This window comes from Schistocerca gregaria, chromosome 3 (assembly GCF_023897955.1).
Source record: "Schistocerca gregaria isolate iqSchGreg1 chromosome 3, iqSchGreg1.2, whole genome shotgun sequence".
NCBI classification, from domain to species: Eukaryota; Metazoa; Arthropoda; class Insecta; order Orthoptera; family Acrididae; genus Schistocerca; species Schistocerca gregaria.
The window spans coordinates 899777838-899922016 of NC_064922.1; the positions used below are offsets into that span (position 1 = coordinate 899777838).

Consider the following 144179-nt stretch of genomic DNA (forward strand, 5'->3'; position numbering starts at 1 on the left):
TACTCAAGTCTCGTATTATTGTGGAAAGAAATATTGTCGGTATGCCTCTGTGGGAGTTCTAATCTATCTGATTTTGCCCTCATGGTCTCTTCGTGAGATAAACGTAGGAGGGAGCTATATACTGCTTGACTCCTCGGTGAAGGTATGTTCTCGAAACTTCAACAAAAGTCCGTACCGAGCTACTGAGCCTCTCTCTCGCAGAGTCTTCCACTGGAGTTCATTTATCATCTCTGTAACGCTTTCATGATTACTAAATGATCCTGTAACGTAGGGCGCTGCTCTCCGTTGGATCTTCTCTATGTCTTCTATCAACCCTATCTGGTACGGATCCCACACGGGTGAGCAGTATTCAAGCAGTGGGCGAACAAGCGTACTGTAAACTACTTCCTTTGTTTACGGACTGCACTTCCTTAGGATTCCTCCAATGAATCTCAGTCTGGCATCTGCTTTAGCGGCGATTAATTTTATATGGTCACTCTCTTTTAAATCACTCCTAGTGCCTACTCCCGGATAATTTATGGAATTAACTGCTTCCAGTTGCTGACCTGCTATATTGTAGCTAAATGATAAAGGATCTTTCTTTCTATGTATTCGCAGCACATTACATTTGTCTACATTGAGATTCAATTGCCATTCTCTGCACCATGCGTCTATTCGTTGCAGCTCCTCCTTCATTTCAGTACAATTTTCCATTCTTACAACCTCTCGATATACAACAGCATCATCCGCAAAAAGCCTCAGTGAACTTCTGATGTTATCCTACAACACTCCCCTGTGGCACAGCCAAAATCACTCTTACTTCGGAAGACTTATCTCCGTTGAGAATGACATGATGCTTTCTCTTATCTAAGAACTCTTCAGTCAAATCACACAACTGGTCTGATAGTCCATATGCTCTTACTTTGTTTATTAAACGACTGTTGGGAACTGTATGAAATGCCCTGCGAAAGTCTACCTCGGAAGCCGTGTCTATGGCGCTCTGAGTCTCGTGGCTGTCAACAGAGCAATATTTGATGCCTTCAGTGACTGCTGTAGCAGAATATTGTCAAATGATATTTCACAAAATCCAAAGAAATTCTGGTCATATGTAAAGGCTGTTAGTAGTACCAAACTTAGTTTCCAATTCTGGTGAGCCGCCCGGGGTGGCCGAGTGGTTCTAGGCGCTACAGTCTGGAACCGCGCGACCGCTACGGTCGCAGGTTCGAATCCTGCCTCGGGCATGGATGTGTGTGATGTCCTTAGGTTAGTCAGGTTTAAGTAGTTCTAAGTTCTAGGGGACTGATGACCACAGCATTTAAGTCCCATAGTGTTCAGAGCCATTTGAACCAATTCTGGTGAACGAGGCAGGAACTGAAATTTGAGTGTAGAAAGCAAGATGGCACTCAAGATGGCACTTCACGCAGAGATGGAGGTTGCCTGCTGAATGCTGAGAGGGGCATACTACCGCACGCCGCACATGGAAGCACGGCTGGTACGCAACCGTACATTAATGCAGCGCCCCAGATAGAAGACCGTATGGCACAAGAACAAGCCACGCACACCAGCACACAAAGGAATATGATAGCAAATCGCGCCTCACAGACGGCGGGCGTCGGTAGAGAAGAAACGTCGACACTGGTCGACAAGAAATCGCGGACGGAATAGTTCGCCACAGATATTAGCTTTCTGGTGAACATCGAACTACTGGAAATATATTATCCAAACCCGGAAGATCGAAACAACTACCAACGCTGGTGGTCGGAGTTACGGCAGAAGAGGGAAAAAGAAACAGAAGAAGAAAAAGAAGAACAGCGCCTCGACAGATACAGTTACCGCTGCCAGGCCAACAACCACCACCGCCCCTGAGACGACAGCGACGTAGGGGTACGTTCGCCAGGCGAGACGAGGCAGGCGAACCAGCACCGATGAACCGAGAAGAACTACGAGGTAGCTCTTCCAGAGAGGACGCTCGAGAAGCAGCAAACGGTGGCAACAGCAGCGCCTCCAGCCAGGTTTGGAGGTTCTCCCTAGCCCCTAAGGCGAATGTCACAAATGTTCCCAGCATCCTCCACCTAATTGGGAAAAACGAAGACTCCATCACCCAAAAGGCCTAGGAGCAAAAAAACAGAATACCAACCATGGCCCTTGAAAATATGAAACAAACAGATGAAACATACCAGAAATCCTACCCTAGCCTGGCTGAATAGAGTAGCCCGCTCGCCTCCTTAACATACACACACACACACACACACACACACACACACACACACATATATATATATATATATATATATATATATATATATATATATATATATATTTGCAATAATTAGCTACAATTTCCAGCTACTTATCTCCATAGTGCCGATCCGACTTAGACATTTGTCGTAGCGTTGTACCAACTTTCCAAACCCTCGTTATAGAAGACAGCCGTCAGTGCTTTCCGCCAGTTCCACCGAGCGAGGTGGCGCAGTGGTTAGCACACTGGACTCGCATTCTGGAGGACGACGGTTCAATCCCGTCTCCAGCTATCGTGATTTAGGTTTTCCATGATTTCCCTAAATCGTTTCAGGCAAATGCCGGGATGGTTCCTTTGAAAGAGCGCGGACGATTTCCTTCCCAATCCTTCCCTAACACGAGCTTCCGCTCCGTCTCTAATGACCTCGTTGTCGACGGGACGTTAAACACTAACCACCACCACCACCACCACCACCACCAGTTCTCTAAGCTGGCCTACAGCTTATTGTCTGTGCCAAAATGTTGTCTTCATAGCCAGCGGTTCATGTGAGCAGAGATGAAACTCACAGGGAGACAATTACGGTCTGTATTGTGGGTAATCAAACATTTCCAATTGAAAACGATGCAGGAGCATCTACATTGCCCCTGCAGAACGCGGCTAAGAATTGTCTTGAAGAACAAAACGCACAACAGCTTTGTAATGTTGATCGCATAGCTTCAGGCGAAATTTCTCACCAGGCTCTCGTACTTGTCGGGAGACACTACTGTTCTAGATATATTTATGTGCTCCCTGTGTGCCCAGAACTAAAAAGAACGATGTAATGCTATCGACGGGCATACTAGAGACATTGAACAACACACTGGTGCAATACTTCATAGCATTTTCCTTGTGGTTTCCATTTCACGCCTCACGACCCATCGTTCCTTACTTTACGAATAACGTCATTCACCAACAGCGGTGAAGTAAACCGGCATAATATGCACTATTGGGCAACGGAAAATCCACAATGGCTGCAAAAAGTGGAACATGAGAAACCTTGGCGGGTTAATGTATGGTGCAGCAGTATGGGAGGAAGGATAATTGGCCCCCATTTTATCGATGGCGATCTAAATGGTGCCACGTATGCTAATTTCCTACGTAATGCTCTACCGATGTTACTACAAGATGTTTCACTGCGTGAGAGAATGGTGATGTACTTCCTATATGGTGGATGTCTGGCACATAGCTTGCATGCGGTTGAAGCGGTACTGAATAGCATATTTCATGACAGGTGGATTGTTCGACGAAGCACCATAGCATGGCTCGCACGTTCACCGGATCTGACGTCCCCGGATTTCTTTCTTTGGGGAAAGTTGAAGGATATTTACTATCGTGATCCACCGACAACGCCTGACAACATGACATGCGTCAGCGCATTGTCAATGCATGTGCGAACATTGCGGAAGGCGAACTACTCGCTGTTGAGAGGAATGTCGTTACACGTATTGCCAAACGCATTGAGGTTGACGGACATCATTTTGAGCATTTATTGCGTTTATGTGGTATTTACAGCTAATCACGCTGTAGCAGCATGCGTTTTCAGAAGTGATAAGTTCAGAAAGGTACATGTATCACATTAGAACAGCCAAAATAAAATGTTCAAACGTACCTACATCCTGTATTTTAATTTAAAAAACCTACCTCTTACTAAATGTTCGTCTAAAATTGTGAGCCATATATTTGTGACTATTACAGCACCATCTATCGCGAAGGGAAAAAAGTTGTCCAACTAAAACATTCATATTTCTTTACGTACTACACGAATATGTAATAAAAATGATGGTTCCTATATACAAAAAAACGCAGTTGATATCCGTTTGACCTATGGCAGCGCCATCTAGCGGTCCAACCATAGAGCCATCTGGTTTCCCCCTTCAAGCTAGACAAGTTTCGTTCTTTGTAGTTTTTTTCGTTTGACGCTTATTTCGTGAGATATTTGGCCCGGTCACGATCAATGGACCACGCTGTACATATACAGGGTGTTTCGCTAAATCTGTCTGCCTCTGTAATTTAGGAAGTAATATGCGAAGGAAATATTTATTGCGGTAGGTCACCATTAGAAACGTTACACTGTCTGCGGAGCTGTGAGCATAGTTTATCGTATTATTATCCAAAGAGTTACAGCAAAAACATACAATTTTTTGAATGGAACAACAGTTTTTTCTATCATGCATTGAAATCAGTTACACCAGCTGTGTCTACATCAATTTAAATTACATTCATATCGCTTTTTGTTTGAGAGCTATAACCCTTCATAGTTTCAGGGGCAGATACGACACACGCTGCGCATAAAGCAATGCGCCTTCTAAATGTGGTGCGTCCGAGTTGTAACGTCGCCGATGTCACGGAGCAACATGCGTCCTCGATTCGTCGTTTTAGATCATCTGAGGATATGAGCTCAGTGACATTAACATGATTCTTTAGATATCCCCACAAAAAGAAATGTAATGGTGTTAAATCGGCCGACCTTGCCAGTCATGAATGAGGACCATGGCACCACAACCACCTTCCTGCAAATCTGTTGTTTATTTCTTCCATAACAGCACGTGCAAAATGGGCTGGGTGACCATCGAGCTGCATCCACATATGGACTCTCGTCTGCAGACGCACAAGTTCAAGGAGACCACCCAAACTGTCGACTATAAACGCGAGATATAACTCACCTGTCAGTGTACTTGGGAAGTAGCGTGGACCGATGATCTCATCCCAAGGATTCCACGCCATACATTAAGAGACCACCTCCGTTGATGGTCGACAGTCGTACCCACCGAGGATTGTGTGCGGCCCAATAGTGCACGTTGTGGCGATTCACTGCTCCATAATTTGCGAACGTGGACTCACCAGAGAACATAACACCTTGTAAAGACTCCAGCGTGAAATTACGCATGGCCCATTCACAGAATGTAACTATCACACGGAAATCTTTCCCATGCAGTCCTGGGTCAGTGACTGGCGGTATGGGTGAAACCGGTGGCCATGTACTACACACAGATGTGAGACTGACACCAGCGACTGCAGCAACGGCTCGTAAGCTGACATGAGGGTCGTGGTGTACTACAGCCACAACAAACACCTCTGTCTCCTCACTTCTTGCAGTTATTCGTCTGTTACTGCGGCGCATTTCCAAGCTGCCTGTTTACCGAAACCGTTGTTCGGCATGTAAGAACGTAATGGCTGCTGGAGCTCTTCGCCTAGGATATCTTACGGCGTACGCCGTGGCTGCTTCAGTGGCATCGTGTCGGCACTCGCCGAACAACAGAAACATGTCAACGTACTCGTTGTTCATGTATGCCATCGTCACCCGATGTCTGTAACTGTGGTATATTGAGCCCCGTTTGTTTGTGTGACTCGAACTGTCGCGTATACGGCCGTGTGCGGTGACAGTCGGCAGTCTAACAGCGCATCGAGGAAGCTTCTCGCTCCGTCACACCGGCGACGTTACATATCGGCCGCACCACATTTAGGAAGCGCATTGCATTATGCGCAGCGTGTGGGGTATCTGCCCCTGAAACGTTGAAGGGTTGTAGCTTCCAAACTAAAAGTGACAGGAATGTAATTTAAATTGATGCATACACAGCTCGGATAACTGATTCCAGTGCATGATAGAAACAACTATTGTTCCATTTAAATAATTGTATGGTTTTGCTGTAACTCTTTGGATAAGAACGCAATAAACTATGTTCATAGCTCCCCAGACAGTGTAACGTTTCTTATGGTGACCTATCGCAATAAATATTTCCCTCGCCTGTTACTTGGTAACTTACAGAGGCGGCAAAATTTAGAGAGAAACACACTCACACACACACACACAGATATATATATATATATATATATATATATATATATATATATATATATATATATATATATATATATATATATATGTGCTCAGGAGCTCAGTTAGTCAGGGCACCTGACGCTGACGACATGTTTGGTCGCCAAAATATTGTGCTTGTTGGACACTATGAATCGGCAGTATACCAGTGGTGAACTCTTCGATCATGTGAAAGTACTTCATTGGCATCAACGCAATAATTTGAAACTGTAATCCCATGAAATCATAATGTTTCAAAAACCATGAAAGCTTATTAAATCATGTACACATATTACTAATAAACTTTGATAAGAAACTGTTGGGCATTCAAATTGCAACGTCATCGAGGCATCATGCAATAAATGCCAAATTTCCATGAAACACATTACTTGCTTTGATATTTTGCAGCGATTACCACAACACAGTCGATGTCCTGCTCCATTCAGCAGGTGGTGCTGAGGCTGTAGGAAATTTCTCAGTGCAGGCGAGAGGGCGTGTGGATCGTCAAAGGAGTCCGCTGTTTAATGCCGCTAGTGTCACGGAGCGAGCGTGTGCACTATAGCCGAGAGAAGCGAGACGAGCGGGACACTCGGAGCAACGGCACGGGGGAGGTGCGTGGCGGCCGGCAGCTTAATGGGAGGGCAACGTGGAGACGCTGGGGACGACTGCACGGGGCTCTCACCAGGCGTTGCTGTGCTAATGTCTGAGAGGTGTGTGGCTGCAGTGCTCGGACACTGACGTGCCTCGTGCTGAGAATCCCACGTTATTCAGTACAGTCCTCTGCTTTGTTGTTTTGACGCAGAATTATCTGAATGTAGCACCCAGCAGCACATCTGGAATAAAGTCTATTTCAGTTCATGTGTTGCTGTGATCTTCAGCCCGAAGACTGGTTTGATGAAGCTCTCCACGCTACTCTGTCCTGTGCAAGCATCTTAATCTCCAAACGACTACTGCCACCTACATCCTTCCGAATCTGCTTTGTGTGTTCATCTCTTCGTCTCCCTCTACGAGTTTCATCTCCCAAACTTCCCTCAAATACTACATTGGTGAAACCTTGATTTCTCAGAATATGTCCTATCAACGAACCCCTTCTTCTACGCAGGTTGTGCCACAAACTTCTTTTCTCCCCAATTCTGTTCAATAACTCCTCATTAGTTTCTTGATTTCCCGCATACTGCAGTGTATTTGTAGTGATGTGATGGTTTCCTATTGAAGTTACTGGATACATTTCCAGAGTTCACCAGGTTCTATGTTTCCTAGGTCACCTAACTTTTAACCTTCATAAATATCTATACTTGACGGACACGAAATTTGCTGTAGAAGCGTACAGAAGAGACGACCAAAAATTCGGCACACGAGCAGTGCTCTTCCATAACTCTCTAAACCGGCTGCACACTTCCCCCCACTGCCACGTCACTTGCCTGAAAGCAAGTAGGGGGAAGACGGGGAAACTGCGAAAAGACTGCATTTAAATGGAGAAACAATTACTAACAAAGAGATAGAGGGGCTGGCCAGTACTTACCTCAGCTCAGTACAGCCGATAGAAACACAAAAAACAACCGAAAATTTATATGAGATTTTCCATTTAAATGGAGATGTAGTCACACAGCAAATGATTTCATATTTCTCAACATCAAAGAAGAAACAAACAAAAATCAGTATTATTTAATTATTATTGGAACACTGGAAACACAGTATAATTGTCTGGTACAGACTGTCGATGTGTGGATAGACCGATACAACTGCACAGATTATCAATTTCAGGTTGCCACATAATGGTGATTATGGAAGTCTTTCACATACACACTAACCTAAGTATTTTCTCACGGATGCAACCTCATTATGGCGACGTGGACTCTCTTCCCACGGACGATATAGAAATCTTGGACAGTATTATAGCAAAATACTTTCCCTTTTAATAGGGACTTGCACTGCAGATCAATCGGTCCCATCAGCATTTGTACAAAGGTGCTTTCAACTGAAAGAGCAAACAGTCTCCGAATCAGTTTAAAAACAGATGTAAGTTTGGCAAAATGCTTAGAAAAAGATTCCTGTCGTTCTTTCAACGCCACAGTGAATTCTGCAAAATTCGATTCTTCTTTAAAGCCAGCGAGCTCTGGGAAATGGAAGGTTTTTTTCATGAGAAGTTGCCCCATCCACAATACGATTTTCTTTTTGAATGTATCCACAATAAATCAGAAATGTTTCTTCCCTTGGAACATCTTACTGTGAGTTCTGTGCAGTCACATCCCCTCAAAATAAGAGATCTGAAATCCATTCCGGATGTTCCACTTTCCGTTCGTGCACTCCTTTTTCCTTCATAAATTAAACAATAGCGGGTTTTAAATCGAAATATCTTTCCTGGCCATCGAACTTTGCAGTTTTATCTTAATACTTGATACTCTTCGTTTAGTTCTATATAAACTGTTCCAGCTGATAGTGGAACAATGCATGCGATTACAGATAATTTACTATCCGTACTACCAATTTAATCACGTGCTCCACGCCTGCAAATGTAGTACAAAGTGCTTCTTCATGTACCAACCAATAAACCCCGTCTGTCTATCGTAGTAATTTCTTACTCCTTCATCATCAGCGAAATCTTTATATTCCTTCTGCATAATGTTGTGATGTTGTTCCATAGCAAATCTGCAGTAACCATCGATTATGCGACTGTATTTCGCATAGCAGATACTGAGAATTCTTATCCTTTTCTACTGTCACTCATATTCATTTTTAAAATCTAGTGACAGTAGATCACTAGGCTGCATCTTTATGTGCAAATGCCTCCTCGTAGGTGTACTTCTTTTACCGGGTGATCAAAAAGTCAGTATAAATTTGAAAACTGAATAAATCACGGAATAATGTAGATAGAGAGGTACAAATTGACACACATGCTTGGAATGACATGGGCTTTTACTAGAACCAAAAAAATACAAAAGTTCAAAAAATGACAGATGGCGCTTCATCTGATCAGAATAGTAATAATTAGCATAACAAAGTAAGACAAAGCAAAGATAATGTTCTTCACAGGAAATGCTCAATATGTCCACCATCATTCCTCAACAATAGCTGTAGTCGAGGAATAATGTTGTGAACAGCACTGTAAAGCATGTCTGGACTTATGGTGAGGCACTGGTGTCGGATGTTGTCTTTCAGTATCCCTAGAGATGTCGGTCGATCACGATACACTTGCGACTTCAGGAAACCCCAAAGCCAATAATCGCACGGACTGAGGTCTGGGGACCTGGGAGGCCAAGCATGACGAAAGTTGCGGCTGAGCACACGATCGTCACCAAACCGACGTGAGCGAGGGATCTTTCACGCGTCTAACAATATGGGGTGGAGCGCCATCCTGCATAAACATCGTACGTTCCAGCAGGTGTTTATCAGCCAGGCTGGGGACGATGCGATTCTGTGACATATCGGCGTACCTCTCACCCGTCACGGAAGCAATTACAAAACCAGAATCACGCATTTCCTCGAAGATATAAGGCCCGATAACGGTAGATGAGGTAAATCCGACCCATACCGTGACTTTCTCGTCGTGCAATTGAGTTTCCACAACAGTCCTAGTATTTTCGATAGCCCAAATTCTACAGTTGTGGGCGTTGACAGACCCTCGGAGCGTGAAATGAGCTTCGTCGGTCCACAACACGTTACTCAACCAACCGTCATCTTCCGCCATCTTTTGAAACGCCTACACCGCAAATGCCCTCCGCTTCACTAAATCACCACGTAACAGGTCATGATGGCGATGGATTATGTACGGATAACATCGGAGGGTACGCCTCAGTGCCAACCAAACAGTAGTGTATGGAATGCCGGGGCGACGTGCGACTGCACTGGCGCTGACTTCCCCGTGCATAGACGAACCCGCTACAGTCTCCATTTCTTCCTGAAGTGCCTCAGCAGCATTACGCCTTGTGCTCGGTCGGCCACTACGGGGTCTATCGTCTAAACAACCCGTGTCTTCGAACTTCGAAATGATTCTCTCCACAGCTGCATTTGTCAACGGACCTTTACCCGTTCGAATCCCCTTCCCATGGCGATAGGATCGTAACGCTGAACTAGCACATTCCCCATTCTGAAAATACAGCTTCATTAAAAGCGACTTTTCAGGTAACGTCAACATGCTACGACTGCTGGCGCATCTGATTCTCTCTCTCATTACAGCTCCTTTTATACAGGATTGTCATCGCAGCTCCTGACGTTTTGCTGTCCAGCGCCATTTGTCGGACATTTTGAGAAATTTGTTTTTTTTTTTTTCGGTTCTAATAAAACCCCATGTCATTCCAGGCATGTGTATTAATTTTTACCTCTCTATCTACATTATTGCGTGGTTTATTAAGTTTTCAAATTTATACTGACTTTTTGATCACCCGGTATATTGGGAACACGCAGCGATCGTGGTGTCAGCGCTGTTTAGCAGTTCTACCGAATTGAAGAAAGCTGTGACCATCGAAAAGTGCCCCGCTACAATCCTAAAAGAAATGCCTCGCTGTACCGAGATCTTACGAGAACTAGCGGCTAAAGCTGAGGCAGGGCGAGTCTGTGCACTTACTCGGTCCTCACATCTGGTTCACGAGCAGTTTGGCATGCCGAGGGCGACCCTGGTTTCCAACATGTACGTAATCAGATGTTTTTACACTAGGATGTACAATATGATCTTCGTTATCAACATCGATATGTATACATTTGTTTGTTTATCATATGTATCAGATGGCATTGATGGTGGGCTACATTTCCGAATACCTGGTTAAACCCCACATAGACTCCAGAAATGCATTACAGTTTAAAAAGTGATCCCGTTATACAATCAGCCTGAAACGTTCTAGTGTCTCCAGGTCGCTTCGACGTATACAACCTTCCTTGAGTATTGCTCCTCAATATGATCCCATTTACACTTTGATTAAGAAAAACGATAGATATATTATAGGAGGTGATAAAAAAGTTTCCGGTCGAAACCCCTACAGTCAAAATCGGTATGCCATTACCGTCTTTTAGCGGTGCTTTGTATTTGACGGACAACGACTGTTGAGAAAAAAACGAGCTTTTCCGCTCTAATGTTTTAATCATATATCACCTGAAGATGTGCCTTTAGCACCACGCAGCCGGCAGTGGTACAGTAATAAAGAACCAAAATATAGCTGAAGCGGTTATTAATGCCCAAGATGAAAAACACCGTGAGCACTGAGCAATCACGGCACCGACGCACCAGGTGAAGATACCTCTTTGGTAAAACGCGGTGTCCCGCTGAATGAAGAGCTTCGCAACTGCCTGCTTCACATCCTCGTGCGACAGGAATCGACGAACCCCCAAGGTTCTTTTTTCTTTAAGACTCTGAAGATGTGATAATCACATGGGAAGAGATCAGGGCTATAGAATGAGTGCTCGCGTACCTCCCTCTTAAGTTAATGGATGAGACTGACCTCCCAGATCGACCAGCGTCTGGTGTCTAACCGCGACCAGCACAGAACTTGGTGCACCATTCCATAATGGTGGTTTTCGACAGACAGGCTGCCCCATACAAACTATTTATTCTCTGATGGATGTCTACCGGACTATGTTCATCGGCAGCCAAGAAAAGAATAACAGCACGTTGGTCCATTTTGGACTCATTTGGTAATAACGTTGCCACAGTTAATTGTTCCTCATTTACTGCCCAAACGTAAAAAAAAGAGAGTGCGATGCTGATCCCTTGCTTCTTTGGCGTTTTTAGTCCTGAGGATGCATAAGCACATAGGGCAGAGCACTATAAGGGGCTAAGTGGATCTGACGCCTCAGGATTGATTGAAAACGCCAAAGGAGGATGTGCGCGTCTTAGATTAACCATGCAGCGGTTTACACGACAGCATTACGCTAGCCATTGGAGAGTTCGTAATTGTGACAAAACCTTACACTTTATGCATGAGGGTAACTGCTACACAAGACGATCTACGACAAAATATAAGACACTGAACATTTTGCAATCTTTGGTAACAATGAACAGATCTTTAGTGGCAAGTTCATGCTCTATGAATGATCATATCAACTTCAGTACGCCCCATCTGAATACTAACCTCAACTGGCTCAAGTACTAATTAATGAAAATAAAATAATACACACTATATGATCAAAAGTATCCGGAAACCTGGCTGAAAATGACTTACAAGTTCGTGGCGCCCTCCTTCGGTAATGCTGGAATTCAGTATAGTGTTGGCCCACCCTTAGCCTTGATTGCAGCTTCCACTCTCCCAGGCATAAGTTCAATCAGGTTCTGGAAGGTTTCTTGGGGAATGGCAGCCCATTCTACAAGGAGTGCTGCACTGAGGAGACTATCGATGTCGGTCGGCGAGGCCTGGCACGAAGTCGTAGTACCAAAACATCCCAAAGGTGTTCTGTAGGATACAGGTCAGGACTCTGTGCAGGCCAGCCCATTACAGGGATTTTATTGACCTGTAACCACTCCGCCACATCCCTTGCATCATGAACAGGTGCTCGATAGTGTTGAAATATGCAGTCGCCATCCCCGAATTGCTGTTCAACAGTGGGAAGCAAGAATGTGCTTAAAACATCAATGTGACACTGCCACGCAAACAAACAAGGGATGCAAGTCCCCTCCATGAAAGATTCGGCCACACCGTAACACCACCGCCTCCGAATTTTGCTGATGACACTACACACGCTGACAGATGACGTTCATTGGGCATTCGCTATACCCACACCCCGACATCGGATCGCCACATTGTGTAAGGTGATTCGTCACACCACACAACGTTTTTCCACTGTTTAATCGTCCATTGTTCATGCTCCTTACAGCAAGCAAGGCATATTTACCGGCGTGATGTGTGGTTAATGAGCAGTCGTTCGACCATGAAATCCAAGTTTTCTCACCTCCTGCCTAACTGTCATAGTAGTTACAGTGGATCTTGATGCAGTTTGGAATTCCTGTGTGATGGTCTGGATAGATGTCTGCCTATTGCACATTACGACCCTCTTCAACTGTCGGCAGTCTCTGCCAGTCAACAGACGAGATCGGCCTGCACGCTTTTGTGCTGTACGTGTCCCTTCACGTTTCCATTTCACAATCACATCGGAAACAGCTGACTTGGAGATGTTTAGGAGTGTGGAAATGTTGCGTACAGACGTATGACACAAGTGACACCCAATTACTTGACCACGTTCGAAGTCGGTGAGTTCCGCGGTGCACCCAATTCTGCTCTCTCGCGATGCCTAATGACTACTGAGGTCACTGATATGGAGTACCTGGCAGTAGGCGCAGCACAATGTACCTTATGTGAAAAACGTATGTTTTGGGCGGTGTCCGGATACTTTTGATCACATAGTGTAGCATTATTGACCAGTTGCAAAAATGGCTCTGAGCACTATGCGACTTAACTTCTGAGGTCATCAGTCGCCTAGAACTTAGAACTAATTAAACCTAAGTAACCTAAGGACATCACAGACATCCATGCCCCAGGCAGGATTCTAACCTGCGACCGTAGCGGTCGCTCGGTTCCAGACTGTAGCGCATAGAACCGCACTGCTTTTTGGCCGGCTGACCAGTTGCAGATGTCTGTGGATATAAGTCGTCTAATATACAGCCACATTTGAAAGCTTAATGTTAGTGTCTGTTTACATTCACCCTGAGTTACATTGGGCAGGTTTCATCTTAACTTTTGTCATATAGTTTTATTAATCATTGTCTGGCGGTGTGTTTTAATGTTTGCTGACGGTCTTGCTACCTTGTTGGTAATTATTCGTGAGTTGTCCCAATTATTCATTCATTCAGTTAGTTATTTTAATCACGATTTAATCAAATTAACGCAATGGATAACGGATAAGGAGGGAAAAACCAACGAAAGGAGATAACTGAATGGAAGCGTTTGCACCACACTCTGACACGATAAATAACCACATGAGATTCTCATTCAATTAATAACTCAATCAATGTTCTTTCAGGTGATAAATCTGTTTAGGTTTGCATTATTAAATGGGGTCGGGTGACAGAATTTACAAGCGTGAACAATGATAAAGATGCAATTTATTATGGGTGTCTGCCCAAATCTCATGGGAGGAAAAAACATTCAAGTTTAATGCGCTGAGGGCGCTTAAAGTTTTTACCTAAGCGGTCTCGTAATTTACTGTGCGTGGGATTCGGTGGAAAAAATGTTGCTGTAGGGTTTATGGTGTTTCTCAGGTGTAACCTTCATACCCACGCCACCCGTACACTGGTTAATGGCCACCATTATAAACATTCATGCACTCAGCGTGGCTACGGAATGTCTAAATAGATTTGGCGGGTGAAATACGTACATTAGCACAGGGTATCATAGGGAGGCAAGTGGTGGTGATGCTGTGGTTGTTTGGGGAAGGAGACCAGACAGCAAGGTCATCGGTCGATGGTGAAGCTGAGAAAAATACACGACACACAGTTAATATAATTCAACAGTTGATAATAACAAACCTTCACATCATCACATGCTTGGTCTGAAATTCTTCAAGAACGATCATCGCTCATTAACTGTGCAGCTAAGACCATTGGTTGATTGGAAGTCAACGGCAAAATTATGTACCCACCACACTGCATCGTTGTTAGATTATTAGCAAAACGGCACAATCAGCACGTGCAAGTCTTACTTTAACTAATTTGGAAAGCTAATGATCCTTTCTCCCTCAAGTTATGCTCTTGTGAGAAAATGGAGACAATGACTAAGCAAGATGAAACACACAAAAGTCTAATTCCAGATGCAAATACAGTTAAATATCTCACACTGTTGACTCGGTTATAAGTCTAAATTGAAACAAACGTATAAAAGTGCCCACTCTTCGTTACAGTGGATGCGACCACATGGCTGCCTGCCAGACAATGAGTGAGACCCAAATCACAAAGAAAAAAGTCAAAAAATTTGCAAAAATGTTAAGGAAACTGAATAAACTGGAGTTCACTGTGATGCAAAGTCGCAAACATTAAATGTGTTGAAGGTGCAACGTAATTAACTTCATTCTGGTGGACTGAAATGAACATAATTGTCTACTTGGAAGCCTAAGTCCTAACGAGTAAATTAACTTGGTAAAAAATCGCAAAAGACGGTTGCCACATAATCTTAACTACGACTGCCTTGAAAAACACCGATTAATGATTTTAAATACAATATACCTCATTCTCTAAATTTACCAATAAACCTGATGGAGACGCACACAGAGCCCGACCACAGAGACATTTCAGCACTTTAGAATACACTACTGGCCATTAAAACTGCTATACCACGAATATGCGAAATTTAACTGACAGGTAGAAGATTCCTTGATATGCAAATGATTAGTTTTTCAGAGTATTCGAACAAGGTTGGCGCCGGTGGCGACAGTTACAACGTGCTGACATGAGAAAAGTTTCCAACCGATTTCTCATACACAAACAACAGTTGACCAGCGTTGCCTGGTGAAACGTTGTTGTGATGCCTCGTGTAAGGAGGAGAAATGCGTACCATAACATTTTCGACGTTGACAAATGTCGGATAGTAACCTATTGCGATTGCGGTCTATCGTATCGTGACATTGCTGCCCGCGTTGGTCGAGATCCAATGACTGTTAGCAGAATATGGAATCGGTGGGTTCAGGAGGGTAATACGGAACTCCGTGCAGGATCCCAACGACCTCGTATCACTAGCCGTCGAGATGACAGGTATCTTTTCCGCATGGCTGTAACGGATCGTGCAACCACGTCTCGATCCCTGAGTCAACAGATGGGAACCTTTGCAAGATAACAACCATCTGCACGAACAGTTCGACGACGTTTGCAGCAGCATGGACTATCAGCTCGGAGACCACGTCTGCGGTTACCCTAGACGCTGCATCATAAACAGCAGCGTCAGCGATGGTGTACTCAACGACGAACCTGGGTGCACGAATGGCAAAACGCCATTTTTGCGGATGAATCCAGGTTCTGTTTACAGCATCATGATGGTCGCATCCGTGTTTGGCGACATCGCGGTGAACGTACATTGGAAGCGTGTATTCGTCATCGCCATACTGACGTATCACCCGGCGTGATGATATGGGTAGCCATTGGTTACACGTCTCTCGCCTCTTGTTCGCATTGACGTCACTTTGAACAGTGGACGTTACATTTCAGATGTGTTACGACCCGTGGCTCTACCCTTCATTTGATTCATGCGAAACCCCACATTTCAGCAAGATAATGCACGACCGCATATTGCAGGTCCTGTACGGGCCTTTCTGGATACAGAAAATGTTCGACTGCTGCCCTGGCCAGCACATTCTCCAGATCTCTCACCAATTGAAAACGTCTGGTCAATGGTGGCCGAGCAACTGGATCGTCACAATACGACAGTCACTACTCTTGATGAACTGCGGTATCGTGTTGAAGCTACATGGGCAGTTGTACCTGTACACGCCGTCCAAGCTCTGTTTGACTCAATGCCCAGGCGTATCAATGCCGTTATTACGGCCAGATGTGTTCGTTCTGGGCACTGATTTCTCAGGATCTATGTAACGAAATTGGAGGAAAATGTAATCAGATGTCAGTTCTAATATATTTGTCCAATGAATACCCGTTTATCATCTGCATTTCTTCTTGGTGTAGCCATTTTAATTGCCAGTAATGTAATTTTCTTCGGTTTTAACCATTCGACTAAGAATGAATGTGTAGTGTAAATATGTAGCATTGTATGTTTGCTGGTAAGCGCATAAACAAGGGCTCCGGGTTCGAGATCCGATCCGGCACACAGTTTTAATCTCACACAAAATTTCCAAGTATGTTTGGTTAGGGATGTTACATGTGATGAGTCTACTCTCTGAAGCAGCGATCCTCTGTCCTTAAAACCATGAATGCTATTCTCGTGAACGAGACGTCCGCGGTAGTGGAACGTTCGTTCGGTTCGCCAGGACGGAGCCGGTCGGGCGGAAATTCCCGCAGCTTGTGGTACCTGCCGCGCGCCTTAGCGGTCCGGAGGGCTCTCAGGGGGCGCTCTGCGCCGCAGAGAGGCTGGACTGGGGCAGAGCCGCTTAGCGGGCGGCTCCCAGCACTTGGCTGCTCCCGCACACAGCTCGCCTCACCCTCGTCTCACCACACCAGCTTCCACTGACCTGTCCTGTCGTGACGAAGAAGTTCTTCGTACAAAAAGAAAAGAAATCGTTATCAAGACCTGCTTATTTTCTATATCCTTCCTAACACGAAGGACCTTCAATTCGTAATGCCACTATTTTTTTTTTCGGAAAAGGCGCAGTCAGGTGTGGGAAACAGTGGAATATTGCTACTTCAGAATTTATGGTTTCATGAATTTCCAGTAGCTTGCGGTTCTCTAAGTACCCTTCAAAATGGCGCCCGTAACGGGGCAGAGAGTTGTCTTTGAGTTTCTTTTGGCAGAAAACGAATCGTAGATATTCGTAGGCCCTTGTAGAATGTATACGGAAACCTGGCAGTGAACAAAAGCACGGTGAGTGATTGGGCGAGGCGTCTGTCATCATCGTAACAATGTGGCACAAATCTGTCCGATCTCACCCGCATGCCAGCCGACCGCACGCAGCTCTTAGGATGTGCAAAACTCACATTCGAGGTGATCGACAGATGATAATGATGTTTGGTTTGTGGGGCGTTCAACTGCGATTACCAGCGGCCATACAAATTCCCAACCTTTGCTCAGTCCAATTTCGCCACTATCATGAATGATAATGAAATGATGGGGACAACACAAACACCCAGTCATCTCGAGGCAGATGGTTCTCCCTTACACCGCCGGGAATCGAATCAGGGCCACCGTGCTCGGGAAGCGAGAACGCGACCTCGAGACCACGAGCTGCGGGCTCGACAGATGACAAATACCTCGCTGATCCACTGGAAGTCTCTGATTGTCGTACTGACACACACGTCAATAGGTTGGAACACTCAGAAGGTCTGTGCCCGCAGGGTCCTCGCTGCTTAACGGGGAATCATAAAGAGCAAGAACGCCTTCTGTGCGGAGCTGCTTACGCGTTACGAACCTTATCGTGGCAATCTTTTGTCCAACATCGTCACAGGTGATGAAACATGGGTTCATCAGTTCGAACCGGAAAAAACCGGCAATCCATGTAGTGGTGCCTTACCACCTCTAATCCGAAGAGAAGTTCAAAGCCGCACTCTCAGCCGGTAATGTCACAGTAACTGTCTTCTCGAACCCTGAAGGGGGTTATTCTGTTCGATATCCTCCCTCGTTGCGCAATGATCAACCTTGTGCTACCCTCAAGCAACTGAAGAAACTTCTTATTTTCCGTGACAACGCAAGGCCTCCTATATGTCAGAGGGGAGACCACAAAGCTTCATTCCACTGTTCTTCCACAAGTACCTTTCAGCCCATACATTTGCCCCAATGCAGAACGCACGCCGTGGGAAGCAGTATGTGGATGACAGGGAGGTTAGGGTTGAGCCGTGGCGGCTGCCGCTAAGGTGTTCGACTTGCATCGCTGATATCGATATTCGGCTGTCCTGCTATCTTTGACTGCTCCCCCGGCGGCTTTTGCGGGTGAACGTGTGACGAGTGAGTCTCCGGTCGGCGTTCAGTGAGCCAACTTCTGTTGAAAACAAGCCCGCCTCCCTAACCGTGGTGCTCGGGCCTCGGAGTGCTCACCGCCCTTGTCTTTTGGCGCGCCAGATGTACGGTGCCAATCATCGGGCACCTTGACGTGCAAAATTGTGGAGGGTTCGTCGACTCACGCTGAATAGCTTCCCAGCTCGTAATTTGCAAGCTCCAAGTTACGTATGACTTTTATTCTGCGTTTCACTAACAAGATTGTTGAAACTTATTGTGGCATGAGTAGCTGCCGGAGATGATTCTGAACTTGGTTCCACAGTGGCTATTTTAAGGAGGCTGATGTTCCTCATTCCGTTTTTGATCACCCGTGGAGTGAGTGTTTTAAGTGGTTTTCACGTAAATTTTAATTTTTTTAAGGACATATCGTCCGTTTTAGGACTGGCTGCGGTTGTGTAAGTGTCACACAGGCGTAGAGTTATTGGTGTAGTCATTTGTCACGGCAGCATTTGGTATGTTTATTCAATGCTGAAACTGCCTTAAGGCAACTGGAAGTGATGTCTAAGTTTCCTGCTAATTTACTGGGAGACGGGTAATGTTAGAGTATTTGGGGGTCGTGATTACGATATATTCCAGTGTGGCTGTGATTAGATCTTGTTTTCATTTGTGCTGCAGGCCATTTGTTAAGACTGCTCTTTCCCTGGCGTCGGCGCAGTTATGTATCCTTGCCAGAACCGCTCATTGTGGGGCCGGTCGGATTATACATAAATATATACCGCCTGCTATGTGACCCTGTGCACAAGCCGTGGGGAGTGAACGCTCGTATTGGCTGCTGGCCGTGGCGTTATTGCTTCCAAACACTGCTACGGGCCTTACCGCTGTTCTCTAAAGTTAAGTGCAATTTGGGAATCATTCTGAGGCATTATGTCCGTTAATTAAGTGACGCCACCTTGTTAATCTTGGCGTTTCTATAAGTCATTTTATTAGTTGAGTTATTACTAACCCTTCTCATTTAACACTTATGTTAATCATTTGTGTATCTTTAATGAACGTGCAACTCGTTATTATTCCTGTGTGCAAGTTTTGCGACCTTGGTTGGCGCACTTTGTATTTTTAGTGTAAGCATGTTTCACTGTGGACCTTTATGTGGACAGTTCAGTTTTATTAAGCTTTAAGTTCTCTTTGTTCTTTATGAAGTTGTGGTATTAAGTGGCTGTATAACTTTGGTTGGAAGTGTATAGCGTTATTAGTCTCTTGAGACATGGTTAAACAAAAACGAATGTTTGTGATTGATTATTCACCGTGCCAACTATCAATGATTTTGGTTGCGGACGCAAAATAATATGATTCTTATTAGTGTTTATGTAATTCAATCAAAGTGAAGATTTGCATATTGCATCAGTAAGAGGGCAAATGTCCAAATTGAAGTTTATAATAAAGTCTGTTTTGAGTCAAATTAAAACTGTAAAACAATCACAAGCTTGTCCATCATCAGCGATCTCGGACTTCCTATTTCCTTTAAATAACTGTTGTGTGACTGTAAATTAGATTTTCGAAAGAATTGGGTAGTACCACGGTCCAGGGGTGTGTGATCCCCTTATTGTCCTCCAGGAAGCGCTAAATGCGAAAGGATGTGACTTGCTTTACAGCTGCAGGCCGTTGGCTCTGACGTCAACTATTAGAGTGGTGCCATGCGTGTTTACAGGCCCTCCCAGTAAGGCGACATAAGGCCGTCGCATTGAACAGAGGTCATGTTGAAAAATTGGGTATTGTATTTGAAAGAGTGGGGAATAATGTGGTGTACTGGAATTCTGGGTAAAACCAACCTGGTTTCACAAAAAGTGTGTTGCATTGCTTATTGAACGACCCTTGTACGCTATCCGATCAAAAGAATACGTATATCCCCGTGCACTAGATATCACGAGAGGGGCACTCGTCACTATAGAAGGAAGTGCAGGGTATTGTGTTGTCCGTAAAGACAACTGGTAGCTCATGGCAGCTCAGTGACTTTGAACGTGGACAAGTTATTGGGTGTCACCAGAGGAACAAATACTTCAGAGGTATTCTGTTCTGAAGCTGGCCAAATCGACTGTTGGTGATGTGTCTGTGCGCTGTAAAACCGAGGGAACAACCACAGGTAAATCAAAGTAATTTGATAACGAACGGTAACCGTCGGCAATGTGGAGAGTGGTTCTGAAACAGGAATCCCTCTTGACTTCTAAAGTGCTACTACCAGTTCTAGTAGCACAGTGACTGCCCCCCTTTTTGTCATCAGTCTACTGACTGGTTTGATGCGGCCCGCCACGAGTTCCTCTTCTGTCCCAACCTCTTCATCTCAGAGCAGCATTTGCAACCTAATGATTCTCTGGACGTATTCCAATCTCTGTCTTCCTCTACAGTTTCTGCCGTCTACAGCTACCTGTAATACCATGGAAGTCATTTCCTAATGTATTTACAGATTTTCTGTCATCCTGTATCTTCTCTTTATCAGAGTTTTTCACATATTCCTTTCCTCTCCGATTCTGCGCAGAACCTCCTCATTCCTTACCTTATCAGTGCACCTAATTTTCAACGTTCGTCTGTAGCACTACGTCTCAAATGCTGCCATTCTCTTCTGCTCCGGTTTTCTCACAGTCCATGTTTCACTACCATAAAATGCTGTATTCCAGACGTAAATTCTCAGAAATTTCTTGCTCAAATTAAAGCCGATATTTGATATTAGTAGACTTCTCTTAACCAGGAATGCCTTTTTCGCCGTAGCCAGTCTCTTTGCTCCGTCCGTCATTGTTTATTTTGCTGCCTAGGTAGTACAATTCCTTTATCTGTTTCGCGACCATCGATCCTGATATTAAGTTTCTCTATGCTCTCATTTCTGCTGCCCTCATTACCTTCGTCTTTCTTCGATTTATTCTCAATCCATACTCTGCACTCATTACACTGTTTATTCCGTTCAGCAGATTATGTAAATCTTCTTCACTTTCACTCAGGATAGCAATGTCATCATCGAATCGTATCATTGATATTCTTTCACCTTGTATTTTAATTCCACTCTTGAACCTTGCTTTTATTTCCATCATTGCTTCCTCGATGTACAGATTGAAGAGTAGGGACGAAAGGCTACAGCCTTGTCTAACACCCTTCTTAATACGAGCACTTCGTTCTTGATCGTCCACTCTTATTATTCCCTCTTGGTTGTTGTACATATTGTATATGACCCGTCTCTCCCTATAGCTTACCCCTACTTCTTTCAGCTTGCACCATTTTATATTGTCGAACGCTTTTTCCAGGTCGACAAATCCTATGAACGTGTCTTGATTATCCTTTAGTCTTGCTTCCGTTATTAACCGCAACGTAAGAATTGCCTCTCTCGTGCCTTTACTTTTCCTAAAGCCAAACTGATCGTCACCTAGCGCATCCACAATTTTCTTTTACGTACTTCTGTATATTGTACGCAACTTGGATGCATGAGCTGTTAAGCTGTTTGTGCGGTAATTCTCGAAGTTGTTAGCTCTTGCCGTCTTCGGAATTGTGTGGACGATGCTTTTCCGAAAGTCAGATGGTATGTCGCCAGACTCATACATTCTACACAACAACGTAAATAGTCGTTTTTTTCACTTCCCTCAATAATTTTAGAAATTTTGATGGACTGTTTTGTTTTGCCTTATTTGATGCAAAGTCCTCCAAAGCTCTTTTAAATTCTGATTGTAATAGCGGGTCCCGTACCTCTTCTAAATCGTCTCCTATTCCTTCTTTTATCACATCAAACAAATCTTCCCCCTCATATTGACTTTCAATGTAGTCTTTGCACATATCCGCTCTCTCCGCTGCATTCAGCAGTGGAATTCCCGTTGCACTCTTAATGTGGTCACCCTTGTTTTTAATGTCACCGAATGTTGTTTTGACTTTCCAGTATGCTGAGTCTGCCCTTCCAACAATCATTTATTTTTCGATGTAGTCTTAGCTTCCCTGCACTTCCCATAGGGAGTTATAAAGAATAGGTTACAATGGTCGAGTAGCACGTAAGCCACATATTTCCGAAGTCAGAGCTCAGCGACGCTTGAGATGCTGTAAAGAGTGACTCCACTGGACAGTGGATGACTGGAAACCAGTGATTTGGAGTGGGAAATCACACAATATCCTTTGGCAATAAAGTGGAAGAAGATTGACGGATGCTTCGAGACCATCTGGACAGGAAACAGTGAAGTACATATGAGTTAGTGTTATGGTATAGGAGTGTTTCTTGTGGTTAGGGTGTGGTCCTCTTATTGTGCTTAAGAAAACACTAAATTCGGGAGGATATCACTCGTTTTTCACTCCTATGTACTCCATACAATTCGGAGGCACTGATTTTATCAACCTTTCAATACACCTTATCATAGACTAGGCTTTTTAAGGCTGTGGTGTGAGAATATCAACATCCCTGAAACGGATGTTCTGCCCAGAGTGACAACCTGGAGCCAATGGAACACCTTTCGGATGCGTTAAGAGGTCGACTTGGCTCGAGACCACAGGGTCCAACATCAGTACCTTCTCTGGTTTCGGCCCTTGAGGAAGAATGGGATACCATTCCTCCGCAGACATTCCAATAGCTCACAGTACAGTTTAAGTCATCATAAACATGAGTGGTGGACAAACCCCATATTATTGTCCACTAATAGGTGTCCGGATACTTTTGATCAGATACTGTATATCTGACCCACTATGAACATTACTCATCACATAAACGTGCCTGTTTGGTATAAAATGTGGATCAGAATCACGTTTGATGTTGACATTACCTCGATGGTACTCCAATATCAACAATAAAATTAGACGGTTTACTGTTTCATTCACTCTCCTTCAGTTTTTTGTGTCCTTCTAAACGGGAAATCATAAAATTATTTTGGAGCTAAATTAGATAAATATACCAACGGAGTTACACTACTACTTGCAGGTGATGAAGTAATAGTGCAATAAAATGAAGATGAACTCCAGATAGTAGTACATCGGCTACACCAAACATGTACAAAATACCACACAAAAATCTCATTATATAACACGAAATTATTTGACTTTCCACGTACCCAGTACATCGAAAAAGAGTAGTTAAAAAGAAATAATTGAACGAGAGTCAAAGTTTAAATATCTGTGCTGCGACACGAATTGTGACAATGATAATGAACTAGATGAAAGGGTAAACAAACTTTAAGGAATATTCGAAAAAAATAGCAGACGAGGTAAGTACAAGACAGGAAAAGATGCGAAAATTAATCAAGAATGTTACCGCCACGAGACTCTGCATTCTTACACTACGTACCCCTACGTGGAGGAAATGTGGCACAGCGTTAAACGTCTGGCGAGCGTGCGCTTCAAAGAGGCTAATTTATTGAGTTAGCTAGCCATCCTACTGCGCTGCCCTGATGAGAAGTCTATTCTAACATTTGCTGTTGTTTGTCATCATATCAACACCTCCACCTCCGTCGTGTCAGCTTCGCACGACTACGAGAAGGAAAGCGCACCAGTCAACTGCCGGATTGAAATGGAAGTGCCGTATGGACTTGCATCGGCAGCTATCGAGGACACTTACAGCTTTGGACTGGATGTGGGTCGACGCAGCTACAGTTTCCCAGCAAGCGTCATCACAGAAGTGAACCACAGAGAGGCAAAAAGGAAAGTTCGGCCGCCTTTCGCAACAACAAGGTGCAGATCACAGATCATCAGAACGCACCGAGAGGTATGTAGATACGGGTGCAATGTCGTCACTTAAGAAAGGACTTAATTTCGCACCTCCGTCCGCGGGACATTCATATCTGTGATATGATAAGCGGCGTCGAACTGGCAATCCACAATATCCCAAACGAAACGGCGGATGAAACACGGCGTGAAACGAGCCGTATGCTCACGAAAGCAAAGGTACCAGCATCCAGCATGACCAGAACTGAGCACAATGTGCTGCGACCACTGTGCAATGATGAAAGCATTGTGATTCTTCCTGCTGGTAATGCAGCCGTACTTGCGGAATCAGGGACTATGGTACGCCCATCTGCGCTCTACTCGACGATGATACTTATTGGAAGCTCCTACGCTATCCAACATCGGGAATAATAAGAAAGACATATGAACTCCCCCAGCGCTGTCTGATTCAAATGACTCTAAGCAATATTGGACTTAACATCTGATGTCATTAGTCCGCTAGACGTAGAACTACTTAAACCTAACTAACCTAAGGACATCACACACATCCAAGCCCGAGGCAGGATTCGAACCTGTGACCGTAGCAGCAGCGCAGTTCCGGACTGAAGCGCCTAGAACCGCTCGGCCACAACGGCCGGTCCCCCAGCGCTCCTCGCTCAAAGACACTGTTGTCAAGGCGCTGCGAACATCATATTAAAAATTGAGCAGATTTTGTCAAATGAATTAACCGTCTTCGACTTAGTGAGTGTGACATTATGGTCAGTTTTGATGTTGTGGTGCTGTTAACGAATGTGTCTATTACAGACTGTTTGGACCTAGTAACCCAGTTCTTCGTAATTGAAGTGGTCGAGCTGTTTAGGCACACCCTTACGTCATGTTATTTTCTGTACAGCGGCCAATATTACGATCAGTCGGACGGCGTCGTAATGAAATGATAATTAATGGGTAGCCGATTAGCTGGAGCTATTGCAAACTTCTTTATGGAGAATTGTGAGGATATTGTCTTAGACAAGCGACATTATAGCCTAGCTATTTCTTTCGGTACGTTGATGACACGTTCGTCATTTAACCCCAAGGACGTGAGAAACTTAGCCAACGGCCCTGCCCCAGTGGTAACGCCGGTTCCCGTCAGGTCACCGAAGTTAAGAGCTGTCGAGTTGGGCTAGCACCTTGATGGGTGACCATCAGGTCTGCCGAGTTCTGGTGGCAACCGGGGTGCACTCAGCCTTTTTGAGGCAAACTGAGGAACTACTTGACTGAGGAGTAGCAGCTCTGGTCTCGTAAACTTACTACGTCCGAGATAGCGGTGCTGACCTCATGATCCTCCAGTGTCACATGTGGGCTGAGGATGCTACGGCGGCTTGTCGGTACTGCTGGGCTTTCATGGCCTGTTCGGGCGGTGTTTAGTTTTAGTTTAGACGTGAGACAATTGACGACTTTTTGGAACACTTCAATGGCATTACAGTAACATCCAGTTTACCAGGGAGGTAGAAAAAGAAGATGTATTGCCCTTTATCGACGACCTCGTCCGGCGGAGACGAAATCGACGTCTTGGCAACAGCATCTATAGGAAACCCACCGACACCGATCTGCACTTGCACGCCAGCACTTATCATCACTCAGCGCATAAGTGCACCGTTTTACAAACATTGCTGCATCGCGAAAGAATGATATCAGACGCTGATAACCTGCCTCATGAGCTGAGCCACCTACGCAAGATCTTATGGAACAACGGCTGTATTGTCCATTAGGTAAACGAAGTGATTTCAAGCAAGACCACCGACGAGGAGAAGGAAAAGAAACTTGCATTTTTGGCGTTCTGTGGCTCCGTGTCGGCCAAGATAAGCCCAGAGACCAGTAAAAGACGCACCAGGTCTCAGAATACGTGGAGTCTACAAGATACCTTGCGAGTGTGGCCAGTCTTACGTCTGGCATACAGTACACACTGTGGAACAACACAGGAAGTATCACGAGAGTTGTTTTATCGCCTACACAAACCCGAGAAATCTGCTGTAGCTGACGATGCTTTAGAAAACGACCGCAGTATAAAATTTGACGAAAGATCGGTCATGGCTTCAAATGAGGAATCCCAGTCCATCAATTCTATTTGGATTGCTAAATTATGATTTTGATTTCTTTGGATCTGGTGTAAGGCACACAGCCCTAGAATTCGCTTTTGAGGGAAACAGTCAGGAAACAAAACTGGCATCAATGTCCCGAATATTTAGCAGTTTCCGACAGCCCAGGGGCGTCTAAGAATAATCGCTGGCAGTTGCGTTTTGATGCAGGAGATTATAGTATTTTGATGCATATTAACTCACTACGTTGTATGTTTAAAAAACCTTATATAATTTCGGTGCATATATTTTTTTGACAAACCCTTAATGTTGAACCGTGATTCTACGCAGTGCAATGCAGTATCAGAACGATGCAGGATAATCAGAAAAGTGAAAGCCGAACTGAAAACGAGAAATTCACCCACACATTCGTATCAGCTCACAAATCTGTACACGCATGAGCAAAAATTACTATGAGCACAATACAAAATACTGCTGCCGTGCAATGCAGCTGCATTGATGAAAGTATTTTTCGAAGCTGTGAAATTGAAATTAAAATACGTTTTATTTAAAATCCACTCGTACATGCATTAATCAACCGCACTGAAACCATATTTATCATCATCATACCATCGATCATGTGCCATCCGCTCCTAAGTAAAGGATCCCGTAGACGTTTCTGTACGTTACGATATTGAACTATTTGCATAATTTTAAACTCTTGGCTGTTTTCTGAAATCATCTACCAACTTTTCATTACTCATCAGTAGCTGCTATCGTTAAATAAATTTGCAGAGAGCAACAGGATAATAACTAGAGGGCAACAACACTTCAAATGCATCTAACTGATATGCATTCGGATCTGTTTTGATATTCAAAAATCAGACTAAATTCCTGAGTCATGCTTACGTAATTATATAATGGCTTTATTAACAGCAGCAACAATGCGACGTTATCCGCTAGTGTTGTAGTAGTTATTCCCTCGTCAAATGTGCATCCAATGGGTTTCTCCACATTATTCTCACACCAGTGTCTTCCCTGTATTCTAAGAACAACCAAACCGTTTTCTGACTGGTTGCCTGCTTTGAACCCTGCTGGAGGTTCAGAATCTGCAGTAACTACCAGCATACCTGCCAATGTCACACTCTATCTAATAACTACTAACTAAAAGAAAAGAAGAATTTGAAGTGGGAAACACATCGAAAACTTTTATTTATCCTTCTATTGCTGTCTTTGTAATACCGTCGTACGACTATTCTACCATAATGACATCATCAATGAGCAGGTCTACTGCTTTCGTAGCCATAAACTAGCTTAAAAGCAGATGTACACAACGCCAAGACTACCAAAGAACAGGCCATTCAACAGCAGCATTGATTCAATTGTAGGATCTACTCTAAGAGAGTGAGACAGGGTTGTAGCCTGTCCCCGATGTTATTCAATCTGTATATTGAGCAAGCAGTAAAGGAAGCAAAAGAAAAATTTGGAGTAGGTATTAAAATCCACGGAGAAGAAATAAAAACTTTGAGGTTCGCCGATGACATTGTAATTCTGTGAGAGGCAGCAAAGGACTTGGAAGAGCAGTTGAACGGAATGGACAGTGTCTTGAAAGGAGGATATAAGATGAACATCAACAAAAGCAAAACGAGGATAATGGAATGTGGTTTAATTACGTCGGGTGATGCTGAGGGAATTAGATTAGGAAATGAGACACTTAAAGTAGTAAAGGAATTTTGCTATTTGGGGAGCAAAATAACTGATGATGCTCGAAGTAGAGAGGATATAAAATGTAGACTGGCAATGGTAAGGAAAGCGTTTCTGAAGAAGAGAAATTTGTTAACATCGAGTATAGATTTAAGTGTCAAGAAGTCGTTTCTGAAAGTATTTGTATGGAGTGTAGCCATGTATGGAAGTGAAACATGGACGATAAATAATTTGGACAAGAAGAGAATAGAAGCTTTCTAAATGTGGTGCTACAGAAGAATGCTGAAGATTAGATGGGTAGATCACGTAACTAATTAGGAGGTATTGAATAGGACTGGGGAGAAGAGGAGTTTGTGGCACAACTTGACTAGAAGAAGGGATCGGTTGGTAGGACATGTTCTGAGGCATCAAGGGATCACAAATTTAGCATTTGAGGGCAGCGTGGAGGGTAAAAATCGTAGAGGGCTACCAAGAGATGAATACACTAAACAGATTCAGAAGGATGTAGGTTGCAGTAAGTACTGGGAGATGAAGACGCTTGCTCAGGATAGAGTAGCATGGAGAGCTGCATCAAACCAGTCTCAGGACTGAAGACCACAACAACAACAACTCTAGCACTGCGTCAAACGCCACAGTCATATATTTCTGTTCACTCATGTAAGAGGTCAAGACGAAATTGCGATATTGGCCACCGAGTTTGACTTGTGTAGTTATGATAATGGCTGGTATGGCGCTAGTTAGTATTTTAAATATATAACATTGTTAGTTTTACGTTTTCGTTCATTTCAAATGGTAATGACTGAAGTGATACAAATTCTGCACGTTTTGAACTGTACTTTTCTACAGCGGTGTTAGTTTCAAATTTCACTGCCTTGGAAAAAAAATTAATTTTTAGTCATTGCTGTGTGTTAGAAATAAATAATGTATTTTCTGTTCGAGCTGTAATTTTAAAATTCCGTCTAGTTATTAATCTTTTGTACTGTGAAATATGGTGTGTGCACGTTCTCATTCTGTTGTTATTCTTGAAGCCAGCGGTACGACTGCCAGTAATACCTGAAAACTATTATCCCCTACAATAACTGTTTCGAGTCACTCCTGATACGTGTGGTAGTAAGTGTGTATTGTTGACTACGCATGAGGTACATGTAAATGTGTAAGAAAATCTCATGGATGGTAAAACAAATACAAGCTTTAGGTATTAATGTAGACTATCACCTGAAGTGAGATTAACATACACAAGCAAAGAAAATGTCATCAGCAGACTGTGCCCTTAGAATACTGCCATCAGTGTGTCACAGTTAATGCCTTACGGTAACATACTATTAATGTATACACTCCGTCTTTACTTATGAAATCATTCTTTTGGTCTTACGTGCAAAATATTGACCTAGTCTTCAAACTACAGAAAAGGGCGATTAAAATAATAACTAAAGCAGCAAGCGAACTCCGTGTAATTATGTGCTTGAACAGATGAGGATTCTGACTGCATTGTTTAAGTACTTTTACCAATCTGTTATGAATATCAAGAAGAACATCAGCAATTATCTCACTAACGACGACATTCATGATCATGGAACATGAGCCAGAGTTAAATTTATATTTCCGAAGAATAAGGAACGGGAAACACTACACACAATTTCATACAAGGGAATAAAACTGTATAACAAATTGCCCAAGCAGTTTACATGGACAACTGAAATACAAATATTTAAAAAGCCAATAGAAGTATATCTCTTAAATAATTCATACTAAACAGTCAAAGATTATTAAATAATACAAACCAGAGTTTGGTAAAAAATAGACATTATTTAAAAATAAACAACTGTCTTTCTACAGCAGTCTGTAATAGTTTAGAGAGTCTACTGTAAAATCTTGTGCCTAGGATCTGATGGATAATTCTAACATTTTTACATTTTCTGGAGGTCAGCAACTCAGCCATTGTGCTAATTAACCTTTACAAACGACCCATGGGGACAATACGAAGAATTCAATAGAATTTCGGAAGTAACTTCAAGAATTTTACACCAACCTAAAGTGTGTGTTTGAGTGGACTGAAAGTGTGTGTGTGTGTGTGTGTGTGTGTGTGTGTGTGTGTTTGTGTAGGGGAGGGGGGGGTTGTGTGTGTAATATATATGTGTTTGTTTGTTGCGCCAGAACAATACGTCAGAGGACGCTAATAGTTTGAAAGTAATTAACCTTCGCAACCTAATGGAAACAAGCGTCAATGTTTAATGCAACAAGCGCCCTCATATTCCCTCCCAGCCCCCTCTGTGTAGCTACAGATGACGCGCGTCTGTCAACATCTGTACTGTAAATTCACTGCATGTGAGTGGTCTAGTTGTACTCTGCTGCATCAAAGCAGAATACGCAATTTCTAAGTCTGTTCACATACCTGCTGCCTTCTACAAATGTCCCGGCATAGAAGATACTGAGTATTGCAAAAATATGCAACTTAAGTAATACATCATAATAAAATGGTCGAAACACCTACTTTCTTCCTTCATAAACTGGTGTCCTGTCAGTTTGTTTGTATTTTCACTGTGATGTATGTAAGTGTGGTATCTTCCAGTTGCGTATTTTATAATTAGATGATGTTATTTAGCAGCTGGTTATAGAAAACACAGTTTTAGAGAGCCCTGATACCATAGTTCCAATTGATAAATATCGCATCCTTCGTCGAAAGTTCGTTCTGTAGTTAGTCTCTACTACGCCTAGTTTAAATGAAAATAAAACGCAATATTAGGCTGTTAACAGCATCCATTATATTTTCTAGCGTTAAACATGATGCATTATCTTTACTTTCCCCCACCTCTCACCCCCTCCCGACCTAAAATGGTGCTTGCTGGGGTGCAGCATTAATGAAAAACTTGTGAAAACGATAGGTGACGACAATACATTCTACGACCAACCAACAATATTTCCTCAGGTTGAAATAACGAAACGCTTTACGTATTTCAGACCTAGAAATACCGCGGCAACACCCAATAATCACCACAGAATAATTTACGTTTGGAAACATTTAATTTGAGGTTGCTTTCTGTTATGTACCAAGAACAGGCTAGATAATGGAATTAAATAAAATCTCCCAGTAGATGCCAGTAATTCAGACCTTCTGTTTATTTATGTATTTGCCTGATTAGCATAATGTTTTAGCTAACATGTTTTTTCTGCAGTAATAAGCCTGGTCAGGCTAGTTTTGATATGTCGATCAATTAGACCCGTTTCGAAATGTCATCTGTCTGTTCATCAAGTTATTTGTAACTGTTTACGCATGAAAATCGCATTGGGGTACTTAATTTAGAGCTCAAAATAATATTTTTGGCACCAGTTTGCTGTGTGTGTGTGTGTGTTTGTGTGTGTGAAATAACATTATAATACTTGAAGTCAGGAAGGAGTTTTTTTATGTTGCTGGAATATTTTGCAGACATTTTAGACATGGAAAAAACGTTGTGACACTTGGCAAGCACCTAGACCAATTTTGATATGGAAAATAATTAACTTGGCGATCTGCTGAGTCTTACATCATCTATGGTACATTAATTGGACTATGAACATTGCCATCTGTTGGCGATGATAAGCAACAGGAACAGAAATCAGCAGTTTTTTTTATATTGCCCTTTGTGCAATAGTAGTTGAAGTAAAATTCGTCTTTCGCAGTTGTATATAATAACACTGCATAAGTGGACACCGGTTTTCAACTATTTATGGCGAGTATGTTTCATACATGTTCTCATATTCCATAGTGGATGCTACATAGTTGTCAATGAAATTTACAGGCGCAGGATGGAAACTTACTGACGAGACATTCTAGTATTTGAAATAAGCAATTTTTTGTAGTGAAGAATAAAAACAGAAGTGGAAATACATTTTTAACTTGACACCATTTTACGCAATTCAGGCCAACGATGTGTGTGTGTGTGTGTGTGTGTGTGTGTGTGTGTGTGTGTGTGTGTGTGTGTGTGTGTGTGTGTGTGCGTGTGTATGTGTGCGTGCATTGCTGTACTGCTGACATAATTGATATGTGGGAATACTGAAAGTTACACATTTGTGTAATTTTGTGGATAAATTATTTCAAAAATGGAGTAGAAAGTCAGACTGTTTAACGTGTGTTCCGAGGCTATATTGCTATCGTTTGTTTCATTTTAATGGAGCGTAAAGTATAGGATCTGACTGGGGGAGAGGGGAAGGGTGGATAGGGGAGGAGGGAGGGGGTAGTCGAAATGGTGGTGGGTACAAAGCAGATCTGGGCTAGGGCATCCATCTAGGATTGTTAGAACTTTTCAAATTTTTTTGAAATTTAACTTCTTTAGAAACTTCCTGCATTTATGAATTACCCACCAGCCTAATCTTGAATTCTCAAATTTCCCACCAATCGCCATCAAGGATTTTTGAATTTCCTGCCACTACCAAAGACTGCATAGCTTCACCTGTAGCGCCAACAAGTGGTGAAAACTTGAACTTTGAGACAGAATACGTATAGTTATACATCTCATATCATTAGGCAGAGGCCGTGTCCTCTTCCCAACTATGCGCTCTCTCCTCTGAGTAAAACTGTCATTGCACTCTTAATGTTGCCACCTTTGGTTTTAATTTCACCAACGGTTGTTTTGTCTTCTCCATGTGCTATATCTGTCTTTATGACATCGATATCTTTTAGATTTTTTCACATTTTTCTCGCAGCTATGCTGCCTTAGCTTCACTGTAACTACAACTTATGTCATTATTGAGATGAAATGAATACAGTAAAGAAAAGTAATGTCTCTTTCATTACAAGTATGGAGAGGGAATCTGACTATTAGTTGATGTTAGTTTCAATATTATGTCACATGTTGTCTGTGTTATCTAAGGCAGCTTGTGGACCATGTGCCCTGGCATGGGTGCCATAGCGCCCAGCCTGGCAGGCACATGCCATAGCGCCCAGCCTGGCAGGCACATTTCCGCCACCATCATGCCACACTGTATTTAACACTTGGGGAGGGAAGAGAGAGAAACTGGGAATGAGCTATATTTAAATGGCAGTGCAGTCACACTACAAACAGCTTCGTTTTATATCTCATTTTTTCCAACAATATGGATCACACATAAAATAAATCTGCAGCGGTATTGATTTTTTTTTGGCATGCTGAAGACATAATATAATTTTTTTGTAGTACACACTGTCGGAATGCAGACAGATTTCACAGATTTTTGCATGTAATTGTAACTTGTTTAGTTTTTAATAAAAAAAAGATCTTTCAGACAAATATATAAATAGAAATATTGTAACCTCATTATGGAGACTTGGAAACTGTGCCTGGCAAAAGCCATGGAGACAACCTGCACAGTTTTGATGTAAAAGGATTTGTCGTTAAAACTGGGATTATCTTACAGTTCAGTTACAACTGCACGTGGGGAGGGGTGTGTAGAACTGAAATGGAAAACGCTCTCGAAAACAGCTCTATGTTTCTACTCTTTCAATTTGAACTCAACAATTAAATTACTACTGCACAGTACTGTAATATAATTTCATAGCAAATTTGCAGTACCTGCCTCTTATGCGACTGCATAATAATAGCTATTGAGGATTACCATCCCTCTTTCCTCTCATTCCCATTCATTTTTAAAGTCTTATGACGATAGATCGCTAGAATGCATCTTTTTGTGCAAACATCCTTTAGACCTGTGAACTTCCTTCATACCAAGAACAAATACCGAAGGGTAAATAGCGCTGACACCACGATTCTGCCGAACTGAAAAGTGCCACACCGCATTACTAAATGACAATGTCGCCCTGAGCCGAGTACTAACGAGGAGGAACGAGAAAAGACGACACAGCCCATGCCTTGGATCGCACGAGGCCTGCACGCTCGCCTGCAGTGTTGCCAACAGTTTAGTAAGCTCCTCACTAGTTTCAAGTGCAAAAACCACCAGAAAAAACCCTAACAAGAGTGCCCCTACTCTCACAATCGCTAAAATGTCCACTATAACTTCTTACATTTATTATGAAAGAAAACAATAAGTAGTGAAACGTCCCCTTTGAAAAATTATACACGACTCTTCTTAAAGTGACACACAATATTTTTAGCGCAAAGCAATCTGACTTTCAATAATCCCTACAAGAGAATGGCCCTGACTAACATTAACCTATATGTTTCACAAATCACTTACCTCACAAAAATCTTCGTTACTCGAAATACTGGAATGCAGCGAGCGCCACTACTGCCAGCTAACTAAAAGATTCGAACTACGGAAGTCACTAACTACTGATAGGCACAGTTAGCAAATGAAAGATTTTAATAGAGAACAAACAATGTATTTACCTTTATAGCCATAATATATATATATCAGTTCATGACACCAATTCTTACAAATTTCAAAACTCCGCCATCTCTCTCCCCACGTCCACCACTGCTGGCGGCTCACATCCAACTGCGCAACGCTACGCGCTGTTAGCATCCAGCTGCCGCTCCCCGACACTACAATGGCAGACAACAATGCAAACTAGCCACAGACTGCGCACAGCACAGCCAGTGATTTTTCATACAGAGCGCTATGTGGCGTTACCAATAAGAAAACCTAAACAGCCTACTTACAGTGGATAAGTAATTAGTCTGCTTTATTATTAAGTAATAATATATTCCCAATCATTGTATGAACCTACAATAAGTAAATCAGCAAGTCAAGGTCAGAACATACAAAAAGTTCTATAACAACAGCTAACTATTTGAATGAATTCGTCTTCTTCAGATGAATTATTTTTGTCTGTACATCATCATCGTGGTTTCAGATTGATAAGATTCTTTGGTACAGATTTATTTCACAACGTTTATCAGAATTCCATGTTCGTTGCAGCATTTTTCTTCCACCTCAAACCACAGCGTATTATCATTATAGAAGCTGAAAGATTTTCCTCTGCTTGTTTTTATTACCTTCATACTGCTAAATAGTCTCTCAACTTCAGCATCGGAATGCGGCATTATTAGGAGAGTAATCGCAAAAGCCGCTAATTCCTCACATCTGGATTCCCCTTCAGCATTTTTGAAATGTAATACTTCATTCCAAAATTATTTTTATATTTTTGGTCTCGTTCCAATTCACCAAGTGAATTTGTCACCACTGATCATGCACTGTTGCTGTAAATTCTACATTTTTATTGAACTTGTAAGTAGGCTGTTTAGGTTCTTTTATTGGTAACGCCGCGCCACGTAGCGCTCTGTATGAAAATCACTGGCTGTGCCGTGTGCAGTCTGTGGCTGGTTGGCATTGTTGTAATACTCGCCATTGCAGTGTTGGGCGGCTAGATGTTAACAGCGCGTAGCGTTGCGCAGTTGGAGGTGAGCCGCCAGCAGTGGTGGACGTGGGGAGAGAGATGGCGGAGTTTTGAAATTTGTAAGAATTGGTGTCATGAACTGATATATATATATATATATATATATATATATATATATATATATATATATATATATATATAATGACTATAAAGGTAAATACATTGTTTGTTCCCTATTAAAATCTTTCATTTGCTAACTGTGCCTATCAGTAGTTAGTGACTTCCGTAGTTTGAATCTTTTAGTTAGCTGGCAGTAGCGGCGCTCGCTGTATTGCAGTAGTTCGAGTAACGAAGATTTTTGGTGAGGTAAGTGATTTGTGAAAGGTATAGGTTAATGTTAGTCAGGGCCATTCGTCGTAGAGATTTTTGAAAGTCAGATTGCGTTGTGCTAAAAACTATTGTGTGTCAGTTTAAGCACATTCGTGTATAATTGTTCAAAGAGGACGTTTCACATAGACCAGTCTTGTATAATTTTTCCAAGGGGACGTTTCATATGGCGACCCTGCCAGGATACCTCACTGGAATCTTCTGATTTTTTCTAGTAGTTTGTGTAGCTAGTGTAGCCTTTGTTTATTGCTAGCACGTTATCATAGAGAGAATTTCCTTTGTAGTTGCAGTCTTTCATTGTTGTACAGTAAAACAGTTGTGGCATGCATGTAGATTTGCACCAAGTATTTCGCAGCTTCGCTTGCAATTAACTAGATATTATTTTCAGTGCTATGTTAATTTGTTCTCTTATTTTTGCTCTTCAAATTGTGCTTTTATGTGTTATCGTGTGAAATATTGTGACAATAATGGCGTGTGAAAAACGTAACACTAGGCTCCAAAGTAAACTGAGAAATAATAGTGACGACGAGCGTCGCTTATCAGCACCACTGTGTAGTGAATTAACAGACATTCGAAGTAGTAATTTGGTAATTGTGCATAGGGAAATGGAGCGGGCGGCAAATAATGGTGTAGACAATGAAACAAGTAGTGAACAGGGAACAATTATCGATCGATCAGTCGGCAACAGCTCGCTTCAGGAATCCGAAATTACAGAACACAATATTGCAAATACTGTAGACTTAGGTTATGGGTCTTCACCGTTTTCTCAAATGAGTCAAGACACATTTTCTGCCTGTCAAAATGTAAATGTTGCCGGTGAAAATGCGCTGCCATTATATCAGTTATACACTCATGCTCATTAATTATGGATAATTGCAGAATGTGGTCCCACACAACGTGGCACTAACCAAAACTGGCGCTAATAGCATAGGCACATAGGGAACATATACGACACAGACCTGTAAGCCCACAGTATTGGTGATAAGTTGAGAAAACCGTCTCGAAACACATATGCTACAAAACGCCACTGTTGCCTGCGCATGTACCCCAAATTCAATATGGGATGTGACCACCTTGCACACGTACACAGACTACACAACGGGTTGGCATACTCTGGATCAGATGGTCGAGCAGCTGTTGGGGTATAGCCTCCCATTCTTGAACCAGCGCCTGTCGGAACTCCTGAAGTGTCGTAGGGGTTTGAAGAAATGCAGCGATACGTCGGTGGAGAGAATCCCAGACATGCTCGATGGGGTTTAGGTCTGGAGAACAGGCAGGCCACTCCATTCGCCTGATATCTTCTGTTTAAAGGTACTCCTCCACGATGGAAGCTCGGTGGGGCTGTGCATTATTATCCATCAGGATGAAGGTGGGACCCACTACACCTGAAAAGGCGGAAATGCTGGTGCAAAATGATGTCCCAATATGTCTTCTTCGATCGAAGAAATCACGAATATTTTGAGTAAAAATATTAACTTTATTTGCAGGTAACGTAACTTTGCTGACAAGCATATCTATCAGGTTGGTGAACTCATCAAAGAGTTTGGCGTGATCTGTGTCTTTTGACTCTAATATTTTATTGACTCTGTTTATTCCAATTAATATTGGATATAAAACTGAAATATACGAGTAATTAAGCTCGTTCGCATACGCAGCGTTCAACAACTCTACCATGTGACATCTTTTGCGCACTTTACCTACGGAAAAATGTGATTTTTTCTCTAACCTTTGCGTGTATATTCTTGACAGAGTGAATTCTAATGATGACCACGTTGTCTGGCACGCTTGAACTGTTTTTAACGGTTTCTGTCCATCTTTTATGGTTTTATGTAGCTCCTTATAAAGCGATTGTCTGGAATCATATGCCTCTTTAGTTAAAAACTCCAAATTTCTCAGTAAAAATTCTTTTGCAGCAGCTGAAACACGGCAGTTACGAGGAATGGCACATGCAACGTACTAATATCAGGTGCGGTACCTCTTCTTTCAATTTCGTGAATACTCCATTATTTACTCAAATCATGACAGACACATTATCGTACCAATGCCCATTAAATTTTCAAGTGTCAAATCGAATCATGGAAGTGTCTTCTTTATAGCAGAAACAATACCTTCAGCACTACACTCGTGCAGTTCAGCAAGGTCAAGGTATGTAGATACTATTTTTTGGTGTAATTTACTGTAATAAACTATAACCAATCATAAGTATTTACATACAGCAATATCAGTAGATTCATCAGTTAATAAGCTAAATGGTTGATCTTTGCAACCTTGTTTTAGAACGTCAGTGAAATGCGGTGCTAATACGTTTTTTATAACTGAGGTGCACTTAGTTCAGTGCAGCTGAACTTTCTCGTCTTTTCCATGACTGTGATTAATTACCTCTCCCAAATGGTCGACTACACGTATATCAGTATGCATGGCTGTGAATAACGCAAGTCTTGCTCCTGTCTTTTTTTATTCCCAATGAGCTCTGATTTAACGAAATTTTAGGCTGCATAGTTACAAACTGCAACAATTTGCTTAATCAAAGAGTGATCAAAGACGTAAAACCGATCAATGAATGACTAATCAGTTAAAAAAAAGATTGCAGACCATTTTATTTTGTAGATGCTTCTTTGACCTCCCATGAGACTTCAAATCGCCATATTGACTCCTTGAAACTGTACCACAAAATTTGTACTTCGCTAACTTATCCGCAGTACTTTCAATAACTTGAAGCCAGTGTTTTAAATGTGTGTCTTGAAGCCAAACTTTTGCGTATCTTGTGGTTTTGGCATAGTTATACACGTACAAAGTTGTGAAATGATACCATAGACTGAGAATCACAGTTGTATAGTGCACACCACGAACGACAACAGTTGAGTTCCTTTTTCTGCGCATGACGCACCCTGCATGACCCAACAAGCGCTCAGTAGTTATCCGAAGCAACAATGGAATAAGAGAGTGCCCATTGTTTGAAACAAGTTGTTACACTTCCTGCACCTGCTCAAGCCCTTTTCGCTCGAAAATGAACTATAGTTAGGTTCTACTAAATACTGTTCATTCTACAGAGAATCCCTGCATCTAATCTATCATGTCTGATGGTTCGCTTGGTGTGAGACTAATGCATCAGTGTAAAAATTAAATACTCCTGCAATCAAATAAAGTAGAAATAACATATTTCGAAACATAAGCAGCTTAGTGGTTGAGAGCGTATTTTCAGAGCAGAAACTAAATTCTACTAAACCACTATAAAATCCACCACCCTCTAGAAGCAATATTTCTCCACTAAAAGGAGGGTAGAAACCACCAGTTTCAGTGGAAAATCCACCAATTTGGCAATACTACTCTCCCACTTGAATTATGCCGTGCCGTGGCCGACCCTGAAACCCTGATGCATTATTCAAACCGAAAACATGTAACACTTGTGCACGATATGAAGTTCAAAAAAGTCTGCAATTAGTGTCGTCTAAACACTTATTTACACTGTAACACCTCACCTGTCACTTATCTGGTTTTCGCGTGTGTTCTCCCCAGCTAATATTGGATGAATGAATTAATGAGCATATGGCATTGCTGGCCTGGAGACCCCTCGTGGGGCGGTTCGGCCGCCGCTCCACAAATTTTTTAACACTACTATAGCGATTTGCGAGTGAATGAGGATGACATGATGATGAAGGACACACAACACCCAATCATCTCGAGGCAGAGAAAATCCCCGACTCCGCCAGGAATCAAACCTGGGACCCCGTGCATGGGAAACAAGAACACTACTGCAAGACCACAAGCCGCGGAAAATATCAGATAACGCAAAGAAAGTAATAATGCTCTGTGACTCCTGATTGAACTGCGGTGGCAGTGTTGACATTAATTGATTCAGAATTGATACATTTTTATTGAAAATGGCTGCACATTGATGTTATATTCAGCTATTGGACACCAGATGCAAATGTTGAACATAAAATTAATCAAGAAAGTGACTTGGGATTTCAACAACTTGATTGAAAACAGATGCAGTCGATTAGCACAAATTTATTTTATCTCACGACCTTCAGTCATCACATTACATGACTCTCCTAACAGGCAGTGGGAATAAATTGCGTTTATGTGGAGTAAAGCGTGATAAATCAAAATTAATTGATATCGACAGACCGAGGCGTAATGCAAAATGCGAGAAAAATTCTACAATACACGGCCCATGGAACCCTCATGGAAACTTCACCGACGTGATCCAACAAATTAATCAGTGGCCTAACTCAAGCCGGAGCAGGTGCAAGCTCAATCGTTCCGTTTGCTAAGTCCTAAACTGCAGAGATGCACACTCTCTCTCAGGCAAGCTGAGTAAAGAGCGCCATGTCCGCACTCTAGGCAAGCTGGGAACGGAAAACCTCTATGGAGACTTCTGCCAGTCTGCTCTTCACCTCTGTTTCCCCTCCAGCAAAATGACTTATGACAATTGCAGTGGAAGTCACATTAATTACGTGCTGCTTCCCAGTGCTGACCAATGCCTGCTCTGTGAAGTGAACAAATTCCCACAAAATTTCCCTTCCTTTCTTCCCAGGCCACCCATCAAGGTTACCATCTGCATAAAACACCAATTTTTCCGAAATTCTGACTCCCAGGACAGTACTTCAAATTCCTTGGTCCTATGTTCCCATCGGAGGCTTGTGTATTTGATTCTGTCGCTCTTCACCTGATTGACTTCAGACTCTGCGGACCGTGAATTCAGCGTGAAGTTGCTATAGTTATGAACATGCATTTTTTGGACTCTGTTGACTGCTCCACCATAGCTTTGCGCGGCTTTCTCGCATGTTTATCTGAAAACGAGACGACACACATTTATCAACAAGCATACAAGTTCTCCATCTGCTTCCTGGTACACCAGCATGGAGTCAACCACCCACTCACTGTCACTCATCTTAAAAGGAGCTGGAGGCCGCGCCCAGTTACCACTTTTTGAGAGCTTGAGGCACCCTAAGTTGCCTATTGTCGCTTTCCTTTACTGCTCCCCAGCTGCATGCTTCCACCCGGCCATGGTCAACTCTGAATACTTCCCTGGGATAAACTAGCCTCCAATAAATCGATGCATTTTCACAAAGTTTTCATGTCACGTAAATTACTTTAAAACCATCACACAACATTAATTATTCCAATACGTCCATACTATACTCTCTACAAGATGCATTGTGTCTTGGCAGTCATTTTTGTTCAGCCCTACTGTTTGCTGAACGTGAGTTCGATGATCTTTAATGACTTCATGTAAGGGGCATAGTTCTTGCCACCTTACACCACACTTGATGTTCCTACCTGTAACTCTTACACATTTCCACCCTTTACCTGAGACAGTTCTTAGTGTAGTGTCTCATATCATCATTGTAACATCGCCAAGCAAGCGATGTGTCATAATGATGAATCTTGTAATTCAGTTTGTAATTTACACGTATTGTTCATTTTAACTGAAGGCCATTGTTCAGTGTATTGGGAGTCCCTCACACAATGCTGTTTCTGTCTGCTATTAAACCATATCTTTTATATCTTTTATTCAATGATTGAATTAGTTTTACGTATGAAGAGCAGTGCAAAAAGCTCAAAAAATTTAACCTGAAACTGCCAGCAATAACTGAGTGGACTGGTACTTTGGAAATTTGTGGTAAGGTCTTATGGGACCAAACTGCTGAGGTCATCGATCCCTAATCTTGCGCATTAGTTAAACTAACTTACGCTAAGGACAGCACACACACACCCATGCCCGAGGGAGGACTCGAACCTCTGACTGGTCGACAAGGCGCCTAAGACCGCGCTGCTACCCAGCGCGGTGGACTGGTACTGTTATATATATCAAACTATAGAACTTCATTTACGAAATATGTATTTCGAATAAAATTTTGTGAGGGCAATAACAAGAAATTCACATTTCAGTATTCATCTCTTAAATAATCATAGTATTTCCTGCTTCCACTGATATTGCGCGAGAACTTTAAAAGGATGTTTAAAAAATGTGAAGAAAAATGATGCAGTGCTTTCACATCAGGTGTGGTAGGATTGGCTGATGAGTGTGAATGGAAACCTATAGCGAACATTTTAATCAAGTGGTGACAATTCAGTAAACATAAAAAATTATTTTAAGAAAAGACATAAAATTTCGCGAAAATTTTTTATCTATGAGAAAGCGCATATTGCATTATACTAGAACGAAATTTCGGTTAAAGAAATAAGGAGGTTTATTAGTTATCCATCGAGTGCTTGCTGTCGATCTTTGAACGAATAGTGAGATAAAAAGAATTGCGCCACAGACTACTAGGGCCACCATTGCTTCTGATATTCGTTGAAACAACAGCTGCATTATAGGCGCTCTCCCTACAAAATAGGTGCGTCTGCCTCTATTTTACAGAAATGAGTCACAGGTCACCAATGGCCGGCTTGCGCTCGCTAACCAACAAAGCAGTCCAGTTTCCTCCAACATGGCGGCCTTCCCCGCCAGACAGTTGGAGCCGTTATTTGTTTTAAGGCCGACACGTGCCGCGGCAGTTTGCGCGCTCGTTCCGGCAGCAGTTTGTCTTTTATTTCGCACTGTAAAGGCTGCGACAGATGCTTACGAGCTAGCGCAATATTACTTCCAAATCGCCCGCTTCTCTTAAATGCTCGCTGCGAAACAAAAATAGCTACTTCTTGGTGTCTGTGCACAGTTTAATAACCGTAGCCAGGTTTTCCTTTTTACACGTTTCTTGAAACTGCAGGGAGAACAACGACAATGAATGTTTCTACTGAAATTGCAGATTGCGTCTACAAGATTTAAACTGCTGTAAGATTCCTGTTCTTTTATTAAAAAATTAACGTTATATGCAAGTATTGCTTCGTTGTGCTTAAAAACTCAAAATTGTTTTTAATGTTTCTTGGTCATTTTAGTTTTACCACACACAGTTTCTGCTACATCTAAATCTACATGGATACTCTACAAATCACATTAAAGTGCCTGGCAGAGGGTTCATCGACCCACCTTCACAATTCTCTATTATTCCAATCTCGTATATCGCGCGGAAAGAATAAACACATATATATTTCCTTACGAGCACTGATTTCCCTTATTTTATCTTGATGATCGTTCCTTCCTATGTAGGTCGGCGTCAACAAAATATTTTCGCATTCAGAGGAGAAAGTTGTTGATTGGAATTTCGTGAGAAGATTCCGTCGCGACGAAAAACGCCTTTCTTTTAATGATGCCCAGCCGAATCCTGTATCATTTCAATGACACTCTCTTCCGTATTTCGCAATAATACAAAATGTGCTGCCCTTCTTTGAACTTTTTCGATGTGCTCCGTCAGTCCTATCTGGCAAGGATCCCACACCGTGCAGCAGTATTCAAAAAGAGGACGGACAAGCGTAGAGCAGGCAGTCTCCTTAATAGGTCTGTCACATTTTCTAAGTGTTCTGATAATAAATTGCAGTCTCTGCTTATCCTTCCACATAACATTTTCTATGCGTTCCTTCCAATTTACCTTATTCATAATTGTAATTCCTAGGTATATAGCTGATTTTGCGGCCTTTAGATTTGACTGATTTTTCGTGTAACTGAAGTTTAACGAATTTCTTTTAGCACTGATGTGCATGACCTCACAGTTTTCGTTGATTACGGTCAATTGCCAATTTTCACACCATTCAGATATCTTTTCTGAATCCTTTTGCAATTTGTTTTGATCTTCTGATGACTTTATGAGTCGATAAACGACGGCGTCATCTGCAAACAACCGAAAGCGGCTTCTCGGATTGTCTCCCAAATCGTTTATATACTCGTAGATAAAGAACAGTAAAGGGCTTATGATCCTATCTTGGTGAACGCCAGAAATCACTTCTGTTTCGTTCGATGACTTTCGGTCAATTACTACGAGTTGTGACCTCTCTGACAGGAAATCACAAATCCAGTCACATAACTGAGACGATAGTCCATAAGCACCCAATTTCACTACGAGCTGCTCGTGCGATACAGTGTCAAAAGCCTGCCGGAAATCCAGAAATACGGAATCGATCTGAAATCCCTTGTCAGTAGCACTTAACACTTCATGTGAGCCAGCCAGGGTGGCCGAGCGGTTCTAGGCGCTACAGTCTGGAACCGCGCGACCGCTACGGTGGCAGGTTCGAATCCTGCCTCGGTCATTGATCTGTGTGATCTCCTTAGGTTAGTTAGGTTTAAGTAGTTCTAAGTTCTAGGGGACTGGTGACCTTAGAAGTTAAGTCCCATAGCGCTTAGAGCCATTTTTGAACTTCATGTGAATACAGAGCTAGTTGTGTTTTACAGGGACGATGTTGCCTAAACCCATGTTGACTGTGTGCCAATAGGCCGTTTTCTTCGAGGTAATTCATAATGTTCGAACACAATATATGTTCTAAAATTCCGCTGCATATCGACGTTAACGATATGGGCCTGTAATTTAGTGGATTAGTCCTACTACCTTTCTTGAATATTGGTGTGACCTGTGCAACTTTCCAGACTTCGGGTACGGATCTTTTGTCGAACGAACGGTTGCATATGATTATTAAGTATGTAGCTAATGCAACGACATACTCCGAAAGTAACCTAATTGGTATTCAGGCTGGACCAGAAGACTTGCTTTTATTAAGTGATTTAAGTTGCTTCACTACTCCGAGGATATTTACTTGTAGGTTACTCGTGTTGTCAGCTGTTCTCGATTCGAATTCTGGAATATTTACTTCCTGCTTTGGCAGCACTGTCTTCGATAGAATCTCTATTGCTATCGTGCAGAGAAGGCATTGATTGTTTCTTGCCGCTAACTACTTCAAGTACGACCATAATTTCTTCGGATTTTCTGCCAGGTTTCGAGACCAATCTTCGGTGGTGCACAGACATTTAATGGAGACGCATTATCTTCGTTACATGATCCTGGCAGAGGTTCGAGTCCTACCTCGGGCATGGGTGTGTGTGTTTGTCCTTAGGACAATTTAGGTTAAGTAGTGTGTAAGCTTAGGGACTGATGACCTTAGAAGTTAAGTCCCATAAGATTTCACACACATTTGAACATTTTTCTTCGTTACAGTATTTTCTACTGACACATTCTTATGTCTAACCGTCGAACAGTCGAAGACCAAGCGCATTTACACTGGTTCTTTAACACAGTAATTTTTGAGAGATTACATTGTTCCTAATGCATCTGCATTAATTGCCCGTATCCAACTAGAACGAACAAGGAGAGCCTAAACCGATATGGTGTTGACGAAAAAGTACATAAAAGTCAATAACAGTGACAAGTTTTCCATTTATGCATCCCATTTCCCAGTCTAAGACCATTCTCCCACTCCCAGAGTTACAGACCCATTTATCCATATTAGGGCTCATCTCTCAATCCTTGCTTCTCACACAGCTTGCACTGGGAACAGGACTGACTTGCTGGATGCGTTATTACCGTTATCGTCAACGTTATTGGAACAGTCACCATCACCGTTAATGTCTTACCACCATCCATGCCATCTCCATCAAACCATCAATGGGAATAATTTTTATTGTATTTTAAACCTAGTATTCTAACATTTACAAGCAGAAATGCTGTGTTATGTACAGGGAGCCCTTAATTAAAGTTCCAATTTCAAAACGCTGTAGAAAGAGAACCGCTGGTCAAAATGATGTCAGATTTGAACAGCATATTATTGTCGCAAGGGGCAACGTCAAGGGGAAAAGTTAACAAAACTTTGACCAACAGATGGTGTTGTAAGCGTCAGAATACGCCCACAAATAGACGCGCGGTACAGGCCATGAAGGATCGCGCGCTGTTGGTAAAGCACTTCTACAAGAATGGTGACTGTGCGTCAATAGCCCTGCAGAAGTTTCGGACACTCACTGATATGAGAAAAAAGGCATTGGTCCGATGTCCGCTAAGTGTGTGGATTACAACTTTCGAAAAGACAGGTTCTTTTGAAATGCAGTGTGGCAGAAGGAGGAAAGTAGATGATATGACGTCTGCCGAGGATGTGGCCACAACATGACAATAGCCGTCAGGCAATGGTGTGCAAACATGCCGTGCACGAACGAAGAATTGCCACACCGTTATGAATGAAATGCGTTTGGGTGTCAAGAGAGCAATGCGTGATGCATTTAATGACTACCGCAGCAGAATATTGTCAAATAATCTTCCAAAAAACCCAAAGAAATTCTGGTCGTATGTAAAGGCTGTTAGTGGCGCCAAAGTCCCTAGCGAATGAGACAGGAACTGAAATTGACAGTAGCAAAGCTATAGCTGAAATGGTTAACTCCGTCTTCTAACGTTCCTTTACAAAGGAAAACCTAGGAGAAATTAATACTCATACCACTGAAAAGATGAATAAAATAAGTGTTACTGTCAGTGGTGTTGAGAAACAGCCGAAATCGTTGAAATTGAACAAAGCTCCAAGGCGCGATGGAATTGCTGTCAGATTCTATACTACATTTGCTGCTGAGTTAACACATTTTCAAACTGTAACCTATCGTAGATCCCTCGAACAAAAATCCGTGCCCAGTTCCTGGAAGAAGAGCACAGGGTAATCATTCTTCACAGGCTCCATACTTAAATGGAACGGGAAGGAATCATAATAACTGATACAATGGCATGTATCATCTGCCATGCACCTCAGTGTGGTTTGCAGAGTGTAGAGGTAGACGCACATGTAGACATGCCTGCAAAAAAGCTGCATAAAATCCTGCGAAACATCCTGCATTGCTATCCACAGAAAGTCATCCATATTCAGGAGTTGCTTCCTGCTGACGTGCCAGCAAGACAGACGTTCACTCGGGAATTTCTTGTTCGTATGGATGTGGACGAAGAATGACCACGAAACATTCTCTTAACAGATTAAGTCCATTTTCATCTCCAAGGATATGTTAGCACCCAGAATTGCAGAATATGTTGTTGTTGTTTTGGTCTTCAGTCCTGAGACTGGTTTGATGCAGCTCTCCATGCTACTCTACCCTGTACAAGCTTCTTCATCTCCCAGTACTTGCTGCAACCTACATCCTTCTGAATCAGAAAATGGGCAACGGGAAATCTGGACGCACGTCACCCAGTACCACTTCATTCTGGAAAGGTGATTGCATAGTGCAGGTTGACCGCGTCGTTTATTGTAGGGTCGTATTTTTCTGAGGAGATAAGTCGTGTGGTTCCTGTCACCTGTATTTTTACTGGTGAACGCTATCAGAGTCTTTTGTACACCAGATCATTCCAACCGTTCAATAGCGTGAATGTATAATTCGTAATTTCCCTACAGCCTGGCTGTCCAGATCATCTGATCTTAATCCGTGTGGCTTCTGGCGGAAGATTATTCTGAAAGACGACGTGTTCAGTGCCCCAGTGACAAACGTAGCTGATTTCAAGGCACGCACTGCGCAACGCATTCTGAATGTGGCTCCCGAGGAACTCCCAACTTTTGTGGAACATGCTGTTTCTCGATTTCACCGCCACGCGGGGTAGACGGGCGGTCTAGGGCGCCTTGCCACGGTTCGCGCGTCTACCCTCGCCGGAGGTTCGAGTCCACCGTCGGGCATGGGCGTGTGTGTTGTCTTTAGCGTAAGTTAGTTTAAGTTCGATTAAGTAGTGTGTACGTGTAGGGACCGATGACCTCAGCAATTTGGTCCCATAGTATCTTACGACAAATTTCCAAAACATTTTTTTCAACTTGTGGCAGAAAACGGTGGGCTGCATACTGCGCCAGGCTCACGATAATTAGAAATCGATGTTATGTTGCTTTATATGCAGTTTTTGGCACCAGGACAATTGAAAACCTATGTCATTTTATTTCTCGTTGCGGGTTTTGGCCTCAGAACAATTAAGAACCGATTTTTCCGATCCGAGGTGTTACTATCTTGCCATGAAGGATGGATTTACCTAACTTACTATAAACAGGCATAGGACTACAGTGAATGTCGCCGAATTCGAACGTGGGTTCTCTGCTGGGCAGGAGGAAAGGGATGGTGCGGGTGTGTCCACGGATGGCTCCTGATGACAGAACAACATTTATTGATGAACTGCAATACATTGTTTGTTGCCCCTCTGGGCGAGGTTTGCTTCCACTCGTAATGTTCCAGGTGGCGACGAAGGTGGCCGGCGGATACTCACTCGTGCACTCACTGCTACGGCTGTAACTTCACTGGTGTAAAAGGACTCCACAGCCTCGGCAGCGGAGCTGGGGCTCCGTGAGTCGTGACGCAGCCGCTGGAACCACCGTCGCGGAACTCCGTTGTGGTTTTGGCAGCGGCGGCAGTGGTTCAGGTCAGTGCCCTGCCTCAGGGACCATCCCCAGCCGCGGCTTTTTGGCGTCGATGGGCCAGGGTCCCCAGCTCTGTTCCCGGTCACAGTGTTTTGGAAGCAGCACCCAGGATGATGGCGACAGTACGTTACCACAATGGACTCCAGGCGATGACTCCCATGTCAGGTGAATGCCTGCTGACGGCGTCCAACGACAGTGACTGCGATGATTACAGCGCTGGCGTCACTCTGGCGCCTCCTAGCCGACGACCTGCATTGTCACGGTGGCTGCGGCGACAGTGACAACTCTGAACTGGTGGCGGCGCTATAGGACTCAAGCTCTGCATCACTCCAACTCCTCACGACAGTCGCTCATAACAAGCTGGCTGCCGCTCTTTAAATACGACTCTCTGCCACTATTGTTCGCTATTTTTCCTCTCCAGAGATTCGGTGAAATATTCTGGCACAAAAGACCCGATTGCCATCCTCGATGTTGATATCCTGTATTGTAGTGAGCTGCTTCTTGTCACATCCTCCGCTGGTCAGTGACACAGTGTCCTCCTTCGTGTTGACGCTTCGCTGACCCACGTGGGTCACGGTACCATGCCTCTGAGCTGCGCAACAGAACGTAACACTCATAGGACTTCTGGCTCCTAATAATCCTTTACATTTCAACTAACTTCATCACTATAAAACTAACTTCATAACTATAAACCTACGCTTAAGTAGCTTGATCGCTCTAACCATTTGACTCTCTACATAACAGTGCCACATCTGTAGACTGTGGAATTCTTGCAATTATCCATGGTGAACAGTGAGCGTGGTGTAATGAACAACTCAAACTATTGAGATCATATTGCGATTCATTTGGCATTTGTAAATTTTGTTTTTGTTCCAAGACCCTTCTCCCTGTGCCAATAATATGCTATTCAAACTTGACGTTATTCTGAACAGTGGTTATTTTTCTACAGCGTTTTTAAAGTGAAACTTTAACTATGGATACCCTGTATATACGCTAACACCATCCGGATGAAGAGGAAAAACATTGTTGATGTCAGCCTCCTCTCCGTCCCCACTGTGTGTCCATGTGGGGGGGGGGGGGGGGTGGAGGGCGCGGAATGGGTGCTGCGATGAAATGATTAATAAAGAAAGACAAAAGACCGGTTATCTTTATTTCATTCATTTTAATTCTACAGTTAATCTGATTCGTCCTTTCATTATGGATAAAACATTCATAATGTTTTCAGTAGGAGAGCGTGATACGACCGTACATCCTGCCATGATTTATTTGTTTCTGTAGCTGACAAAGACTCAAGACTTCGATGTGGAACCTACACGGAAGCGGTAAACAAAGCCGCACGCCCTGAGTGACGTCACCTGGGCTGGAAGCGAATAGCTGCCGGACAGGAGCCCGGGACAATGATCCAGGTTCCGCAATTCTATCTGCAAGCATCGCAGGAGAGCTTCTGTAAAGTTTGGAAGGTAGGAGACGAGGTGCTGGCAGAAGTAAAGCTGTGACGACGGGACGTGGGTCGTGCCTGGGTAGCTCAGTTGGTAGAGCACTTGCCCGCGAAAGGCAAAGGTCCCGAGTTCGAGTCTCGGTCCGGCATACAGTTTTAATCTGCCAGGACGTTTCAATTCCATCTGTAGCGTCATACGCACTACCACAGCCACGGCAACATACTCCTCCCACCTCCGCCCCCCTTTGCTGCTGCTGTGAATTCATGAGGCAAGTAGAGAACTGTCGTATGGAAGTCAAGCACTCCTCTTACCCTAAAGTGCAAGTAAAGTCATCAGATAAAATGCAATAGGCGATTTGGCGTAGTGATAGGTTGTTACTACAACGGACCTTAGTTTTAGGTCTCTCATTATTTTCTTCATGTGGAATTTCCATATAAAGGAAGAGTAAATACAGTTACGTGATCTGTAAACACGAGTTATTTGAATCAGAAATTCTAAAACCCAGCATGAAGAATGAAATTTATCTGGAGTTTTCTGCATTTCCTTACAGATGTCTCTGTTTTACAGCACTTTAAACCACAATTAGGGACTTATGTTCATACTGCAATGTTGGAACAAAACCAATTCGCTCAAGTAGAAAAATTCTCTCTAGGACATGCTATGCCAGAGTATAATCTGTTCACAAATCGTCTAGGGCATTTAACTGGAAGTAATAAAACGATTTAAACTATGTATACAAGATTGTAGTGTTTATCAGTATGTAACTTCGTAATATCAGCCGGTATCTGATGTGGCGGTATGTTGGTACAACTGTAAATTGTACGTGATTTGTCACTAAGCAGAGACACTGAGAAACGAAAACTGTGGCACTCAGTACGGTCTCTCTCCTTTCTTCAGTAGCAATTATTTCTCTTAAGTTTTCTTAATATTTGTATTCAAGACAACACTGTACTTGGGGTATATTTTGGAAGGCGACAGGCAAGTTACCGCCCTGGCAGCTATCACTTTAACTAGTAAACGTTACACTTGACTACCTGCCCCATGCGTCTGCTAAACTGATCTTGCCTTTTAACTGTGTTTGTTGTTGATAGCCTCCTTTGGAGGTTATCACAGTTATCAGAAACTAAATGAATTTGAATGCTGAAATAGTGTTGATGAAATGATAGCCCTGCCATTATTTTTGTCAGTAGTTGATGGGTGGTTAATATATCAATACTAGACTGTTTCATATGATAGTATACCATACGTTTATTGATTAAAAATTGGGTAGCAATATACATTAAGGGTGATGAAACATGATCTGACTGCAGCACAAATATACATCGAACAGTTAACAATCCTGTATGGTGGCTGGTTGCAAAGACTGAGCTCCGTCTGATTGATTTTCTCTGGATCAAAATATGGATAATTCCATCCGATATTATCTAACACGAAACAGAGCTTGTTGGATGTATTCTACGCAGAATCTGTAGTACGCTGGTGCAATTGAAAATAAATGGTGAGACTGTGATCTTGTTTTCCCTAACAAACTGGAGCAGCAATACAGCATCTCTTTTCTCGATGTGTGGCGCTGTCTCAGGTGACGGTAGTGGTTCAAGCGTCTGCAGATCACCGATATGCGGCGCCTGTAGATCCCTGCTGCCGCCCCGAAAAATCCAAAGTTGCGGCTGGAAATCTGTCAGATGGATCGCAATTACTCTCTAATGGAGTCCTGAAATGTCGGCAGACTCGCGTGACATTCCCGTTCACTGGTCACGCACCAATTTCACTCATTTATATGGAGGTCAAACGTCAGAGCGGCAGACCTGTCACGAATAAGGCTGCCCACGGCGCAGCGAGTTTCCTGAGATGACTGAGGTCCAAACTGTCGGTACAGCTGAGCCCCCACCCCAGGGCCCCAAGTCAAGAACAGTGCTGGTGTGAAGTCGCGCCCAGGACAAGTACCCCTAGTGCAACCCACGCATAAAAAAAATCGAGACCAGACTGGAGACTGAATCAGGAGACCCACTCCAGCCCGGATTCTGAATCGGAAGACCAGGTTTCTCTTGCCATCACTTCCCATCAAACCTCGGTAAACTGCCCGGAAGCACTCACGTAACCTGTCCAGTCCCAAGAAAAAACAAATTAATAATGATTTTATTAAGCAATACTTGTCAGATAAAATGGGCGGAGAACAATTGTCACGTCATGAAGTTAGTTTAAGTAAAGAGAAACCCTAGTGGAGGATATTTGTGAAGGGGAGAGAGGGAAGACGCATACGATCAAAACACGCACATTTAGACATTAGTTGAACTGCAGTTGGACGACAACCGAAGTTTTCCGTATTTTATGTAAAGTAGGGACCTCAAGTAGCCCGTCAGATCACAGACTAAACACGTGATGGGACTGCGCCAGTGCATACAAGGCCTAACGTCAACGGAAACTTTCCAGTGTACGTAAGTGGGAACATCGAGCGGAAACCTCTAGGAGAAATCAAATCAAGGGTTAGCCGCGACTTAAACGGTATGTAAGAGTATAAAATGAGAAGAGTCAGAATGATGGAGAATTCTGGTGGAGTAGTCTGATGGAGGAGTCCGAAAGCAGTACCACGCCAGTCCGCCGCGCAACATGAGTGTGCAGAAGTGATATCCGCACCGAGAAGTCGGTGAGCAGGTCTGGAGACACACACAGCAACTGCAAGATAAGTAATCATTATCATTTCTGTGGAATAGCTCTGAACAGAGACGATCTGTCTTTGTCTCAAGCAACAGCTAGCATTTGTAGCTTCGTAATTAACAAGAACAATTTACAAAATAGTAATTGTCTGTTGTAAGCTTAGGCGAGTGGCCTGCTGGTAAAGAGTAAACTGAGTCTGACAAGTAGTACAGAAAGGGGTTAGGAACTGGCTCCTCTTTTATCAAAGAGAATAAAGATATTACTTAAATGAATACTGAATTCTTCAGCATACGCAACCTGCCATTAATCCTAAAAGATTACCACTGCAACCAATAACCACCCAGTCTACCTCGGAGAGCTTTCTCCCTCTCATCGCTGACAATAAAGGTGGACACTCAAACAACCCTCAGATTGTCGTCAACGTTCCGACCGCACTACAAAAATGTGCTGGGACGCGGCAAACCATCCCCCACAAAGGTTCCGTGCAAATCACAAGACTGCACGAGCTCCACGTCTCTACTCGCCGGCCAGTCCTAATCAAAGATAACAATATTCTTCTCTGTTCAGGAGAAGCAGCCAATCCTTGCCTCACAGATTCCCGCGCAGAGAGGAGATGTTGTATTGCCGACTTGATATACACTCCTGGAAATTGAAATAAGAACACCGTGAATTCATTGTCCCAGGAAGGGGAAACTTTATTGACACATTCCTGGGGTCAGATACATCACATGATCACAATGACAGAACCACAGGCACATAGACACAGGCAACAGAGCATGCACAATGTCGAACTAGTACAGTGTATGTCCACCTTTCTCAGCAATGCAGGCTGCTATTCTCCCATGGAGACGATCGTAGAGATGGTGGATGTAGTCCTGTGGAACGTCTTGCCATGCCATTTCCACCTGGCGCCTCAGTTGGACCAGAGTTCGTGCTGGACGTGCAGACCGCGTGAGACGACGCTTCATCCAGTCCCAAACATTCTCAATGGGGGACAGATCCGGAGATCTTGCTGGCCAGGGTAGTTGACTTACACCTTCTAGAGCACGTTGGGTGGCACGGGATACATGCGGACGTGCATTGTCCTGTTGGAACAGCAAGTTCCCTTGCCGGTCTAGGAATGGTAGAACGATGGGTCCTATGACGGTTTGGATGTACCGTGCACTATTCAGTGTCCCTCGACGATCACCAGAGGTGTACGGCCACTGTAGGAGATCGCTCCCCACACCATGATGCCGGGTGTTGGCCCTGTGTGCCTCGGTCGTATGCAGTCCTGATTGTGGCGCTCATCTGCACGGCGCCAAACACGCATACGACCATCATTGGCACCAAGGCAGAAGCGACTCTCATCGCTGAAGACGACACGTCTCCATTCGTCCCTCCATTCACGCCTGTCGCGACAGCACTGGAGGCGGGCTGCACGATGTTGGGGCGTGAGCGGAAGACGGCCTAACGGTGTGCGGGACCGTAGCCCAGCTTCATGGAGACGGTTGCGAATGGTCCTCGCCGATACCCCAGGAGGAACAGTGTCCCTAATTTGCTGGGAAGTGGCGGTGCGGTCCCCTACGGCATTGCGTAGGATCCTACGGTCTTGGCGTGCATCCGTGCGTCGCTGCGGTCCGGTCCCAGGTCGACGGGCACGTGCACCTTCTGCCGACCACTGGCGACAACATCGATGTACTGTGGAGACCTCACGCCCCACGTGTTGAGCAATTCGGCGGTACGTCCACCCGGCGTCCCGCATGCCCACTATACGCCCTCGCTCAAAGTCCGTCAACTGCACATACGGTTCACGTCCACGCTGTCGCGGCATGCTACCAGTGTTAAAGACTTCGATGGAGCTCCGTATGCCATGGCAAACTGGCTGACACTGACGGCGGCGGTGCACAAATGCTGCGCAGCTAGCGCCATTCGACGGCCAACACCGCGGTTCCTGGTGTGTTCGCTGTGCCGTGCGTGTGATCATTGCTTGTACAGCCCTCTCGCAGTGTCCGGAGCAAGTATGGTGGGTCTGACACACCGGTGTCAATGTGTTCTTTTTTCCATTTCCAGGAGTGTATTTTTCCACAGCCACTTTAGGCAGCGTGCTGTTTTGAGTTTCTTTATAGCTCTAAACTGAGCAACACATTTATCATGGAGACCATTATGTGGACAGCCTAAACGTTACTGCATGTCTGACCAGAGCCCCGTCTAAACAAACAGAAGTGCTTTTGTGTCCCAACATAGGTCATTTGCATTCCTTCCAAAATTGTCTTGAAGACCTGAGACTTCCCAAAATTGTCTGCACGCCAAGGGACGAGACCCCCTGATGGCTATCTTGGTAGTGCTCATTCCACGTTGAACATGGAAACTTGCGAATTTTTTATGGCTACCATCCCTGTTCACAAAGGGCGCTTACGATATTATCGTAATGAGTTGTCTGTGCGACCTGGGTTTCTCTTTGCTACTGCCCATACTGTGGCAAGAGGCGCCTAACAGGTAATGCCAGGTAGGCCGTTTTTCCGCGTCTTCGACCAACGCATTGTCTGTACACCGTGGGAGAGACTTTCTCTATTCACACTAAATACTTTCAGACGTTCCTTCCCCTAATAGCTGTATGCAGCCTTCAAGCTACAAACGCCCACTGCAAGATTTACTTTAAGGGACCAAACTGCCTGGTTTTTCTCAACTCTACAGAGATACTATTTGAAGAAGAGGGGGGCCGGCCGATGTGGCCGAGCGGTTCTAGGCGCTACAGTTTGGAACCGCGCGACCGCTACTGTCGCACGTTCGAACCCTTCCTCGGCATGGATGTGTGTGAAGTCCTTAGGTTAGTTTGGTTTAAGTAGTTCTAAGTTCTAGGGGACTAATGACCTCAGCTGTTAAGTCCCAGAGTGCTCAGAGCCATTTGAACCATTTTTTAAGAAGAGCCACCATGAAGATCGCACATGCATTAACAATGTGCACGCTTCCATCAATGCCTGCTCATGCTGACAACTTCCTGTCGTCTCACAAACACCATGTCTTCGGTGAAAAATCGACATTAAATTCTACCCCTCATTATGGAGAATAGTGAGAGAGTGGCTTGTTCTCTCTCACTACCACTTTGTTGAAAGATAATCATTCACTATACTTAAGTTTTCGTTTGAGATCTTGTATAATGACACTTAAAGTTTGCATAAAATTACGTTGGAAAGTATTCATGCAAAAGAAGGTCTCTTTAAAGGTAGCGAACATGAGAAGAATTAACCAAATATTCCTCAGCGTACATGCCAGGCAATCTCAGAACGAATTCGTTCTCAAGTTTGTTAGTGCAATATAGCACATTGTAGTGTAGTGCAAAATGTCAAAACTTAATCAAAAGATAAACTGGTAACAGCAAAATATTGAAAGTGAAAGTCTATTAATGAAAAAGTGACATAGTCTAGATATGTGAAAGAAAATTTGTTCGGATACTTTAGGTACGCCGCCAGTGAAACCGGTATGTATGTAAACTGATGGAGACTGGATGTACATGTCGTGACAAAGGGTCATATATTTTTACTGATAAAAGAAAGCTTAAGATTTCATTGAATCTTTACATTGTGTGGAGAAACGTTACAGTTGTGGTAATAACATTATTAGGCAGTTCATTAGCAGCGGTGTCTCTACTGCCAAGTTACAAGCTACGTACAACGAACCAGATGTGGAGAATCTCAGAGTGAAGTATTTATAGTCTGTTGGCGTTCGTCTCGGAATCTTCGGCCTTTAAGCGGCCCTGTTAGAACATACGACGCTACTACCTAGGAAAAAAGAGTTTATGTTTGACGACTGTGTTCCTGCCAGATTCAGCACAGCCTGCTCCTTCTGCCACAACACTGTGACTGCAGCTACGTTGACATATAGTTGAATGTGATGTTCAATAAGGAGGGAATGAGTGGATGCTATACTACCAATGAATTTTGGTACAGTACTATTTTCAAGCCGTTCCTTCTCAATGCTACACTTTTAACACGCCGCTTTTGCACGTTAATCTGAATATTTCACAGTCGAGTCTGCTGATCGTTATTCGTGGGCATAATTATGACCGTAATGGTTCCGTCCACGCAGTGCTGCAGATGCACGTGGATGTGAGTTTGTATCACGCACTGTTTGACTTAAATTTTGCGTTACGCGTTCCTTCGACACTATTACGTGACACGCATACGTACGCACAACATAAATACTTTTTGACACAAAATTCAACATTTCTCGTTTCATATTCCGCTCTGTGGCTCTCAGGAGCAAACCAGCCACAGACATTCTATAGCAGTGAGGCCCACCTCTTCCTCTTTGTCCGCCAACAAAAAAATGGCTCTGAGCACTATGCGACTTAACTTCTGAGGTCATCAGTCCCCTAGAACTTAGAACTAATTAAACCTAACTAACCTAAGGACATCACACACATCCATGCCCGAAGCAGGATTCGAACCTGCGACCGTAGCGGTAGTTCGGCTCCAGACTGTAGCGCCTAGAACCGCTCGGCCACTCCGTATCCGCCAACAGCCACCGCTTGCGTGCGAAAACAAAACGCAAATCAAACGGCGATAACGCGAGTCTCGATACCAACGACGTGATGAATAGCTTACTGGCCGAACGGCATTTATTGATTTTTGTAACGATCCGCCAGAGCGAGTGAGTAGCACCGTCAGAGATTCATCCTCCTCGTGAAGAAGTGTGGAGTACTGATGCAGCCCTTCTTGCTTCGTGAGACGAATGGCGCAGCGCTGTCATATAACGTCACGCGGCAGAGACCATCAGTCGCTGTCTTTCGTGTTTTGCCGTCGCTGCTAACACACAACGTGAAACATAACATTACACGAAACTAATTTTGAACCACTCTTTCGAATGAACGCATATAACTTCAGTTTAAAAATATTTTCTTTTTAACGGGCATCGCATTAACCCTTCGGTGGGCGCGCCTGCGGCAGATAGCCGCAAGTTTTCTGTTAGTATCACAGATACCGTTACAGTTGCGTCCACGTCCAGATGCGTATTGTTTGTTCTCAACGGATGTCACCACTTACTACATTTGCGCTATTCACGCTTTCAGCAGTTTGGTTGCTATTGTTGTTTGAAACGTGAGTGATGCATTTGCGGTGTGTTTGCCGCTACGCGCCTCGTGATGTATTTCCTATACTTGAGTTTTTCTTTCGCCTCAAGGCAATCTTTCTTTTATATTACTATATAATGAATATTCGAATCGAATCAAAGTTCCCATATGCAATTTTCATTACTTTTTACTGTCTTGGATATTGATTTGCTACAATATGTTACTTTTACAAAATCATGTGTTTCATTTGGTCTCATAAAATCCCGGAAATGGAGAAAAAGAAGGCACTTGACAGGCACCGTCTAATTGTACGTTCTCAACACTACGAGAAAGTACTGCGAGAATTGTCAGAAGAAGAATTACAAGAATTATCAGATTCATGTGAATCTGAGTGGGAAGAGAAGAAGAAAACCACAGCAGTGACTCCGAACAATCAACAGAGGAAACAGATGACCACCTGGTTGAAGAGGGGAGACAACAAACAGGGGATTACCGATTTTACGTAAAAAAAGAAAAAAAGAAGCTATTTGGATAAGTAAACCACTTACTTCTCCTCCTAAAACCAAAGCCAAGAACATTCTAAAAGTTGTGCCAGGTCCAAAAGGAAGGATGAAATTACGGGAAGAAATGGATGCATTTTACCTATTTATTACTGATGGGATGATTATTTTTCCTTCGGTTAAAAATGTAAAACTAACTGCAGTGCAAAATCCGCAACGCCCCCACTCATGGAAGTACGAAAGCCGCGCCCACCGAAGGGCTAAACAGGTAGTGAGCAGTACATATTGTAAAAAATAAACTCAAGATACACTTGAGAACATGCGTGTGGTGAGGGTTAGGAGAGGCATATAATTTGGTCACACGAGTATTTCGTAAACATTTCTGAGTACCGAATTGTAGTTCCTTGGCAAACGTTAGTACCAAAAGAAGAAAGTAATTTGTTGTATTGATAACAGTTTAATTTTTTTATCTATAGAGATGTGGAAGCAAGTACGGTTTCTTAATTGCAAATCAGGCTTTTTATAACGGAATCCAGCATCTCGCGGATAAATAAGTTGAGTGAGATGATGTTTTCCAAGGTTTGCAATGAAACGTACCGCTTATATTAACACTTGTGTTTATAAAATTTTCTACAACAATTTTCAACCAATTCTCAGTTTTTAATATGATATTGGAGTGACTATTTTGTAGCAGTGCCGTAAATCGTCCTGCTGTTGCTCCGTCAGTTGCATTAAGTACTATTTAAAACCTCTGGGCTGACAGCCCTTGGTCGATGTGTAAAACCTTCCCCTAACGTTTTTTCCCCAGCTGCGTGAGACATTCCCGAAGGTGGAGCGGCGAACGGGCAGTACTATTTCTGATCTCTCCATTCGGATCTCCGGGAGGCGACTGCCAAGAGAGAGGTTACCATGAGAAAAATATTGAATAATCAACGAAAGGATAACGTTCTACGAGTCGTGGCGTGGAATGTCAGAAGCTTGAACGTGGTAGGGAAACTAGAAAATCTGAAAAGGGAAATGCAAAGGCTCAATCTAGATATAGTAGGGGTCAGTGAAGTGAAATGGAAGGAAGACAAGGATTTCTGGTCAGATGAGTATCGGGTAATATCAACAGCAGCAGAAAATGGTATAACAGGTGTAGGATTCCTTATGAACAGGAAGGTAGGACAGAGGGTGTGTTACTGTGAACAGTTCAGTGACCAGGTTGTTCTAATCAGAATCGACAGCAGACCAACACCGACAACGATAGTTCAGGTATACATGCCGACGTCGCAAGCTGAATATGAACAGATAGAGAAAGTGTATGAGGATATTGAAAGGGTAATGCAGTATGTAAAGGGGGACGAAAATTTAATAGTCATGGGCGACTGGAATGCAGCTGTAGGGGAAGGAGTAGAAGAAAAGGTTACAGGAGAATATGGGCTTGGGACAAGGAATGAAAGAGGAGAAAGACTAATTATGTTGTGTAACAAGTTTCAGCCAGTAATAGCGAATACCCTGTTCAAGAATCACAAGAGGTGGACATACGGGAAGATTTCAATTAGATTACATCATGGTCAGACAGAGATTCCGAAATCAGATACTGGATTGTAAGGCGTACCCAGGAGCAGATATAGACTCAGATCACAATATAGTAGTGATGAAGAGTAGGCTGAAGTTCAAGACATTAGTCAGGAAGAATCAATACGCAAAGAAGTGGGATATGGAAGTTCTAAGGAATGACGAGATACGTTTGAAGTTCTCTAACGCTATAGATACAGCAATAAAGAATAGCGCAGTAGACAGCACAGTTGAAGAGAAATGGACATCTCTAAAAAGGGCCATCACAGAAGTTGGGAAGGAAAACATAGGTACAAAGAAGGTAGCTGCGAAGAAACCATGGGAAATAGAAAAAAACTTCAGTTGATTGATGAAAGGAGGAACTACAAACATGTTCCGGGAAAATCAGGAATACAGAAATACAAGTCGCTGAGGAATGAAATAAATAGGAAGTGCAGGGAAGCTAAGGCGAAATGGCTGCAGGAAAAATGTGACGACATCGAAAAAGATATGATTGTCGGATGGACAGACTCAGCATACAGGAAAGTCAAAACAACCTTTGGTGACATTAGAAGCAACGGTGGTAACATTGAGAGTACAACGGGAATTCCATTGTTAAATGCAGAGGAGAGAGCAGATAGGTGAAAAGAATACATTGAAAGCCTCTATGAGGGTGAAGATTTGTCTGATGTGATAGAAGAAGAAACAGGAGTCGATTTAGAAGAGATAGGGGATCCAGTATTAGAATCGGAATTTAAAAGAGCTTTGGAGGACTTATAGTCAATTAAGGCAGAAGGGATAGATAACATTCCATCAGAATTTCTAAAATCATTAGGGGAAGTGGCAACAAAACGACTATTCACGTTGGTGTGTAGAATATATAAGTGTGGCTACATACCATCTGACTTTTGGAAAAGCATCATCCACACAATTCCGAAGACGGCAAGAGCTGACAAGTGCGAGAATTATCGCACAATCAGCTTAACAGCTCATGCATCGAAGCTGCTTACAAGAATAATATACAGAAGAATGGAAAAGAAAATTGAGAATGAGCTAGGTGATGATCAGTTTGGCTTTAGGAAAAGTAAAGGCACGAGAGAGGCAATTATGATGTTACGGCTAATAATGGAAACAAGGCTAAAGAAAAATCAAGACACGTTCATAGGATTTGTCGACCTGAAAAAAGCGTTCGACAATATAAAATGGTGCAAGCTGTTCGAGATACTGAAAAAAGTAGGGGTAAGCTATAGGGAGAGACGGGTCATATACAATATGTACAACAACCAAGAGGGAATAATAAGAGTGGACGATCAAGAACGAAGTGCTCGTATTAAGAAGGGAGTAAGACAAGGCTGTAGCCTTTCGCCCCTACTCTTCAATCTGTACATCGAGGAAGCAATAATGGAAGTAAAAGAAAGGTGAAAGAATATCAATGATACTATTCGCTGATGACATTGCTATCCTGAGTGAAAGTGAAGAAGAATTAAATGATCTGCTGAACGGAATGAACAGTCTAATGAGTACACACTATGGTTTGAGAGTAAATCGGAGAAAGGCGAAGGTAATGAGAAGTAGTAGAAATGAGAACAGCGAGAAACTTAACATCAGGATTGATGGTCACGAAATCAATGAAGTTAAGGAATTCTGCTACCTAGGCAGTAAAATAACCAATGACGGACGGAGCAAGGAGGACATCAAAAGCACACTCACTATGGCAAAAAAGGCATTTATGGCCAAGAGAAGTCTACTAATATCAAATACCGGCCTTATTTTGAGGAAGAAATTTCTGAGGATGTACGTCTGGAGTACAGCATTGTATGATAGTGAAACATGGACTGTGGGAAAACCGGAACAGAAGAGAATCGAAGCATTTGAGATGTGGTGTTATAGACGAATGTTGAAAATTAGGTGGACTGATAAGGTAAGGAATGAGGAGGTTCTACGCAGAATCGGAGAGGAAAGGAATATGTGGAAAACACTGATAAGGAGAAGGGACAGGATGATAGGACATCTGCTAAGACATGTGGGAATGTCTTCCATGGTACTAGAGGGAGCTGTAGAGGGCAAAAACTGTAGAGGAAGACAGAGATTGGAATACGTCAAGCAAATAATTGAGGACGTAGCTTGCAAGTGCTACTCTGAGATGAAGAGGTTAGCACAGGAAATGAATTCTTGGCGGGCCGCATCAAACCAGTCAGTAGACTGATGACAAAAAATAAAAAAAATAAAAAAATAAAAAAAAAATCACTCTTCACATTTGCAATTTCGGCTCACCTAAAGGAAAAATGAAGAAAATACTGAACTGCATAATACTCATAGTTTACCACCTGAGTGTTCACTTGGAGCTTATAACACACAATTGACTAATCCAAGTACTGCAAGTAGAGGTATCTAGAGCTGAATTCGCCAAAGAACCAGTGAAACATCTGGTTGAGACTCTCCACTGTACACCCCACAACACTGAAACAACTGTGCGGAGACCTTACGAGTGAGTTTAGTTGCCTTCCCCACTTCCACCAGTCTCTGGAAATAATTGAGAATACTATCAGAATCCAGACGGTTGATGTCTATGGCGCTATTAATAGCAAAAGTTTGCTTCCAATGACAGCAACCTAAATTTTTCAGTGCTGGGAGGATGGTATTTTCCACGTGCTGGATAATTTCGCTCGGAATATGCATCGATACACTTTACGTTCGTTCCTCTCGCGTTGTTTTAATAAATAGGAACACATGACGCATCTTGCTTTTAAGCTGTCTACAGGTGACAGCTCTTTCTTTCCACTTTGTGACAATTTTCACCTTGAAAAAGGAGAGAAAATTGCTTGAGGAGGAGACTGAAAGCCACTGACTCAGCTTCATTATCTTCGAAGAAAAAAAAAAAAAAAAAAAAAAAAAAAACTCCGGCCCACTTATATACAGGTCGTATTACCTCATAAAAGTGAAACAGTTCCTGATCAAGGCACCACTCTGAAGTAACCAATTGGTGTCAGATCGGAGTTCTCTGCAGACAAAAGTATCTGGCAAGTTCCTCTGCATTTTCGCATCAAGAGACCGCCCTACCAGTCCAGTTCTCAGCGGCCGTATGAGGTGGATCGACAGTTTACAGTTCAGCACCGAAATGTTGGGGGACAGCAGTCAGCTTCACCATCGGGATATATCAATGGTCACAATTACATAGCTACGTGAACTTGCAAGGACAGACACAAGCAATAGAATTAAGGACATTAAGAGAAGTCTATAGCTGATACTGACTACGTCTTCACAGAAGCACATAAATCACTAAACTAAGGACGATGCACATCCCTCCAGATCTTACGATATTTGTGAGTGTCAGCGGAGAGCAGGACATTCTGTTCTGTCGTATAAGAGTACTCAAAAACCGCCCAAAAAAGTCCATTTGAAAAGCAAAAAATTACTTTCAAAATCATATGCCTTGTCGAACGACACGGTTGATTACCACGCCACCACAGATTCTTTCCGAGTCGAGTGTGACCCTTGTGTCACAAGAGAAGGAGCAGGCGGGCACATGATGGACATGAATTTTGTGGTAGCTGTGTGGGACACAGGCGCGGACGGAGAAAGTCGTTCATCTGGAGTGACGGTAACTAGCAACACCTTCTGAGGCCGGCACTGCACCACGTTGCCTGAGGCTGGTTTGGTGCAACGACCGAGGTGTCAGTAATGACTGGCTGGGTCTAAAGTTTCTGGAGTGGTCAATTGCAGGAGTGACACGAACACAGTTCCGCAGCGGACCAAAGTACTGGGACCTCAAGAAGCTGGTGAACGGGACAGCTACCGGACGAGACGATGGTCAGTATGTGCGGTGTTGCTGTGTGGAGTACAGGCTGGTGCTGTGGTTGCTATCTTTCCTGGACGGACACAAACCATTTCCAATGGAGACAAAGGAAGGGTTTTGACTGTAAGTAGGCTGTTTAGGTTTTCTATTTGGTAACGCCACATAGCGCTCGGTATGAAAAAATCACTGGCTGTGCCGTGTGCAGTCTGTGTTTAGTCTGCATTGTTGTCTGCCATTGTAGTGTTGGGCAGCGGCAGCTGGATGCTAACAGCGCGTAGCGTTGCGCAGTTGGAGGTGAGTCGCCAGCAGTGGTGGACGTGGGGAGAGAGATGGCGGAGTTTTGAAATTTGTAAGAATTGTTGTCATGAACTGCTATATATATATTATGACTAGTGAGGTAAATACATTGTTTGTTCTCTATTAAAATCTTTCATTTGCTAACTATGCCTATCAGTAGTTAGTGCCTTCAGTAGTTTGAATCTTTTATTTAGCTGGCAGTAGTGGCGCTCGCTGTATTGCAGTAGCTTGAGTTACGAAGATTTTTGTGAGGTAAGTGATTTGTGAAACGTATAGCTTAAGGTAGTCAGGGCCATTCTTTCGTAGGGACTTTTGGAAGTCAGATTGCGTTGCGCTAAAAACTATTGTGTGTCAGTTTAAGCACAGTCGTGTATAATTTTTCTAAGGGGACGTTTCATATGTCGACCCTTAGCCAAGGATACCTCACTGGAATCTTCTGATTTTTTCTTGTAGTTTGTGTAGTTAGTGTAGCCTTTGTTTATTGCTAGCGCGTAATCATAGAGAGAATTTCCTTTGTAGTTGCAGTCTTTCATTGTTGTACAGTAAAACAGTTGTGGCATGCATGTAGATTTGCACCAAGTATTTCGCAGCTTCGCTTGCAATTAACTAGATATTATTTTCAGTGCTATGTTAATGTGTTCTCTTATTTTTGCTCTTCAAATTGTGCTTTTATGTGTTATCGTGTGACGTATTGTGACAATAATGGCGTGTGAAAAACGTAACACTATGCTCCAAAGTAAACTGAGAAATAATAGCGACGACGAGCGTAGCTTATCAGCAGCACTGTGTAGTGAATTAACAGACATTCGAAGTAGTAATTTGGTAATTGTGCATAGGGAAATGAAGCGGGCGGCAAATAATGGTGTAGACAATGACACAAGTAGTGAACAGGGAACAATTATCGATCGATCAGTCGGCAACAGCTCGCCTCAGGAATCCGAAATGACAGAACACAATATTGCAAATACTGTAGACTTAGGTTATGGGTCCTCACCGTTTTCTCAAATAAGTCAAGACACATTTTCTGTTTTTCAAACTGCGAATATTGCCGGTGCAAATGCATTGCCGAATAGGACTAAGGAACATGTTTCAGACACTAGTGCATTGTTATTACAATTGATGCAACAAATGGGACAAAAGCTTCAAAAGTTAGACACAATGGAACAAAATCTTCAAAAGTTAGACACAATGGAACAAAATCTTCAAAAGTTAGACACAATGGAACAAAATCTTCAAAAGTTAGACACAACGCTTGAACAAAATCAGAAACAAATGGGACAGAATCTTCAAAAGTTAGACACAATAGAACAAAATCTTCGGAAGTTAGACACCACACTTGAACAAACACGTGAAGATTTAACTATTGAGTTACATAACATTGAATCGAAATGTCAAAAAATCTGTAATGACGTAAAAACACATATTTGTGAGCATTTCCAACCCATTTTTTCGCGGCATGAAAATGCATTACAGAATCACGAAGCAGCCATAAAAGAATTGCAAACTATTGTTCGTGAAAATCACGATACCTTGCAAGCTAAAATGGACTCAGTTGCATCCACTGATTCGGTTACGCAACTTGCAAGAACTCAGGAAAACTTAAAGGACACAGTAGATTCGATTTCAACACAAATGGACACTCTGAAACTTGGTTCAGAAAAACACACTGAGGAAATGTGTTCACTATCGGAGAAAGTAGCCGAACTTTCGGATCAGTTCACTAATTTATCTACGAAGGTAGATGATAATCTGAATGACACAAAACCGGTAGTCTTTAATGACACAGAAGAGTACGAACAAATTAGGAAATTCAAACAAAGTCTGAATCAAATTAGTACGCAACACCAAAGAGAAATCCGGGAAGTACAAGATCAGCTGTCACAGGTAATACAACAATTACGTATTTCAGAGGACACTCGCGCTCCAATACGGGAAGAGGGACATAGAAATACGGAACAGCCACAAAATAATAACACAGGGCACTTCGAAAATTATGAAAGAAATTGGCAAGGTGCACCGAATTTTGAGATGGAACTGCCGACACGACGTAACAATGAACGATATGCTACCCGCCGACACGATGATTCTGACTATAAGCTGTTCATTACTGCACGTAAATTCAAAACATTTAAGAATTCTGGCAACGACATTCATCCACAAGCGTGGCTCCATCAATTCTCTCATTGTTTTCCTCCCAACTGGTCACTAGAGCACAGATTAGAATTTATGAGTGGCTACTTAGAGAATGAAGCAGCTATAAGAATGCGATCGGTCATTCACGATTGCCACAGTGAAGGAGAATTTCACCATGCCTTCCTCTCAGCATAGTGGTCCCAAGCCACACAAGACCGAGTAAAACATGGCATCATGATGATGAAACATTTCGAACAATCTGAATTTTCCAGTCTTGTCAAATATTTTGAAGACATGTTACATAAGAATCAGTATCTTTCAAACCCATACAGCCCCTCAGAACTCATCCGCATTTGCTTAATCAAATTACCTGAACATTTACGACAGATTATTTTAGCAGGACGACGCAAAGACGACAGTGAAGCATTTCAGGGACTGTTACAAGAACTGGAAATTGACACTGACAATCGCAGAACGCGAAAACAGAAACACAACAATTACAGGTCACACCAACCACAATTCCGCGATGACAGAAATAATACCCGACAAGGCTATTCGTACAACGTAAATCGTGACCAAAACGGACACCACCCATATGACAACCGTTGGCAGAGTAGTAATTATTACAGAGGAAGATCGCATTTTCGTAGTAATGAATATCACAGAGACAATCAGAGAAACAGACAATACGGGAACCAAAATAATTATTATCAAGGGAGACGGAATAACTTCAGACGCAACGGTCTAGCGCGCAGTTACGATTCAGAGAGAAATTCTCCACCACGTGACCGACAAGAAAGAAACTATGGAATCTACCGACATGACGACAGACGATATAATCATAGACCGGAAATCCATCAGAACTGGCGAGCTTCAAACAGGGTAGGGCCCTCTCGACAACGTGAATTCGTAGAAGTTAGGTCTCCAAATCCCATTAACGGCGCGCGCCAACAAAGAGACAGACAATGACTCGCACTGCAGGCAGCCACGTGCGTCGGCTGGCTCAGAGAAAAATAACATAGACGCTTGAGAAAAATTCCAGTATATACTTTACCGACGTATACCGCTTGATAACTGCGTTCAAGTTAATTCTGAGCACTAGGGAGAGTAAAGGATTGTACTACATTTCACATGTAAAACCGTTTATTGAAAGATAATCTGCTTTTTAACTTTGTCTTTGCCATAAAACATTTCACTTCACATTTCCAGTATGCTTTGTCACACTGACAAACTGTTAACCTGCAACAATGTTTTGAAGTCTAGAACCTAGGGAACATTTTTAAACAGAAATTACGAATGAATTGTTATAGTGAACAGACGACACAGTGTTGTTATTTGTACATTCTTGCTTGCTAGTTGCACTATTACGTAACTACTATAAGGCTTACATACTTAGGACATATACGGTTAATGAGATTTTAATGCAACATTTTGGTTTAGTTGAAAAGACATTCTTTATTTGAAGTACCTACTGTGAGATTAAAGATGACTTAGCATTTGGTTTCTTTGATAGCTACACGATTATATCACGACGCTACTAATGTGTGACACAATTTACATTGTGCTTTTGCGGTGTATCTGTTTTATATCTGCACAGTTTTTCTGAATTATTCTGGAAAGTAAAACATGTTTTAGTAGTAACGTTTGTGGTATTGTTACAATGAGACAGCCTTTTCTGTAGCACAACAATACGTACAGTACAGTACTTACTTCATAACGGCAATAAGCGTAATAACTAAATATCTATACGCAAAGCATTTCAATTTCGTTTATCATGAGGTAAGTACATTGACTTCTGCAGAACTTAGCTTTCGGAGGACAATAACTACGACACTTCCACAGAGATTGTCTTACAGCAAGACGCACATTTAGCGCTACAGGACACGCATTAAACTATTTATTTTTCAACATATTTGAATTACAAAGAAAGTTTTCCGTGATACATTTCATTCCATTGCTGTAATCTGTAACACCTGAGGATATAATTACATTAATCCTCAGGGGGGTACACGCCTACTTTGTGTACCATGTGTATGGCAAGCACAAGGAGCCCTAGCTAATATGGTATTTGCTTATACAACTTTACACATCGGTACCATATTTCTCTAACACATTAATTACACAGCTATCTGATCATTTAACTGGGAGAGACAAACATTCATTTTACTACATCAGTGAGAGATGTTTACGTAATTACACAGTTGGATAACTTCACACTTATGAAATTGTATTTTGTCTGTACTTTATGAACTGTTCATATTTTTTCGGAACCATTGTGATACTATGAGAGCTTTGAATGACATATTTGGTATGGGATCATGGTTTTTAAAGTACGTTTGAGGTAGATGACACTTTTGACATGAGCAGAGCATTTTTTTAGGTTTTGAAATTATTGGAGGAAGCTACGACGATTTTGAGAATTGACTGAGGTGTTATGATGTTATTTTTACGACGACGATGTGTATTATGCTGCTGAGGTATGTGTAAGCTGATGCTATATGAGTTATTTGGTTATGCTACATATCTGTTATGATGAAATATTGAAGAAGTGTCGACGAATAAGGTAAGGAATAATGAGTAGTGGTTAGGGACTCTGGTTTGTGAAAAAGGTTGTTGGAAACCACGAATCGTACTTTAAGAGTTATGAAAACTATGTATATGCGTGAATGTATCACTATGCTGTCGAAAATTTTTGAACACTATTATTTTTAAATGATTTTATTTCTACAGATTTGTAACGCAAATTCTTGACCTGTGAATTTTTTTACATGAGAATGCCATTGTAGCGGAAACTGGTGTTGTAAATATTTTGGTAAGACAATTAAGTGACCACCTGAACGTAATGCGTCGTGGGCACCCAGCTGCGCGACAACCACCTGACAAAAGAGAGCCATTAGTGTGTGCCTTTCAGAGGCACAGGTAAAAAAAAGGGCCATTATCCTCTCTATTGACATTCCTTTGTAGAAAGCACCGCAAATACGACACGCTCATTACTGAGAAAGATACTTACATCTGACACCTGATTATAACAAACGTCTTTCTATGAGAGTTGAGAGAATTCTACTAAATTATGAAATGTCACATGACTATTGAATGATGTTTTTATGCTTTGTCCATAGTTGCTTATTTCATTTGATATCTGTTTTCCAGCTGTGTTGCAGCACTGGATTTATAAAATTAAATGCATTTGCTAATGTGAACACTTTCTGTCGACAGATCTATTAAATAATTATTTTATGATCCACATTCTTCGAAAAAGGAGCTCTTGGAATGGAAAGAGCAATAAGAAGCGACTAATAACAGTAATTGTATATATATTTTTCTTTTCAAATACTTGGTAATTTGTTGTAGCATTAGTTTTTGTGGTGCACCACTTTAATTATATAGACATTAAGATGTGAATCGACATCTCCCTTTTCTGCATTGTTGTCTTTACTGTAATATTTTTTCTGCTTGAGCTTTGTCATGTTTAGTTATAAGCTGTTGCATTTGCTTCTACTGTGTGCCAGGCATAGTGCTACTGAATTTCACTTTGTATTACTCTGTTAAGCTAGTTTTACTACTGATTTATTTTTCTTGTTTGCTGCGCATTGCCTTATATTAGTTGTAATATTGCTGCCTTTTTTTTGCCAATTTCCATTTTTTTATCATTGCTTTTTGTGTAAATTGTTTTGTGCTGCTGCATTGCCTCATCCCTTAGTTAAGCATCTGAGCTCAGTAGATTTAAGTTAGCTTAAGAGGGGGTAGCCTATATAAGAGAATGATTTGCGATGGATTGGAAGAAATGCATTGAGAAGTTATACGAAAAAAGTACAGAAATCAGGTATAGATAGGACTTTTTGGAAATAATGAAGAACGAAGGGAGATCTCCGAGAAGTAAAGAAAGTTTTGTTTGCAAAATACTGCAGTAAAACAAACCCTGTCCTTTCCTTGTGTTATCCCACTATTTGTTTGTGTACCCTTGTGTATTTGTTTTCTTCCTGTCTCTGTGTACTGTTTCATAGAATTTTTTCTCTTCTAATACTAAGTTACATTCACTATGATGAGAAATACTGTTATCCTCAAATATAATTTGCATTAATAACATGCTATTTACTTCGTAAAGATGTTTAAACATTATTTATTCTGTTTTGTTCTAATGCTCATGTGTGAAGTTGATGTTTCAAAAGTTATTCTGATCTTTTATGTATGTACTTATGTCGTAATTTTTGTAACACTGATGTATATGTTATTTCGATTCTTTTGTAAAGCCTGTATTACTGCAAATGTTATCTGTACTATTATGTTCTTTAATGATATTTTTTTGTACCTTTGTTATTGTATTCTCATGTTATAAAATTGTAATTGACACCAGTTCATCAAATTAAGTAACTTGTAAATTACAATTCACTGCACACGTTTCTGTTGGTCATAGTATATGGACAATATGTGAGAAGTAGGGACTGATAGTGTTTGCACATGTGTTAATAACTCAGCAAGGGACTGGTTAACAGCATTGCTGGTTCTAAGGACAATTCCAAAAACTTTGTGAGTGGACAAGTGGTGGGTTGTGGACTTGCTACGTTATCCGCAAGACTCTTCAGTGGTGATTGTGCGCCTGCACAGTCAAACAGATGGCTGCTGGCCATCTCTACAAGGACTACAGTGGGTCTACGCCTTTGACGACCCACCAGTACCATTATTTCTACAAGGACTGCAATGGGTCTGCACCTCTGGTGGCCCACCAATACCATAATCTCTACCAGGACTACAAGGGGTCTACTCTGTGATGACCTACCTACCAATATTCTTCAAAACTTCGACTGACTCTGCTGTGGGTTTGCTCTGTTGTGGCCCATTACCTGTCTGCATGTTAAGAGTCAGCACTGTCTTTCGTTGGAACGACAACACTACTTCTTCAAGACTGCTTAGAAATCCACTACTTCCCCGTGCAATTTCTTTTATTGCTCAGACTTTGAAAAAAACACTGCAATTTTACTGTGATGAACGATCAGGACTGTCTTTATGGACTGTGAGAAAATTTTAGCTTCTGACCAACATTGTATCAATAAGTGTGTGTATTTGATATCTTTGTTATAGTAATTATGACAAATTTTATCAAATCATTATTGGCCACTGCCCAAAACAATTTGTAAAAATTTTTTGTGGGGAGCATGGGGGCTATGTAAGTAGGCTGTTTAGGTTTTCTTATTGGTAACGCCACATAGCGCTCGGTATGAAAAATCACTGGCTGTGCCGTGTGCAGTCTGTGTTTAGTCTGCATTGTTGTCTGCCATTGTAGTGTTGGGCAGCGGCAGCTGGATGCTAACAGCGCGTAGCGTTGCGCAGTTGGAGGTGAGCCGCCAGAAGTGATGGACGTGGGGAGAGAGATGGCGGAGTTTAGAAATTTGTAAGAATTGGTGTCATGAACTGCTATATATATTATGACTAGTGAGGTAATACATTGTTTGTTATCTATTAAAATCTTTCATTTGCTAACTATGCCTATCAGTAGTTAGTGCCTTCAGTAGTTTGAATCTTTTATTTAGCTGGCAGTAGTGGCGCTCGCTGTATTGCAGTAGCTTGAGTAACGAAGATTTTTGTGAGGTAAGTGATTTGTGAAACGTATAGCTTAATGCTAGTCAGGGCCATTCTTTCGTAGGGACTTTTGGAAGTCAGATTGCGTTGCGCTAAAAACTATTGTGCGTCAGTTTAAGCACAGTCGTGTATAATTTTTCTAAGGGGACGTTTCATGACCTCTGATAATGAGTTCTAGCTGAGTGCTTTTGAAACTTATGGTGACATCCGGATGGTGTTGTGATACGAGGCCGCTGTTGCCAGACAAAACGACAGTCGTCCAGCCATAATGGTGAGTTCTGTGATCGGTCTGGAAGATAGCTCGTTGGACCTACAACATTTGAAATATTATTTCACTTTATTACACGAGTGAATAAAAATGTATACTTTATACAACCATTTGAAAGGAGCACTTGATAATTTATGGCTGTCATTGATTATTCAAGCATCGCCTGATGCACTAATTACGAAAATGTTCTCTTGCTATATAATATTCAACATTTACCAGAGTAAAGTTACGTCTGAGACTTGAATAACTCTTTAGCCCTACTCGATGATGTTAACTACTTCAGCTGAAGTCAAAGACCAGGAGAGAAGGCTCTCAAGCTCGGCTCTATGTTGACCTCTGTACGAGGCTGCTGCTGTGTTGAGACTGAAGATGTGTCTCCTTTGGCCTCTCTCATTCGTTACGGATTGCAGTAACGGAAATTCCAGTGATGCACGTTGGTATCTTTAGTGTGGCGCTGCAGTCTCTCGACGGTACTGCAGAAGTGGAGCATCGTGTTCCGTGTGAATCGTGCATCCATTGTAGCCACTTGTAAACAACTTTCTGCTCAGATGTCTGTGGATGATGTGTAGCTAGTTGCTTGTTTTATGACATGTAGGGTGAGAGACAGTGTGAGTTGCGAGGCAGAGATGGCATAATTGCTTCATTTCACCCTGTGGGCACGATTTAATGCTTTTAAGCAGAAACAGATTGTTTATTGCTGTGAGTGCAAAAATTGGTGACTCCAGTGGCCTTAAGAGTTAATTGTGTTATTGAATTTACGTGTCTGAGTCTGTGGCTCACTATTGTCGTATTAATATTTTGTTATTTCTTTTACGAATGAGCTTCTAGGTATGTTACTGTATAAGTAGTTATTCAGAAATGAATGTGGCTAGGTTTGTACTGGTGTGGGTAGCCGGTGTTTTAGTTGCCTGGTGACGGTTTTAGTACCAGCCACTGTAAGTCATTATGTTGTTGCCCAGCTATCTGCATGGGAAAGATTGAAATTGTTGTTGATTTCGAATTTATTCTGTTATTGTTATAAGGATAATAGTTCTTTTGCTTCATTTATCCATAATTAAAGTTCATTTGTATTTCTGAAATACGTCTTTTGTTTTGTTGTAAGTGGTTTTCTGTTCTGTTATTTGAAGTTTGTATGCTTAGTGAAATAATGTCCACACTGAGCCTCGTGTCTGTACAACTCTTTTCGTCTCCACTTTAATTCTCCATCACGGTCATGAAGCGGTTCAAATTTTGAAAATAATTTTCTTTTTAGAATTCCTAATCGTAGCCAGCATATTATGTTATAAAGTCTACACTTATGTGACAAGCTGTATAACTATGACAAACAACTCTGATACCCAATATCAAAAGGTTTCAAGAAACGAACCCTCTACTGAAGAAGAGTAGTTGCTGCACAAGGTAGATGGCTTCTCCGCTAGCGACTGATATGCTCACAGGGTGTTATTTCCTCTCATTGAACTTAATTTCACTTTCTGAACTCCTCCTTGCTTTCCTTTACTGGTTGCTCTATGTACAGGCTGAATATCATAAGGGATAGGCTATTACTACGTTCCTCTCCCTTCTCAATGACCGCTTCCATTTCACGTCCTTCGACTCATACATGCAGTTGGTTTCTGTACAAGTTACAGATTACCTAGCAGTTCTTTTATTTTATCCCTGCTATCTTCAAAATTTCAAAGAAAATAGTCCAGTCAGTATTGTTAAACACTGTCTATAAAATGTACAAATGTTAAAAATGGAGGTTTGGCATTCATCAGTTTGTCTTCTGAGATAAGACACATGGGGTCAGTATTGTCTTACGTATCTCTTCATTTCTGCGGAGCAGAAACTGATTTTCCCCGAGGTTGGCTTCTACGAGCTTTTATCATTCTTCTGAAAACAATCCGTGTAAATATTTTTGAACCGTGGCTTATTAAACAGCTGATTCAATGGTATTCACACCTCACAGGAACCTTCCTTTTTCGGAATTGGAATTATTAAATTCTGCTTGAAATCTATCTCACATTTCTTACGCAATAGATGGAATAGTTTTGTTATGGCTGGCCCCCGAAGGATCGGAATAATTCTGTCTGTTTCAGAGGCCTTACTTCCACTTTGCAGTTTCAGTGATCTGCCAAATTCTTCTTGCGCTATTGTCTCACATCACATTTACTCCTATTTCCTCTTCTCTTTTTATAATATTGTCCTCAACTTTGCTTCCGTTGTGTAGACCCTCCACATACCGGTTGGTCAGTAACAGTCTGAAAAGCTTGTAAGGGTTCAGTAGGGGAGGTTGTGCTGAAAAATAATTGTTCAGAAAAACATTCGATACGTTGCGCCGTTTCCGAAACATTTAGCATTGAAGTTAGCCAATCAGATCGTCGCACAGGCAAATTCAAGCAGCCTGCCAGAGTGCGTGTTGCCAAATGCGTTTTTCGTTTGATTTCCTCAATTCAAACGGACTTAGCTTTTGCTCACCTAGATAAAATTTATCCCTTCCAAAATAACACATTTTGACTGATAATGGGCATTACAATATGTGGTAATGCATGGATCGACATATGTGCATCACCGGATTTTAGTGCGAGCAAGTGTTTGAATTTGCGCACGGGAAGACCTGATTGGCTAGAGTCAATGCGAAATAATTCGGTAAAGGGGCTACGTATCAATGTTTTTTCTTGACAACCGTCCCCCCCCCCTTCCCTCCTCGACACTGCAAAACCCTTACTAGATTTTCAGACTGTTTCTTACCAGCCTCCACACTTCAACTTTTGCTTCATTGGTTAGCACTGGCTTTAAATGTGAGCTCTTGATATTCATACAGCTGCTCCTCTTTTCGATTTTTCTGTGGGTAAAACCTAGCGTTCCTCTATCCAAGCATGTTTCCACAGTCGTGTAGGCCTTTCAGATTGGCCATTTTGCATACAGACGTATATAATGGAATGGAAAAACGTTTTAACAAGTCCTACAAATTAAAACAAGACAAAAATAATGAAAAGTTACAGATAAGGAGATTTCTGAATATAAAAATTGTTAAACAAAAAGTAAAAGGCACCAGAAGAAATGAGACAACACGAGATGACATAGTGAAAAGTACGAACAAGAAGTTCACTTTAGCAAAGAGTTCTACGGAAGGGAAAATTTAACATCCGTTGTAAAAGATGTCGGGAGTTCAAATCAGGAACAAAGGTCGTGAAGAGGTTTAAAACCTTTATCAACAGCTCAGATGCTTATAATTTTATTATCACCTATTTATTACCACTGTCAGACATCCAGTTTGCGTGCTCAGCGCAGACGTTACTGACACATCAGGCTGGAATGATAAGTAGTTCAACGATTGTGTGGTGTCACCGCCAGACATCACACTTGCTACGTGGTAGCCTTAAATCGGCCGCGGTCCGGTAGTATACGTCGGACCCGCGTGTCGCCACTATCAGTGATTGCAGACCGAGCGCCGCCACACGGCAGGTCTAGAGAGACTTCCTAGCACTCGCCCCAGTTGTACAGCCGACTTTGCTAGCGATGGTTCACTGACAAAATGCGCTCTCATTTGCCGAGACGATAGTTAGCATAGCCTTCAGCTACATTATTTGCTACGACCTAGCAAGGCGCCATATTCTGTTACCAATGATATTGTGAATCATGTACTGTCACGAGCGACGTTTATCATTAATCGATTAAAGTTAAGTATTCCACCAGCTACGTCCGTTTTTCTCAATTCTAATTCCCTTGTCATGTTCCAGACCTCACGCCAGCCTGCGTGAGCTAAAACGCGTGCATTTCGGCCTCCTTTAGTAACTCGGTGTTGGCTCTCCTGCCAACCACAACAAATTGCATCGAAGAGCGATCCTAATTCAGGTTCGGCTAAAGCCGATACACTATCTGCCTAAGTTCGAGGAACGATCTGGAGCACATGCAGTGATCGGACCTGCCTGCTTGGCTTTAGTGCACCGGACACAACGTTCAATTTCACATAGAATACCTTCATGTGCCTAATTATCCTAGCTCTTCGTTCCATTTTGTCTCACTGCATAAGTTATTCATTCCTTACACGATCAATTCATCTTCAACAGTCTCCTGTTAGAGAAGATTTCAAAGATTTCTTATCGTTGCATTTCTGTCTTTCTGGTTGTTCACCGTCAGCACTCATAAAGAGCTGTACCCCAGCCAGAACCATGTATGAAACATTTCTGGTCGCTTTTTAATGTTAGTACTTGTTCATATAACCCCCCTTTACCTTGTGGAATCCTTGCTGCAATGTCTTTTCCGCATCTTTTTTCTTTATCTCTTCTGGTTCCGAAAAAACAAAACTCCTATGCCCAAGTTTAATAATTAGCGCCCTCCAGCATCGAAATTTGCTGCGCGTAGCATTGCCTCAGTTTCCTTTTGGTTTATGTGAATATTATAGGCATCAACTAGCACAGGTTCCATTTCACTAAGTTATAGACTCAGTTTCTGTTCATTTTCGGCGTCTAGAACTGTTTCATCAGCTAATTACAATACGCCGATTTTATGTCTGGGACAAGCAACGCTAGAAGTATGTCAGAACAAACGGCATTTTTTGGATGTGATTTTATTAATTTTTGAAGGTCTGTGACCTCTGCGCTTTGCAGGGGCAGTAAACAGTTCGGAAAAGAGACTTGTAACAAATCGCGGAGAGACAATGTCATGATGAAGCCCTGGGAGGGGATGGGTAGGACCTTGAGAGGACCTCCAAACGGAGCCAGCTGTGAGCTTCCCCCTCTCCCCCCCCCCCCCCCCCCCCCATACCCGCCTCTCCTCTCCCCCACAAACACACACATACGCGCCTTAGGCTCGCCTGGGAAGTTCCGAGTCCGTGTCGAGAGTGGTGTGTGTGTGTGTGTGTGTGTGTGTGTGTGTAACACAGAGGGCAGGGCAAGGCAAACTGCGACACCTGCTGCTCTAGAGTTGCTACTTGTCTGCAAACAAGAAGCGTGTCTCCTGAGAGCAGAAGACAATCGAGGCAGCTGCTGCGAAATCCTTACCTGGAGAAAAAGACGCGTTCACAAGTGTTTAGATTAGGGCGAGTGAAAATAATGCTGACAGAAGTGCCTGTGCTTGTGGCGTGCTGTCTACGAAGTGTTTCAATGTGCTTTTCGCGTTCCACAATGTGCTTTTTTGTCCATAGACTGTTTTGAGTCATAAGAACGTTTCTGTTACTTTGTGTTAATTAGCTACGAAGACTGAAATTTCGGTGTCACCTAAAGACGTTCATTCAGAACGAAACTGGTTACGGCGCAATAAACATACTAGTGTCTATAGAATTCATATGCTCAAGAAATAGTTCTAATTCATCCATCCCATGAGGCAATATTACAAATGTGTAGTCCACGTACCTCCAAAAGAGCGTTGGTTTAAAACTTGCCGAGTCCATTGACCTGTCCTTGAAGTCTTCCATAAGTAAATTAACTACCATTGGGATTCCCATAGCAACTCATTCGGATGCTCATAAAATTAACCATTAAACTGAAAATAAGATGACAGGATTACTTGCTGAGGCAAGCAGTGATGCTTTTATCAATATATTGGCTGATAAGAGATAAGAAATGCTTTAAAGCTAGTTCGGTATATCGTAGTATTTGTGCTGCTGGTTGCCCTAAATTTAATAGATTATTCATTACGCCAAGGGTAGTGAAAAAAGCACAGTAAGGGATATGTTTACCAAGTGCGATTGAACTCGATCCAGTGATTTAGGAGGAGATGTGGAACATAAATACGTACATAATTACGTACATCCACTTTTACTTTGTGTATGGATCTACACGAATTTTTGATGAAAACGAGAGTGGATGGAAATTGTGTTAAAGAGTGTAGTAACTTTGAATGAAAGAAGATAAATGGCATTTACATCCGAAGCAGTTCACACATTGCTCGATGACATACACTACTGGCCATTAAAATTGCTACACCACGAAGATGACGTGCTACAGAAGCGAAATTTAACCGAGAGGAACAAGATGCTCTGATATGCAAATGATCAGCTTTTCAGAGCATTCACACAAAGTTGGCGCCGGTGGTGACACGTACAACGTGCTGACATGAGGAAAGTTTCCAACCGATTTCTCATAAACAAACAGCAGTTGACCGGCGTTGCCTGGTGAAACGTTGTTGTGATACCTCGTGTAAGGAGGAGAAATGCGTACCATCACGTTTCCGACTTTGATAAAGGTAGGATTGTAGCCTATCGCGATTGCGGTTTATCGTATCGCGACATTGCTGGTCACATTGGTCGAGATCCAATGACTGTTAGCAGAATATGGAATCGGTGGGTTCAGGAGGGTAATACGGAACGCCATGCTGGATCCCAACAACCTCGTATCACTAGCAGTCGAGATGACAGGCATCTTATCCGCATGGCTGTAACGGATCATGCAGCCACGTCTCGATCCCTGAGTCAACAGATGGGGACGTTTGCAAGACAACATCCATCTGCACGAACAGTTCGACGTTTGCAGCAGCATGGACTATCTGCTCGGCGACCATGGCTGCGGTTACCCTTGACGCTGCATCACAGACAGGAGTGCCTGCAATGGTGTACTCAACGACGAACCTGGGTGCACGAATAGCAAAACGTCATGGCCAGGTTCTGTTTACAGCTACATGATAGTCGCATCATCACGGTGAACGCACATGTGAAGCGTGTATTCGTCATCGCCATACTGGCGTATCACCTGGTGCGATGGTATGGGTGCCACTGGTTACACGTCTCAGTCACCTCTTGTTTGCATTGACGGCACTTTGAACAGTGGACGCTACATTTCAGATGTGTTACGACCAGTGGCTCCGCCCTTCATTCGATCCCTGCGAAACCCTACATTTCACCAGTATAAAGCACGACCGCATGTTGAAGGTCCTGTTCGGGTCTTTCTGGATACAGAAAATGTTCGACTGCTGCTCTGGCCAGCACATTCTCCAGATGTCTCACCAATTGAAAACGTCTGGCCAATGGTGGCCGAGCAACTGGGTCGTCACAATACGCTTCACTACTCTTGATGAACTGCGGTATCGTGTGAAGCTGCATGGGCAGCTGTATCTGTACACACCATCCAAGCTCTGTTTCATTCAATGCCCAGGTGTATCAAGGCCGTTATTACGGCCAGAGATGGTTGTTCTGGTACTGATTTCTCAGGATCTCTGCACCCAAATTGCGTGAAAATGTAATCACATGTCAGTTCTAGTATAATACATTTGTCCAATGGATATACGTTTATCATCTGCATTTCTTTTTGGTGTAGCAATTTTAATGGCCAGTAGTGCATTTAACATTGATTAAGATGAGCAATATTGATTTTCTTTCTTTTGTACTATTCAGTGAATTCTGATAATTTTTTTCGTTAATTTCATGGTAACATTCGTTTTCCTCTAGAACAGGGCTTCCCAACCTTTTCAGCTGGCGGACCCCTTCTTCAGTCGAAAATCCATGACGGATCCCTAGTCAGTTGAGATCACAGTAACTTTAAATTTCAGAGCAAAACCCATGGGGACTGAAAGCTTCTTAATGCATGTTCCCATTGACCCCCCACCCCCCGAAGTATCAATAGTCTTTGGTTTAGAGATGAATGAAAACAACTTGAAATTTACGATCCAATTTGAATTCCCACTGTATCCAGACACTTGCTAGTGGATTTACTCCCTTTGTTCAACACACTATAGCCTGATTAAAATTACTTGGTAATTGAAATTTCACACGATGGAGCCGTCTTCCTCCAAGAGCAATCAACGTCGCTTCCAAACTGCTCGCTATTGACAAGCTGAAGTTTGAAATCCGAAGAAAAATGTTCAAATGTATTTAAAGTCAGTCTTCCTTTGGTCGTCCTCCCTCCCGATTCATTTCAACTGGAAACTTCCCTTGTTATGAAGGCGCTGGAGAAACTGCACCGTTCTTCAAAGATCCTGACTTCAGCCACCGATCCATGTTAGAAGTTAGAAACTGGTCAAAAATCGACTTATGAAATAGGTAGTGCACTGACAAAGCAAGTTTAACATTTAATGATGCCTGGGGCCACATACGTGCCAGCGAACGCTCTGATTGGTCGACAAAGCTCGCTCCACGAATGCGTAAAACATTTCAGCGCATCTAATTCTGTGAGCCAATTTATGCGCCCGTCGAACGTGTACCTCACCCCTCATGGTAATGTACATGTCCGTCACTGGAAAAGACCAATAAAAAGGTGTTAGCATGTGGAGGTAATGTGTTGTTCCAGTCTCTTCTGTACCTAAGGTCCATCACCGTTCCCTTTGGACCCCTACGTTGCTCTCCGATACACACGATCGAACAGCAGAGGAGTGATACTCAAGCGTCAATTTTGGCTGGATGTAATTAACATTTTACAATGCAACAAACGGCACTGACTACGTATTTGCTTATATATTCAGATGTGCAAACAAAACTAACGTGGCTCCATCCAAAAAAATCTTAGGTTTGTGTTAAAAAAATACTACTCTGCATTTTTTTAATGGTTTGTATTAACCATCGGTCTGTGGAATCGATTCGTCAGTATTTGATGTGGTTTACAAAATATATCCAGCGGTAACGTTAGGTGACTCACCCTATATTGGTTTGTTTCGTAAATATTATTTGTATTTTTACGCTGGGTCTTGCCTAGGGAAAACTATGCTATCGATCTATTACATCGATAGGTCGTGTGGAGAACCAAAGTGTTTTCGATCTTTGAGAGTGTTAACTCTGCCGCGCGGAGCGCAAGCAGAGGAGAGTCTGGCTGGAGTAGTGCAGTGGAGCAGGTGTGTTGTGAAACGCTACCGCTAGTTGCCGCGCTTTCGGGGTTTGGCAGCATGTAATTGCGCCAGAATTGCTATGATAGTTTCTGACACGGTGTCGCGGACGGAAAGCATTAGCTGGTGCACATCAAGAGCCCGTTTCGCCTGGAGACCGTGTCGAGAAGAAGGCGCGCTAACATCCAGCATCTGCAACAGCGGCGGCCGACAATGAGTGACTGTCACCACCTCCTCGATCGACGACTTCAAACCTTCAATCACCCAACAAGGAAGACTGGTAGCACGTAAAGTTTTAGAACTGTATGGCAGACCTCAGCTTTTCAAACTGTTAAATTTTTCTCACCAAATTACAGCAACGTAGCATGAACCTTTGTTGCTCATTGTCCCAATTGCATTACCAAGCAGGGTCCCTTCCTTCTCCGGAATGAACCCGAGTGCGTTGAAATTCAAAGGCCAGCATTAAAGTAATATTCGATTTCACTGCTTAATTTCAAAGTTCAGTTAAGGTATTCATAGCTGGCTACAATATTTAGATTACGCAAGTACAAATTAAGAGTGCGAGTTTTGTTACCATATTTTAGCTTACCTGTGACTGCAGCTCAGCTTGGTACATACTAAATTTTACTATTGTTAATTGTTCAGAATCATTTATTTCAAGTTGAAAGTTAAATCTCTTATTTCTAAATTGCGTAGATTCAAGGTGCTTTTGAATTTCGTAGTGCTTCAGAAACAAAGCTCACTACTAATTTCAGTCACTAAATTAACTTTCAATTTTCTGGTTTTCTTAATTCTTTTGCTAAATTAAGTCAGAGTGTAGCGAAATTTATTACTTCTTACAAACATTCAGTTTTCACACTACACGTGTCAACCTTCAGTTGCCACGCTTCTAGTGCTAATTAATGTGCAATATCCTTTCTTTTTCAGTTACTATTGTAATTGTCCATAGGACTGGCGACCGTAATTTCCCCCAAATCTCAAATATCTAATTACCGCTAGTTAAATGTTAAACGTAACGGCCGCACATTTACTTTCTTTATTAACTTGAGCCCTTTTCAAAATTAATTTCCACCAGTTTCATTTGCATTTTTCCTTTCATTTTGATGTAACCCTTTCCTCCCTCTTTACAGACAGATTAACTTCGGTGACGATTGCTTTTCCCAAATTTTCATTAGGTACATGCGGTTTATTTTTTCATTGTCATTAAGGTCGATAAGTGAGGGGGAGGTTACACGTGGTCACCTGGTGACAGGACAATCTTTAGGTTTGAGGTTGTTCTGGACACGAATTTTGTATGGTGCAAATCTCGTAACAAAGTACTGGTTACGAACATGTCGTTACCTCAGTGAGATTAAGTAGTGGTAGGAATCCTAATTACATTTGAGATTTGTCATTTATATTGAAAATTATTAAAATGAGTGAAGGTAACATTTACCAAAATTTGGTAGACTTGGATATGGGACAATCGGTCGAACAGTGGGAAACGCGCGCCGCCGTACCCATTGTTCAGGGGCCAGGCGGCTAGCATGAAAGACGCGACCGCCGAAACGCAACAAAGAGCAGAAATGGAATTCAAAACTTTAGAAAATGTTTCGGAATCAATGTGATAATCAAATCTGAACCCCTTGATGACGAATACGGGGGGACAATTAAAGAGGAAGCCGCTATGGAAGTAAAACCGGTAGTTTCCGGGAATTTAACTGATTTATTGAATGTTTTGATTAACGAAATCAAGAGTCAATCGGCAGAAATTAAAGCTCAGGCTGCCAAGCAAGAAGCTCAGTCTGTCAAGCAAGAAGGTCAGTCTGAAAAAATTGAACGGAAGCTAGACAATCAGAACAAAGCTATTAATGTTGTTAACAACAATGTTGGAGTTGTTAACACAAAAGTTGATAAAACCAAAGAAGATATTGTTGTGATTAATACCGAAATCGGTAATCTGAAACAGGAAATGATAGACGTTCAGGCGGAAATTGCGAGCATAGATACTCGTTTTTATTCCGAAGTTAGCATAACCGAGAAAAGTGTAGGAGAAGCAGTGCTCCAATCATCGAAAATAAGAAGACGGAACAAATTCAGAAAAGAGGATCAAAATAAGGTGGAAACTTTGAAGGCTTTAGTATCCGAAGCGGATTACAATGTGAGGAAGCAGGCTAATACCTGCGAAGAGAAAAAGAGGGAAGTGGAAACGCCTGCGACAACCACTTGCCAAGTAATTACGAGAGTTGCGGAATTAGGAAAGAAACTTGACGAAAAACAGAGCTGTGTGCCAATCTGTGCACACAGTTCGGAATTGTTGACGAAAGAAGAGCGGTTCGACCCATTGAAAAAAGGCGGTGTACAAGCGACGGATTTCATTAAAAATTGTGGAATAGTTTTACCCAGATCATGGACTAACGAGAGAAAAATTAATGCGGTTATTGACGTGTTGGCTGGTGATGCCAAGCGTTGGGGCTTAAACATCAACATCACGAACCTGACTTTTGACGAGTTTAAAAATTTGTTTCTGGGTTAATACTGGTCAGAGCAAAAGCAACAAAAGGTCTGGCGCGAATTTGTCGTATCGAGGCCTTTCGATGCGAATTCGCGCGGCTCGATGAAGGAGATTTGTGAGGGCTGGATCCGCGAGTTGGAATATTTTCGTGATCGCCGCACGGAATCCGAAATAGTCTGGGGACTCTACAAGAAGCTTCCAGATGATACAAAACGGTACGTAAGAAGCAATTACAAGACAATCAATGATTTCCTGGAAAGAGCTGAGGACGAGGACAATTGGCGCAATAATCGCGACAGTGATAGAGGCCGTGGTAACAACAGCGGGTACCACAACAACCACAACAATGATAACCATGGGAATAATGCATACCGCAACCATGGCAGCAATAACAATAAATGTTCGGACGGTAGTGACAATCGGCACAATGCAAATAATAACTGGAATGACGGAAACCAGTATCATACTAGCGTGATGCGGGCTTCACAGAATGGTAATAACGCCAGAGGGTGTGACCAGCCGCCTCAGCAGCATCCGGGGAGCAGATCTGCTGGGACGAGACAGGGAAACCATTAGCCGCGCCGGTGGGGGGCCGACCGGGCGTGGAGAAATTTTGCCGGCCCAATAACAGGAGAAAACCCAGGTGTCGTCGTTATGAAAATTCCGTATGGAATAATCAACGGCGGGAGAGTGCGCCAGTGTTAGGAGAAAGAGTGCGCCCACGAGTAGTAGACCAGCTGTAGACACGGCAGCAGAAAATACATTCACTGTCAGTGAGAACAATTTAAGTAGTGTTTCGGAAACCGATTATAAAGTGGCAGCTGTAACACCCACAGCGGAACCGGAGATTGAGTTTAAGAATGATTCGCAAGTGTTGAGAGAAAATCAGATGTCGGATAAAACGTCCGTCATCGACCGAGGGGATGCAGAGAGAGATGAGGTCTGATTAAGGCAGTTCGGTCGCTTATACGACGAACTAAGAGATTATAGGGGCCTGTATGGGAGAAGTGTTTATGGGGAGCGCGTGCAGGATTTTCCGCGTCTCGTCCCGCAGGAAGATAGTATTTGTGAAGTGATAGAAAGTTCTGGCCCTAACCGGCAGACTTTACCAGAAATAGTTAATGTTAATGGGGAGCACGAACAAGATCCGTCGTGTTTCGTCCCGCAGGAGTTGGATGATGAAGTAGTAACGGAAAGTTCTCGCTTTGACCTGCAGACTTTACCGAAAGTTATAGTGGTAGAAGTGGCCGACCCATCCGACGCAAAATTCCAGTTTAAAAATTGCGAAAGTATTAAGGAGAAATATTGCGAGAATTTTCGTGATAGCCGGTCACGATTGGTAGAAAAGCACGCAGATTACGGCGTGTATGAGGTTAGAGCTGACATTATACGGTCAGACGGTAGCAGTGTGGGTTGCGCAGATCCAGAGGAAGTAATTGCAGATACAACTGGACACATTCCTCCAGGTAGAGTGCCAGATGAGATCAATCTGACCAAAGAGGAATCAACGAAGGTGACAATTAGTGAATTGATAGCAAAGCAACACTCACTAGTTGACGAGTTACAGAAAAAGGTTTCGGTGTTGGAGGCGAAGCTACAGACGTGTTGAAATTAAAACTGTATGTGAACAGAGGCTGAAAAAGCCGCCAGATAAGCCGGATTTAGGATCAAAGCCAGATGGTTTTTTCTGGAATGATCTGGATATAGACGAGGATTTACTGTGGGAAAATAAAGAAACAGTCGAGGACAAGTGTATACAGATAGTAGTATCTGTTAATACACACGGCCTACAACTAAACGTGTTGATTGACACCGGTGCAGAATTGAATGCTGTATCTGGGAAAATATTTGAGTTACTGAAAGACAGACCTGGTATCGTAGTTATGCTAGTAACAGGAGTGAAAATTATCTGTGCTACTGGGAAGGCCAGTAAACCGGACACAAAACAGATTTTTGTCAACTTCGAGATATGTGGGGCACGATTTGAACAAGAGTTCGTCGTCGTGCCAGACTTAACTACGGAAGTAATTACCGGGTTAGATTGGCTATTAAAGTACAGTGCAGTGATTAATTGCGAAAGCAAAGCTTTGACATGTACGTCACAAGATAAAACAATAGTAGTTAGTTTTGACGAGGCACGAGATGGTGTGCATATTCAATACCAGCCTATACAAATTGTTAACTGGCCGGATGCCATTAACGTAGGTATGAATTTGAACTACTGTAACGTGAGGAATCTCGGCATTGACAATAGTGTAAAAAGTGAATTGGAAACTGTTGTAGACTGGGTGTCAAACGTAAACCACGAACAAAGACGAGGCCGAATTTGCCGTACCTATTGCCATCACAACCATAGGGCGTGGGGCAAATATGTAGCAAAATTTGAGAGAATTATGTACACCTTGAGACATGAGTCTGCGGGATTTTCTCCAAGATCCTGTTAGATGACAGAAGTAAAAGTTCAGTGGAAGAGATAATCAAATTCCCGCCACGGATTGACATTAGTATTGGTGTGAAAAAAGATCGCTTGCGAGAAATAATGAAGTTAAAAGCCGATGCTCGCATACGTCGTCATGACGCTGTAGCGCGTTTTGCTAAGTTTGCAATCGGAGGCTTAGTTCTTGTAAAAGCTCATGAGAAATCGAGCGAGATAGACAATGAAATCTCTAAATTTAAGTTCGTTTATAATGGACCATATAAAGTCATTGGTAAACCTCACACAACAGCTTATTGCTGAGAGTATCAAAGCTCTGGGAAGCTATTAAGTATACGGAACATTGTAGACATGAAATTGTACCAACCAAGGATTGATTAATACCACAGAAAGGGTAATTTGTAGAGTATGTAAATATAGAGCGTAAGATTTAACGATTTGCTAGATTGCCGTGCTTTTACCTGACCAAGAGGACATTAAAGAAGTTGTAATTAATAAGTAATTAATTTTGAGTAATGATTAAAGAGTAACTGATGATGAATCAATTGAAAAATCCAAGCTGCTAGTTTAAGTTTTCAGCTGAGTCGCAGTAGATTCAGGAATGTAAATATGATTTTGTAACTAGCTGTAAGATTTCATAAACGTGTGATTTACTAGTCATTGCCGATGTACTTAGACGCTGTTTTAAGTTTCAGACTAGTACATGCTTGTGATGATGGACAGTGTCGAGTTATCCACTGTGATATTGTTAATGGGCTCCTTGAGATTACTCGGGAGTCATTTTTTCCGAAAGAATACAGTGAAACGGACGTTCTGGAAATGACGTTACACAGGCGAGGGAGATCAAGCGTGCCTTACAGGCGAGCGCAACAATACTGGCGAGGCGGAGCCGCTGTCGGCTCTTGTGGCGCTGTCGGCATTCTTTGTACAAGCGGGTACGGAAGGCGGAGTTGTTTTTCTTACCGAACAGCCTATGTGAAAGAATTCTGTTGTCAATATTTATGTTTTTGTCGATCTGCTGTATATTAATTTCTTGTTTAGCGTTACGTGGACTCTCATGACGAGAATATTAATTACGAAAAGGTTATAAAAAATGTGTATTCTATGTAATTAACTATTAACTTGGATATACCTGTTTTTTTATGACCATGTACTCTGGTTAATTTTGTAAATAGAATTTCATTTCTTGATACTGTTAGGAATTTTGATGATTTTAGAATAGCTAAACCATTTTCTATGTTTTCTATGAATTTTAATATGTTGTCAACCTGTTTACTTTAGTGTAAGATGACAGAGAGGAATAAGATTAGGAGTGTCTCCAATCAATTATTATGGTCTAAAAATTGGTTTATGGTTAATCAGCCTAATGCTAAAATTTGTTGATGTTTTGAGAATATCCATTTCCGCAATTTTGTAGTTTTTTTCTTTTGGGTACATTTTCTGAGTCTGTTTAGGTTACACGAACATCCTCAGACAATGTGGTGCAATGCATATCCTCCTATTTCCATCTAATGTACTATGAATTTTTTCCTTATGTTGTTACCTGAAGATATGACATTTCTGTGTCTTTATTTATTGTAATTGTTTAACTATATACGTCGATGTATAATTGATTTGTTTTGTAAATATTATTTGTATTTTTACGCTGGGTCTTGCCTACGGAAAACGATGCTATCGATCCATTACATCGATAGGTCGTGTGGAGAACCAAAGTGTTTACGATCTTTGGTAGTGTTAACTCTGCCGCGCGGAGCGCAAGCAGAGGAGAGTCTGGCTGGAGTAGTGCAGTGGAGCAGAATGTGTTGTGTAACGCTGCCGCGAGTGGCCGCGCTTTCGGGGTTTGGCAGCATGTAATTGCGCCCGAATTGCTATGATAGTTTCTGACACGGTGTCGCGGACGGGAAGCATTAGCTGGCGCACATCAAGAGCCCGTTTCGCCTCCTCGATCGACGACTTCAAACCTTCAATCACCCAACAAGGAAGACTGGTAGCACGTAAAGTTTTAGAACTGTATGGCAGACCTCAGCTTTTCAAACTGTTAAATTTTTCTCACCAAATTACAGCAACGTAGCATGAACCTTTGTTGCTCATTGTCCCAATTGCATTACCAAGCAGAGTCCTTTCCTTTTCCGAAATGAACCCAAGTGTCGTTGAAATTCAAAGGCCAGCATTAAAGTAATATCATTTGATTTCTCTGCTTTAATTTCAAAGTGCAGTTAAGGTACAATATTTAGGTACAATATTTAGATTACACAAGCACAAATTAAGATTGCGAGTTTTGTTACCATATTTTAGCTTACCTGTGTCTGCTGCTCAGCTTGGTACGTACTAAATTTTACTATTGTTAATTGTTCAGAATCATTTATTTCAAGTTCAAAGTTAAATCTCTTATTTCTAAGTTGCGTAGATTCAAGTAGCTTTTGAAGTGATTGTTGAGGTAGCCCAAGACTAACCTTATTTTATTGAATTTCGAAGAGCACTATTAATTTCAGTCACTAAATTAACTTTCAGTTTTCCAGTTTTATTAATTCTTTTGCTAAATCTAGTCAGAGTGTAGCGAAATTTATTACTTCTGACCAACTTTCAGTTTTCACACTACACGTGTCAACCTTCAGTTGCCACGCTTCTAGTGCTAATTGTATGTGCAATAATCTTTCTTTTTCAGTTACTATAGTAATTGTCCATAGGACTGGCGACCGTAATTTCCCCCAAATCTCAAATATATAATTACCGCTAGTTGATTGCTAACGTAATGGCCGCACATTTACTTTCTTTATTAACCTTACCCCTTTTCAAAATTAATTTCCACCAGTTTCATTTGCATTTTTCCTTTCATTTAGATGTAAGCCTTTCCTCCGTCTTTACCGACAGATTAACTTCGGTGACGATTGCTTTTCCCAAATTTCCATTAGGTACATGCGGTTTAATTTTTCACTGTCATTAAGGTCGATAAGTGAGGGGGAGGTTACAGCCTCTGATGGTCACCTGGGGAAATACGAAAGTTGCCATAGAAACGGCCTCAGAAGAGAGGAAAGTCAGCTGTTCTCACGCATCAACCCCGAGCTGGTCACCGCCAACTACGCTAAGCCACCGTCTTCTCACCGCAACTGTTGGTGGAATCAGAACGATGTCTCTCTGCTCTTCTGAACTCCGCCAAATTCATCATCTCGGGCTGCTGTGCTGCCGGGGAATTTCGAGTCTGCTAGCGCTGCTCTACTATGCTCCTGCGACGTGTGTCGCGCAAAACACCACGAACTGTTCATGTCATTGTCAAAGGTCACTCACTGAAGCATTTTGATGAGGCTAAAATTCTCGAACTTTATATGGCTATTCCTTTCACTTCGTTATTTTTGGTGTGGACTTCGATTTTTGCTAGAAGCAAATATCTGGCGTATTAAGTTGCATTCATATTATATGGGCGGTAAATACTGTGAGTGTAAAAGTGTATATTTCACGCTTAAGGTTATAGTAGTGTACCCTACCTTTTTTCAGGCGTCAATCGTCCAGTGGCGGTTTCCCCATACCTGTGCCCATTGAGGTGCAGTGAAGAGAAACTCGTGGGCTGATGCCTTCTTTGCCCCAAAGTGAGGTACCGCTATTCACCGGTTGTGGTTGCAAAACACTGAAACGACGAATGCTCTTCTACTCTGTAGGCTATTAAACCACAATTTGCGTCCAATGTCACTGACAGTGACTCCAGCCACTGACAGATTGTTGTCCACATCAGTTGGTAGCTACAGTTCCAAATCTAGCTACTCGCACAGCAGTCCACCACGTGTCGGTACAGGTAAGTCCCACGTCTGCACAACGTCGAGATAAAATATCTCTGCACTTTCGATCTTTTCTCTTTCCTTTTCTTTGTTGCTTTTGGTTCATTAGTTTTCTGACTCGTTCGATGTAGCCCACCACGATTTTCTCTGTTGCGCCAAACTCTTCACCTTAGAGTTGTTCTTACGGCTATAATCCCGAATTACTTGTTGGGTTCCTTCCAGTCTTTGAACATTAATATGCGTTTTTTTAATAATATCTTAGTGATATATAACGATATGAAAAAAATATTTCTTGTCGGTTCGTTTTTCAACACTGTTATGGGTGAGACAGCCAGGAGTTTTTCAAGATGACTGCGCAAAAACTACGAGCTGTAAGAAAGAAAGATACTCATCTGTGGATCGATCATGTCTCTACTAACATTACAGTTCTCAATATGGGCACCATTTGTGATGTGGCGTCTGCAGTTCATTATAGTCGCTGACATCAACTTCCTACAAAGGCGCGACAAGTCTGCTTCATTGGGTTGTCTACCTCCAGGTGCGAACTAATTCCTTGCGGTAATATGGAGCAGGTAGTTTAGATAGTTAACAATGAAACTTGAAGACAATGCAACCTACAAATGCAATCTGTAAGTAGAAGTCTGCGAACCATTACCAGGTCTCCCTTTAGCAGTGGGACATGCACCAAATTCGCTCTGGCACTCTGTCAACCTATCGTGAGACACACATGTCCTTACTGTAGTGAAAGGGTCAAACATATCTACTCATCCTCTCCCTTGTTCTAGTTAGCATTTTCGTCATATTCTTTCCGGTAAGCACTATTCATTACTCGTATCTGTTCTGTAGCATGTGGTGCATAAAAACGGAATCCTTGAAATTGTACTTTAGATGACCAAGTATGTTAAACGTGTGAATCGTGGAAAAATAAATAACAGGAGGTGTGTGCAATCAATGAGGTATATTCCTCTACAAGTGAAGAAACCGGACTAATACAACACTTGAGTAACTGAGCCAGAAACAGCGTTCAGCAAGGTCCATGGATGAACCAAATGGCTTGAGTATTGAGTAGTAGTAGCAGTCCCAGAATCGTCCAGTTTCAGGAATATTCTATAGTCCAGATGAGAGCGAACCAAACTGTGTGGCGGGCCACGGTGGTCTAGCGGTTCTAGGCGCGCAGTCCGGAACCGCGCGACTGCTACGGTTGCACGTTCGAATCCTGCCTCGGGCATGGATGTGTGTGATGTCCTTAGGTTAGTTAGGTTTGAGTAGTTCTAAGTTCTAGGGGACTGATGACCACAGTAGTTAAGTCCCCTAGTGCTCATTTGAACCAAACTGTGTGGCATAGAAGTGCCAGCAGCAGTGAACTCCAAGATGAGACTGCCGTGTATTGTGCTGCATGCACTTACGAAACCCTGCAGTTGATGAGCCTACGATGGCGTGGGAGAGCATCATTGGTGGGGTACTGCCGTGTTGCTCTTTGACGTGGGTACGCTGGCCGGGCTATGAGTCGTGTCGTAGGGGTTGCCTAGCCCCCAGGCGCTAGAGCAGCCGTCAGGCTGGACTGGTGTCGAAGTCCCCAACAGCCAAATTTGTATCGTGCTCAGCAAAATTGCGTGGGTGGCACAGAGGGCATTGCCAACTGACAGGGCTTAGAGGGATTCTTCGCTGTTTCATTGGTGCACTTGTTAATACTGCGCTTCCTCGTGATCAGACCACAGGAGAGTGGAAAACAGGACGGCTGAAAAGCACCTTTTGCTGTGTTGGATCACTTTCAAACTTCGTTGAATGATTTTGAACGGTCTGCAGAGGATCCAACCTGTACACGAGAGGGAAAACTCTGGTTTGGCTGCCCATCAAAGGGATGCCATCACGTTCACTGGGGATGCCATCCCGCAATGTCCTTAGGGAAAGGTGCCAGCACTGTCAAAGGTTGTCAAGAACATCTTTCTGTTGCTCCTCGCCCTGCCAGCTGTTATTTCCACCGCCAAGTGTGTGGAAACAACGTCATAGAGGAGCGGGTGGTTTTATTCACGCCATTTGTGCTACCACATGAGACCTTTTTGTGTCAGAGACGCAAAAGAAGAGGTGAAACGTGTATAAGAGGGGCTGTGACGAACTTGTCATCGTCTGACAAGTCGCCAGTGGCACTGGGCTCAATTGTGTGATCTTTAACCCGCTTTACAGCCCACATAAATTTTGAGCTGTGCCATTCTCCCGCGAGTGTCAACTCCTTGCTGACTGAAGTTTCGTCAAGCCCGAGGATGGGGTCGCAGGACGCCACGGTTATGCACCATCACAGAGGAAGGCTGTAGGCACCTTTGAGGTAACTTTCAAACTCACTTGTTGCAATGGGAGACAATTACGGGCTTTCGAAAAAGCGGTCCTTTAATTTTGTTGTGCACTGTATATCAAAATCATCTACAGTATCGACAACAATAGATAGATTCAAACCACCTAAGTTAATAAGAGACGGGACTGATCCACCATGGTACACAAAACACGTCAGAACACTGTTGTAGAAGTGACGAAAAAAGCATCCCAAATTCATAAGTACGCAAAACCGCCATGACTGGCTAAGTTTCATGGAAGCTCGATATCTAGTGCGGGCGTCAGTGCGGGATGCTTTTAATAGTTTCTTCAGTGAAACATTGTCTCAAAATATGGTAGAAAACCCAAAGAGATTCTGGTCGTATGTAAAGTAGACCAGTGGGAAAAAAAAACAGTCAATACGGTCACAATAGAAATGTTACCGATGATGGTGCCACTAAAGCGGAGTTACTAAATACAGTTTTCCGCAATTCCTTCACGAAAAAATACAAGGCAAATATTCCAGAATTCGAAACCAGAACAGCTGTTAGCATGAGTGACATAAACGTAGATATCTTAGGTGTTGCGAAACAACTCAAATCACTTAAGAAAGGTAAGTCTTCCGGTCCAGAGGGTATACCAGTCAGGTTCTTTCAGAGTATGCAGACACAATAGCGCCTTTCTTAGCAATCATAAAACCGCTCACTTGAAACGTCTGTTCCTAATGAATGAAAGCACTACAGGTCACTCTAATATTCAAGAAAGGAAATTGGAGTAACCCATTGTATTACAGACCCATAACACCGACCTCAATTTGCAGTAGGATTTTGGAGCATATACTGTACCCAAATTCCTAGATTTTCGGAAGGTTTTTAATATCCTTCCTCACAAGCGACTGTTAATCAAATTGCGTGTGTATGGAGTATTGTCTCAGTTGTGTGACTGGATTCGTGATTTCCTCTCTGAGAGGTCACAGTTCGTAGTGATAGACGGTAAATCATCGAGTAGAACAGATGTATGGCGTTCCGAAAGGTAGTGTCATAGTTCCTCCGCTGTTCCTGATTTACATAAACGATCTAGGTGATAATTTGAGCAGCCCCTTAGAGCGTTTGCAGATGACGGTGTAATTTACCGACTAGTAAAATCGTCAGACGATCAATTCCAATTACAAAATGATCTGGGAAGAATATCTGTATGGTGATAAAAGTGGCAGTTGGCACTAACCAAAGAAAAGTGCAATGTCATACATATGGGCACTAAAAGAAATCCGATAAATTTTGGGTATACGACAAATCTAACAAGTCTAAGGGAGGTCAATTGGACTAAATACCTAGGAATTATAATTACGAGAAACTTAAACTGGAAAGACCACATAGATAATATTGTGGGGAAGGCGAAACAAAGACTGCCCTTTGTTGGCAGAACACTTACAAGATGCGACAAACCCACTAAAGAGACAGCCTACATTACACTTGTCCGTCCTCTGCTGGAATATTGCTGCTCGGTATGGGATCCTTACCAGGTGGGATTGACGGAGGACATCGAAAAAGTGCGAAGAAGGGCAGCTCGTTTCTTGTTATCACGCAGTAAGGGCGAGAGTGTCACTGATATGATGCTGAAACAAAGGCGGTTTTCTTTGCGGCGAGATTTATTTACAAAATCTCAGTCACCAACTTTCTCTTCTGAACGCGAAAATATTTTGTTGACAGCCACGTACGTAGGGAGAAATTATCATCATAATGAAATAAGAGAAATCAGCTCGAATGGAAAGATTTAGGTGTTCCTTTTTCCCACTAGCCGTTCGAGAGTGGAATGGTAGAGAAGTAGTATGGAAATGGTTAGATGAATCCTTAGCCAGGCACTTAAGTGTGAATTGCAGAGAAACTATGTAGATGTTGATGTAGATATACGTCAATACTGTGCAAGCCACCTGACAGTGTGTCGTGCAAGGTTCTTTTGGTACGAGTAACTGATTCTTCTTTCCCTTTTCCACTCAGAAATGGCGACTGGAAAGAGCAAATGTCGGCAAGGCTCTGTATTTGCTCTAATTTCTCGAAAATTATACGACATGGAAATATTACTTGCAAGGGTAAACGGCCTTTACAAATTGTTTCCCTTTTTGTTTACAAAAGGGTTCTGTTTGTTTCTTGTGGTATTGCGTTCAGAGTTTGCGGTTTTTATGTTCACCTCGGCTTTTGAACTCGTGTAATTACGGTCAGCGTTATCTGAGAAAAGTTTTCCCAGAATTCTTTTCGCTTCCGCTTCGCCCTGTGATACGTTTCAGCCCATTACGCTGACTCCAGCACTGTGTACATGTCGTTCCTGGAATGAACTTGGCGAAGTGAATGCTCTTCCACGCGAGTGCACGCTTTACTGCCGAACGGCCGTTCCCGGCGGGACGCTGTTCCCGGCTGAAACAGTAATTTTCCGTGCCGTTACGCCTATTCGTCATATTATGCCTTCTCGGCAAAAACGGGCCTCGGTATTCCGGCTGACTTACGGTCGCTTACCCCGCCGTGCCGCGTACCAGCGCACGCACGACACTGGCCGCCTCATTTCTACAATTTCCCAGAGGCCTTGCTCCGACATTTCACCTCCAGCCGCATCTGCATTCTGTGCGAGATACAAGCAATTACTATGCTACTCTCAAAAATAGCTATAAGCTATAGGGAAATAGGAGTGACATACAATACGTACTAGAGCTATGAGGGAACAATAAGAATGGAAGATCAAGAAAGAAGTGCTCATATTAAGAAGAGCTTAGGGCAGGAATGCATTATTTTTCCTCTACTGTTCAACCGATGATTTTATTAAATGGGGTCAAACTCGAGGAAACGGTCCCTTAGAGGACAAGGTAGGGCTGTACCGGATTTTTCATCCTTTTTTTTTAAGCTGACTGTTAAAACTACACAAAACAATCGGTTTATGAAATAACCGAGTTTTAGTTTCTTTATTGCTGTTATTTCCAGCAAATAAAGTAGCTTTCAAAGGAAGACTGAAAAATTCTAGTGAAGGTAAAGGGGTAGGAGACACCGACTGATGTGAGGCTGTGACTGTGGCAGACATCGGTCTCAGTTTCTCCAACCGAAAGATTACGAAGACGAAGGAAACGAGCGCTGCGACAGCGAGAGCAAAATTTCACAAGCTGCATCATCACTTATAAGTAGTATCATTTTCTCACCTTGACATTAAGACATCAGTTACTATCCCAGTTTTATAGAACATCGATAAAATTGTAGGCACATCAATCACATTCAGCTTCTCTTCCAAGGGACGTGGTGGATGTTATCTCCTTAGCGGATGTCTCTGGTATGTTATGCCCATTCTTTTATAATCTTTTAACGTAAATGAATCATTGTTGCTTCACTGCTATCTCTCTTTGCAAAGCACTTCCAAAATAGGGATGGTGTCATTCCGCAATAGAACCGACGTCCAATGGCGACAGCGAGAAACTGCCGTCTTGCATGCACACGCGTCCCATACAACTAAATACTTCTAATACACATTCATTTAAATACTTAGCGATTTCTATTACCACTACTGTTGCACCGTAGCCAAGGTAGCCTCTGCGGGCCAGCAAGATATCTAACACAGGACCAAGCAATGGTAAACAATGGCTGTCTTAGAAACAAACATTCCGCGTACTACTTCCTACAGAGGGCGTTAGAGATGGCCTGCAGGAAGAATTACTACACCAACATCTGATTCGCTGAATACTATTTAAAGGCTAGAACCAGCACCGGGCCTTTACCGATGACACCGCCTTCCTTGCCCTTGCCCCCACCCTGCAGCGCTCCCAACACCTTCTCCAATCCTATCTTGACCGGTTCACCGCTTGGTGCAACCAGTGGTTGCTCAAGGTCAATCCCTCCAAAACCCAGGCGATCATTGTATGCAAAACCACCCCTTCCCTCCGCCTCCTTGATTTCTATCTCACCATCTATGGCCGTCCTATCTCCCTCACTCCCACCTTGGCCGTCGCCTCTCCTGGACCCCCCATCTCCGGACAATCCAAGCCAAGGCACACTCCCAACTCCGCCTCCTCAAGCTCCTTTCGGGCCGTATGTGGGGTCTGGACCCCTCCACCATCCTCCACACCTATGAATCCCTCATTCGCCCTATCCTCTGCTATGCCCATTCAGCCTGGATCTCTGCCCCCCCCCCTACCTTTTATAAATCCCTTCAAATCCTTGAACGCCATGCTCTCCGCCTCGCCTATCGCATCCGTCTCCCCTCCCCCACGCAGATCCTGTACGATCTCATTCCTTTCCCCCACCTCCTCCTTTTCCTTGAAAGGATACGGATCCTGTACACCTCCCGCAAACTCGACCCTCCTCACCCGCTTGTCTCGCCCATCCTCTCCCAACCACACCCGCTGTTGCGCCTGTATTCCCACGTCCCACCCGGTCTCCATCTCTCCACCCTCCTTGCCCTCTCCCAAGGTCGCTTCCAGCAGCTCCCCCTCCCTGATGATGTCCTCCTCCCCTCCATCTACCCCTCCTATCAACTTTGATCCTACCTGCCACTAATTCCTGTGGCCTCTCCACTTGGCACCCTCCCTCCCTTCTCTTTCCTTTTCCCCATCCCCTTCCTCCACCCCTCTTCCCCCAGGCTCCCCCTTTTTTCCTCCCCTCCCCCTGTCTCCCTTGCCCATGGCATCTGCACTCCCCTCTCCCTCCCCACTCCCCTTCCTGCTCCCCCTCCCTTGGCAGGTCCCCGGACTCGCACACGCTCAGTGAACATTCGCGCCCCGGAGATCATCGCCATCAGTGTCTCGTGTGTGTGCCTTCGTTTTGTGTTCAGTGTCCTTTCACCGTCGAGCCACCACTGTTCACGTGTTCCGTCGCAGTCATCCGTGTTATGTGCGCTGTGTCAACAAGTGTTAGTGTTTTTTCTCATCCAGTGTGAATGGCTTCATGTTTACTGTTCTTTGTATCTACATTTTTTGCCCGCCGTTTTTATTGTATTGTCTGTGCCACCTATATGTCATATTATTGTACCACTCAAGGCTGAAGAGCAGGGTAATATGCTGCTGTCATCCCGCCTTGTATGAGGTGATTAAAATTACAATAAAGAAAAAAAAACACCGGACGTCAGTTCACGCCGAATACCGACCCCAAGGACGTCTCCACGGAAGACTACGTATTCGACATCAGGATGGAGCTTGGAATTCAGTGTGTGTGTTACAACGGACTTTTGTGGTAAGATTAGAAGTTATCTTTCGTTGCCTCTAGTGGGAAATTCTTACTGACTTTGTGATTGTGACTTTTCGTTGTTATTCCGTCATTTCCCTGTAGACACACGTCAATAAAAGTTGTGCTGTGAAAACGTCCGAAGTGTCAGTTACAACAAATACAATAAGTCGGAACAATCACATAGATAATGTTGTGGGTGGAGGGAACCAAAGACTACCATTTATTAGCAGAACCCTTACAAAATAGAATAGTTATGCTAAAGAGACAGTTTACACTGTGCTTGTCGGTCATGTTCTGAAGTACTACTGTGCAGAGTGGGATCCGCATCAGACAATATCAACAGAGGGCACAGAAAAAGTTCAAAGAAGGGCAGCTCGTTCTGTACTATCGCGAAATAGAGGCGAGTGACGCGGGTATGATACGTGAATTGAGGTTGCAATCAATAAAAAAAGGCGTTTTTTGTTGCTGCAGTACCTTCTAATGAAATTTCAATCACCAACTTTGTCCTCAAAGTGTGAAATACTTTGTTGGCGCCTACCTACATACAGATAAATGATCATGATAATGAAATAAGAGTGTTCGTTTTTCCCACGCACTGTTTGAGAAGTAACAGTAGAATGGTTCAAATGGCTCTGAGCACCATGCAACTTAACTTCTGAGGTCATCAGTCGCCTAGAACTTAGAACTAATTAAACCTAACTAAACTAAGGGCATCACACACATCCATGCCTGAGGCAGGATTCGAACCTGCGACCGTAGCGGGCGCTCGGCTCCAGACTGTAGCGCCTAGAACCGCATGGCCACTTCGGCCGGCAGTAACAGTAGAGAAACAGCTTGAAGGTCGTTCGCTGAACTCTCTGCCAGGCACTTAATTTTCAATTACAGAGTAATCATGTAAATGACTTCTCTGTAATTGACACATTATCGTTCCATTAATGATGTACAGTTTGTTGCGTGTTTATTACTATTTTCTAACTGTCGGTGTTGCTATTGAATTAGCACTGATCGATTTCCCCATATTCTATTATAACTCAATATTTCAAGGCAACAAAAATTTTACTAACAAACATTACTGATTTGTAAAAAACGTTCCACTTAGAAAGTAAAAAGTTTAGCGACGCTGCTATGGCAAATTGATATGCCAGTTTATTTCCCGGTTATCAGTAAAAAATGAAAAACCTGTTATCCACTTTATTTACAGATGAGGCTACTTTTACGACGGGGTGTATGGTGGCGGCGAACCATCATACCGGTTCCGCGTCAGTGGCGGGGATTACTGGCGGAAACCTCGTGGGACCAATCGTCCTACCACAATATCTAACAGTCCAGGTATGTCCGCGCTTCCTGCTGGTGACTCCGCCTCCCGTACTGAAAGACGTGTCTTCTTTGGTACTAAGGGTAACGTGGCTGCTACACGGTGGTTCTCCAGCTCACTGCCCTCTTCATTATGGAGCTAAAATACTAATGCAGACATAACATTCCCGCTTGCTTGGTGTGATCTCAGGTGTGCTTTCAGTCATTGAAAACTCACTGTCAAAGATCTTTTATTTCCGTATTCTAGTGGATGGATCTCCGCTGGAACTCATTTCCGGCAATGTGCCCATATGACCTTTTTTTGTTCTTTAACATCTCAGGACTCATTGCCGGCAGTTGGTCCCCATTTAGCAAACTCATCCTGAAGCAAAAGCAATGACGAAAATAGAAAGGAAGGGTCACAAGCAGTATTAAAAATCAGTGCAAAGGGATAAAAATGCTAAGATCCGCCGATGACATTGCTGTCCTCAGTGAACGTGAGGAAGAGTTAGGGGATGTGCTGATGAGAATGAACAGTCTAATCAACACATAATACCGATAGGGAGTAAACAAAACACAGAGTAAAATATTGACGAGCAGCAAAAAGAGATTACTGAAAACGTACTCCAGAACTGGGATTGAGATCGTAAGCTTTCTAGCAAGGTTTTCTGAAATTTTAAATTCGTCAGTCAACAGCAGACCATCAGTTTTAAGGTGAAGATCATGGTATTCACCAAGATTTTCTACATTAAATCTTTTCCAAACTAACTGTGCATGGTACTAATATTCATCAATTGTGTTTCTTCAAATTTCTTCGAAGAATCAATATCACAAGGACAAACGCTTTTATTTCATCACTAGATCGACTAGATTCTCAGGACCAAATTTTCTCACGTTTTCATCTGTTCTTCCTTCAGATCCGAGGAAAGTTGTCAAGACTTGATGCCATGAACCTAAACGTGACATTAAATTTCATCTTCAGATTTTCTGTCTTCATGCTGAAGCTGATGTATCCTTTTTCATTATTGGGAGTCAAATCTACGAGTATATCTTTTTCATCGTGACCAAGCTCATCCACTAGCAAAGTGAGTCATATCCCATCAAATTGCGTAAGTAAATTGGTACAAAAGTTAGATGCCTCAGTTGTAGATTACACCGATTGCACTGTGGGGCAATGTATTTTCCAGTCAAATGAACGTGATGTCGAACTTTTCTGTTCTTTCGTGAGTAAAGATTCCGACAGAATGGACATTTTCTACATTTATCATACATTGACTGTTCCTCTCGCGTGAGTTGTCTCATTTCTTCAACTTTGGAGTAATTTCTTCCGAGGTTTTCAGTCTCTCTTTTCACACTCTCAGTGAAGTTCTTTATGACACTGGTTTTCCTCGGTAGATGAGTGGTTCCTTGTAGTTTCTGCTAAAGTCCTTAATGTAGTAACGGAACCCACTTGGTTCATATTTTTGATATTTCATTGTATATGGTGTTTCTGGATTTGGTTGACAGTTGTCTGTCTTTAAGAGTAAACCTCAAAATCTGCATAAATATCGAAAGAAATCTTCGTTGTGTGTTAACTCTTCTCGTGTAATTCAAATGTGAATGATTTTGAACTAGACAGTCTGATAAGTGTTCATCAAATTTTTCCTTCTTGTTGAAGAAAAGTAGACAGATGTCACAGATAAATTTTTACGTTAATTTTTTTTGTGATTTCACTAGAAACAAGACGTGATAGACATCTAATCCAGCAGTTGTGGGAGTTCTCATCTTCTTTGAAATGGGTTTATAATTACATGTTTTTCGCTCTTATTCTTCCTTAATTTCAATGGGTTCACCTGGTATTTTTCATCAAATGAGTAAACGTTGATGGACACATTGATTTTTCCTCAACCTCTGGAATGTGATCAACTACAACGGGAAATAGGATGGATTTGTCAGGATTTTTCCGAACTACCGGATTTAACCTTGGAACCATAGCCCATAGATGACTTTTTTATTATTACTCTCCGTTGATGCAAGCTTTCTTGTCTATTACTTTTTCTGGTAGTTTGTGATGATCCTCGCAGTTGGGGCGTTTCGATTGATTGCCAGTTGAAGGCCGACAATTCTATTTAACGTCCAACCCGATCCACGGTCTTGGAAGTGAATCAGTTTCGATAAAACTTCCTTTTTTGCTGTTCTGTAGAACTTGAGTCTCACTCTTTGGTGATCTCGTAGTTTCTTGTCTGGAAACGAAATTCCATGATTCTCTCACTTCTCTTCATTCTGAACTCGCAGAAGAGGAATAGATAGGTCTTCAACCCGTAATGAATACATTTTATTTTTTACGGTAGGTCCTACCTGGTGCGCTCAACAAAAAGTTTGGTTCGTGTAGATCATGATTTTTTTCCAAACTTGTTGTGCTCGTAGGTACCTTTTACTAATTTTTCTTCCTCATGCTTTCCCGAAGATACTCGCATGATACAGCAAGATTTCACCATTTTTTGTGATTTCTTACTGTTGTGTGGGTTCAGCACTTTTGAAGACTTGGTTGCTAATCCCAAATTTTGAGTAGGGTTATTCCCAAAATTTTTCCTTGAGTTTTTCTTTGATCATCGAGATGTTTACCATAAAATGCAATCATTTTATTTTTTTCCCAGTGTACTGTGGCCCGTAATTCCTCCGTCCCTCCACGTGGCACGAAGTTGATGCACGGTGAATTCCTCCGGTAGGTCAGTCATGTATCGGGAGAAAATTTAAGGAAAAAAAAATACGATGCTCGAGACGTCTGATATAAAGCAGCAGATGAAAGTAAATCAATAAGGACGTGTTCCCTTCCAACCAAGCGTGCTTATCAAAACCACGTCTGCCTGTCTCATCATAGCAGACACACACGAAGAGTTAGTTTCTTAAAGCCTTCATAGATGTCTCTGTAGAGACGTATGAAGTTTTTCGCAGGGGTATATGCATACTTTTACATATTAATTCCTCTTTTTTATTAAAAATTTGTGCGCCCACACTCATATCTAATTGTTGGCTACATTTCTTCTCTTCTTTAGAAAACACAAAAATGTGATGAAAATCTTGTGTTTGCATCAAATACTCTGATGAAAATGGTTAAGTTTTGAATGAAGTTTTACAGATGTGATGCGCTATAGATAAGACGTTCGAAACTTTTTTTTCCAAACTCTATACAAAGACGTTGACTGAAAGAAATAGCTGTGACTGACAACGTCATATATAATGTTGTGTGTGGGGAGAGCATAATATTTGACAAAACGATCTTCATCCTCACCTGTACTTAATAACGACTTGAATGAATGAAGCACTTCAGTCAATCCTGAAGTTGGTCGTCGTGGGGAGTCGTAAACGTCGGGTAGGGACGTTAGGAGGAACCTCCGGTGAAGCTCGTTTTACCCATTTCTGTGTGAAAATTCTTTGCTTTTCCTTCATGAGTCGTCCTGAACGAGATGTTATCTTTATATTCTAAAAACACTTATTTAGAAAGAAATTTCATCGGGTTTCACCGATTCAATCATCTTTTTTCTGGAGTTTTGAGTTGGAGGAAAAGTGGGGTAGAACCGGCTTTACCTGGATCTCAGACTGATGAACAGTACTCGAGAATCGGTCGAACAGTCACCTTGTAAGACACTTCCTTCGTGGATGAGTTACGTTTCCTTAAGATTCTTCCTATGAATTTCCCTGGCACCTGCTTTTGCTACTATTTGTTTTATGTGATCATTCCACTTACGGTCGCTTTGGATAGTTACATATTTTACAGCAGATACTGTCTCTAGCAATTTGTCATCAATAGCGTAGTTGTACAGGGAAGCATTTCTTGTCCCATGTATGTGCAATATGTTACGTTTATTTCCGTTCAGTGTCAACTGCCAGAGTCTGCGTCACTCAACAATCCTTCTGGCTTTGCTACTTTCTCATAGGCAAACGTATCATATGCGAACAGTTTTAATGAGCTTCTAACGCTTTCTACTTGATCATCTATGTAGACAGTAAACAGTGACAGTCCTACCACACTTCTTTTGGGTATTATGGGTACTCCGTAAATCACCTTTACATCTATCGATTTTGTTGTTTTAAGAGCGACGTATTGAGTTCTTTCGGCATTGAAACTGGAATCCAGTCGTAAATCTGGTTCGATACCATGTAAGCTCGAACTTTTTGGACTAAACGGCAGTGATGATGATGATGATGTTTGGTTTGTAGGCCGCCCAGCTGCGCGGTCATCAGCGCCCATAAAAAGTCCCTATTTTTATACAGTCCAGCTTTTTTTCACACAGTCCAATCCAGCCATTGTCACGAATGATGATGATGATGATGAAATGACGATGAAAACACAAACACCCAGTCCCCGGGCAGAGAAAGTCTCCAACCCGGACTAAACGGCAGTGAGAGACGGTGTAAAAACCCATACTGAAGTGAAGGAACACGACATCACCTTGAGCGTCAAATGTTAACGGTACATCAATTTTGTAAGACTAACGAGAGAGCTAAAGTGGGGAAACGTAAGGAATAAACAGGTTTTAGGTGAGTGACTCAGATATTGCGCATTTGGAGCAGAACACCGTTAAACTGGAAAACAGAGAAATGGATAACACGAGAGAAAGATATAGAAGAGATTGAAATGTGCTATTAAAGATTACGTTAAAGTTTAATGGTCAGAAAAGTCCAAAACGGAGAAGCCTTTAGTCTGAAAGTAGGAATTGCAGCATTAGCTACCACATGCTAAGGTACAGAGTACATACTACAACGAACTACGAAGGTTAAACAGTTGTGGAGCAAAGAGTAACGAAATTATGAAATATAATAAAGTGTGAGTCAGCGACAAATCAAGCGAAAAACTGAGACGGGAAAAGAGAGAGAGAGAAAAGAAAATGTTAGTAAAGACAAAGGCGACAGGTGGAATGAGCACACGGTCTGAGTGCAGACGGCATTTCGTAGTTGAATTTTCATGTATGTCGCCAAAAGCCTTTGATCTAGAAAGGCAATTCTCTGTGACTGGAAGTAGATGTCAAGCCTGTTGCAGCTGACTGAGGAAAGTACGACACGAAGGGGGTAAATGACGAAAAATACAATTAGTATGGCGAGCGTTGTACGAGAGTTCTCAAATCACAGGCGTCGAAAATGAAATTGACATTTCTTTTTCCAGTCCGTGTGTGGCGATAAAAGCTTTTGAAATTAAATAGAATAGTAATAGCGACCGCTGCGCTGTGTAAAAGCACGAGCTGCATTTCAGCGGCGTCAAAGCGAATGACAGCGAAAATTTAGTCTCTTTGCAGGAAAATTTAGCTGGTAGAGGTGGTAGGGACTGTAGCGGCGTTTTGTGACGGTGTTCCGAGTTGAGCGACATCAAATGTTGACGATAGATGCAGATCACCAATAAGGGTCTGTATTGTAGATTTCCGATAGGCGAGCGACACTATATCAGTCATCAACTACTACCCGAAATACAATCATATAGATTACCCTCGCAGAAATTCACTTGGCTCTATGGTTATTTGACTAATGGAACCCAGTATGTTCTGCTGTGCGGAGAATGCTCAACAGCCGACCGCGGTGACCGAGCGGTTTTAGGCGCTTCAGTCCTGAACCGCCCGACTGCTACGGTCGCAGGTTCGAATCCTGCCTCGGGAATGGATGTGTGTGATATCCTTAGGTCAGTTAGCTTTAAGTAGTTCTAAGTTCTAGGGGACTGATGACCTCGGATGTTAAGTCCCATAGTGCTCTGAGCCATTTGAACCATTTCTGAATGCTCAACACAAACCAATGTAACATCGGATGTGCCCCGCGAAAGTTAATAGGACCACTGGCTTTCTCAGTATACCTAAACGACGTACCAGACAAGATCACTATAAGACAAAACTTCCGTTTGTCATAAATGGAATCAGTAGTTTTGCTGTGAATAAAATTGAATAACGTAAGATGAGAACCCAAATAAACCATAAATATGTGTCATATACATTTAAGTTGCTAATACTATAAAATAAACGTAACTTTGAAAGTGACGGTCAAGTGATCAAGTTGAAAGCTGCTGTATTGAGTAACGACGTTTTTAAGTAAGCGGTGGAGAATAGTTTGTAGTCTTTTACTGTTCGTTGATTGGTTGGTAAGGTCGAATTTTGATAAAGTTGTACGGCCGCAGAGGTGCTTCGGCTGAAGAGTTACTTCGGACTTAGAGCTATTTCGATGTACTCCAGTTTGGAACTTACAAATATTTTGTTTACCTCAGCTCGGGACTTAGAGACACGGTGAGATTGTGATTACTAGCTGGGCTATCGGTGGGTGAACATTTCGGCCAAGATGAATTTGTTAATGTGTAGAGACTTGTGCTTGCTGACTGAACTTTAATATTTGTTGCTATTTAAGTGATTTGATGCACGGCTCCACGCCTTAGTGCCTGATCGCCGTTGCTTACGAATGCTGTGCTTCACACTGTAAAGCCAAACGATTTCCTTTCTGTTTCAGTTGTGTTCTGTAACTAGCATTGTGAGGACACCACTTGCAACATCTTTTGTTTGAAATGGATAAATGCTTGCTTAGCCAACGCTCTTGCCGCAGTGGTAATACCGGATCCCGTCAGATTACCGAAGCCGTCTGGCTTGGCTAACACCATCCGGTCTGACTAGTGCTGTTGGTTAGCGGGATGCACTCAGTCCTTGTGAGGCAAATTAAGGACTTTTTACGATTTTAATGATTTTACTACCTGGTACGTTCAACAAAATGTTTGTTTCGTGTGGATCAAAATTTTTGATCTGTAGTCTGTCGGTAAATGTTGTTTTGGTAGGTACTTTTTACAACTTTTTCTTCCTCATCCTTCCTGGAAGGCAAGATGAGGCAAGATGCGGCAAGATTTCATCATTTTTGGGGATTTCTTACTGTTGTGTGGATTGAGCGATTTTGAAGTCTTCGTCCTATTCTCAAGTTTTGTGTAGGATAATTCCCAAAATTTTTCTTTGCATTTTTCTTTGATCATCGAGATGCTCACCATAAAATGCAATCAGTTTATTTTTTTCCCAGTGTACTGTGAACCGTAATTCCTCCGGCCTTACACGTGGCACGAAGTTGAGTGACGGTGAATTTCTCCGGTAGGTCAGTAATTTATAAGGAGAAAATTTAAGGAAAAAAAATACGATGCTCGAGACGTCTGGTATACACCAGCAGATGAAGGTAAATCAATAAGGAAGTGTTCCCTTCGATCCACTCGTGCTTACCAAACCACGTCTGCCTGTCTCGTCATAGCAGATACACACGAAGAGTTAGTTTCTTAAAGCCTTCATCGATGTCTCTGTCGAGACATACGTAGTTTTTGACACGGGAATATGGATACTCTTACATATAAACTACTTGACTGAGAAGTAGCGATTCCGGTCACGAAAACTGACAACGACGGGGAGAGCGGTGTGCTGAACTCACGACCCTCCGCAACCAGTGACGCCTTTAGGCTGAGGACGACACGGTGGTCGGTCAATACCATTAGGCTATTCCGAGATCTGTTCGGATGTAGAGGAGTAAATGCTTAGGTGATACGAATCCTTCAGTTGCGGGCCATTTTACTCTCCTACAGGATCACATCTGAATATGTCTCCTTCTTGTTGGGATCTTTATTAATTTGTTTGTATATCCACTAATGTGTCTGCGCTAAACTACGGTGCCTCATGAGTGATATTTATATGTAAGTGCTTAAAGAAACATTACAGGGCCGTATATATTCTGTAACAGATGAGCCACATCCAGTTTTAAGGTCGTGTATTTGCCCTCTAGTGGTTCCATAAGAGTGAATTAACGCAGACGGCGATTAATTTGTAGTCATTAATTTGCTGCCGAGCCCCAGTGACGTTTACGTGTGCCTGAGGCCTGATTCCAGTCAGTTGAAGGGAATATGTAGTAGTGTAAAAATGTGGTGTTTACAGAGTGTAACTAGTTCTTCTGTTGCGGCATATAACGAATCCCCCTTCCTCTGCATCAATTTTCTGCATCAGCGTCATTCAGATTTAATAAATGCTTGAATGTATCTTGTATTAGCAGTAAGCACCACAGAATGTTCACGAACTACCAATCTCCCATGGTGTAACGGCGAATGTGAGCAGTCTTAACACTGATGAATGACAGAATATCAGGTAGCATGTATTCACAATTAAATCTTGTGTATGAATATCGAAAAAAATCAAATGGCTCTGAGCACTATGGGTCTTAACATCTGAGTTCATCGGTCCCCTAAACCTAACTAACCAAAGTACATCACACACATCCCAGCCCGAGGCAGGATTCGAACCTGTGACCGTAGTAGTCACGCGGTTCCGGACTGAAGTGCCTAGAACCGCTCGGCCACCGCGACCGGCTGAATATCGAAAAAATACTAATAATAATATGAATAATAACAGTAATAAACCACTGATTGATAAACACCAATGAAGCTATACTCAGTAAAATATAAATAAATATTGGCAAAATATTATGCATAACGTTTTAAATAGTTCAGAGAAATTTATGAGCCTGCTGACACAGGTACAAGATATTAACTGTGAACTAAAGTTTTATGGGAACAAGTACAGGTTTCGTTAACTGGACTAGAATGTAAGATAAACACAAAATAGCCACATTAGATGTGTACACTATCCTAAACGTTGTGGTACGTTCAGGGACTGAAATGTAACTGGCCTCATTCTGGGTGCCAAAAATGTAGTAAGCCCACGGAAATAATGACATAGCCCACACTGTGCATCAAAAAGTAGTCGGCAGGGGGACACAAAGCCCGTCTCCAGCGAAATGTAGTGAAGGCCAATAGTTGTCCACATAATTATGTACGTGGAAGATCAACCGCAGCGTAGTAAAAAAAAAACATTATGAACAGATTTCGAATAAATCCGGAGCAAGATGACCGTATAGTGCATAAGAATAACTGCGGATATTCAAGGGGGGGGGGGGGCGGCCGGAGTGGCCGTGCGGTTCTAGGCGCTACAGTCTGGAGCCGAGCGACCGCTACGGTGGCAGTTTAGAATCCTGCCTCGTGCATGGGTGTGTGTGATGTCCTTAGGTTAGTTAGGTTTAAGTAGTTCTAAGTTCTAGGCGACTGATGACCTCAGAAGTTAAGTCGCATAGTGCTCAGAGCGATTTGAACCATTTTTTCAAGTGAGGACAAGGCGCACTCAGTCTTTCGCGGTGGCATGACTGGATAGAATCCAGACAAAAACTGGTGTTTGCGTGTTTCAAGGTTGCATGACAGTGACCTATTACGCCATGCATATCAAATTGCGAGCGACATCGATTACAGTAAATTCAAGCGAAGCAGTGGATGATTGCATAACTCCAAGCAATACTACACATTTTGGAGACATAAGATAACGATATTTCAAACAAAGCGTCTACCTGACGATGAATGGCAAACTGCGGAAAGTTGCCCGAAAATTTGTAGATGAGATAAACAAACCTAATCTTTCGTTCAGTAAGGGATCTGAAGATGTGAAAGGAGACCTGGAAATTCGAGATACCAAGAGCAACTAAGAAACGCATTCGTCGACAATTATGCCGACTCTTGATCTGGATGGTAAACAGGCTGGAAAGAAGCTGGAGGTGCTCTGCCCTCTTCGATTCTTTCTCGTGTGCCTGATCTTGCAAGGGCAGTAGCGAATGTTTACGTCACAGCAAGTAAGAGCTGCAAAATGGGCGTAACAGTACAACTATGGCAAGTGGACTGATTTTGACCAATAGCTGGGCAAAGTAACTTGCTTTTGCTTGATTCCTTGTCTGGGCCACGATTGGCAACCGCATGGTCCGGGGCGACTAGCCACGGTTCGCGCGGCTGCCCCCGTCCGAGGTTCGAGTCCTCCCTCGGGCATAGCCGTGTTTGTTGTCCTTAGCGTAAGTTAGTTTAAGTTAGATTAAATAGTGTGTAAGCCTATGGACGGATGACCTCAGCAGTTTGGTCCCATAGGAACTTACCACAAATTTCCAAGAAATTTTCCTTGTCTGCGTATAAAAATCATACTCCTTCAGAGTAAAATATCTCTCCAGAAAAGTGTGGGACATTCCAGGTCATACCACCTGAAATCACTGGACGAATTCAGCCTCTTGATGTTTGTATTTTCTGTGGCTATAAAACATTTTATCGCACTGTCTTTGGCTATACCTTAAAGAATAACCAGTTTCACGATAAGCTCCACGACAGAATGTTTCGCATTCGGTTGCTTGCCAACACATTGCATCAGTTCTCATCATCCCGTTACACAAATACCATTATATATGCATCCTCTAAGAGTGGATACTTGGCTGAACGTACTGCATGGTCTGTAACTCTCAAGGTGTTCGCTTTTGATCTTGATGGTGCGAACCTCCGTGATCTACGTCTGCATCACATAGATAATCCGCAAGCCACCGTACGGTGTGTGGTGGAGGATACCATGAACCACAACTAGTGGCAAGAGAAAAAAGACTATCTATATGCCTTCGTATGAGCCCTAATATCTCTTATCTTTGTGGCCCATACGAGCAATGTATGTTGGCAGCAGTAGCTTCATTCGGCAGTCAGCTGCAAGTGCCGGTTTTTTCTGTAAATTTTCTCAATAGTGTTCCTCGAAAAGAAAGTCGTTTTCCCTGCAAAGATTCCCATTTGAGTTCCCGAAGAATCTCCGTAATACTTAAATGTGAACTTACCGATAACAGATCTAGCAGACCGCCCCTGAATTGCTTCTACACTCCTGGAAATTGAAATAAGAACACCGTGAATTCATTGTCCCAGGAAGGAGAAACTTTATTGACACATTCCTGGGGTCAGATACATCACATGATCACACTGACAGAACCACAGGCACATCGACACAGGCAACAGAGCATGCACAATGTCGGCACTATTACAGTGTACATCCACCTTTCGCAGCAATGCAGGCTGCTATTCTCCCATGGAGACGATCGTAGAAATGCTGGATGTAGTCCTGTGGAACGGCTTGCCATGCCATTTCCACCTGGCGCCTCAGTTGGGCCAGCGTTCGTGCTGGACGTGCAGACCGCGTGAGACGACGCTTCATCCAGTCCCAAACATGCTCAATGGGGGACAGATCCGGAGATCTTGCTGTCCAGGGTAGTTGACTTACACCTTCTAGAGCACGTTGGGTGGCACGGGATACATGCGGACGTGCATTGTCCTGTTGGAACAGCAAGTTCCCTTGCCGGTCTAGGAATGGTAGAACGATGGGTTCGATGACGGTTTGGATGTACCGTGCACTATTCAGTGTCCCCTCGACGATCACCAGAGGTGTACGGCCAGTGTAGGAGATCGCTCCCCACACCATGCTGCCGAGTGTTGGCCTTGTGTGCCTCGGTCGTATGCAGTCCTGATTGTGACGCTCACCTGCACGGCGCCAAACACGCATACGACCATCATTGGCACCAAGGCAGAAGCGACTCTCATCGCTGAAGACGACAAGTCTCCATTCGTCCCTCCATTGACGCCTGTCGCGACACCACTGGAGGCGGGCTGCACGATGTTGGGGCGTGAGCGGAAGACGGCCTAACGGTGTGCGGGACCGTAGCCCAGCTTCATGGAGACGGTTGCGAATGGTCCTCGCCGATACCCCAGGAGCAACAGTGTCCCTAATTTGCTGGGAAGTGGCGGTGCGGTCCCCTACGGCACTCCCTAGGATCCTACGATCTTGGCGTGCATCCGTGCGTCGCTGCGGTCCGGTCCCAGGTCGACGGGCACGTGCACCTTCCGCCGACCACTGGCGACAACATCGATGTACTGTGGAGACCACACGCCCCACGTGTTGAGCAATTCGGCGGTACGTCCACCCGGCCTCCCGCATTCCCACTATACGCCCTCGCTCAAAGTCCGTCAGCTGCACATACGGTTCACGTCCACGCTGCCGAGGCATGCTGCCAGTGTTAAAGACTGCGATGGAGCTCCGTATGCCACGGCAAACTGGCTGACACTGACGGCGGCGGTGCACAAATGCTGCGCAGCTAGCGCCATTCGACGGCCAACACCGCGGTTCCTGGTGTGTCCGCTGTGCCGTGCGAGTGATCATTGCTTGTACAGCCCTCTCGCAGTGTCCGGAGCAAGTATGGTGGGTCTGACACACCGGTGTCAATGTGCTCTTATTTCCATTTCCAGGAGTGTATATCGTCCTTCAGTTCGCCATGATACGGATCACAAATACTCTAGCAATAGAGAAGAAAAGCTCGCACCAGCGCCCCGTACCCGATATCCTTTACAGATGAACCACACTTTCCTAAAAATTCTCCCAATAAACCAAAATCGATCATTCTCCTTCCCTGCCGCAGTATGGCCGTTCTGTTTCATGTCGATCTTCAACGTTACGCTCAGGTATTTAAGTGATGTGACTGTGTCAAGAGCTACACTACTAATGCTGCATCCGAAAATTACAGGTTTGTTTTTCCTACTCATTCGCATTATTTTATATTTTACAGTTGAGAGCTATCTGCTAGAAACGTTGTCTAAGTGAACTTGCATCTTCCTACATCCTCTCAACTCCGACACCTTGCCGTACTCCCCAGCATCATCAGCAAGTAAACGCAGATTGCAGCCCAACCTGTCGGCCAAACAATTTATCTATGTAGGGAACAACAGCGGCTCTATCACACTTCCCTGGAGCTCTCCTGACTGTACCCTTGTCTGTGATGAACGCTCGCCGTCGAGGACAAAATCTTGAATTCCATTAGTTAAGAAGTCTTCGTGCCAGTCACATGTCTGTTAACTTATTCCATATGCTCGTACCTCCGTTAACAGCCTGCAGAGGGACCCCGTATCAAATACTTTCCAGAAACCTAGAAAAATGGAATCCGCCCGCTGTCCTTCATCCATAGATCGCCGTGTATCGTGTGAGAAAAGGGCAAGCTGAGTTTCGCACGAGTGATGCTTTCTAAGACCGTGCTGATTCGTGGACATAAGCTTCTCAGTCTCGAGAAAAACCATTGTATTCGAACAGAGATTATGGTCAAGGATTCCACCGCAAACCAAAGTTAGGGACATTGGTCTGTCCGTTCTTTTACCCATCCTACATACGGGAGTGACTTGTGCTTTTTTCCAGTCGTTTTGTACTTAGTGTTGGGTGAGAGATTCGCGATAAATACAAGCTAGCTAAGAGGCCTGTGCCGTAGAGTGCTCTTTCTAAAACCATACTGGGATTCCGTCCGGACATGGTGACTTAACTGCTTCCAAATCTTTCATTTGTTTTTTTACGCCAGCGATGTTTACTACTATATCGTCTGTCCAATGAACAAATGTCGGTATGTTCTCCCGCATGAACGATTTATTGAACGCGAAACTTAAAATTTCGCCTTTCAGAAGCTGCGACATGGTCATGAATAAAACAGGGTCCCAAGTATAAAAAAAAAAATTCCCTACTTCTCGTCTATGGTCACAATTTTTTTTTGTCATCGGACTACAGGTACCGGTCTATAATGACAGTCATCAGATCTGTTTTATAAAAACATGTCCTTATATACTGGAGGCATAGCGGCATCGTTAAATGTTAAACACAAAATCAGCACCAGCATCGTCAAATGTATACGAGGGTTGGAATTTATATAGTGGCAACTATTTATTCAAAACCGATACAAAAGAGTTGCATGTTTGCACCATTCCTACAAAGTAGCCACCAACATTGTGTAGAATCTGTTGACAGCGATGTGGAAGGCGTAGTATATCATTAGCAGAGCCTGTTGTGTTGATGGTGCGAATGGAGCGATCTACTTTCTGTAGAATCTATGGTATAGTTCTGGAGCGAATGCCACAGAGCTGTTTCTTCATCTCCGGAATCAAATCAAAGTCACAAGGAATTACGACCAGGGAGTATGGTGGATGGTACAGTACTTCCCAATACCATCGACCGAACAGATCAGCCACAGCTTGCGCTGAACGCTCTCGCGCATTGTCGGGCAAAATGGTGAGTGGGTTGCCGCTTCATTCGCAAAGCTAGTCGCAGGTGGTGGTCCAAAAACGAACAGTAATACTGTGCATTGGCGATCTGCCGTGGAGGAACGTAATGTGGTAGGATGACACCTTCACAGTCGTACATGAGAATCACCATAACTTTAGACCGCTCCATTCGCACCATCAAGAGAACAGGCTGTGCTAACGGTATAGTACTTCGCTGGTAACGGGTTCTACACAACACTGGTGACTGCTTTGAAGGACAGTAACAGGTGCAAACATGTAAGTCTTTTGTATCGGTTGTGAATACATAGTTGCCACTATTTAAGTTTCAATCCTCGTATAAATAACAGCATATGCAAGAGTCATCTCGTCAGTGTTCCTGGTTAGCACTGTGGAATCGGATACGGCAGGACGAGGTGTCAAATGCTCGTCTGGAGATTTGGATTTAGGTTTTCTGCTATTTCCCTAAACGGCTCCACATAAAGACCGAGAAGGTGGCGTTTTAAAGGGTCCGGCTAGTTTCTTTCCCCATCCTTTTCTAATCCGAACTTGTGCTCCGTCTCTAATAACCGCCTTATCGACGGGACGTTAAACTCCAAACTTCTTTTCTTCCTTTCATTGGCACAAAACCCATGTTTTCTCTGTTGCTCTTCCTTCCTGCTGCTCTCCTCTCATCTTAACGCACTATTTACTTCTCATGCTGTTATCTCGCAACTACCATCACAACCGCATCCAAACTTCATCCTGATGAAATGACTGAAAGTATCAACAGCATACTACTTGATTCTGAGATGTCTTAACGATAAATTGTGTATCTCCGTAGCTGAAGTAACTGAATTTGACAACCATGAAAAGGATCTGGGTTCAATATCCGGTACTGCCTGGGATATTTCCATCGGAGAAAGACTGGAACGAGTGCATACAGCAGGTGAAGCAGTTGAATGAGATGTAGCGGATCCAGGGTTCGGAAAGTGGGCAAAGATGGCGAGAACGGTGTGCTACATCTGTATCTACATCTACATGGGTACTCTGCAATCTCACATATAGGTGTCTGGCAGAGGGTTCATCGAATAATCTTCAAAATTCTCTATTATTCCAGTCCCGTATAGCGCGTGGAAATGACAAATACGTATATCTTTCCGTAAGAGCTTTCATTTCCATTATTTTATCATGGTGATGGTTTCTCCCTATGTAGATCGGCGTCAACAAATATTTTCGTATTCGGTGATTGGAATTTCGTGAGAAGATTGCTCCGCAACGAAAAACGCTTTTGTTTTAATGATGTCCATCCCAAATTCTGTATCATTTTAGTGGCACTCTCTCCCCTATTTCGCGATAGTACAAAACGTGCTGCCCTTCTTTGAACTTTTTCGCTTTACTCCGTCAATCCTATTTGGTAAGGATCCCATACCACGCCGCAGTGTTCTAAAAGAGGACGGACAAGCGTACTGTAAGCAGTCTCCCTAGCAAATCTGGTACATTTTCTAAGTGTATTGTTAATAAAACGCAGTCTCTGGTTAGCCTTCCCCAAAATATCTTCTATGTGTTCCTTCCAATTTAAGTTGTTCGTAATTGTAATTCCTACATATTTAGTTGAGTTTACGGGCTTTAGATTTGACTGATTTATCCTGTAACCGAAGTTCGACGGGTTACTCTTAGCACTCATGTGGGTGACCTCACAATTTTTGTTATTTAGGGTCAACTGGCAATTTCACGCCACTCAGATATCTTTTCTAAATCGTTTCGCAATTTGTTTTGATCTTCTGACTATTTTATTGGTCGATAAACGACAGCGTCATCTGCAGACAATCTGAGACGGCTGCTCAGGTTGTGTCCCAGGTCCTTCATATAGGTAAGGAACACCAATGGGGCTATAACACTACCTTGGGGAAAGCCAGACTCACTTCTGTTTTACTCCATGACTTTCCGTCAATTACTACGAACTGTGACCTATGTGACAAGAAATCACGAATCCAGTCAGATACGAGTGTTGGTCCTTTAATAGTGGCAACTACTTATTTACAGCTCGTATAAAATATATACGTGTTTCAAAGTTTTACTGACCTTCAAAGTAGTCACCAGCAGAGTGTATAACCAGTTGCCAGCGATCTGGGAGTCGAAGGGTACTCTTAGCAGTGCCTGTTGTGTTGACAGTTCGAGAGGCGTGGTCTATTACCCGACGAATTTGTAGCAGTTCTGAAAAGAATGCCGTGAAGTGTTTCCTTCAGTTTAGATATCGAGTTGAGCTCACGAGGTCTTAAGTCAGGGGAGTGCAGTAGGTGGCATAGCACTTAGCGGCCACATCAGTCAAACAAATCAGTAACAGCTTGGACTGTACACGCTTGAGCATTGTCCTGCAAAATGATGGTCAGATAGTGCAGAAAGTGTCATCACTTCTGTCTCTATGCTGCTCATTTTATAACTGTATGTACCCTTTTCAAGGGTAACTAAACCAACCAACATTTTTGTATCCCTTAAAGAAAACGAAAAGCTACACGATGATAACATTATTACGTCGAATATCATTTACACCGAGGTGTTGTAATGCTCAGCAGATAATTTTTTTTCTCAAAATTACGTATATATGAAAATGAATGCAGAGTGGTCCATTGATAGTGACCGTGCCGGCCGGGGTGACCGAGCGGTTCTAGGCGCTACAGTCTGGAACCGCGCGACCGCTACGGTCACAGGTTCGAATCCTGCCTCTGGCATGGATGTTTGTGATGTCCTTAGGTTAGTTAGGTTTAAGTAGTTCTAAGTTCTAGGGGACTAATGTCGTCAGAAGTTAAGTGTCATAGAGCTCAGAGCCATTTGAACTTTTGATAGTGACCGTGCCAAATATCTCACGAAATAAGCATCAAACGAAAAAACTACAAAGAACTAAATTCGTCTAGCTTGAGGGGGGAAATCAGATGGCGCTATGGTTGGCCAGATAGGTCAAACGGATATCAACTGCGTTTTTTTTTAAAAATAGGAACCCCTATTTTTATTACATATTCGTGTAGTACGTAAAGAAATATGAATATTTTAGTTGGAGCACTTTTTTCGCTTTGTGATAGATGGCGCTGTAATAGTCACAAACGTATAAGTACGTGGTATCACGTACCATTCCACCCGTGCGGACGGTATTTGCTTCGTGATACATTATCCGTGTTAAAATGGACTGTTTACCAATTGCGGAAAAGGTCGATATCGTGTTGATGTATGGCTATTGTGATCAGAATGCCTAACGCGAGGGTGCTATGTATGCTGCTCGGTATCCTGGACATCATCCAAGTGTCTGGACTGTTCGCCGGATAGTTACGTTATTTAAGGAAACACGAAGTGTTCAGCCACATGTGAACCTTCAACCACGACCTGCAACAAATGATGATTTCCAAGTAGGTGGTTTAGGTGCTGTCGCGGCTAATCCGCACATCAGTAGCAAACAAATTGCGCGAGAATCGGGAATCTCAAAAATGCTACATCAGCATCGATTGCGCCCGTACCATGTTTCGGTGCACCAGGAATTGCATGGCGACGACTTTGAACGTCCTGTACAGTTCTACCACTGGGACAAAAGAAATTACGGGACGATGACAGATTTTTTGCAGTTTTTCTATTTAGCGACGAGCGTCATTCACCAACAGCGGTAACGTAAAACGGCATAATATGCACTACCGGGCAAAGGAAAATCCACGATGGCTGCGACAAGTGGAACATCATCTACCTTGGCGGGTTAATGTATGGTGCGGCATTATGGGAGGAAGGACAATTGGCTCCTATTTTATCTAAATGGTGCAGTGTGTGCTAATTTCCTACGTAATGTTGTACCTATGTTACTAAAAGATTTTTCACTGCATGACAGAATGGCGATGTACTTCCAACATAATGGATGTCCGGCGCATAGCTCGCGTGCGGTTGAAGTGGTATTGAATAGCATATTTTATGACAGGTGGATTGGTCGCCGCAGCACCATAGCATGGCCCGCACGTTCACTGGATCTGACGTCCCTGGATTTCTTTCTGTGGGGAAACTTGAAGGATATTTGCTATCGTGATCCACCGACAACGCCTGACAACATGCGTCAGCGCATTGTCAACGCATGTGCGAACATTACGGAAGGCGAACTACTCACTGTTGACAGGAATGTCGTTACACATATTGCTAAATGCATTGTGGTTGACGGACATTACTTTGAGGATTTATTGCATTAATGCGGAATATACAGGTAATCACGCTGTAACAGCATGCGTTCTCAGAAAGGTTCTCACAAAGGTACACCTATCACATTGGAACAACCGAAATAAAATGTTCAAACGTACCTACGTTCTATATTTTAATTTTAAAAATCTACCAATAGTTCGTCTAAAATTGTGAAGCATATGTTTGTGATATCACAGCGCCATCTAAAACATAGTGAAAAAAGTGGTACAACTAAAACATTCATATTTCTTTACGTACTACACGAATATGTAATAAAAAATGGGTGTTGCTATTAAAAAAAAAACGCAGTTGATATCTGTTTGATCTATGGTAGCGCCATCTAGCGGGCCAACCATAGCGCCATCTGGTTTCCCCCTTCAAGCTAGACAAGGTTCGTTCTTTGTAGTTTTTTCGTTTGACGCTTATTTTGTGAGATATTTGGCCCTGTCACGATTAATGGACCATCCTGTATACATGGATTTATCATAAATTCATGACTGTCATGTTACATCGTTCGATTCATTTTCATAGATGTTTTCTCTTCATTTCCACAACTATCTTTATACCAGCGACTACGCTTACTCCAAATACTGCCATTATTTAAAACTATAAAATTGTGGAAGTTCTGCACAGTTCTCCAGGTGTTATAGTATTATTCTACTGAGGACTTCAGCGCTTTAATTTGGCGAGGTTCGAAAAACGAATAAATGAAAAAATAATTGACTGGTCTAATGAGCCTCACATTGCAGACTACTTTATTGTTACTACCATTTCGAAGCACACATGTGTTTCTGTTACTGTTTAAATAGTACTTCCTCTTTTTCTTCATCTCGGCAGGAATATTTAACTCCACTAGCGAGCTTTGCTGTGTGCACAGTTGCAACTGGGAACTGTACAGCGGGAGCTGCACAGCTACAGCAGTTTGGCTCGTTTTTCACCAGCACTCGCGATCCGCCTCTGTGGAGCAGTGATAACGAGAGGTCGGAACGCGAGCCGGTTCGTGCGCGTACGTGACTGCAACTCATATTGGCTGTGCACATCGCGGAGTAAAGCGAGGCGCGGCGCCAGCATCGAGTGCTGTTAATCAGGGAGGCAATTAAAGGGGCGCCGATGGAGGCCGCAGGCGGTCGGGCCAGCCAGCGCTGGGGGTGGATGTGGGCCGTGCTGGAGCGGCAGCGGCGCCTGCGGCGGCCGAATGCTGATGGGCAGCTAACGAGCAGCCCTGCGCCTGCGAATCAAACACCGCGCGGAGCGGAAGCGTGGTGCGGCCCGTTCACGCAGATCATGGTACGCCAGTGTGTGCCGGCCTCACTGACACACTAGCAGTCTTCTCTCCCTACACCCTCTCCCCTCCCCACACCAAATTCCTCGCTCCCACCCACTATTTTCTAAAGGATCGAATTCTATCTTGAGAAAAGCTAGATCTTCGCGCACTTCAGTGTCTATGAAGTAATGTCTCCTGAAGTGTGTCTCGTACGGTGTTATAATTTTGCAGGTGCATCCAGATGTACATGTGAATACTGCTTGGAAAAATTTGTTGTGAATGAAATTAGCAATGGGGGTGTTGTGTACATAGTTCCGCGTAGTCATCGCGTACACAACTTTCCCACTAGAGCGCGCCCCGCTAAGCACAACAGCGCAGGCGCAGCGCTCGTCCATCTCCACACTATGAGATGGCGCTGTCTTATAGACGGACCAAATTCTGCTTCTTTTTTTTTCCTTATTGATTGCTGGCAGCAGCTTAGTACGCTGCTCTGCAGCCTACAGACTTTTTTTAAGAAAAGGAAGAAGAAAGAAACAAGGAAAAACAGGCGATAAAATTATGACTATAAGTGTAAAATGGCGTAAAAAATGCGGAAAGTTAAAACAGAGAGCAAAAGGGATTGGGAATATCGATAAAATACACAGGAATCAGACAAGTAACAGAGTAGACACACAATTAAAAACATGGCGACAGTCTGGTTTCTGTTCGCAAGAGATAAAAAATCACACCCAGCGACAGTATGATGGCTGTTCGCTACACTTCCCTAAAGACACACCATGGAACACTCACTGGAAAACACACACTGTAAAACACTGCACGAAAATGGTGGCACAAGTATGACACTCCCGAGCCAAAGGCAGATGGGGGGGGGGGGGGGGACCTGGAGGTGGGGGAAAAACCAGGAGGGAGGTGAGGAGAAAACGAAGGGGGGGAACCAAAGAGGGAGGGGACTCTTAAGGGGGGAGAGGGGCAGGGCAGACGCAAGAGGGAATAAGAAGAGGCAGAAGAGGGAAATGCAAAAGGACTCGGGGGAGAGAAGGGGGCAGAGAGAGGGGAGGTGGGGAAAAAGAGGATGGAAGGAGGGGAGAGGGAGCCCAGGAAAAGGACAGAGGAAAGGAGGGGGAATGAGGATCAGAGTTGATAGGAGGGATAAATGCTTCCACCGAACCGCATATTAATATGTAATGGAGCCAATAAGATTGCTGCTAACGTAGAACCTTTTCTCCTCACAGATCACACTCGCGCAGTGATACCTGAACGCTTGAGGTATTATAACGAGTGTACAGACCTCCGGATTAGTCAGTCTGCATTACTACGCATTAGTCTGTACCAGTCTACATTTGTCTGCACCAGTCTATAGTCAAGTTTCAGTCTGCGCCTAATAAGATTACCATATTCCTGTACATAGCCATGAAGATAAATGAATAGACACTTTGTCAAGAATCAGAGATATGTGAGAATATGATTAATGTACCAAGACCAAAGGAACTTCAGATTGTCAATTTTAAATAGCACCCAGAATCAAGTTACATAATGTCTATGTTATTTATTATTTTAATAAATGTGTGTGAAAATTAATCAAGTTCTGTTTAAAGTTGGTCACCGTCAATGTGCTACTCTGAGAGTGCAAGTAGCATTTTATCGTCTGACCTAACGGCAGAAGATAAACACGCCACGATAAGTCCACGAGACATATTTCTGACACTCGCCTACTTCGCTAGAGCGACAAGTCAAATAATCTGATGGTGTGTGTACCGCAGGTCTCACAGTACGCACCCCACAGCGGCTTTAGGCCTCTTAGAGGTTGTCAGGACCAGATATTTAGCTTACGGCAACTAATGGAGAAGTGTTACGAGTAGAACAGGGAACTGTATCTATGCTTTATAGATCTAGAAAAGGCATATGACCGGGTTCCTAGGAGGAAGTTATTGTCTGTTCTACGAGATTATGGAATAGGAGGCGAACTTTTGCAAGCAATTGAAGGTCTTTACATAAAGAGTCAGGCAGTGGTTAGAGTTGACGGTAAATGGAGTTCATGGTTCAGAGTAGTTTCAGAGGTAAGACAAGGCTGCAACCTGTCTCCACTGTTGTTCGTATTATTTATGGATCATATGTTGAAAACAATAGACTGGCTGGGTGAGATTAAGATATGTGAACACAAAATAAGCAGTCTCGCATATGCTGATGACTTAGTTGTGATGCCAGATTCGATTGAAAGTTTGCAAAATAATATTTCAGAAATGTAAGGACTATGGTATGAAGATTAGCATCTCCAAAATGAAAGTAATGTCAGTGGGAAAGAGATATAAAAGGATCGAGTGCCACATAGGAGGAACAAAGAACAGGTGGACGGTTTCAAGTACTTAGGATGCATATTCTCACAGGATGGCAACATAGTGAAAGAACTGGAAGCGAGGTGTAGTAAAGCTGATGCAGTGAGCGCTCAGCTACGATCTACTCTCTTCTGCAAGAAGGAGGTCAGTACCAAGACTAAGTTATCTGTGCACCGTTCAATCTTTCGACCAACGTTGTTGTATGGGAGCGAAAACTAGGTGGATTCAGGTTACCTTATCAATAAGGTTGAGGTTACGGATATGAAAGTAGCTAGGCTGGGAACAATGGCAGGAGGATGTCCACAATGTGGAAATAAAAAAAAAAGTGGGAATGAACTCTGAAGATGTAGCAGTCTGGGCGAACAGGCTTAGATGGTGGGGTCATATTACACGCATGGGAGAAGCAAGATTACCCAAGAGACTCATGGGTTCAGCAGTAGAGGGTAGGAGGAGTCGGGGTAGACCAAGGAGAAGGTACCTGGATTGGCTTAAGAATGATTTTGAAGTAATAGGTTTAACATCAGAAGAGGCACCAATGTTAGCACTGAATACGGGATCATGGAGGAATTTTATAAGGGGGCTATGCTCCAGACTGAACGCTGAAAGGCATAATCAGTCTTAAATGATGATGATGATCATCATCATCATGATCATGAAGCAGAAAAGCAGTAATATACGAGGGTTAATCAATTATTATCCGCAAAGTACTTATAAAATTTTATCGTAATTAAATAGGAAACTTACAAGAATATCATTTTTCGATACAGCCTCCTTGCGTTTCAACGCACTTGGTCCATCGTTGTACAAGCTTCCTGATGCCCTCATAAAGGAAGGTCCTCGGTTGAGCTGCGAGCCAGGAATGCACCGCTTCTTTCACTGCTTCGTCCGAGGCAAATCGACGGCCCCTTAAAGCCTGTTTGGGTGGACCAAACAAGTGATAGAGGGGGCAAGATCGGGACTATATAGAGGATGATCCAGTACATCAAATTTAGGATTCTGGAGCGTTTAAGCAGTGTGGGCAGCAGTATGCAGACTGATATTATCGTGCAACAATAAAAAATATTCTGACAGCAATTTACATCTACATCCATATTCCACAAGCCACTTGACGGTGTGTGGTGGAGGGCATCTTGAGTACCTCTGTTGGTTCTCCCTCCCATTCCAGTCTTGTATTGTTCATGGAAAGAAAGATTGTCGGTATGACTCCGTGTGGACTCTAATCTCCCTGATTTTATCCTCATGGTCTCTTCGTGAGATAAACGTAGGAGGGAGCAATATACAGCTAGCCTTCTCGACACTTCAACAAAAGCCCTTACCTAGCTACTGGGCGTCTCTCTCGCAGAGTTTTCCACTGGAGTTTATATATCATCTCTGTAACGCTTTCGCGATTACTAAATGATCATGTAACGAAGCGCGCTGCTCTCCGTTGGATCTTCTCTATCTCTTCTAGCAACCCTATCTGGTACGGATCCCACACCGGTGAGCAGTATTCAGGCATCTACATCTACATGACTACTCTGCAATTCACATTTAAGTGCTTGGCAGAGGGTTCATCGAACCACAATCATACTATCTTTCTACTATTCCACTCCCGAACAGCGAGCGGGAAAAACGAACACTTAAACCTTTCTGTTCGAGCTCTGATTTCTCTTATTTTATTTTGATGATCATTCCTACCTATGTAGGTTGGACTCAACAAAATATTTTCGCATTCGGAAGAGAAAGTTGGTGACTGAAATTTCGTAAAAAGGTCTCGCCGCGACGAAAAACGTCTATGCTGTAATGACTTCCATCCCAACTCGTGTATCATATCTGCCACACTCTCTCCCCTATAACGTGATAATACAAAACGAGCTGCCCTTTTTTGCACCCTTTCGATGTCCTCCGTCAATCCCACCTGGTAAGGATCCCACACCGCGCAGCAATATTCTAACAGAGGACGAACGAGTGTAGTGTAAGCTGTCTCTTTAGTGGACTTGTTGCATCTTATAAGTGTCCTGCCAATGAAACGCAACCTTTGGCTCGCCTTCCCTGCAATATTATCTATGTGGTCCTTCCAACTGAAGTTGTTTGTAATTTTAACATCCAGGTACTTAGTTGAATTGACAGCCTTGAGTATTGTACTATTTATCGAGTAATCGAATTCCAACGGATTTCTTTTGGAACTCATGTGGATCATCTCACACTTTTCGTTATTTTGCGTCAACTGCCACCTGACACACCATACAGCAATCTTTTCTAAATCGCTTTGCAACTGATACTGGTCTTCGGATGACCTTACTAGACGGTAAATTACAGCAACATCTGCGAACAATCTAAGAGAACTGCTCAGATTGTCACCCAGGTCATTTATATAGATCAGGAACAGCAGAGGTCCCAGGACGCTTTCCTGGGGAACACCTGATATCACTTCAGTTTTAGTCGATGATTTGCCGTCTATTACTACGAACTGCGACCTTCCTGACAGGAAATCACGAATCCAGTTGCACAACTGAGACGATACCCCATAGCTCCGCAGCTTGACTAGAAGTCGCTTGTGAGGAACGATGTCAAAAGCTTTCCGGAAATCTAGAAATACGGAATCAACTTGAGTTCCCCTGTCGATAGCGGCCATTACTTCGTGCGAATAAAGAGCTAGCTGCGTTGCACAAGAGCGATGTTTTCTGAAGCCATGCTGATTACGTGTCAATAGATCGTTCCCTTCGAGGTGATTCATAATGTTTGAATACAGTATATGCTCCAAAACCCTACTGCAAACCGACGTCAATGATATAGGTCTGTAGTTAAATGGATTACTCCTACTACCCTTCTTGAACACTGGTGCGACCTGCGCAATTTTCCAATCTGTAGGTACAGATCTATCGGTGAGCGAGCGGTTGTATATGAGTGCTAAGTAGGGAGCTATAGTATCAGCGTAATCTGAAAGGAACCTAATCGGTATTCAATCTGGACCTGAACACTTGCCCGTATCAAGCGATTTGAGTTGCTTCACAACCCCTAAGGTATCTACTTCTAAGAAACTCATGCTAGCAGATGTTCGTGTTTCAAATTCTGGAATATTCCATTCGTCTTCCCTGGTGAAGGAATTTCGGAAAACTGCGTTCAATAACTCCGCTTTAGCGGCACAGTCGTCGATAACAGTACCATCGGCACTGCGCAGCGAAGGTATTGACTGCGTCTTGCCGCTTGTGTACTTTACATACGACCAGAATTTCTTCGGATTTTCTACCAAATTTCGAGACAATGTTTCGTTGTGGAACCTATTAAAGGCATCTCGCATCGAAGTACGTGCCAAATTTCGCGCGTCTGTGAGTTTTAGCCCATCTTCGGGATTTCGCGTTCTTCTGAACTTCGCATGCTTTTTCCGTTGCCTCTGCAACAGCGTTCGGACCTTTTTTGTGTACCACGGGGGATCCGTTCCATCTCTTACCAATTTATGAGGTATGAATATCTCAATTGCTGTTGCTACTATATCTTTGAATTTGAGCCACATCTCGTCTACATTCGCATAGTCAGTTCGGAAGGAATGGAAATTGTCTTTTAGGAAGGCTTCTAGTGACACTTTATCCGCTTTTTTAAATAAAATTATTTTGCGTTTGTTTCTGATGGATTTGGAAGAAATGGTATTGAGCCTAGCTACAACGACCTTGTGATCACTGTATCAGTCATGATGCTCTCTATCAGCTCTGGATTGTTTGTGGCTAAGAGGTCAAGTGTGTTTTCGCAACCATTTACAATTCGCGTGGGTTCGTGGACTAACTGCTCGAAATAATTTTCGGAGAAAGCATTTAGGACAATCTCGGAACTGGGCGAACAAGTGAACTGTAACCTACTTCCTTTGTTTTCGGCGTTTGCTTGGAATTGCAGACTTTAGCCTGGCAGTAAGCATCTCAGTGCAACCTACACTGTTTGTTGTTGTGCCTCTTTCCCCCAAAGTTCCAGTGTTGGACTTTGTGCGTCCCAAAAAACTGTAAGCATCAGTTTTCCTGCGGACGGTTGCGTCTTGAACTTTTCCTTACCCGGCGAATTTGGATGCTTCTATTCCATACTGTGTCGTCTCCGGCTCGTGGTGATGGATCCATGTTTTGTCACCAGTAATGATCCTGTCTAAGAAGCTGACCCCGTTCGCTTATGCAACTATCTGCGTTGTTTTGGGACTCATGTTGCACAAACTTTACGAAACCCAAATCTGTTGTGGATGATTTCGTAGGCAGAACTGTGACTAATTTGCAGACGATGTGCCACTTCGTGAACAGTTAATCGTCTGTCTGAGAGAATCATTTCACGTGAACGCTCGATGGTTTCTTCATTTGTGGCGGTGAACGGTCGTTCGACTCCTTCATCGTGCGTAACACTTGTGCGACCATTTCGCAATTTTTCAATCCATTCGTAGACACTCTGTTGTGACGAAACACTGTTCCCGTACTGTACTGAAAGTCTTCGATGAATTTCGTCTCCTGATACGCCTTCCGACCACAAAAAACGAATCACTGAACGTTGCTCTTCTTTGGTGCAAATAGACAGTGGAGCAGCCACGATTAACAGCACGGCAGCGATAACGAAACTAACCTACCTGCTTGAAAACTGCAAAGTTATAACAACGAATAAACAAAGCATGTGTCATCAACGAAAACAACAGTACTACCAAAATAAACAAAAAATATAACTAAGTTGCGGATAATAATTTGACTTTCAGAATATTTTCACTCTTAAGCGGAGTGTGCGCTGATATGTAACTTAGTGGCAGATTAAAACTGTGTGCCGCACCGAGACTCGAGCTCGGGGCCTTTGCCTTCTCAGGAGAGCTTCTGTAAAGCTTGGAAGGTAGGAGACGAGGTACTGGCAGAAGTAAAGCTGTGAGGACGGGGCGTGAGTTGTGCTTGGTTAGGTCAGATCGTCGGCACGGCAGCTCAGCACGTCCGGCCAGAGAGCCGATTGGACTCTGTAATAAAAAACTGAATGGAAGGATCAACAAACGAACTTGAACGGATGTCATGTGACGTTCGCAACGACCAAACACAACAATCAACAACGAACAAAGTGAGGGAAAAAAAAGAAAAGATGGCAGAGCACTTGCCTGCGAAAGGCAATGGTCCCGAGTTCGAGTCTCTTTCCGGTACACGGTTTTAATCTGCCAGTAAGTTCCTTACTCTCGTATTAGAACTCCATGGCTGATGTTGTGAACAATCTGCCTTAAGGACGAAAATTTTGTGAGGGTGTCAGCGAGAAAAAGTTTAGAGAAGGTTTTTTTAATTATTTGTAAAGTTTTTCGGAAGTCACAAAGTGCTCTCATTCTCTAGTACAGGATGAATATACACTGCTGGAGAAAAATTGTAGACCTGTAAACCCGACGTCGATTGTGAACCGATGACGGCATACGCTATCTGGGGGATGGTAGATGTACTGACAATTGTTTCAATATATATACTAAGATGGTATCTGTTCTTAGGGACATGTCCGAAAGAACAGATACCATCGGTGACCATGCAGCTCGTTAGAATCAAATTAACACCCTTAGCTGCTTACAGGCGTTGATATAGCTCAACGAGGACAGATGAAAATGTGTGCCCCGACCAGGACTCGAACCCGGGAGCTCCTGCTTAAGAGGCAGACGCTCTATCTATCTGAGCCACCGAGGACACAGAGGATAGGGCGACTGCATGGATTTATCTCTGGCACGCGTCGCGCGAAACCCACATTCTCAACGCCTGTAAGCAGCTAAGGGTGTTCATTTGATTGTAATTTAATTGTATGAACGTTGTCTGCCGACAGATAACATAGTGGCATAGCTACCAGAGTGCCGTATGTGTCTATCTTTTAACAGGGAATGCTCAAGCCAGAAGGTTCAGTGAGGTGCAGATGTATGAAGCAGGCAGACAACTAAGCCACGGAGACGCAATCGCTCTTTTTACAGACAAGCCGTGCTTCTTACAGACAATTGAGCGAGTTTGAAAGAGATAAAATTGTAGCCTTCCGGGTGACGGAATGGTCCTTTCGGAGAATTGCCATACAAACCGAACTTGCTGCGTTAGTTGTGCAACGATGGCGGTATCAGGGGTCACGTGAACATTCTCACACCCATAGATGGGGTTCTGGACGTCCAAACAGCACAAACGCCCGCCACGTGCGTCGTACTGGCAGGGCAGCAGTGGAAGATGGTACAGCTGTCACAGCGCGGATAAGAGGGCTGGTAGCCCAGATGTGTCAACATGAACTGTTGCGAACGGGTCATTAGCAGTGGGACCACGGTGGCGCTCACCTGTAGGCTGTCTGCCACTCACGGCAGAGCTTCGACTTGCACGGCTCGATTGGTGCCGTCCACAGCATCACGCCGAAGATGGAACGGTCCTCTGTGGTCATCAGCGATTAAAGCAGATTCTGCCTGCACACAAGTGATGGTAGTCAGCGAATATGACACAGACCTAGTGAGGGCTGTCTCGTCCAAAACACACTCGCCCCATAGCAGGGCTTATGGTCTGAAGTGCGATGTCACAACCCCTCGTCATCTTTCATGTTTCTGGAGGGGAGCGCTCGGTACCTGCAGAATGTTGATAGACTAGTTCTTCTGCCTTTTTTGAAACAAGGTGGTGATCTGTTTTCCAACAGGATAATGCTCGGCCACAGACTGCCTGTGAAACTCAACGTGCTCTGCAACACTTGCAGCAATTTCCACGAACAACGCGATCTCCGGACTCGTATCCAATCGGGCGCGTGTGGGGTATGGGACGAGCAGTGACTTTTGCGAATGTTTCTTATAGAATGAGGGGAACAGGTGGAACAGGGGTGGTGTGACGTATTCCAGGACAGTATTCGCCACGTGTACGGTGCGCTGGATGGCAGAGTCAGCGCCTGCCTTGCTGCCCGTAGTTGCTACACCACGAACTAATTCGGGTGCTGCAGCATCGGTCGATACCTGGTGCCTCAGAAGAGCTTGTCCTTTTGATCTGTAAGTACAATCATTTCATGTACTCCATATGCCTCGTTGCAATAACAAATCTTGAAAGAACTGGAAACCTCTAAAGAGGTGTACTAATTTTTTTCCGGTAGTGTTGTCTGGGTGATTTGCATGTCTGAGTTACCGTCCCTCCCGGGATACATACAGTTTCTAACTTTAATCCTTGCCTTACTGTGTTAAATCTTTAAAGAAGATTGTATCTCTTAACAAGTAAATGCAACAGCATTTTAAATTCGACCAGTGACATTCTGAGAATCAAATTTTTGTTGCCTTGGAACCTGTAACTAAACTTGGGTACCGTTTTAGTAGTTTAGTATTACAGATTATTAATAATATATACATCAGTTGGTTCCACTAAGAGATTCGTCAAATGAATAGGAGCTGGCGGCCATTAAAGCCTTTAGTTTCCTCTTAAAATGAACTTTGTTAGAAACAAAAATGTTTGTGGCTGCTGGTAAGTTACTGAGAATGTCCGACAGAAGACACCACTGTGTGAAACAGCGGCTGTTAATTATACGAACCGGAAAAAAAATGGAATGAAATGAAATGATTGCTCGGGGGCCAATGTGGGCAAGGGTCGAATCCCGGGACTGGCCACTGCGTCCCTCTCAACGCCAGTGTGGCTGTGGGGCACAGCGAAGTGGGGGACATGAGAACCAACAGAGTGGAAGGCTTGTTTTTGTTTAATTGGTGTTTTTTAGATTTTTTGCTATTATTTTGAAATTACGCGCTACCGAAATAACCTACGTATACAAAAACTGGAGAGCAGGTAAAAATTTCCGCGCATTTACGGCGCGCTTGCGGCGGGGCGAGATCGGTGCTCCGCGTTTTTGTTAACGCTTCTGTTCAGTCCACCTACCTCGATAGGATTCTTGCCGATGTCTCTTCACCCCGTGGTAGCAGATACGTGCTAGGCGGTGCAAAACAGTGTTGATGGAAAAAATGATTTAAATGGCTCTAAGCACTATAGGACTTAGCATATGAGGTCATCTGTTCCCTAGACTTGGAACTACGTAAATCTAACTACGTTAAGGACATCACACACATCCATGCCCATAGCAGCCGCGCGGTTCCGGACTGAAATGCCTGGAATCCGCTCGACCACTGCGGACGGCGGAGCGTTGATGAAACCATCACCTAATACCTACCACACAGAGGCCGCGTAATTCTAGTTGAGAGTCAGTTCCTGAAAGTTCTAGATTAAAAAATCGGGCGTTCGTGATCTTCAGACTACTTCCAGAAATGCATTTAAAATTAGATTAATTCTGCTTTTTATTCATATTGAAACATATAAAATGGCTATCAAGTTCATATTTAATATGGTAAAACGTTATAATTCAAAGTTCACTGTCTGTATAACAAATATTCACTCGAAAAGCAGCCGACCCGACTAATTTTCACGTTCTACCCAAAACTATCAGCGAGTTAAGCATTCAGTCGTTTCAGTGGTGTTCTCCGTAAGAGGTGCTCGCCAAAATATGCCGTACAGAGCACGAAACACGCCACGCGGAGTTGTTACTACGACCAGAAAGTTCACGCGCTCATATCTCTCAAACCATTTAATTTTGAAACACCGAACTTTCATTAAAATGTCCGTAACTCCAGTCGCTTCAGTCACGATATGTTCGAACCGAAGTTAGCTCACTATTTCCTCATCTTACACAGTATTTTTAAGGAGTAATCTGACGTCGTGCTATCCGTAGACCGGCTAGCAAGCGACTCTTCTCGAGGTACCCTCCTATATGCCGGCCACTCTATTCGCGCGGTAACAGCTTCGTTCTGATTGGCTGTTGATCTAATCGACCAATCAGATCGTTCTTTCCAGATCATTCTCGCGACAAATCTTGCCTTATCAGATCACTAATTTCATAGTAATTAATGTCAGCAAAGTTTCAATTTCTTGTATTTTGTTTAATCAAAATAAACGAAGTGCGAAGTATTCTTCGAATTGATAAATAAACTTATTCCATCTCTAACTTCCATTCTGGTTGCTTTTATACGAAAGCAAGCACACAGCGACATACGTCAGCTGAATCGTGTTTGCAACATAACTTTCCCACGGTTCGTTTGTACAAGGTTCTACGAAAGAGGAAACATTAAATTTTAACGTATGTCCCACATACGCTCTCTCAATTATGTCTCACGCACTCAAGTGGCAAAATATAATCAAATAAAAATGTTGACCGACTTTTGTATTGTGTATTGCACAGTGACTAAAGTTTTAAAAAGAATATACTAATTAATTGATTTTTATGCACTGATAACTTTGGAATGGCTTCAAATGACGAAAGTCAATCTGTTATTGTTCCTAAATTGGTTTTAAAAAACAAGTGTAGGTTTTAGGAGTTTTAGGTAATCTCTTTATCTGCAGAACTATAATAAACAAAAATCAGAAATTTTGACAGCATCATTCGAATTAGAACAAAATGGGATAATAACTGATATGGATTATTTAGATTCGTAAAGGGTATAAATCTTCGTATCGACTAATGTAACGCTATGCAGTTCTCATGGTAGGCAGCGTCAGCTGCGCTATGAGCAAAGCGAAAAAAAAAAAAAAACGTAGCCATCCTGCAACCACGGTACTAGACGGCTGCGTGCCTTACTGCAACGAATGTCATTTCGTAATAACTTGCTGCGTTACACGCTCTCCCATCCGCGGAGGTCGGGGGTAGAAGCGATCATAGGCGGCTGAAGTTGTGGGAGGGGGAGGGGGGGGGTTAGTGCCTTCAGCTCCAGGCACTCTCAAACCAAGTGGAGCTATAAGAGAGAACCCTCAAACATAGTTGGCAAATTGAAGTTGGTGACGTGGTGTGTGATCGAGTGCTGCACGGGCTCTTTGTAAATAGGTCCAGAAGTCGAGGCGGGACTTTGCTCCATCGCGGAATATGTGACTGACCCACGCAATGACATGATGTTTCATGGCGAGAAAATGTGTCATTTGGTATAGAAACATTCGCAGTTCGATCGCGTCTGGCTGCACTGTGACGTAGAAGGCAGATATTTGCCGCACGAATCGCCAGACATCGTGGGCAGCGGCGCAGGTTAGACAGTGGTCACCGGTGTTGAGTTGCCGACAAAGAAGACAAAGAAGGGAACCTGAGAAACTGATGTTGAGCAGCCGCCGTTTTGTGGCAACTTTCCTATTGGCTATGCTATACCATATTGCTCGAACGTCCGTGGGAAGGAAGGGCTGGTGGAAGGTACTCCATACTTTGGAGCATCGGATAGAGAGATATTTGGTCTTCAGCACGTTACAGGGATCACGGCGCGGAAGTAGTTTTTTAAATTCCTTGGGCCCGGGAGGCCGGTGAGTGTGTAACTGAAGTCGACGACAAAGGTCGAAAAGAGAGACAGGTGAGGTGCGATGTGGCCGGCCACTCAACTGATATACGAATTGAGAGGGACGTCAGCATTATTCGGGCTTTGACATAAATCCAGAGACGACAGGTGAAAATTAGTGCCAGTCCGGGACTCGGTTTCGGATTTCCCGTTTAATGCGAGCGGTTGCCTTAACCGCATCGGCTATCCTGACACGCTTCCACATGACGCAAATTCCCATTCTGTCGTCCGCAAGTAACGTCCCTGTCCATTCTCCTTCTGCTGGCAGCTCATGCTGATTCCCACAAGCGTTCGCACATAATGTAGATCCGCTCTGTAATAGAAAGATGTCGCGCTGATATACATGCCGATATGTACGCATATCTGTTGGTGTCTGTTCTTTCGGACATGTCCGACAGTACAGACACCGTGTGTATATGTATGTGTGTATATCTTCTTGACTTTAATTTACAAAAAGAGTGAAGAGTTGAAGAAAATTATTTCACAGTGAGGAGGAGGAACTGGAAATGCAAGTTTCGGCATAAATATTGTTATGATGGCAGATAGTTTGTACTTCACCCTTATTTGACAAAAGTTTACTTAAATTGTATAAGTAACAAAAATTCTAACGTTAAGGGGCAATTTTCAAGAAATGTTTTGCGCATCTACATGCGTTGCATATTTTCGTGTATCTTCAATAAATTGATCAACTTTCTGAACATTTTTTAGACCACAGGAAATTGCTGTATACAGCCGCCTTTGAAAAAGACCTGCATTCTTATGCAGTAGAGCACGTTGTCCACAGTCGTGAACGGAACACAGATTGTGAATTCAGTCCATCAACACACATAGGTCAGGTCAATTAAAGCTTAGAACATGGTGGCAAATTCACTTTACGACAAGAAGGGGCAACACGTATATTCTTCTCCAATATGGAGTACACCAGCCATTCGAACATTCAGCTGCAGTAGCTAGACACTAACGACTGAAGACCTCTCCAAGGGACACTACCTTCACCCACTGTCCGTGCTGGTGGAGGAGCTTGCGTATCCGCGTGAAGCTGAGTGTTATGCCGGAGGTAAAGGACCTACTACTGGAAAGACCTTAGCTGATGAATCAGACTAAAAGTGTTTTACAACGTTCCAACTGCCCTATCCACTCGTAGTCCTTACTCAATTCCCCTTCCCAATTCAAGGTGTGAAGCGATCCGTACCAAGGGACGCGTTGCACATGTGTCGCAAACGGAGCCCAAGGCATACCGGGCGACCTCCCTGAATAAGTAGCCTTACACCACGCTGGGTATTCATGGTCTGGACCGTGTAGATCCCCAGCTCTCGTGGGACCTAGGTGGACACGACTAAACAAAATAAATTAAAACAAACTGAACCTCAGACACCCAAACATCGGGGTCATGGCCGATGGAAGGAATTCCCACTACTGAATCAGGGTTTAGACCTGAGCCAGAAGTGGGAACTGTAACCGAGAACATGGACCAGGTCAAGCTTAAAGCCTTGTCTGGGGCCGAGAGGAGGGAACTCCTAAGGGGACAGAGACAAAAGGAAGGGAAAGAATGGCTTCCCAAAGACAAGTGGTGGGAAATAAAAGGGCTTGAGCCTAAGACCCCCAAGAAAAAACTGTCTCGGGCTGAAGGGGATATGCAGACCACAACAACGTCGAAGGGTAGCAGTAGGAGGATACGGGAGGAATCTGAGACTCCGCCCTCCCTGGGTAAGCAAGCCCATAAAAAGCCAAGGAAAGAAATAGGGAAACAGATCTATATTACTGTTGTCTCGGTTTTTAAGATGGCAGCTATCCAGCAAGGCTATCCGTTGGTGGCCATCGTCTCACAGCAGGAGGAACTTGTACAGATGGCCCTCTTGGGAAAGGTTGGTGGGGACGCTGGTCCAGGACCCAACTTCAGGAGGGTCTATCTAGATCGTGGTGCCCTCATTTTTGTCCAAGCCAGACTTCACAGAATCCTCACTAGAGTACCAACGAATGCAGGAGGTACGTTGAGGAAGGAGGATGGGGAATATACAAAGGCAGCACTTGAGACACTGGAACTGCTCCTCAAAACTCACTTTCCTCAATAAGCTCTGCCACACAACACAGACCAGAATGTGATCCTGGAGAGACAATGGTTCTCAGGCACTCAAGGAGAGGATTGGGAATCGGAGTGTGTGGCCTTCATTAAAATCCAATGGGCAGTGGGAACATTCCAGCCATTCAAGTCACCTGGCCCAGGTGGAATCTTTCCAGCTCTCCTGCAACAGGCACGAGAGAATCTCATAAGAGTCTTATGCAGTTTATTCAGGGTTAGCCTAGCAGTAGGAATCATTCCCAATGCTTGGATGTCAGTGAAGGTTCTCTTCATTCCAAAGCCAGGGAGAATTGATCGTACCAAGGCCAAGGATATGAGACCAATCAGTCTGTCCTTCTTCATTCTCAAAACATTGGAAAAACTAGTTAATTTATACATTGAGGAGAGGAGGCTAATTAGGGCGCCTCTACATTCAAACCAACATGCATATCAACCAGGTAAATCATGTGACACAGCTTCCATCAACTCGCTGGGAGGGTGGAGAAAGCACTTCAGGAAATAGCCCTCTGCATCTTCCTGGGCATCGAGCGGGCCTTCAGTAACACGTCCTTTGATTCCATAGTAAGAGTATCAGAGGTGCATGACCTACAGACCACTATATGTAGTTGGACCAGGGCCATGCTTAGTGGAAGGAAGGCAGAGGCTACCCTGATGAATGAAAAGCTGGTAATTAACACCACTAGAGGTTGTCCACAAGAAGGAGTTCTGTCCCCTTTACAGTGGAATCTACTGGTGAATGAACTCATTGAGGAAATAAATTCCAGACAATGCTTTTGCCAAGGATACTCAGATGACCTTCTCATAGTAATACTTGGCAATTATGGGTGTTGGGTTGATTGGAGGAAGAGACCAAACAGCAAGGTCATTGGTATCATTGGATCATGGAAGGATTGGGAAGGAAGTTGGACGTGCCCTTTCAAAGGAACTATCCTGGCATTTACCTGGAACGATTTAGGGAAATCACGGAAAACCTAAATCTGGTTGGCCGGATGCGGGATTGGCAAATTTACTGCCACAGTTAGAAATATGGCACAAGGTGCATCAAACAGGATCTAAGAGTTAATCCTGAGAAGTTGTAGTGCCATTCAAGAAGAGGCATCTCTCAAGTTGGAATCTAAAGCTCTTCGATGAAACTCTACCTGTGGAGATAGTGATATATCTAGGGGTAACCTTAGATGAGAAACTAACATGGACCCCTCACATTAAGAGCATCTGCTCCAAGGCGAAAGGTACTCTAGAAGGGCTTGTGGTAATAAGTGGGCCTAAGCCCCAGGGGTTGCACTGGATATACACCATGGTGGTTAGACCTAGGATTTCCTATGGGGCCATAGTGTGATGGAAGAAGGTAGAACAGTGAGTTGCAGCTTAGGAGCTTGCTAAGGTGCAGAGAGTAGCCTGCTTAGCCTCAGCAGGCGGAATTAGCGGCACACCAACTGCTGAGATGGAAGCCATGCCGAACATGCCTCCACTACACCTTTGCGTCAAGATGGAGGCAGCAGCTGGGGCATACAGGCTTAAAACTGATAAAAACTGGATCTCATTGGGATATCCAAACTGACACACTTAGATTTTGATTGAGGTAAATATAGGAATGGCTGGGGAAATGCCGGCCGACTATATGACAACTCTCAACTGGTTCCACAAGCCTTAAAATATAATAATTGGAAGCAAGGAGCAGTGGGAAAAACCGACACCGCATGGGGAACATTGTTTGGGTCACTGATGGGTTGAAGTCAGATCAAGGCAGTAGGGCAGGGGTGTACAGGATTCATCCAAGACCGGAGGGCATCATCTCTCCAGAAAAACTGGCCTCTGTGTTCTATGCTGAAATTATTGCAATATGTGGAGGAGAATACGTGTAGGTGCTACATCTATTCAGACAGCCAGCCAGCCCTGAAATTACTGTCACCTTCTGCGACGAGATCTAAGATTGTTGCAGAATGCCACAGGACTCTGGTGGAGCTAGGGGGAAGCAGTAGAGTAAATCTAGCGTGGGTCCCTGGTCACTCAGGGATCTGTGACAATGAACAAGCTGACAGACTGGCCAGGATGGGGGCAATGACTCCGTTTATTACACCAGAACCTTACCTGACAGTCACCAAGGCTATGATCGAACTAGAACTACGTAACTGGCTTAGGAAACAGTTGATAGAACATTGGACCAAGGTCGATAAACAAAAAATTGTGAGGTAATGATGCCTCAGTCGCGCTTTAAAAGAAGTTCTGTAATCCTAGGATTTAACAGGAAAGATTAAACTCATGACTGGACTGATGACCCACCTGCACACATTGGGTATAATGGAAGAAGACCCTAAATGCAGGATCTGTGATGAGGGTGAAGAAACTGCATCACACCTAATCTTTGAATGTATGGCATTGGAGAGCAAAAGATACAGAGTCTTCGGGACAACTAGACCTGAAGAAATTGTGTCTAACAAAAATCTGGTAAAGGTACTGCTTGCACTATTTAAGGACATTGGTTGGCTTTAATAGGTATACAGGGAGACATACTACACAATAAACTCGGCTTCGGTGCAGCCAGTGGCGGGTTGGACCAAAGCTGTTTTAGCTTCTCTCTCAAAATCAAATCAACGATTGAAGATCTCTGTTGTAGTGGTCGCTTGTGACTAACATCACCAACTAAAGACCACTGCTTACAATGTTTGGCTTTCAGATGCTGTAACAGAACTACGTACTGCCGTCTCCACACGATCAGTTTGGTGTCTGTGCGTCTGATACCAACAATAGTATACAGCTCTCAGCACGGTAGTGAGCGAAGGAGATGAGCAAGGGAGCCCTTGCAATGGAATCTGAATCACTGGTTTTGGATTCTCTTCATCGATTTCACATATGCGTGATGTTTGTCATAGGAGAGTGTAGACGCGGACAGGTAAAAATGAATATCTCATGCATGCAGTCCTACGGGTTCAGTAGGTAGATGGGTTCAATAATGTTAAGGGCAGGTAGCACAAGCGGATGTCGGACGTTACTCATCGCTAAAAATGGTAATTAGAAGATTGTGCAGTATCAGAACGATATCTTCAATCTATCACACTGCCCTACAGTCATTATGTCGCCGATGGGTTTGCATTTCAAAACGATAACCCAATAAAACAAGGCACTCATCTCGTGATCACCTTTCACCCGGAGGCACGAATGGAGATACTGGGTCCCAAGTGCTGCAAAATCTAGTGCCAGTCTTAGACACGTGTTAGGGGATACTGAGGCACTGAGTCAAGAGAACCAGATATTAATAGTTCGGGGAGCAGCCATCAGCCTGGAAAACAAAGGAGAGTAGTATCAGTAGCCACCTGGAGATTCTAGGTGCAGCCACATTAAGCGCATCTGTGAGATATTTTGTCTCTACCGTGGAGCGATCAAGCTACATTAACAAAGCCATCAGCAGAGTTAACCAGGAACTAACAGAGCTGCTGCTGACTTTGGGTGAGTTTCACATTGGAAAGTGCTGGTTGCTGTGTGCCGGTTGCTGTTTTTGGAAGATGGGAACACAAGTGGCATGGCTTGTACCTTAACAAGAAAGGAAAAAATAGATTAACTGAACAGGTTCCAGGATATATAACGAATGGGTGGTGATGAGCACCTTTACCAATGGTAAGAATCCTGTAATCATGGCTATGAGGTATAAACCTTTGTTGAGTTAAATACATCATTCAGACAAACTACAACGAAAGAGGTCCAGATAAATGAGGTATCACTTACAAAAAATGTTTGTATGAATAGCCTTGCCATCTTACATCAGAATACGGGAGGATTTAGAAGAAACGTTTACAAATTTCGTATCTGTTTACACGATCTAGAATGTCAAAGAGAAGTTGATATATTGTGTCTGTCTGAGAACCATATAAATACTGGAAAACGGATGTTACGCAGGGAAAATATAGAAAAAGAGGAGCTGTCATGCAAGTAAGAAATAAAACGAGATTAAATCCATAGATATCAGTAGTTTTTGTCTAGCTCAGTTACTGGAAGCCTATGTTTGCGAAATGCAGACATTGGAAAAGTCATTTATAACTGTCACAGTATATAGATCTCCACAGGGAAATCATATAAATTATTTCTCAATGGTGTTTTTGTCGGTGCGTCATATCTCCCCTATTACTTAACAAAAATTATTGACTGAAACATCATTTGCAACATTTATTTTACCAATAATGATGAAAAATACAAAAATAGTTTAAAGTTAATTTTTTGTTGCAAATCTTTACTTAGAAACCATTTTTAAGAAAAGAATGTAGAAGGTGCAATCTGTTGACAGTCTGTTTAACTAACATGCATGAAAGCTCTCGCAGTTGTTTAAATTCCTTACGCAAGTGTAGTCTACCAAGCGATACATGTCGATGTGAAGACTCTAGAAGGCGCTATCTACAGACAATGTAATTTTATTATTAAGCACAACAGTGGTTGGAGGTGTTTATTTAATTTAAGAAAGTGTTATGTACCACTCAAAAAACTGAATTACATCAACGTTACTTTTATAACTTATTTATTTAATTTTTAATTCGTTATTATGTTACACTTCTCCTAACCTCAATACCATTAATGTACAACAGCAGAGGTAAAACAGACATTTATTTCTGGGAATATTAATTTATTATTAATTTTTATTAACAAATGAGCACTTTCAAAAAATATAAAGTGCAAAATTTCTGCTAACTTTTTTCGTCTGTATTACAGGTTTCCATGATACCATGAGGTACAACATGAAAAGCAAGAGAGAGACCTCCAACAATAGGACGTTCCACCCAGACAGCAGAAGTATCAATTTCAGACAATGAGACAAACAAAGACAATATCGAATTTATCAAGATAGAGAAGCTCAGCACCATTCCAGACAACTCCAATTCAATGCTCAATGGCAACAATTAGTGTAAGACAACGGCTTTGTGTCATCAAGTTGCCTATTTCACCTCCATCAGTGCAAGAAGACGACTACATATACTTCTTGAAACATGTTGTTTTGTATGTCTTTTCTCAAAAGAGAATGAAGTGTAAACACAAAGTGTTGATAATATGGACCAAGTGTGCGTATGTTGCTCTGCAAGGTTGTTTGCAGGCGAGATCAGTGACAATTCGACTATCATGTGTTGCCACAAGGGAAAGGTCAACTTAAATCCGATTAAATTTGGTGAAGACCTTCAAAACCTCAGAGAGAAAAACATTGACTGTACTAAGAACTACATATGAAGTATGAGACAATTTAACAATGCTCAGGCATTTGCTTCAGTTTAGCTTAACTTGGTTGACATACTTGTTAGAGGTCCTCACTATTTTAAAATACATGGGCAGATGTATAATATCGTAGGAAGTTTGCAACCTCCAGCATCAATTGTGCCAACTTACACTGGCATTTAGATTATAGATTTTGGTTCTGCATTACAACACCACATTGAGAATAAAATCAGTAAAACCTGTTGCATGCAAATAATTAATGGTTACCTTGCAAAAAATGCTTCACACACATAATTCTTAGGTACAGATGCTTAAGTACTCAAAAAATGTAGCTCACAATATACCTGATATCTAGCTTTACAATGAAACTAATATTGGTTACTACTGTTCAAAATATAACAACTTTTACTAATAAACACATGCAGTTTCTTATTTCTTCATTATGACAAGTATATTATCTGCCTGTGACTGATTAGGACAATGTGTGAATTATATGAATTGGTAACCTATATTCTTATAAAAAGTGCCACAAGGTAGACAAAAAAACACATTTAATTTTCTAAATGATTCAGATAGTAACTATGATTTAAAAGTGTTACTTAACCCTTATATCACGCATTGTTACTTTTACCACAAGAATTACACAGGAAAACAGTACACTAATGGACAACATTGTTGTGGGTTAACAAAATGTTTATTCAGTAGTAAATGGTCGCTCTGGCCAAGATGCACAACTAACCATTTTATGGAAAGCCTAATTGATTACAATTAACTGGTATCAAGGAAAAATAGTTCAATGAACAGATAACGTGTACTGAACGAGAGCCACAAATACTCCACTTAGCAAATCAAGACCAAAAACGTAGCTTGTTCGAAGATTTAGAAATCAATAACCACATTGCCCGCCGTCCAGATTTAATATCAAGTGATCAAGAAGCAGTTGAGTACGCTCCCACTCGCGGAAACATAGATCACTCGTGTTCTGGCGTAACGACAAGTACCGGAACGAAGATGCGGAACGCAAGAGCAGAGAAGGCGGTGAAGAAACCGTCGGCCAGTGGCGTGCGGGATTGGACCGCGCCGCGCCAAAAGCGACACCTGGAAGAAGGGAATGTGAACGCCACTCTTGGTAGACTCGGTCTCTCAGATCGGCACCGGAACACAGAAATTAATTATTAGTGACGTCTTTCAACTTGCCTGAACAGTTCACGTATCAAGGACTCTAAATTATATTGCAAGTCATCCCTCGTATGCGACAACTATTTGTAAATCTCCGAAGTTAAATATTGTCAAATTGATTTCTAGAAATAAAACTACTAATATTATTTGTCTGAATTGTTGTATAGCATTCTGAGAACACTGCATCCCGTAGACATCCTATAAGCATAGAGTGGGAAGATACCACAACTCGCAAGCAGCGTGAAAATTTCCAACGCATAATACATCAAAATTCTGTCTTGCATGAAACTTTAAAAAAACAAAAGTCTTACTGTTTAGTGACCACTTAATCACCACAGTTTTTGGGGGCTTACCACACTGCCTATTCCAATGTATTCCTCCATTTTACAGTCTGTGTTTACTTTATTGTGACAGTCTATGTACGCCACATATTCTGTTATTTTGTAATACGTACTGTACATCTTCCCCTACACGACTGAAATGTTATCTGCTGCTGGTCAGGTTGCATGCAAGCCCATCCACGTCGGGTAGCCCTCAACCAATCAACGGAAAGGTATCTTTTGTTATCAGAGCTAATAAGTTTGTAGATTTCTTGCCATGTTAGAAATTTTCGTGCTCTTTTATTCTCCTCATATTAACTGAGAAAACTGGAAATGTAAAATTTAAATGCATGCAGTAAAATGTTCTTTGGCATGAGAGGGTAGGAGGGGAGGTCATGATCCTTCTGACAACCCTGCCCCCCTCTCCTTTATCTCCAGTTGATTACGATTTCGATGATTAATAATGGGTTTGTACACCAACACAACAATTTCTATTTCGCATTGTACGAATCTACTAGTATTGAATATGCTGATATTGTATCATTGTAAATGTTAAGCATTTTTCGAAATAATACCTTATTTATCACTTTTGCTAACATTATCACTGCGACAGAATAGCGACTGTGCTATATTTTAAACAATTCTCATTTATTCTTCAATCTCAGTTGCACTTTTTTAAATACATATTGAGACTGACTAGAAAATATCACTTTCGCTAACATTATCATTGCGATGGAATAGCAACTGTATTATATTTAAAACAATTCTCATTTATTCTTCAATCTCAGTTGCACATTTTTAAATACATATTGAGACTGACTAGAAAATAAGAACTGTTTGAAATACCTCCTTTATGTCTGTTCTGCGAACACTGATCATACAGAAATGTAGACTTTTACAGATACTTGAGCTCAATGGGCGGTACAACAGTCATCTAAATGCAGGGTGTACATAAAGTCCAGGAACACTTTCAATTATTTATTGCACAAGAGCTAAACATTGTACAGATGCCATGCATATTGCATTTTGAAGAGAAACTCGGGAAGTTTTTCTTACGGACATTCGATATGCGGACCATGTGTGACCGAGGAGACGTCAATACGATAGTCGAATGCTTGCCCTACCTGTCCCAGCACGGCATTGTCGACTGTGGCAGTCGCTTCCCGTATGCTCTCCCGGAGCTCTGCTACATCACGTAGTAGAAGTAGAGGCGGTACGAACACCTGATCTTTAATGTGTCCCCACAGAAAAAAAAAATCACACGGAGTGAGATCTGGTGATTGGGGAGGCCATTTCAGGAAACAGGTGTCCCTTTCTGTAGGACTGACGGCCATGTTTGTGACTAGCGCTGACTATCGCCAAATTACCAAACTACGCTGTGGCGATATACATGAAAAAAAATTCACGGTTTCTCTTCGAAGCATGATATCTGTCCAGTGTTTGGTTCTTGTGCAATAAATAATTGAAAGTGTTCCCGAACTTTATGTACACCCCGTATTTTAAAATAATTTCAACGGTTGACGGTGTTAGGACAGCAACCAGCCACAAATTTACTTTCAGTTCCTTTATTCAAAGGGTACCGTTACCGGTTTCGAATAGTTGTGATTCATCCGCAGACGGTTTACACGCTTTCTTTATGACATGTAGTGTGTTTTTTTACAGATTAATTGTCCTAAAATATAAATAATACATAATTATAAACAAGGAACACACAGATGGTTGCGTTATAGATTTTCCTTGCATGTGACTTACGTGAAACGTCGATTTGGAGTGTTTGTTTTCATAACATTCGTCCAACAGATCTGTGATATATGTTTGTAAGCTCTTTGTATGTATCAAAACATGTGGTACGTGGTAGACATCTTCTCAGTGACAAATCTATAGTGTTCAGTGAGAACAATTTGCGTATGCAACAATAAGAAATGTGAATGCATTTACATCTGTTGGACGAATGTTATGAAAACAAACACTCCAAACCGATGTTTCACGTAAGTCACATGCATCGAAAATCTATAACGGAACCATCTGTGTGTGGCGTGTTTGTAATTATCTATTATTTATATTTTAGGACAATTAATCTGTAAAAAACACACCACATGTCATAAAGAAAGCGTGTGAACCGTCTCAGGATGAATCATAACGATTCGAAACCGGTAACGGTACCCTTTGAATATCCCGCATCTCGTGGTCGTGCGGTAGCGTTCTCGCTTCCCACACCCGGGTTCCCGGGTTCGATTCCCGGCGGGGTCAGGGATTTTCTCTGCCTTGTGATGGCTGGATGTTGTGTGATGTTCTTAGGTTAGTTAGGTTTAAGTAGTTCTAAGTTCTAGGGGACTGATGACCATAGCTGTTAAGTCCTATAGTGCTCAGAGACATTTGAACCATTTAAACCCTTTGAATAAAAGTACTGAAAGTAAATTTGTGGCTGGTTGCTGTCCTAACACCATCAACATTTGTCTTCAAACAACAGCCAAGGTCTCCATCATGTCATCATATGAAAAAATTGCATCATTTCAACGGTTTTAGGCGTTTGAGTAGGGTGTAATTTCCTTTTGGTTTCACTATTGAGCATTCCTTACCTTTCTACAAGTCGCAGCGAAATACTACAAATAATTAAACGTTAAATACTCTTCCCTGGAAGAAGAGTCTCGCTTATTCGGTTTCAAGCACAAATGACGTGCGAATATTATGCTATCGGTTGTTTACGGCATATCATGACTGGAGTTAACGGAGGTTTTAGTGTCCATATTTTGCCCAATGTAAGTTGAAAACGTCACACAAAAAGCAGCGCATTTCGCGTATTTAGGTGTTGCTTAGTGTGAGTTAGCGTCTCTGTTGTGTTTCTCGGCACGCAAGCACAGGACTATAGTAGTGGTCTGGGAATGACCACTGTGGGCTGATCAGTATTTCCTCCTCCCCCTTTTTTTGGCACGGGAGTTGTATTTCAGCAGGAGCGCCAGCTCGCCTGATTGGATGACACGGCTCTCCAGGCGCCTGACCCGTACCCCTCACCCCATCCCTCCGCCCCATCCCTACCGCCATCCCAGAGGAAATCGCGACAGGGTGCTTCCGCAAGCGACTGCTCGTCGTTCGTTAGGCTGACGTGTGGGGGCGCGCCTTGAACTCCCACAGAAGCCACCACTAGATGTCCGAAGGGTCGATCCAGCTTTAGGACCGTGCCTTCTTTAAATTCATATTCTACGTATTCGTCGTCTTCATCTTCATTGCGGACTGTCTTCAAGCAATGTATTCAAGAATCATCACATTTCTGGTCTACACGTGGTATTATGAAGTCCATAAAACGTTTCAAAAAATCAGTACACGTAAATGGTCGACAACGACGTAACGAATTGTATTGTATCTGAACGACAAAATTTTAAAGTTTTTTTTTTACATTTTGTATAAATGTTCTAAGTGTACATACTTCTTATAACAAGGCCCACAAGTAACCGGTAGTCCAATTCCACTCACGTCCGACCGAGCATATCACGAGCGATGCTAAAGACAGTTGCTGTCACACGGTGTCGCAAATCTTCGACATTCTGTGACAGAAGTGGAAAATAGACACACCCTTGATGTGAGATCTTTAGGTCAGAGATTGCAATATGGCTCATCCAGCGACATGGCAACATCTTATACGCGACTGTGTGTATGTGGAGTGGCGCCATCTTGTTGCAATACGAAATCGCTGCTGCCTGTTTCAAGTTGTGGCATTCATCACAATTATTGTAGCATGTAGATATACGTGATGCCATGACAGTTCTCTTAGCGAAGGTGTTCATAGATTGTCCTTTAGCACATTACCTTTCTTGGGATCGCAGACATGATTGACGGTTGCATGTGGACTCTCTGTCGCCAATATACGTGTGTTGTGTCGCTTCACATTTCTCGAAAGATGAAAAATGGCTTGATCACTATAGATTAATTTGCTTACGAAGTTGTTACTTTCAAATATGGTTCTGCATATCAATGCAGAACTTCAGTCGGCGCATTTTGTCGTCATGGTGTGTCGCTTGCAGCAGCTGCAACTTATACGGCTTCGTTCCTAACAGTTTACAAAGGATGTTCCACACTGTTGCATGAGGGATGTTCAGTTCTGCTCTACCTCGGTACGTAAACTCTTTTGTACTTCGCAACATCACGTCCCTCGCATGGTCCACCTCTGTTTTCCATCGCACAAGCAGCTATCCTCCTCCAGTTTCTTGTACCATTTCAGTAAGCTACTGTAAAATGGTGTAACTTATTAAACTTGCCTCGGAAATTTCTTTGAACATTCACTGCCAATTGGCATCAGGCAAACTCTAGACCACAGAATGCATTCTTTGTCTGGTTCGCCTTCATTTTGAGCAACTACGATGGTGGTGCCCCTGTCGGTGGTTTCCCAAACTAACATGCCCGTAGCACGTTCAAAAAGAGTTTTGAGAGTTTGTCTTTCACGTAATGTATCATTTGTTTCGTTGTGTTCAGACATTTACAGTTCAAAATGGTTCAAATGGCTCTGAGTACTATGGGACTTAACATCTGAGGTCATCAGAACTACTTAAACCTAACTAACCTAAGGACATCACACACACATCCATGCTCGACGCAGGATTCGAACCTACGAACGTAGTGGTTCCGCGGTTCCAGACTGAGGCGCCTAGAACCGCTCGGCCACCCTTGCCGGCTCCATTTACTGTACCGATTTTTAAGCATACACTTCTATTATCTCTCAGGAAACCAATTCGTAACAGCAATCAGCACGAAGTCATCACCAAACCAACTCTCTCCATCCAAAGATGGAGTATTCAGATAATTATAACTAGAGAATGGGAAAGGAGTATGTGCTGGTGCACCTGTAAACCAATTAAAACTCTTCAGCCCTGACCGCCTGTAAATATAATAACACTGTCGTTGACCTCCAGCTGGTGGAACGTCACAACGTCACGTCCCTCACACGGTCCGCTGTATGTTCTAACTTGTTTGGTCGGCCAGAACGATTTATATTGCATAATAAACACGAAGACAGAACTACTCTTATCATAGACATCAATGATGATTCGCCTTCAAAACTCAGGTGGCTGCAACGTAAACGCCAAGAATGAGAAAGTGTTTGTAATATCCTATCAAAAATTAATTAACCCTATATTTCAAGAAGAATAGCCTTCTATTCTTCTCGACGTTATACCAATAGCATATCAAAGAACACACCTCCACTGGACAGATAGTTATGTCGCGATACATACGATTACTTTCCGTAATGTTGTAAAGAAGTTTCGGAACACACACTGAAAAGATGTACCACGAAGGAATTATGCGAATGGGATGGAAATCGGTAGATGTGATATACATGTACAAACAGAGACATCTACATCTACATATACTTGATTACTCTACTATTCACAATAAAGTGCCTGGCAGAGGGTTCAATGAACCACCTTCAAGTTGTCTCTCTACCGTTCCACTCTCGAGCGGCACGCGGGAAAAACGAGCACTTAAATTTTTCTGTGTGAGCCCTGAGTTTTCTTATTTTATCGTGATGATTATTTCTCTCTATGTAGTTGGGTGGCAACAGAATGTTTTTGCAATCGGAGGAGAAAACAGGTGATTGAAATTTCATGAGAAGATCATGTCGCATCGAAAAACGCCTTTGTTTTAATGATTGCCTCTCCAATTCACGTATCATGTCTGTGACACTATCTCCGCTATTTCGCGATAATACAAAACGAGCTGCCCTTCTTTGTATTTTTTCGGATCACACACCGCACAAGGGCGGACAAGCGTGGTGTAAGCGTCTCTGTTGCACCTTCTAATTGTTCTGCCAATGTATCGCAGTCATTCGTTTGCTCTACCCACTATATTACCTAAGTGATCGTTCCAATTTAGGTTATTTGTAATTGTAATCCCTAAGTATTTATCTGAATTTATAGCCTTCAGATTCGTGTGACTTATCGCGTAATCGAAATTTAGCTGATTTCTTTTAGTACTCATGTGAATAACTCTATACTTTTTTTATTCACGGTCAATTGCCACTTTTCGCACCATACAGATATCTTATCTGAATCATTTTGCAAGTAGTTTTGATCATCTTATGACTTTACAAGTGACAGGA

The 144179-nt window shown here is 42.9% G+C and overlaps 1 non-coding gene across 1 annotated transcript; it reads left to right on the top strand.

Moving 5' to 3' along the window:
• Positions 1-49388: 49388 nt before the first annotated feature.
• On the top strand, positions 49389-49463 carry Trnas-cga (transfer RNA serine (anticodon CGA)). Its single transcript has one exon. It is a non-coding gene; the product is annotated as a tRNA-Ser (tRNA).
• The last annotated feature ends 94716 nt before the right edge of the window (positions 49464-144179 follow it).